The following is a 144,179-nucleotide window of genomic DNA, read 5'->3' as shown; positions in this document are numbered from 1 at the left end:
AAGATCTCTTTGTTTCTTGGGACCTAGAACAAGGATCTCTGTTTTGTCCGAGTTTAAAAGTAGAAAGTTTGCAGCCATCCACTTCTTTATGTCTGAAACACAGGCTTCTAGCGAGGGCAATTTTGGGGCTTCACCATGTTTCATTGAAATGTACAGCTGTGTGCCATCCGCATAGCAGTGAAATTTAACATTATGTTTTCGAATGACATCCCCAAGAGGTAAAATATATAGTGAAAACAATAGTGGTCCTAAAACGGAACCTTGAGGAACACCGAAATTTACAATTGATTTGTCAGAGGACAAACCATTCACAGAGACAAACTGATATCTTTCCGACAGATAAGATCTAAACCAGGCCAGAACTTGTCCATGTAGACCAATTTGGGTTTCCAATCTCTCCAAAAGAATGTGGTGATCGATGGTATCAAAAGCGGCACTAAGATCTAGGAGCACGAGGACAGATGCAGAGCCTCGGTCTGACGTCATTAAAAGGTCATTTACCACCTTCACAAGTGCAGTCTCAGTGCTATGACGGGGTCTGAAACCAGACTGAAGCGTTTCGTATACATTGTTTGTCTTCAGGAAGGCAGTGAGTTGCTGTGCAACAGCTTTTTCTAAAATTTTTGAGAGGAATTGAAGATTCGATATAGGCCGATAGTTTTTTATAATTTCTGGGTCAAGATTCGGCTTTTTCAAGATGCGGCTTTATTACTGCCACTTTTAGTGAGCTTGGTACACATCCGGTGGATAGAGAGCCGTTTATTATGTTCAACATAGGAGGGCCAAGCACAGGAAGCAGCTCTTTCAGTAGTTTAGTTGGAATAGGGTCCAGTATGCAGCTTGAGGGTTTGGAGGCCATGATTATTTTCATCATTGTGTCAAGAGATATAGTACTAAAACACTTTAGTATCTCCCTTGATCCTAGGTCCTGGCAGAGTTGTGTAGACTCAGGACAATGGAGCTTTGGAGGAATACCCAGATTTAAAGAGGAGTCCGTAATTTGCTTTCTAATGATCATGATCTTTTCCTCAAAGAAGTTCATAAATGTATTACTGCTGAAGTGAAAGCCATCCTCCATTTGCGAAGGCTGCTTTCTTGTTAGCTTTGCGACAGTATCAAAAAGAAATTTCGGATTGTTCTTATTTTCCTCAATTAAGTTGGAAAAATAGGATGATCGAGCAGCAGTGAGGGCTCTTCGATACTGCACGGTACTGTCTTTCCAAGCTAGTCGGAAGACTTCCAGTTTGGTGTGGCGCCATTTCCGTTCCAATTTTCTGGAAGCTTGCTTCAGAGCTCGTGTATTTTCTGTATACCAGGGAGCTAGTTTCTTATGACAGATGTTTTTAATTTTTAGGGGTGCAACTGCATCTAGGGTATTGCGCAAGGTTAAATTGAGTTCCTCGGTTAGGTGGTTAACTGATTTTTGTCCTCTGACGTCCTTGGGTAGGCAGAGGGAGTCTGGAAGGGCATCAAGGAATCTTTGGGTTGTCTGAGAATTTATAGCATGACTTTTAATGCTCCTTGGTTGGGGTCTGAGCAGATTATTTGTTGCGATTGCAAACGCAATAAAATGGTGGTCCGATAATCCAGGATTATGAGGAAAAACATTAAGATCCACAACATTTATTCCATGGGACAAAACTAGGTCCAGAGTATGACTGTGGCAGTGAGTAGGTCCAGAGACATGTTGGACAAAACCCACTGAGTCGATGATGGCTCCGAAAGCCTTTTGGAGTGGGTCTGTGGACTTTTCCATGTGAATGTTAAAGTCACCAAAAGTTAGAAAATTATCTGCTATGACTACAAGATCCGATAGGAATTCAGGGAACTCAGTGAGGAACACTGCATATGGCCCAGGAGGCCTGTAAACAGTAGCTATAAAAAGTGAGTGAGTAGGCTGCATAGATTTCATGACTAGAAGCTCAAAAGACGAAATTTGAAATTTGCTATCGTAAATGTTAGCAACACCTCCGCCTTTGCCGGATGCACGGGGGGTATGGTCACTAGTGTAACCAGGGAGTGAGGCCTCATTTAACACAGTAAATTCATCAGGCTTAAGCCATGTTTCAGTCAGGCCAATCACATCAAGATTATGATCAGTGATTAGTTCATTGACTATAACTGCCTTGGAAGTGAGGGATCTAACATTAATTAACCCAATTTTGAGATGTGAGGTATCACAATCTCTTTCAATAATGGCAGGAATGGAGGAGGTCTTTATACTAGTGAGATTGCTAAAGCGAACACCGCCATTTTTAATTTTGCCCAACCTAGATCGAGGCACAGACACGGTCTTAATGGGGAAAGCTGAGCTGACTACGCTGACTGTGCTAGTGGCAGACTCCACTAAGCTGGCAGGCTGGCTAACAGCCTGCTGCCTGGCCTGCACCCTATTTCATTGTGGAGCTAGAGGAGTTAGAGCCCTGTCTATGTTCGTAGATAAGATGAGAGCACCCCTCCAGCTAGGATGGAGTCCGTCACTCCTCAACAGGCCAGGCTTGGTCCTGTTTGTGGGTGAGTCCCAGAAAGAGGGCCAATTATCTACAAATTCTATCTACATCGCCAAGCAGCTTGGTGAGAAGGTGACAACAGTTGGTGCGATTATTCGCAAATGGAAGATACGCAAAATAACTGTCAATCTCCCTCGGCCTGGGGCTCCATGCAAGATCTCACCTTGTGGAGTTGCAATGATCATGAGAATGGTGAGGAATCAGCTCAGAACTACACGGGAGGATCTTGTCAATGATCTCAAGGCAGCTGGGACCATAGTCACCAAGAAAACAATTGGTAACACACTACGCCGTGAAGGACTGAAATCCTGCAGCGCCCACAAGGTCCCCCTGCTCAAGAAAGCACATTTACATGCCCGTCTGAAGTTTGCCAATGAACATCTGAATGACTCAGAGGACAACTGGGTGAAAGTGTTGTGGTCAGATGAGACAAAAATGGAGCTCTTTGACATCAACTCAACTCGCCGTGTTTGGAGGAGGAGGAATGCTGCCTATGACCCCAAGAACACCATCTCCACCATCAAACATGGAGGTGGAAACATTATGCTTTGGGGGTGTTTTTCTGCTAAGGGGACAGGACAACTTCACCGCATCAAAGGGAAGATGGACGGGGCCATGTACCGTCAAATCTTGGGTGAGAACCTCCTTCCCTCAGCCAGGCCATTGAAAATGGGTTGTGGATGGGTATTCCAGCATGACAATGACCAAAAACACACGGCCAAGGCAACAAAGGAGTGGCTCAAGAAGAAGCACATTAAGGTCCTGGAGTGGCCTAGCCAGTCTCCAGACCTTAATCCCATAGAAAATCTGTGGAGGGAGCTGAAGGTTCGAGTTGCCAAACGTCGGCCTCGAAACCTTAATGACTTGGAGAAGATCTTCAAAGAGGAGTGGGACAAAATCCCTCCTGAGATGTGTGCAAACCTGGTGGCCAACTACAAGAAACGTCTGACCTCTGATTGCCAACAAGGGTTTTGCCACCAAGTACTAAGTCATGTTTTGCAGAGGGGTCAAATACTTATTTCCCTCATTAAAATGTAAATCAATTTATAACATTTTTGACATGTGTTTTTCTGGATTTTTTTGTTGTTATTCTGTCTCTCACTGTTCAAATAAACCTACCATTAAAATTATAGACTGATCATTTCTTTGTCAGTGGGCAAATGTACAAAATCAGCAAGGGATCAAATACTGTTTTCCCTCACCTGCTGGAGCGTGTGCTACGGGTGGGTGCTGCTATGGTGACCAGTGAGCTGAGATAAGCTGGGGCTTTACCTAGCAGAGACTTGTAGATGACCTGGAGCCAGTGGGCTTGGCGACGAGTATGAAGCGAGGGCCAGCCAACGAGAGCGTACAGGTTGCACTGGTGGGTAGTATATGGGGCTTTAGTGACAAAACGGATGGCACTGTGATAGACTGCATCCAATTTGTTGAGTAGAGTGTTGGAGGCTATTTTGTAAATGACATCGCCTAAGTCGAGGATCGGTAGGATGGTCAGTTTTACGAGGATATGTTTGGCAGCATGAGTGAAGGATGCTTTGTTGCGAAATAGGAAGCCGATTCCAGATTTAATTTTTGATTGGAGATGCTTAATGTGAGTCTGGAAGGAGAGTTTACAGTCTAACCAGACACCTAGGTATTTGTAGTTGTCCACATATTCTAAGTCAGAACCGTCCAGAGTAGTGATGCTGGACGGGCGGGCAGGTGCGGGCAGCAATCGATTGAATAGCATGCATTTAGTTTTACTTGCATTTAAGAGCAGTCGGAGGCCACGGAAGGAGAGTTGGCATTGAAGCTCGTCTGGAGGTTAGTTAACACAGTGTACAAAGAAGGGCCAGAGGTATACAGAATGGTGTCGTCTGCGTAGCGGTGGATCAGAGAATCACCAGCAGCAAGAGCGACATCATTGATGTATACAGAGAAGAGTCGGCCTGAGAATTGAACCCTGTGGCACCCCCATAGACTGCCAGAGGTCCGGACAACATGCCCTCCGATTTGACACACTGAACTCTATCAGAGAAGTAGTTGGTGAACCAGGCGAGGCAATATTTTGAGAAACGAAGGCTGTTGAGTCTGCCCATAGGAATGTGGTGATTGACAGAGTCGAAAGCCTTGGCCAGGTCGATGAATACGGCTGCACAGTAATTTCTCTTATCGATGGCGTTATGATATCGTTTAGGACCTTGAGCGTGGCTGAGGTGCACCCATGACCAGCTCTGAAACCAGATTGCATAGTGGAGAAGGTACGGTGGGATTCGAAATGGTCGGTAATCTGTTTGTTAACTTGGCTTTCGAAGACCTTAGAAAGACAGGGTAGGATAGATATAGGTCTGTAGCAGTTTGGTTCTAGAGTGTCTCCCCCTTTGAAGAGGGGGATGACCGAGGCAGCTTTCCAATCTTTGGGAATCTCAGACGATACGAAAGAGAGGTTGAACAGGCTAGTAATAGGGGTTGCAACAATTTCGGCAGGTCATTTTATAAAGAGAGGGTCCAGATTGTCTAGCCTGGCTGATTTGTAGGGGTCCAGATTTTGCAGCTCTTTCAGAACATCAGCTATCTGGATTTGGGTGAAGGAGAAATGGGGGAGGCTTGGGCGAGTTGCTGTGGGGGGTGCAGGGCTGTTGACCGGGGTAGGGGTAGCCAGGTGGAAAGCATGGCCAGCCATAGAAAAATGCTTATTGGAATTCTCAATTCTAGTGGATTTATCGGTAGTGACAGTGTTTCCTAGCCTCAGTGCAGTGGGCAGCTGGGAGGAGGTACTCTTATTCTCAGTGTCCCGGAACTTTTTTGAGTTTGTGCTACAGGATGCAAAGTTCTGTTTGAAAAAGCTAGCCTTAGCTTTCCTAACTGCCTCTGTATATTAGTTCCTAACTTCCCTGAAAAGTTGAATATCACGGGGACTATTCGATGCTAATGCAGAACGCCACAGGATGTTTTTGTGCTGGTCAAGGGCAGTCAGGTCTGGAGAGAACCAGGGGCTATATCTGTTCCTTGTTCAACATTTTTTGAATGGGGCATGCTTATTTAAGATGGTGAGGAAGGCACTTTTAAAGAATAACCAGGAATCCTCTACTGACGGGATGAGGTCAATATCCTTCCAGGATACCCGGGCCAGGTTGATTAGAAAGGCCTGCTCGTTGAAGTGTTTTAGGGAGCGTTTGACAGTGATGAGGGGTGGTCGTTTGACCGCAGACCCATTACGGATGCAGGCAATGAGGCAGTGAGATCTTGGTTGAAAACAGCAGAGGTGTATTTGGAGGGCAAGTTGGTTAGGATGATATCTATAAGGGTGCCTGCATTTACGGATTTGGGGTGGTACCTGGTGGGTTCATTGATAATTTGTGTGAGATTGAGGGCATCAAGCTTAGATTGTAGGATGGCCGGTGTGTTAAGTATGTCCCAGTTTAGGTCACCTAGCACCACAAACTCTGAAGATAGATGGGGGGCAATCAATTCACATACAGTGTCCAGGGCACAGCTGGGGGCAGAGGGTGGTCTATAGCAAGTGGCAACGGTGAGAGACTTGTTTCTGGAAAGGTGGATTTTTAAAAGTAGAAGCTTGAATTGTTTGGGTACAGACCTGGATAGTAAGACAGAACTCTGCAGGTTATCTCTGCAGTAGATTGCAACACCCTGCCCCCCTTTGGCAGTTCTATCTTGTTGGAAAATGTTATAGTTAGGGATGGACATTTTAGGGGTTTTGGTGGTCTTCCTAAGCCAGGATTCAGACACGGCTAGGACATCAGGGTTGGCAGAGTATGTTAAAGCAGTGAATAAAACAAACTTAGGGAGGAGGCTTCTAATGCTAACGTGCATGAAACCAAGGCTTTTACGGTTACAGAAGTCAACAAATGAGAGCACCTGGGGAATAGGAGTGGAGCTAGGCACTGCAGGGCCTGGGTTAACCTCTACATCACCAGTGAAACAGAGGAGGGGTAAGATAAGGGTACAGCTAAAGGCATAAGAACTGGTCGTCTAGTACGTTCGGAACAGAGAGTAAAAGGAGCAGGTTTCTGGGCGCAATAGAATAGATTCAAGGCATAATGTACAGACAAAGGTATGGTAGGATGTGAGTACATTGGAGGTAAACCTAGGCATTGAGTAATGATTCGGAGAGATATTGTCTCTAGAGACATGGAAACCAGGTGATGTCACCGCATATGTGGGAGGTGGAACTAAATGGTTGGTTAAGGCATATTGAGCAGGGCTAGAGGCTCTACAGTGAAATAAGACAATCACTAACCAGGACAGTAATGAACAAGGCATATTGATATTAGGGAGAGGCATGCATAGCCGAGTGATCATAGGGGTCCAGTGAGTGGTTGGGCTGGCTGGAGACACGGCGATTCAGACAGCTAGCAGGCCGGGGCTAGCAAGCTAGCAGAAGGGCCTTAGAGGGATGTCACGACAGAGAAAAGTCTGTTTTAGCCTCCTCGTGCGGTGACGTTGATAGACCAGTCATGATGGATTAGTAGGGATCGCCCGAGTCGCAGAGGGGTCCAAGTCCAATTGGCAAAATAGGTATAGTGGCCCAAGAAATTGGCCGATGGATCTATTCAGCTAACAGTCCAATATGCTCTAGACAGCTAGCGGGCCACGGCTAGCAAACTAGCAGATGGGCATTCAGTGGACGTCGCGACGAAGGGGCCTGTTGGGGGAAAAAAAAAAACCTGGGCAGATAACAGCGGTAGTCCAGTCGTGATGGATAAGCAGGGCTTCGTTGAGTAAAAGGCCCAGGCCAATTGGCAAAATAGGTATAGTGGCCCGAGAAATTGGCCGATGGGCCTATTAGCTAACAGTCCGATATGCTCTAGACAGCTAGCGGGCTGTACTGTATTTGTCATTGGTATTTTTCTATTCAAGCCAATATACAATGGCCTTCTCAAATAATTTAATTCATGTTTAATTTTTTGTCTACTACACATCCTGAAGCATAAACACCTGATGAAGGCAACAGTAATCAGCAGAGTAAATGATACAACTGCCAGTAAAAACACCATTACATCTACAGAGTGGTAGGAGAACCAGGGCATTCTGTAGGACTCTGTACGCAGGTGAGCAGCACCTTTGTGTCTCATGACAAACTCAATCCAGAAGAGGGCAGTGTCCAGGGGCTCCATTGGCACGTCCCTGTGTAGCCTGGAGAGTCTCTGCATGTTCCTCCTGTAGGATGGCTCATTCAGAACTTCCTGTAAGGCCTGGGAGAATATGTTTCTATCTAGTGTTGCTAAATCCACAACCTTTGCTACACCCTTCACTTTCATTCTAGAAAGATTGTCAGGTTGGTCGAACACCAGAGGAAGGCCTACTATTGGAACACCGTGGTAGATAGCCTCGAAAATCCCATTTGTTCCTTCGTGAGTTACAAACAGCCTTGTCATAGGGTGTCCTAAAAGATCATCCTGAGGCATCCAGTCAACTAGTAAGGTATTGTTACCCAGAGTAGCTGGCCTATCTCCTTTGTACCTCCAGATTACCTTCTGAGGCAGTTGGGCAAAAACAGCAGGTATCGCATCAGCTATATCATGTGGAAGCTGCCCAATTAAAGTCCCCAAAGACATGATAATGACTCCATTCACCCCAGAACTCTGAACAAACTCCTCTAGTTCTTGGGGAAGAGGCTTGGCAGGTTTACATTGGAACCCTTCCATATATATAACATTAGGCATGGTGGGACAAGGGAACTCAAACACAAAGTCAACTCTCATGAGCAATAAATCAGCAGCTTGAAACAATGAGAAGTAGTCGACCTCAGGAGCAAAGTAACGACTAACCAAAGCAGAATAATGAGGTCCCACTGTCTGTCTGTACAGATACTGTCTGATAATATAAACAAGGAAGTTACGGACCCTCTGAAAAAACTCATCTTGTCTGTTAACTCTGCAACTGGAAATGGAACATAAGATAGCGGAGAGGGAGCAATAACAAAATGACCCTCACCACCTATAGTCCATCTAACATTGAAAACAAGGGGCACATTTAAATAGTGCGCTAGCACAATGCCTCCCCCATTTAATGGGTCTGTCAGAACCAATTCATACTTATTTTACATCATAATGTTAGGATACACGTTAACATTGTATTATATTTGACAGTAGCTCCGAAATAAATTATCTGTCTTGACAGAATCCATACATTCGAAATTAATTTAACTGTAGGCTTACGTTCCAGTTTTCATCCAAAATAATTTGAAATTAAGACTATTTGAAAGCCTATTATGGCTGTAAATCAGTTCGTAGGTATTTGTAATAATCTCGGAAACCAGAGCGGAAAGGTGAAGTCAGTATAGTTTGGTCTCTAGACATCCACGTTGCCCCACCCGCAATTTTCAAACGCTCAGGTTTTTCAAGACAGGATCCATGTCAATATAGGGAATGGGCGCGTTCGAGCGGATCACTTTTGTCAAGTCGGTCACCGCCTTATTGCATTATAGGGATAACAAGTTTTGACCGCAAGTTTCTGCAGTTGCTCTTCACCAACCTCATCCTGCAGCCATCTCCTCTATTGTGGGAGGCTCTATTATCAACCACTCATTGGGATGTTTTTGTTTGACCCACAGCAAACATGACTAAAACAGGCAACTTTGCCGCTATTCATGCCAAACAGTGGGTATATACAAAATAATGATATTTGAGGCTCTCTCCATTGATTGTAGGCCTACAATGTACATACATATGATTTCAATTTGTGATATGGGGGTTGGAGACATTTTATTTCAACATTATAAAGAAAAACGTTTATAATGGCAACTGCCATGCTGATCTGCACCTTGCTGTTGGAAAACTATTTTACTGTCCGACTTTCAGTTGTTGCAGATGAACCTTCCCCGACTTCACTTTAGCCTTACCACTCAAAAATGTTGCGTAATTGCATCGAAGCGCGTTCTGGGTGTGTTCGTAGCATAGAGATAGATAGAGAACTCTATTACCCAAATCCAATTTTAGCATGGGAAACGCCATAGAGCTTGCCAGTTTGTAATCCTAAAACCCGGAAATTACTTACCTCTGGTTCGTTCAGCCATCCCAATGGGAACAATGAATGGGGAAAGAATAAGGTTTTGGAATAAAAGTTGAAAATAAGGACTGAGGTTAACACTGGCTTAACAGATCTTATACGCTTTGATCTATGAGATAATAACAGTCAGTTAACTTTACCTTCATGAATGATGAAGCCTTTATGTGCTTTTTTAATAACATAAATTCTTCAAAATTCACAAACAATGACGTTAGCTGATTAAAATGATCACACAGAACAAAACGTATAAGATCTCCTAAACCTGCGTTTACCACAGACCTTATTTCCGCTGTTTATTCAAAATCCCTACAAAAACTCGATTCATTTTCCTCATAGGCTTTGTCCAACAAACCATGATGGAGTTGGTGCCTACGGAGTAAGACGCCATTACCATTTCTCTCTATTGAGGACTTTCACCATTTTGAAGTTGTTAACTGGGTGGGTTAAAGTAACTGTCAATTGTTTCCAGATTTCTATGAAATATGACCTATAATGAATTACAATTTGAGTGAAATAGTTTTCCTTCCAGAAAATGGTAATTAAGTATGTTTTAAAAAGCAGCTTTTCTGTGTTGGCATGGTGTGGGCGTACCCCAACAACAGAATGATGTGGGCATAAACAGGTCATTCAAAATATTCATGCGAGTAGGCCGCTGATTGGCCAGCTCATCCTCCTCAGGAGGATGGCATCATCCTCTATGAGAAAATAGCAAACATTTGTGAAACGGTCTGTTTGAGACAAGTTTTAGGTGGGGGGTTTTAAGTGTTTTTTCTCCTATTTATGCTTTAGCTACAAATACGAGTATTGGAGTCAACAATATTATTTGAGTATGTAAACAGAATATGAACTTTTAAAAGTGAGATTTTCACTGGACAGTTACTCTAAGGAAGGATCACATAATTTAATCCAGGTCATCAAGAGGGATCAGCCAATTAATTATACTTGTGAGAAAATGTTCCATAACTGCAGGTGGCAGTAAATCGCCAACCTTGACTTTATACCTGTTCAAACAACCCACAACTGGTGGCAGTAGGCACCCTTTTAGTTTGTTTACCAACTCATAGAAGTAGAAGAAGAACAAAATTGAATACTTAAAACTGGGGATGCTCTCACAGACACCCTAATGGGATAGATACAATCTTGCATCCTCTAACTATCTCTATGTTTGTAGGACATTTGAAGTGGAGAGTTCCTCTTAAAGGGGAAATTTGCAATAGGTACATACCGTAAATTCCGGGCTATAAGCCGCAACTTTTTCCTAGGCTTTGAACCTCGCGGCTTAAACAATGACGCGGCTAATATATGGATTTTTCCCGCTTTCAATTTTTTTTCTTCCAAAAAAACACATTCTGTGACGTGCTCAGTTTTTTGGCGGCATGAAGCTTTCATTAGACCAATGAAATTGCCGAACGGGTTAAGGTCAAACAACTTTTTTGTTTACTGTTTAGATTAAATCGAGCGCTCTCAAACTTCCCATCATTCTGATTACGGTAGTCATTTTGTCACCCTCATCATGGCAAAGACATGGAGAAATGCATATGATGCAGCTTTCAAGTTGAAGGCGATTGATCTGGCTGTTGGAAAAGGAAATAGAGCTGCTGCACGGGAGCTTGGTCTTAATGAGTCGATGATAAGACGTTGGAAACAGCAGCGTGAGGAATTGACTCAGTGCAAAAAGACAACTAAAGCTTACTGCTATTTTTTTTTTTCTTACAAGCCGTGTTTCGTTAAAGCCTATTTATTTTTGTTACAAACCGTGTTTCGTTAAAGCCTATTTATTTTTGTTACAAGCCATGTTTCGTTAAAGCCTGCGTAAAGTTCATTTGTTTCAGTGTACCGGTAGGCACCTGCGGCTTATAGACATGTGCAGCTTATTTATGTTCAAAATATATATATTTTTTAAATTCAGTGGGTGCGGCTTATATTCAGGTGCGCTTAATAGTCCGGAAATTACGGTACATTAATAATAATTAATAATTGGTACATCTATTAATAATACCCATTCATTCTTGAAGAATATCATTTATCAATGCCTCATTTAGTTAAACTGTCTAACCCTATTAGAAAATATAACCTTGTATTACTTAATTGTTTGTAAAGAATTTAATTGTAAACACGCACTATATAGCCTTATTTTAGCATGGTTTCATTTCTCCAGCCCCATCCCTCAGCTGTTTACCAAAACAGTGGTGGGGTGTGACCACTTTGTTGTTGTCGAAACTGCAGATTACCCCTTTAACAGTGAGATGGGCATGAAATAATACAAAAAATACATAGCTAAATGCTGGAGTAAATGCATCCATGACATTGTCACATGCAAGAAGCACTTGGTGTCAATGATTATACATCATTGGTAATAAATGTAGTGCTCAAGGAATGAGATTGATTAGATATGATATGAAGTTATAGTCCACAATAGGCCTACAGATGCAGTCAAATATATTTGCACCTTTGCAGTTTACAATGGAGTGAATTAGAATGGATATCGTTACCCTGTAGGCACCTGCAATTTACCACAGGTGAGATAAATTACACAGAAAACGAGAATCCCTTGCCTCCAAATAAATTCATTATAATTTAGAATAATTTTGTCCAGGCCATGTTTTCACTTTGAAGTGATCTATTTTGTTTTGTTCCTGTGCAGTTGCAAATCAAACAGATACACGTGTGAACACCTAAAGTTTTTTTTTTATTTCAACTTATTTTAGAAGAAATAATGAATTGTGCAAAAGTGACCATATATTTTACCGCATCTGTATGTGTTGTCGTGTCTTTGGCTATGCCAGATTAAGTGATATTTCATGCTATTCTATAAAATCCTTTCTCTGTAATTAATATTAGCTGATTAAGCTAATCATGTAAATGTAATTAACTAGAAAGTCGGGGCACCACGGAAGAACGTTTATAGAGCTGTTATCTTCCGAATAAACTCTTAAAATACTTAGTAATCTTTTACATCGATAGCCATCATCTTAATCATCTTATTTTCAGTCTCATAATGAAAGTTGTAAATTCTTGGTTATCTTCACGAACTCTGGCTAACAAGTTGAATCAGCAATACAAAAATTGGGTTTAATTATTTATTTACTAAATACCTAAACCAATCACACAGAATTACAATACACAGAATACAAATGATGTCATACAGAAAACGTCCCTAGCGGACGGAACCTGTATGAAAGCTGGTTACACAAAGAAAGGGGGTTGGGCTTGAATGAAAGAGCGGGAAGACTTAGGAACAAAGAAACAGCAGCTATGCTATCGTAAATACATATCTTATGCATTCTAAATTACCGCCCATTTGGAAAAGGAAAATGCAATAAATATTTACTCTGAGCTGCGCTTCGGTAGATTGGTCGTAGATGCTGGCCGGGTTGGCCAACAGATCTTCCTGTCCTCGGAAGAATGTCTCTGGTGGTAAATTGGATACGTGGTGGTATCTTCGTCTGTTTGTTAGACTGGATCCGTCGTCCGTCCTTTCCTAGCCCACGTCTTCAGCGGCCGCTGCTAACTCAACGGCTAGGAAGTATCACTTCTGTAGTGATTAAGCTCAAAGTTCATACCATTCGCCACCAAAGCTCATGCCGAGGTTGGCTTAGTTCTGTACTTGACGTGTGTCCTTCTAACGTAGAGGTTGCAGACCTCACGTACTGGAACATGTGGTTATCTTTTCGTCAAAGGCTTATATAGTGGAGAGGGGGAAGGATGTGTTTCATCGTTTATAACCCCTGTCTCTTCACAGCGGTGGGCCACTGATCAAGCAGGGCACTTTCCTTATGAAAACCCAATTCTCTCATTTGGAAGCTAAAATGACATTTAATCTCCTAACAAACAATTTCAATATCAAACATTTCAATTGCATAACAATTCCATGTGACTCTGATAACTAGAGGGTGTATACTTTCCCAGGTACAGTTTATGTTGTCCTGTCATCAGTCATAATGTCTCAGATGACAACCGAACTGACATCCATACTCATTACGCTTCCAAAGTATATTTCCAACTGGTTTTATTACCAAAATATGGTTCCTTTCACCATTTGTTTGATGTTCCCAGACTCTATATTTAACAGGACAGCAGTCCTTCAGGACAGCAGTCCGTCAGTAGGGTCAGAAAGAGAGGGGAAGGGAGAAAGGTATTTATGGGGGGGTCATAAACCTTACCCACAGGCCAACGTCATGACAGTGTTGTGTACAACCCAAATAAATGTGTCATTCATTTCTTTGTCTTTATGGTAAGGTAGTTGTGCTAATTACTTTTATCTTACAGACAGAGGCTATTACTGTGGGCTCTCGTTCTCCGTGGCCGACATGAGTAAGACATTTAAGTGTGTTAACCATCGCAAGGCTGCCAGCCCAGACGGTATCCCTAGCCGCGTTCTCAGAGCATGCTGGAGTGTTTACAGACATATTCAATCTCTCCCTATCCCAGTCTGCTGTCCCCACTTGCTACAAGATGTCCATCATTGTTCCTGTACCCAAAAAAGCAAAGGTAACTGAACTAAATGACTATCGCCCATAGCACTCACTTCTGTCATCATGAAGTTCTTTGAGAGGCTAGTTAAGGATCATATCACCTCTACCTTACCTAACACCCTAGACCCAGTTCAATTTGCTTACCGCCCTAATAGACCCACAGACGATGCAATCGCCATCGCACTGCACACTGCCCTATCCCATTGGGACAAGAGGAATATCTACATTAGAATGCTGTTCATTGACTATAGTTCAGCCTTCAACGCCAAGCTCATCATTAAGCTCGGGGCCCTGGGTCTGAACCCTGCCCTGTGCAACTGGGTCATGGACTTCCTGATGGGCCGGCCCCAGGTGGTGAAGGTAGGAAACAACACTTCCACTTCGCTGATCCTCAACACAGGGGCCCCACAAGGGTGCGTGCTCAGCCGCCTCCTGTACTCCCTGTTCACCCATAACCGCGTGGCCACGCACGCCTCCAACTCAATCATCAAGTTTGCAGATGACAACAGTAGTAGGCCTGATTACCAACAATGACGAGACAACCTACAGGGAGGAGGGCCCTGGCGGAGTCGTGATAGGAAAATAACCTCTCCCTCAACGTCAACAAAACGAAGGAGCTGATCGTGGAATTCAGAAAATGGCAGAGGGAGCACGCCCCTATCCACATCGACGGGACTGCAGTGGAGAAGGTGGAAAGCTTCAAGTTCCTCGGCGTACACATCACTGACAGTCTGAATTGGTCCACCCACACAGACATTGTGATGAAGAAGGTATCAGCGCCTCTTCAACCTCAGGAGGCTGAAGAAATTTGGCACAATTTAGAGCATCCTGTCGGGCTGTATCACCACCTGGTACGGCAACTGCACCGCTCGCAACCGCAGGGCTCTCCAGAGAGTGGTACGGTCTGCCCAACGCATCACCGAGGGCACACTGCCTGCCCTCCAGGACACCTACAGCACCCGATGTCACAGGAAGGCTAAAAAGATCATCAAGGACATCAACCACCCAAGCCATGGCCTGTTCACCCCACTATCATCCATAAGGCAAGGTCAGTACAGGAGACTGAAAAACAGCTTCTATCTCAAGGCCATCAGACTGTTAAATAGCCATCACTTGCCGGCTACCACCTAGCTACACAACCCTGCACCTTAGAGGCTGCTGTCCGATATAGATAGACATGCAATCACTGGCCACTTTAATAATGTTTACATACTGCTTTACTCATCTCATATGTATATACTGTATTCTATTCTACTGTATTTTAGTCAATGCCACTCCGACATTGATCGTCCTAATATTGATATATTTCTTAATTCCATTCTTTTACTTTAAGATTTGTGTATTGTTGTGAATTGTTTGATACTACTGCACTGTTGGAGCTAGGAACACAAGCATTTCACTACACCCGCAATAACATCTGCTAAATATGTGTATGTGACCAATAAATTTGATTTGATCCATACTGATAACCTTATGCCTAACCTTAACCTTGAATGAAGACCCCCAAAAATGTTTTGTGTTAAAAAAAAAAAAGAGATTGGTCTGTCAAACGAAAGAAATGTGTGAACTAAAATTACAAAAAGTTAACTCTGACAGCCCTAAAATATATATACAGTGCCTTGCAAAAGTATTCACACCCTGTGGATTTCTTCACATTTTACTGTGTTAAAGTTGGATTAAAATGGATGTAATTATATTTTTTTGGCAGCAATCTACACAAAATACTCTGTAATGTCATAGTGGAAGAAAAATCTTTTTTTTTATAAAAAAATCATAACCAAAATATAGTCGTTGCATAAATATTCTGTATTCTTTGTTTAGGCAAGCCTAATTAGTTCAGGAGTAAAATCTGTCTTAACAAATCATATAATAAAAGGGGTTGACATGATTTTTGTATGACTAACCCTTCCTCTGTCCCCATACATGGGCCTCCTGAATGGCTCAACGGTCTAAGGCACTGCATTGAAGTGCTAGAGGCGTCACTTCAGACCCGGGTTCGATCCCGGGCTTTATCACAACTGGCCGTGATTGGAAGTCCATAAGGTGGTGCACAATTGGCCCAGCATCGTCCGGCTTAGGGGAGGGTTTGGCCGGGGTAGGCAGTCATTGTAAATAAGAATTTGTTCTTAATTAACTTGCCTAGTTAAATAAAAGGTTAAATAAAATAATACATAGAACATCTGCAAGGTCCCTCAGGCAAGAATAGAATTTCAAGCACAGATTCAACAACAAAGACCAGGGAGCCTTTCGAAAGCCTAATAAAGAAGGGAAAGTGATTGGTAGATGGGTAACAATAACAAATCACAGATTGAATATCTATTTAAGCATCGTCAAGTTGTAAGTCGCTCTGGATAAGAGCGTCTGCTAAATGACGTAAATGTAAATGATGTAAATGATGATGTATTTAACCACCCAGACACATCAAAGATACAATAATACTTCTAAACTGCAGGACAGGAATGAAACCGCTCATGGATGTTACCATGAGGCCATTGGTGCTTTTATTTATTTGCACTAAAGAAAAAAAGTGTAGATAACAATACAGACAAAAAAAACTATAAAAAAACAACAGTGAGCAGGTGGTGTTGGAAGCCCAATTGCTTATATGAGAGTTAGGCAATATGGAGGAGATTACTGAGTAGATTGGTTCATCAGGCTGACCCCCAGTCTTCGCTTGATGTTGTTGAGGGATGATGATGTTTTGGCAATGTGAAGATAACAATTCCAGAGTATGGTACTGTACCTTTGGAAAGTATTCAGACCCCTTGACTTTTTCCAGATTTTGTTATGTTACAGCCTTATTCTAAAATTGAATAAATTGTTTTTTCCCCTCATCAATCTGCACACAATACACCATAATGACAAAGCAAAAACAGGTTTTTAGAAATGTTTGCAAATGCATTACAAAAAAACACACATTTACATAAGTATTCAGACCCTTAACTCAGTACTTTGTTGAAGCACCTTTGGCAGCGATTACAGCATTGAGTCTTCTTGGATGGGGAGCGTTGATGTACAGCTATTTCCAGATCTCTCCAGAGATATTTGATTGGGTTCAAGTCCAGGCTCTGGCTGGGCCACTCAAGGACATTCAGAGATTTGTCCTGAAGCCACTGTGAACAAAAAACTAAGTGAGGCTTCCAAGCAGAGTGCTTTAGAGAAAAGTCAGACAATAGAAACACATCTTCTGCTCTATTCAGACCACCTTGGTTGGCTTATTTATTGCAGATCAATACTGTCATTTTATATGCATCAGTATGAAAATCCCTTCACATTCCTCCTCAGATCTCACAGGATCATATTACCTCTGAATTATCAACCCTTCTTGAATGAATGAAGAATGATGTTGTCGTGAAAGTCTGTATAACGACAAACTGAAAGTTCTTTGTTCTTTTGAAATGACCTCCACAAAGAAAGCAGCTACACACAACTATAACAGCATTCATTTTTAAAGTTCACATTGTGACTTTCCTATTCAAACCTTTGATTAAACGGGCTGAACAGTTAAAGTACAGTTGTTTGTTTAGCAAAATCTTCAAAAAGCAAATAGATAAAACATCTGTCAACAATACTGTATGCCTACATAAATGCCACATATATTTGTCATGCGAACAAAGAGTATAATGAGTGAGACAACAAGTAAAAACATATTGTTGTACCACAATATGTACAGATGAAACCCATAATCATTCCTCTTTCATTTTTATTTTCAAACATGACCTGCAACAGAAACATCTGATAATGCCAATGAAAGCCAGCAGAGTAAATAACACAACAGTCAGTAAAAACACCATTACATCTACAGAGTGGTAGGAGAACCAGGGCATTCTGTAGGACTCTGTACGCAGGTGAGCAGCACCTTTGTGTCTCATGACAAACTCAATCCAGAAGAGGGCAGTGTCCAGGGGCTCCATTGGCACGTCCCTGTGTAGCCTGGAGAGTCTCTGCATGTTCGTCCTGTAGGATGGCTCATTCAGAACTTCCTGTAAGGCCTGGAAGAATATGTTTCTATCTAGTGTTGCTAAATCCACAACCTTTGCTACACCCTTCACTTTCATTCTAGAAAGATTTTCAGGTTGGTCGAACACCAGAGGAAGGCCTACTATTGGAACACCGTGGTAGATAGCCTCGAAAATCCCATTTGTTCCTTCGTGAGCTACAAACAGTCTTGTCATAGGGTGTCCTAAAATATCATTCTGAGGCATCCAGTCAACTAGTAAGGTGTTGTTGCCCAGAGTAGCTGGCCTATCTCCTTTGTACCTCCAGATTACCTTCTGAGGCAGTTGGGCAAAAACAGCAGCTATCTCATCAGCTATATCATGTGGAAGCTGTCCAATTAAAGTCCCCAAAGACATGATAATGACTCCATTCACCCCAGAACTCTAAACAAACTCCTCCAATTTTGGGGGAAGCGACTTGGCAGGTCTACATTGGAACCCTCCCATATATATAACATTAGGCATGGTGGGACGAGGGAACTCAAACACAAAGTCAACTCTCATGAGCCATAAATCAGCAGCTTGAAACAATGAGAAGTAGTCGACCTCAGGACCAAAGTAACGACTAACCAAAGCTGAATAATGAGGTCCCATTGTCTGTCTGTACAGATACTGCCTGGTTACATAAACAACGATGTTAAGGACTCGCTCAAAAAAATGAATCTTGTCTGTTAACTCTGCAACAGGAAATGGAACATAAGATAGCGGAGAGGGAGCAATAGCAAAATGACCCTCACCACGTATAGTCCATCTAACATTGAAAACAAGGGGCACATTTAAATAGTGCGCCAGCACAACGCCTCCCCCATTAGCTGGGTCTGTCAGAACCAAGTCATACTTGGTTTCTCTAATAGACTGCATCAACTGTTTATTCTCTAACATTTTGATTATCATCTCACACACTTTGCGGTGAATTTCAAAAAACCTGAAAACCTGTCCTTCAACTCCATTTCCAAACTGAAACTAGTCCAAGCAGACTTTCCCTCTCTCTTTATCTGTATTAGTCTTGACACAAATGAGCGAAAGAATTCCTCATCAGCTCCACCTGGAATATCAATTGTGATTGAACTGTAGTGAGGGGAGGTTTCCTTGATGTACCAGCTGTCTGATGGCCGTACTACTGACACACTGTGACCTCTTGAATGCAGCGCTTCAATAATGACCTTCATGTTGACCCAGTGGCTGCCGTCTTGAGGAAACACCAGGACTTTCCCACCATGGACAGCAGGAATTGAGAGTGTCAACATGGTGACAATGAAGATACCAGGGAGACTCATCTTCAATAGCTGATTCACATAAACCTGCATCAAGTTTACCTGAAATATACAAAAATAAGGTCAAATAAAAAATAAAAAATAATGTTATGACATGAGAAGAATTAAAACAGGCTTGATTGTGAAGCTTAATTTTTTTTTACGCTACAAATAAGTCCCTACACTATCCACAATATTCATACTTTAATGTTTAAACAACTTTTCACAACAAAATGTTGATTACATAATACAGTATAATCTTTCATTCTGAGAGAGAAATATTTTTTTCTCCGATATAAATGTCCCTTGAACGTTAGGAAATTGTCAAATTCTGTAGGTTTTGCAGAGATGAAACCTATTTCACATCCTAATGTTAGGCTACATGTTAACATTGTATTATTGTAGCTCCGAATCAACAATCTGTCGTGAGTGTGAACAAACAACGTCACGACAGAATCCATACATGCAGAGCTTTTTTAATTGAAGGCTTACATTCCGGTTTTCATCCAAAGAACAAAGAAATTTAAATTAATGTCCTAGATGTTCTGCAGCCCCCCCCCTATTTTTATCAGCTAAAGGTTGGAGGAACAGAACATAATAGCAGCCCAAATAATAGGCCTATGCTACAAATTAAATGCCATTTTAACACATCTGGTTAGTAGGCTATATAATCAGTTCAATGTCAATAACATAGGCTAATGTTTTCAATCTGATTACATTGATAAAATCACCAATGCCCTGGACATTCTGCCACACTAGGCGAGGCAAAAATAATTACATCTTAGACATCCTTATCAATCAAAGCATGGCACTTTCAAAAGTTACCTTTCCTACCCAGACAGAGGCTCTACTGACGCAGAAAACTGTAAGCTTCAACTGCTGGCTACTCGTCCGTTATACAATGGCTTGCGAAAGTATTCACCCCCTTGGCATTTTTCCTATTTTGTTGCCTTACAACCTGGAATTAAAATTAATTTTTTGCGGAGTTTGTATCATTTGAAGATGCAAAATATTTTTTATTTTGAAACAAACAAGAAATAAGACAAAAAAAACGGAAAACTTGAGCCTGCATAACTATTCACCCCCGAAGTCAATACTTTGTAGAGCCTCCTTTTGCAGCAATTACAACTGCAAGTCTCTTGGGGTATGTCTCTATAAGCTTGGCACATCTAGTCACTGGGATTTTTGCCCATTCTTCAATTCAAAACTGCTCCAGCTCCTTCAAGTTGGATGGGTTCAGCTGGTGTACAGCAATCTTTAAGTCATACATCACACATAAGTCACACATCATTACATTCCAAGATGGCATAGCAGTTCAGACGTCCTTTACCCTCCTCTTGTCGTGTCCCGTGTATATATATATTTACATATTTTTCTTCGCATTATCTTTTACATTTTTTCTTCTAAAACTCAACCTCAAAGCACTCTCCTGCAACCCGCCTCACCAATTTAAAAAAGAAAGTATTATTTACCTCAAATCCGAAATCCACAACAGAAGCTAGCCAGAGGTTAGCCATTTTCACTGGCTAACGTTGGAGTTCAGCTAGCCACGGTTAGCTGTCCTCAGCTATCCATTAGCTCGAAAAGCTATCGCCAGTTTTTGTACAGCGCGACTCGGACCAGAGCACACCGGACCTATTCTCTCTCCTTTCCCCGATTTCTACTGCAGGCTCTGGACATTTACACCTGGATCTTGCAGCTAACTAGCTGCTACCTGAGTTGACTATTGGCAACGTCGGTCCCGGAATTAACACACATTATTCCGGAGCTAGCCAGCTGAAGAGTTCCGTCAGCCACTCGTGGGCTTTTCCTGAGCTAGCCAGCTGAAGTGTCTCCTGGGCTACAATCACCTATCCTGACCCGCTTTACTGCCGATGCGGAACCCCATCGGGCCTTCATGACTGGACCACCGACGTTTTCTGCCCGAGGGAGTTATCCAACTGGCCCCTCCGTCGCGACGTAACCTGATCGCCCATCTGCGGCCCACTAATCGTTAATCGTTAGCTGTCTTATCGGCTGCGATCTGAATAGGTCTATCGGACACTTTTCTTGGGCCACTATAACTAACTATTTTGCCAACTTGGACTGGTCCCCCCTTCCACACGGAACCCCACTAACCCACAGACGGAAACGCACGAGGTGGCTAAAAACAGACCTCCCTCCATCTTCCACCAGCTTGCTACCTATGGCCCGGCTAGCTGTCTGAATCTCACTGGACCCTTTGATCACTCGGCTAAGCATGCCTCTCCTTAATGTCAATATGCAATGTCCATTGCTGTTCTGGTTAGTGTTTATTGGCTTATTTCACTGTAGAGCCTCTAGCCCTGCTCATTATACCTTATCCAACCTCTCAGTTCCTCCACCCACACATGCTATGACATCTTCTGGTTTCAATGATGTTTCTAGAGACAATATCTCTCTCATCATCACTAAATGCCTAGGTCTACCTCCTCTGTATTCACATCACACCATACCTTTGTCTGTACATTATACCTTGAAGCTATTTTATCGCCCCCAGAAACCTGCTCCTTTTTCTCTCTATTCTGGATGTCACAGACGACCAATTCTTATAGCTTTTAGCCGTACCCTCATACTCATTCTTCTCTGCTCCTCTGGGGATGTAGAGGTGAATACAGGCCCTGCAGTGCCTGGCTCCACTCCTACTCCCCAGGCGCTCTCTTTTGATGACTTCTGTAACCGTAATAGCCTTGGTTTCATGCATGTTAACATTAGAAGCCTCCTCCCTAAGTTTGTTTTATTCACTGCTTTAGCACACTCTGCCAACCCGGATGTCCTAGCTGTGTTTGAATCTTGGCTTAGGAAGTCCACCAAAAACTCTGAAATCTTCATCCCTAACTACAACGTTTTCAGACAAGATAGAACGACCAAAGGGGGCGGTGTTGCAATCTACTGCAGAGATAGCCTGCAGAGCTCTGTCCTGCTATCCAGGTCTGTACCCAAACAATTTGAACTTCTACTTTTAAAAATCCACCTCTCCAAAAACAAGTCTCTCACCGTTGCCGCCTGCTATAGACCCCCCTCGGCCCCTAGCTGTGCTCTGGACACCATATGTGAACTGATTGCCCCCCATCTATCTTCAGAGCTTGTGCTACTAGGTGACCTAAACTGGGACATGCTTAACACCACAGCCATCCTACAATCCAAGCTTGATGCCCTCAATCTCACACAAATTATTAATGAACCCACCAGGTACAACCCCAAAGCAGCAAACACTGGCACCCTCATAGATATCATCCTAACCAACTTGCCCTCTAAATACACCTCTGCTGTTTTCAACCAAGATCTCAGTGATCACTGCCTCATTGCCTGCACCCGTAATGGTTCAGCGGTCAAACAACCTCCACTCATCACTGTCAAACGCTCCCTGAAACATTTCAACAAGCAAGCCTTTCTAATCGACCTGGCCCTGGTATCCTGGAAGGATATTGACCTCATCCCGTCAGTAGAGGATGCCTGGTTATTTTTTTTAAATGCCTTCCTCACCATCTTAAATAAGCATGCCCCTTTCAAGAAATTTAGAACCAGGAACAGATATAGCCCTTGGTTCTCCCCAGACCTGACTGCCCTTAACCAACACAATAATATCCTGTGGCGTTCTGCATTAGCATCGAACTGCCCCCGCGATATGCAACTTTTCAGAGAAGTTAGAAACCAATACACACAGGCAGTTAGAAACGCCAAGGCTAGCTTTTTCAAACAGAAATTTGCTTCCTGCAACTCAAACTCAAAAAAGTTCCGGGACACTGTAAAGTCCATGGAGAATAAGAACACCTCCTCCCAACTGCCCACTGCACTGAGGATAAGCCCACTATAATTGAGAATTTCAATAAGCATTTTTCTACGGCTGGCCATGCTTTCCACCTAACTACCCCTACTGCATTCAACAGCACTGCACCCCCCACAGCTACTCGCCCAAGCCTCCCCCATTTCTCCTTCTCCCAAATCCATTCAGCTGATGTTCTGAAAGAGCTGCAAAATCTGGACCCCTACAAATCAGCTGGGCTTGACAATCTGGACCCTTTCTTTCTAAAATTATCTGCCGAAATTATTGCAACCCCTATTACTAGCCTGTTCAACCTCTCTTTCGTGTCGTCTGAGATTCCCATAGATTGGAAAGCAGCTGCTGTCATCCCCCTCTTCAAAGGAGGTGACACTCTTGACCCAAATTGCTACAGACCTATATCCATCCTACCCTGCCTTTCTAAGGTCTTCGAAAGCCAAGTCAACAAACAGATTACCGACCATTTCGAATCCCACCGCACCCTCTCCGCTATGCAATCTGGTTTCAGAGCTGGTCATGTGTGCACCTCAGCCACGCTCAAGGTCCTAAACGACATTGTAACCGCCATCGATAAGAAACAATACTGTGCTGCCTTATTCATTGACCTGGCCAAAGCTTTTGACTCTGTTAATCACCACATCCTCATCGGCAGACTCAGTAGCCTTGGTTTCTCAAACGATTGCGTCGCCTGGTTCACCAACTACTTCTCTGATAGAGTTCAGTGTGTCAAATCGGAGGGCCTGCTGTCCACACCTCTGGCAGTCTCTATGGGGGTACCACAGGGTTCAATTCTTGGGCCAACTCTTTTCTCTGTATACATCAATGATGTCGCTCTTGCTGCTAGTGAATCTCTGATCCACCTCTACGCAGATGACACCATTCTGTATACTTCTGGCCCTTCTTTGGACACTGTGTTAACAACCCTCCAGACGAGCTTCAATGCCATACAACTCTCCTTTCGTGGTCTCCAACTGGTCCTAAATACAAGTAAAACTAAATGCATGCTCTTCAACCGATCGCTGCCTGCACCTGCCCGCCTGTCCGGCATCACTTCTTTGGACGGTTCTGACTTAGAATTTGTGGACAACTACAAATACCTAGGTGTCTGGTTAGACTGTAAACTCTCCTTCCAGACTCAATCATCTCCAATCCAAAGTTAAATCTAGAATTGGCTTCCTATTTCGCAACAAAGCATCCTTCACTCATGCTGCCAAACATACCCTCGTAAAACTGACCATCCTACCAATCCTCGACTTCGGCGATGTCATTTACAAAATAGCCTCCAATACCCTACTCAACAAGCTGGATGCAGTCTATCACTGTGCCATCCGGTTTGTCACCAAAGCCCCATATACTACCCACAACTGCGACCTGTACGCTCTCGTTGGCTGGCCTTCGCTTCATAATCATCGCCAAACACATTGGCTCCAGGTCATCTACAAGACCCTCCTAGGTAAAGTCCCCCCTTATCTCCGCTCACTGGTCACCATAGCAGCACCCACCTGTAGCACACGCTCCAGCAGGTATATCTCTCTGGTCACCCCTAAAGCCAACTCCTCCTTCGGTCGTCTCTCCTTCCAGTTCTCTGCTGCCAATGACTGGAACGAACTACAAAAATCTCTGAAACTGGAAACTCTTATCTCCCTCACTAGCTTTAAGCACCAGCTATCAGAGCAGCTCCCAGATCACTGCACCTGTACATAGCCCATCTATAATTTAGCCCAAACTACTACCTCTTCCCCTACTGTATTTATTTATTTTATTTATTATTTTGCTCCTTTGCACCATATTATTTATATTTTAACTTTGAACTTTCTTCAAATTATAAATCTACCATTCCAGTGTTTTACTTGCTATACTTTATTTACTTTGCCACCATTGTCACGAATCCCACCGAAGGTGGCTCCACTGCCTGCACGGGCGGCGCTCTAAGGTCGTCGTCGCCGGCCTACTAGCCGCCGCTGATCCCTTTTTCCTTTTCGTTTGGTATGTCTTATTGTTTGCACCTGTTCCTCATTTGGTTCTCTTGATTTATGGTTATTTAAGTCTGTGTAGCCTGCCCAGGTTTGTGCGGGATTATTTGTGTCAGAGTGTATTTTGTTATTGGATGTGCTGGCGATCGACTAGTGTTATTTTATGTGCGTGCTGTGTACCTATTTTTCTGGGCACTTCGCATTTCACGCCGGTTGTGTTGGCGTCAACCGTTTTTGTGTTTTACGGAATAAACACATTATTTCCTTACCTCTGCTCTCTGCGCCTGACTCCTACCACCACTCCTAGCATTTACTGACAACCATGGCCTTTTTTGCCTTTACCTCCCTTATCTCACATCATTTGCTCACATTGTATATAGTCTTATTTTTGTCTACTGTATCATTGATTGTATGTTGTTTTACTCCATGTGTAACTCTGTGTTTTTGTATGTTGTCGAACTGCTTTGCTTTATCTTGGCCAGGTCGCAATTGTAAATGAGAACTTGTTCTCAACTTGCCTACCTGGTTAAATAAAGGTGAAATAAAAATAAATAAATAAATACCACAGATTCTCAATTGGGTTAAGGTCGGGGCTTTGACTAGGCCATTCCAAGACATTTAAATGTTTCCCTTTAAACCATTGAAGTGTTGCTTTAGCAGTATGTTAAGGGGTATTGTCCTGCTGGAAGGTGAACCTCTGTCCCAGTCTTAAATCTCTGGAAGACTGAAACAGGTTTCCCTCAAGAATTTCCCTGTATTTTACGCCATCCATCATTCCTTCAATTCTGACCAGATTCCCAGTTCCTGCTGATGAAAAACATCCCACCAGCATGATGCTTCCACCACCATGTTTCACTGTGGGGATGGAGTGCTTGGGGTGATGAGAGGTGTTGAGTTTGTGCCGGAAATAGCGTTTTCCTTGATTGCCAAAAAGCTCAATTTTAGTCTCATCTGACCAGAGTTCCTTCTTCCATATGTTTGGGGAGTCTACAACATGCCTTTTGGCGAACACCAAACGTGTTTAATAATTTTTTTCGTTAAGCAATGGCTTTTTTTCTGGCCACTCTTCCATAAAGCCCAGCTCTGTGGAGTGTACGGCTTTAAGTCTCCGCTGTGGATCTTTGCAGCTCATTCAGGGTTATCTTTGGTCTCTTTGTTGCCTCTCTGATTAATGCCCTCCTTGCCTGGTCCCTGAGTTTTGGTGGGCAGCCCTCTCTTGGCAGGTTTGTTGTGGTGCCATATTCTTTCCATTTGTTTTATAATGGATTTAATGGTGCTTTGTGGGATGTTCAAAGTTTCGGATCTTTTTTTATAACCCAACCCTGATCTTTACTTCTCCACAACTTTTTCCCTGACCTGTTTGGAGAGCTCCTTGGTCTTCATGGTGCCGCTTGCTTGGTGGTGCCCCTTGCTTAGTGGTGTTGCAGACTCTGGGGCCATTCAGAACAGGTGTATATACACTGAGATAATGTGACAGATCATGTGACACTTAGATTGCACACAGGTGGACTTTATTTAACTAATTATGTGACTTTTGAAGGTAATTGGTTGCACCAGATCTTGTTTAGGGGCTTCATAGCAAGGCGTGTCATTCTCCTCACCGGCTGATGGACATTTCTGCACGCTGATAAATTTCACCAGCGAATTTCTTTGGTTTAGAGATTGTGCCTCCTTTCTCATAGTTTTTTAATACATTCTTCCTGATAGTTTGTATCTCTTAGACATGGAAGCAAATTGTTTCAAATCTCTATAGATTACTTTTAGCTAAAATTATATCCACTAGTAGTAGCTAGCTAACATTAATCGTCTTCTTCACACACAAACATGAAAAAAATACAATAATTTAATTGGCAGATTTATTTGTATTAATGTTTCACAGCGGTGTAGTAACCGATCAGGGGCGCAGGAGGACCGCAGCCAATTGTCAAAATTCTGCCCCAATTTCAAGTGCCGCCATAGGCGGCGGGCTAATCTTTCCTAATGGGAGGGCCGACCCTGTATAATGGGGATAGAAATTGTCTGACTTGAGCCTACATGTCAACTGCATGAACTTCACATAAATCATGTGATCAAAGGTCATGCATTTTTACTGCAAGTTTCTGCAGTGGCTCTTCACCAACTTCATCCTGCAGCCATCGCCTCCATTGTGGGAGGCTCTATTGTCAACCAATCATTAGGGTGTTTTTGTTTGATCCACCCAAACGAAATAATGATATTTGAGGCTCCCTTGCACTCTCTAAATTGATTGTATGCCTATAACGTACACATGTGATTTCAGTTTGTGACTGTGGTATGCGGGTTGGAGACATTTTATTTCGACATTATAAAGAAAAACGATTATAAAGGCAACTCTGCCGTGTTGATCTGAGCCTTCTACACAATGCCTTGATTACACCTTTAATGTGCCAAATGGTACGCAGCATCATCTGTATATGTGTGCAACAAAATTTCAACATAACTAATGCACCACACAGAACACACTGAAACTGCCTCTCCAACGCAATGCTTCAAGGCAAACGTGGCGTTCCATTGGAAAGAATGTACTTTGCAATAACACTGTCGGTGTGATCGAGGAGTTACCACAAAAAGATATTGCGTTGTGCGCGATACCAGTTATCATACATGTGTGCATCTGTCCTGTCTTAGCATTTTTATTTAACCTTTATTTAACTAGGCAAGTCAGTTAAGAACAAATTCTTATTTACAATGACGGCCTACCAGACGGAAAAAGGCCTCCTGCGGGGACCGGGGCTGGGATAAAAATAAATGAAGGATAATACAGTAAGGCACTAAAGTAATACTGAAAAAAAACCACAGCAAAGGAATACACCTTTTGGCCTAAATGCATAACATAATATTTGGGGCAAATCCAACACAACACAGTAACTGCCTCCTTATTTTCAAACATGGTGGTGGCTGCAACATAGTATGGGCATACTTGACATCAGCAAATAGGGAGTTTTTCAGTATAAAAAGAAACATTATGGAGCTAAGCACACGCAAAATCCTAGAGGAAAACCTGCTTCAGTCTGCTTTACACCAGCAACTGGGCGAAGAAGTCACCTTTCAGCAGGACAATAACCTAAAACACAAGGCCAGACAGTGAATGTTCCTGAATGGCCAAGTTACAGATTTGGCTTAAATCTGCTTGAAAATCTATGGCAAGTTTTGAAAATGCCAAACATCTTGTGAGAGCTTGAAGGATTTTGAAAATAATAGTGGGCAAATATTGCACAATCAAGGTGTGCAAAGGTCTTAGAGACTTACCCAAGAAGACTCAGAGCTGTAATCGATGCCAAAGGTGTTTCTAACATGTATTAACTCAGGGAGCTGAATACTTATGCAAAGACTATATTTTAGTTATTACATTTTTTTTTCATCTTGAATAAGTTTAAGAGTTTTTCTTCCACTTTGACGTTACAGAGTATTTTGTGTAGATTGTTGACAAAAAATAGCAATTAAATCCATTTCCATCCCACTTTGTAATACAATAAAATGGGAAGAAATCCAAGTGGTATGTAACAGGCGTCGTAACGAGTGGACCAAAATGCAGCGGGTATATTGATCATCTTCTTATTTATTGAAGGAAAAAACACTTAAACAAAATAAACGACGAAAACAGTCCCGTAAGGTGCACAGACTATACAGGAAACAACCACCCACAAACACAAGTGAAAACGAACACACTTAAAAATGGCCTCCAATTAGAGACAATGACAACCAGCTGCCTCTAATTGGAGGTCATTGAAAAACACAACATAGAATTAGAAAACTAGAATAAACATAGAAATAGAAAATATAGAACATAAATCAAAAACCCCGAAACACACAAAACAAACACCCCCTGCCACGCCCTGACCAAACTACAATGACAATTAACTCCTTTACTGGTCAGGACGTGACAGTAACCCCCCCCCCCCCCCCCCAAAAGGTGCAGACCCCGATTGCACCTCAAACACAAAACCCCCACAAAAATAACCCCAAACTTAAAGGGAGGGAAGGGAGGGTGGCCACCGTCAACGACGGCTACAATGCAACACCCCCCACCCAATCCTCCAACTACGGAGGTGGCTCTGGCTCCGGGCTTAGTCCCCATTCTAACCTGCCCACCCCCGCTGAAGGCTCAGGGCTGTAGACTGCTGAAGGCTCTGGGCCGAGGTGCGTCGCTGGAGACCTCGGGCTGAGGTGCGTCGCTGGAGACCTGGGGCCGAGGTGCGTCGCTGGAGACCTTGGGCCGAGGAGCGTCGCTGGAGACTCAGGGCCGAGGAGCGTCGCTGGAGACTCAGGGCTGAGGAGCGACTGTGGGCCGTCTCTGCAGGATCCGGACTGTAGGCCGTCTCTGGCGGTTCCGGACTGTAGGCCGTCTCTGTCGGTTCCGGACTGATGGACATCGCCGGAAGCACTGGATGGGGAACTGTCGCCGGAAGCTCTGGACGGGGAACTGTCGCCGGAAGCTCTGGATGGGGAACTGTCGCCGGAAGCTCTGGACGGGGAACTGTCGCCGGAAGCTTTGGACGGGGAACTGTCACCGGAAGCTCTGGACGGGGAACTGTCGCCGGAAGCTCTGGACGGGGAACTGTCGCCGGAAGCTCTGGATGGGGAACTGTCGCCGGAAGCTCTGGACTGGGACTGCGCACTGAAGGCCTGATGCGTGGGGCTGTCTTAGGAGGCGCCAGACTAGTAACCCGCACCACAGGGCTAGTGCGAGGAGCAGGAACAGGATGTACTGGACTGGGCAGGCGCACTAGAGGCCTGATGCGTGGGGCTGGCTTTCGAGGCGCCAGACTATTGACATGAACCTCAGGGCTAGTGCGAGGAGCAGGAACAGGACGTACTGGACTGGGCAGGCGCACTAGAGGCCTGATGCATGTGACTGGCTTTGGAGGCGCCAGAACAGTAACACGCACCACAGGGCTAGTGCGAGGAGCAGGAACAGGATACACTGGGTCTTGAAAACGCACTGGAGGTCTGGAGCGCACAGCCTGCACAACCCATCCTGGCTGAGTAGTCACTGTAGCCCTTCACGGGCGGAGTGCTGGCACAGGGCGAACTGGGCTGTGCTGAGGAATGATGGCTGCCGTGCGTAGAGCAGGCGCAGGGTTGCCTGGGCCTAGGAGACGCACTGGTGGCCAGATGTGCTGCGCCGGCGCACTTCTCCCTGGCTGGATGCCCACTCTAGCACGGCACTTGCAGGGGGCTGGTATCGACCGCACCGGACTGTGTGTGCGGATGGGCGAGACTGTGCGCACTTCCGCATAGCACTGTGCTCTCCATGCCAAACGCTTCCCATAATAATCACGGGGAGGGCTCAGGGCTAACCCTTGGCCCAGCCAAACTACCTGTGTGCCCCACCCAAAACATGTTTTTGGGGCTGCCTCCTCACCTGAAATGGAGGATATAATCCCTCATACCTCCGTTGTTCTGCCTTAGCTGCCTCCAGTTCCTCCCTCGGTCGCCGGTACTCCCCAGCCTGCCTCTAGGGTCCCTTTCCATCCAATATTTCCTCCCATGTCCACGACTCCAAGTAGCTCTCCTGCTGCTCCTTGCTCCGCTGCTTGGTCCTTCTTTGGTGGGTGGTTCTGTAACAGGCGTCGTAAGGAGTGGACCTAAATGCAGCGGGTATATTGATCATCTTTACTTTATTAAAGAGAAGGAACACTTAAACAAAACAAATGACGAAAACAGTGCCGTAAGATGCAAAAACTATACAGGAAACAACCACCCACAAACACAAGTGAAAACGAACACACTTAAAAATGGCCTCCAATTAGAGACAACGACAACCAGCTGCCTCTAATTGGAGGTCATTGAAAAACACAACATAGAATTAGAAAACTGGAATAAACAAAGAAATAGAAAATATAGAACATAAATTACAAACCCAAAACACACAAAACAAACATCCCCTGCCACGCCCTGACCAAACTACAATGACAATTAACCCCTTTTACTGGTCAGGACGTGACAGTATGAATACTTTTACAAGGCGCTGTATACAGTGACTTCGGAAAGTATTCACACCCCTTGACTTTTTCCAAATTTTGTTACTTTACATCAGGGGCGGGCAATTCCAGTCCTCGAGGGCCTCATTGGTGTCACAGTTTTGCCCCAGCTCCAGCCAACACACCTGACTCCAATAATCATCTAATCATGATCTTCAGTTTAGAATGCAATTTGATTAATCAGCTGTGTTTGCTAGGGATGGAGAAAAAGTGTGACACCAATCAGGCTCTCGAGGACTGGAGTTGCCCACCCCTGCTTTACAGCCTTATTCTAAAATGGATGTCACGTCCTGACCATAGAAAGCTGTTACTTTCTATGGTAGAGTAGGTCAGGGCGTGACAGGTTTAAAAAAAATCTAGTTTAGATTTTCTATGTTGTTATGTTCTAGTTTTTGTATTTCTATGTTGGGCTTTTTTGGAATGATCTCCAATTAGAGGCAGCTGGTCATCATTGTTTCTAATTGGAAATCATACTTAAATAGTTGTTTTTCCAACCTGGGTTTGTGGAAGATTGTTTTTGAGTTAGTGTATGTTTCACCTCTTCGTCACGGTTTGTTGTTTTTGTTCTTTAGGTTATTTTGTATGTATTGCATAGTTTCACAGTTTAATAAAGAAAATGTGGAACGATACACACGCTGCGCTTTGGTCCGTATCCTTCATCATACTACAACCGTGACAATGGATTAAATAAAATAAATCCTCAACAAGCAACACAAAGTACCCCATAATGACTAAGTGAAAACAGCTTTTTAGAAATGTTTGCTAACTTATTAACAATAAAAAACATAAAATAACTTATTCACATAAGTATTCATACCCTTTGCTGTGAGAATCAAATTTAGCTCAGGTGCATCCTATTTCCATTGATCATCCTTGAGATGTTTCTACAACTTTGAGTCCACCTGTGGAAAATTCAATTGATTGGACATGATTTGGAAGACACACACCTGTCTATATAAGGTCCCACAGTTGACAGTGCATGTCAGAGCAAAAACCAAGTCATGAGGTCGAAGGAATTGTCTGTAAAGCTCCGAGACAGGATTGTGTCACGGCACAGATCTGGGGAAGGATACCAAACATTTATTACAGCATTGAAGGTTCCCAAGAACACAGTGGCCTTCATCATTCTTAAATGGATGAAGTTTAGAATCACCAAGACACTTCCTAGAGCTGGCCGTCCGGCCAAACTGAGCAATCGGGGAAGAAGGGCCTTGGTCATGGAGGTGACCAAGAACACGATGGTCGCTCTGACAGAGCTCCAGAGTTCCTCTGTGGAGATGGGAGATACAACAAATTGGAATTCGTAACATATCATACGCTTGCAAACTTGTAAAATATTGGACAAATTCGTAACATATCATCCGAATTGTAATTCGTAATATATCATACGAAATAGATGATGGACATCCACAAATGAATGCATGCCATACAAAACGTAACATATCATACTAAATGGACTGTCTCGGATTTATGTACAGAATAATACAAAATGCTCTGAGACCAGGTTGCAGCCTGGGAAATCCCAGAACTAGTTCAACATCACTGGAACATTGTTAATGTGGAAATCAACCCGTCTGCCTAGGATGACTAAAATGATCCTGAATGAATCGTGAATAATGATGAGTAAGAAAGTTACACAGGGACAAAGATCATACCTCAAGACATGCTAACCTCTCACCATTTCCAATAACAGTGGAGATCAGCATGTCTTAAGGGTATGATCTTGCATAAAGTATGTTATGTTGAACTGGGTGAATAGAATGTGAGTAGGTCATCCAAAATGCTGTAATAGAAATAAAGCCATGAACGTCAACAAAGAAATGTAGCTCCCTAATCTTAAACTGCATCACTGATTGCAAATATAGATCTAACTCATGTTTAATTCTACCCCACATGATCGGGAGAATTGTATGAATTGGAACCTTGCAATATAGATAACATTATGCATGGTGGGAGGGAGGGAGCTTAAACACAAAGTCATCTCTCATGAGCCATAGATCAGCCCCCTGTAATAACGCATAGAAGTCCAAACCTGGTTGGAAAAACTCATCACAAACAGCCTGGTAATGTGGCTGGAGAGTCAACCTGTCCTAAACAGTAAATAGCAAATAGAAAAGCATATTTTTTACTCTCTCTGTGAAAGTCATTTTGTCTGAGTGCCCTGATAAAGTTATTGAAATGTACGACATTGATGATGGCGCAAAAGTTAAATGTCCCTCTCCACTGGTTATCCACCATACATTGTAGACTCAATCATTTGACAGACCTTGTAACCCTGAACAGAAAATCTCTTAATGAGAGTGAGACTTCAATAAACTCATCTGAGTGAATCAATGTTTCTGTGTTTGTGGACTTTCACCTACATGTTGTTTTTAAACTCTCATAAGAATGTTACATATAAACTACATGTTCACTCATTCTCCAATCGAATGTGTTCCCGGATATAAATACTTAGGCATTTGGATTTGTATGGATTTGACATTAAAAGAACAAGTAGATGAGCTGGTTAGGAAGCTAAGATTTAAAGTTGTCTTTTTCTACAGAAACAGATGGTGTCTTTCTCTAAGCAGTAAGAAGCAGATTATTCAGTCAACCTTTTGATCTGTTCTTGATTATGGTGATATTATTTATCAAAGTGCAGCTGCTACTACTCTTCAACCTTTGGATGCCATCTACCATAGTGCACTTGGTTTTGTTACAGGTGACTGTTTTGATATTCATCACTGTATCCTGTATCATAAGGTTGGCTGAACGTTGCTAAAGACCCGTAGATCTCTACATTCCTCCCTTTATGTTTACAAGGCCCTACTTCATAAACTTGCCATCTAACTTTGCTGTTGAAGTATACACACCTGAGTTGCCTAACCTGTTCACAGGATTGGTTAACTGTTGAGGTTCCTAGGGTCTCCAAAGCTAGGTAAATCGGCTTTTAGTTTTAATGCACCAGATTGAATGCACCATTTGCAAATGTATAACGTTTAATACAGAGATTGTTCCTCTCTCTATATCAATTACTTTCTTTATGATTGGCTTTACAAATTCCTCATCCATAGCATCAGGGACAGGTATTGTTATAGAACTGTAGTAGGACGACTCTTGTTTGATGTACCAACTTTTTGTCGTTCGTACCACTGTAATGGTGTGTCCCTGAGGGTGAAGAGCCTTATCAGAATGTCCATGTTTACCCAGTGACTTCCCTCCACGGGAAAGACCAGCAACTTCCCACCATGGCAAACTGAACCACACATAATCAACAGAATTATCAATAGGCACAAGTCATGCTTCCAATGTATGTTATCATTTATCTGAAGTATAAAACAAACAGAGATAGGAAATCATATTCAGTTTGTATGACACGTTGAACGGATTTTTACATATAGTCAGTTAGCTGACTATATATTCTCATGTATGTACAAGCATTTCGCTACACCCGCGATAATATCTGCTAAATATGCGTATGCGACCAATAAATACAATTTGATTTGATACAAATCATGAAAGACCATGAAAGCTGTTCTCAATAGTGCATAATTAATTCTCTATAGGGTTTTGAGAGTTTGAGACAATGAAGATGAAACATTTTACATTACATTTTAGTCATTTAGCAGACGCTCTTATCCAGAGCGACTTACTTATCCAGAGTGCATACATTACATTTCATGCATTTTTTTATGTTTTGTACTGAAACTTTATTCTTCATTTAGATTCACATTTGATACAGTATGTAAACAATATCTCACAATACATTACATCCTTGCCTATGAACATTAACTTAACATAATTATTATTACCTTATTCAGTCTGGAGGTAAGATGTAGTGAAATGTTACTTACATGTCAAATGTATAGCTTACTTTGGCTTCTGTGTGGCATGTTGGTTTATAAGGGCTTAGTCAAGGTCAAAGTACTGCTTTTATGAGAACCTTTCCATTTGTTAAATTTCCCAATGATTTCAGGCTGTTCTGAGGGCAAAAGGAGGGAAATATACTCTCTTTATTCTAAGTGAACAAAAATCTTAGTGAGGCTTCCAAGCAGAGTGCTTTAGAGAAAAGTCAGACAATAGAAACACATCTTCTGCTCTATTCAGACCACCTTGGTTGCCTTATTTATTGCAGATCAATACTGTCATTTTATATGCATCAGTATGAAAATCCCTTCACATTCCTCCTCAGATCTCACAGGATCATATTACCTCTGAAATATCAACCCTTCTTGAATGAATGAAGAATGATGCTGTCGTTAAAGTCTGTATAACGACAAACTGAAAGTTATTTGTTCTTTTGAAATGACCTCCACAATAGATGTGGAAGAAAAAAGAACAAACCAATGAGGGACAAAGTGTTCTTGCCAAACATCTAAGCTGCATGATATCTTTATTAAAAGTTAGAGCTCCTTAACGGTCTTCTGGAGATTCAACATCTACATCAGTTTAACCATTACACACAAAGAAAGCAGCTACACACAACTATAACAGCATTCATTTTTAAAGTGCACATTGTGACTTTCCTATTCAAACCTTTGATGAAACGGGCTGAACAGTTAAAGTACAGTTGTTTGTTTAGCAAAATCTTCAAAAAGCAAATAGATAAAACATCTGTCAACAATACTGCATGCCTACATAAATGCCACATATATTTGTCATGCGAACAAAGAGTATAATGAGTGAGACAACAAGTAAAAACATATTGTTGTACCACAATATGTACAGATGAAACCCATAATCATTCCTCTTTCATTTTTATTTTCAAACATGACCTGCAACAGAAACATCTGATAATGCCAATGAAAGCCAGCAGAGTAAATAACACAACAGTCAGTAAAAACACCATTACATCTACAGAGTGGTAGGAGAACCAGGGCATTCTGTAGGACTCTGTACGCAGGTGAGCAGCACCTTTGTGTCTCATGACAAACTCAATCCAGAAGAGGGCAGTGTCCAGGGGCTCCATTGGCACGTCCCTGTGTAGCCTGGAGAGTCTCTGCATGTTCGTCCTGTAGGATGGCTCATTCAGAACTTCCTGTAAGGCCTGGGAGAATATGTTTCTATCTAGTGTTGCTAAATCCACAACCTTTGCTATACCCTTCAATTTCATTCTAGAAAGATTTTCAGGTTGGTCGAACACCAGAGGAAGGCCTACTATTGGAACACCGTGGTAGATAGCCTCGAAAATCCCATTTGTTCCTCCGTGAGCTACAAACAGTCTTGTCATAGGGTGTCCTAAAAGATCATCCTGAGGCATCCAGTCAACTAGTAAGGTGTTGTTGCCCAGAGTAGCTGGCCTATCTCCTTTGTACCTCCAGATTACCTTCTGAGGCAGATGGGAAAAAGCAGCAGCTATCTCATCAGCTATATCATGTGGAAGTTGTCCAATTAAAGTCCCCAAAGACATGATAATGACTCCATTCACCCCAGAACTCTGAACAAACTCCTCTAGTTCTTGGGGAAGAGGCTTGGCAGGTTTACATTGGAACCCTCCCATATAGATAACATTAGGCATGGTGGGGCGAGGGAACTCAAACACAAAGTCAACTCTCATGAGCCATAAATCAGCAGCTTGAAACAATGAGAAGTAGTCGACCTCAGTACCAAAGTAACGACTAACCAAAGCGGAATAATGAGGTCCCACTGTCTGTCTGTACATATACTGTCTGATAATATAAACAAGGAAGTTACGGACTCTCTGAAAAAAACTCATCTTGTCTGTTAACTCTGCAACAGGAAATGGAACATAAGATAGCGGAGAGGGAGCAATAACAAAATGACCCTCACCACCTATAGTCCATCTAACATTGAAAACAAGGGGCACATTTAAATAGTGCGCCAGCACAACGCCTCCCCCATTTAATGGGTCTGTCAGAACCAAGTCATACTTGGTTTCTCTAATAGACTGCATCAACTGTTTATTCTCTAACATTTTGATTATCATCTCACACACTTTGCGGTGAATTTCAAAAAACCCGTCCTTCAACTCCATTTCCAAACTAAAACGAGTCCAAGCAGACTTTCCCTCTCTCTTTATCTGTATTAGTCTTGATACAAATGAGCGAAAGAATTCCTCATCAGCTCCACCTGGAATATCAATTGTGATTGAACTGTAGTGAGGGGAGGTTTCCTTGATGTACCAGCTGTCTGATGGCCGTACTACTGACACACTGTGACCTCTTGAATGCAGCGCTTCAATAATGATCTTCATGTTGACCCAGTGGCTGCCGTCTTGAGGAAACACCAGGACTTTCCCACCATGGACAGCAGGAATTGAGAGTGTCAACATGGTGACAATGAAGATACCAGGGAGACTCATCTTCAATAGCTGATTCACATAAACCTGCATCAAGTTTACCTGAAATATACAAAAATAAGGTCAAATAAATCTAATAAAATTACGTTTTGACATGAAGAATTAAAACAGGCCTAAGTGTTTTTTCTTTAGGCTACAAATAAGTCCCTACACTGTCCACAATATTGACTGGCCTACTTTAAAGTTTAGACAAGTTATGTCAAAAGGTTGATTATGTAATACAGTATAATCTTTCACTCTGTCGGAGAAATACTTTTTTTTACATGAGAAAAATTTAAAACAGGCTTGATTCTGACGCTTAATATAATTTTTTTCGCTACGAATAAGTCCCTACACTATCCACAATATTGATACTTTAAAGTTTAAACAACTTTTCATAACAAAAGATTGATTACGTAATACAGTATAATCTTTCATTCTGAGAGATAAATGATTATCTTCTCCGATATAAATGTCTCTTGAACGTTGAGAAATTATCAAATTCTGTAGATTTTGCAGAGGTGAAACATATTTCACATCCTAATGTTAGGCTACACGTTAACATTGTATTATTGTAGCTCCGAATCAACAATCTGTCGTGAGTGTGAACCAACAACGTCACGACAGAATCCATACATGCGGACCTAATTTAATTGAAGGCTTACGTACCGGTTTTCATCCAAAGAACAAAGAATTTTAAATGAAAGCTATTTCAGAGCCCGTCTGGCTGTAAATCAGTTCGTAGGTATTTGTAATAATCTCGGAAATCAGAGAGGAAGAGGCGAAATCAGTATAGACTCTAGACATCCGCGTTGGCTCCCACAATTTTCAAATGCTCCTTCTATTTCTGTTTTCAAGCCCGAAGACTTGTCAGTATATAGAATGGATGCGTTCGAGCAGATCGCTTTTATCAAGTCGCTCACCACCTTTCAAAGCTTATTGCATAATGACAGGGCCGGTCGAAGACGTTCTGCAGCCCCCCCCCCATTTTTGTCAGCTAAAAGTTGGAGGAACAGAACATAATAGCAGCCCAAATAATAGGCCTATGCTACAAATTAAATACAATTTTAACACATCTGATGAGTAGGCTATATAATCAGTTCAATGTCAATAACATAGCCTAATGTTTTCAATCTGATTACATCGATAAAATCACCAATGCCCTGGACATTCTGCCACTCTAGGCGAGACAAAAATAATTACATCTTAGACATCCTTATCAATCAAAGCATGGACTTTCAAAAGTTACCTTTCCTACCCAGACAGAGGCTCTACTGACGCAGAAAACTGTAAGCTTCAACTGCTGGCTACTCGTCCGTTATACAATGGCTTGCGAAAGTATTCACCCCCTTTGAAATTTTTCCTATTTTGTTGCCTTACAACCTGGAATAAAAATAGATTTTTGAGGGGGTTCGTATCATTTGAAGATGCAAAATATTTTTTATTGTGAAGCAAACAAGAAATAAGACAAAAAAACTGAGCTTGAGCGTGCATAACTATTCACCCCCCCCCCAAAAGTCAATACTTTGTAGACCCACCTTTTGCAGCAATTACAGCTGCAAGTCTCTTGGGATTTATCTCTGTAAGCTTGGCACATCTAGCCACTGGGATTTTTGCCCATTCTTCAAGGCAAAATTGCTCCAGCTCCTTCAAGTTGGATGGATTCCGTTGGTGTACAGCAACCTTTAAGTCATACCACAGATTCCCAATTGGATTGAGGTCTGGGCTTTGACTAGGCCATTCCAAGACATTTAAATGTTTCCCCTTAAACCATTCAAGTGTTGCTTTAGCAGTATGCTAAGGGTCATTGTCCTGCTGGAAGGTGAACCTCTGTCCCAGTCTTAAATCTCTGGAAGACTGAAACAGGTTTCCCTCAAGAATTTCCCTGTATTTTGCGCCATCCATCATTCATTCAATTCTGACCAGATTCCCAGTCCCTGCTGATGAAAAACATCCCACCAGCATGATGCTTCCACCACCATGTTTCACTGTGGGGATGGGGTTCTTGGGGTGATGAGAGGTGTTGAGTTTGTGCCAGAAATAGCGTTTTCCTTGATTGCCAAAAAGCTCAATTTTAGTCTCATCTGACCAGAGTTCCTTCTTCCATATGTTTGGTGAGTCTACAATATGCTTATTTTTTTAATTAAGCAATGGCTTTTTTTCTGGCCACTCTTCCATAAAGCCCAGCTCTGTGGAGTGTACGGCTTAAAGTGGTCCTATCGACAGATACTCCAATCTCCGCTGTGGATCTTTGCACCTCCTTCAGGGTTATCTTTGGTCTCTTTGTTGCCTCTCTGATTAATGCCCTCCTTGCCTGGTCCCTGAGTTTTGGTGGGCAGCCCTCTCTTGGCAGGTTTGTTGTGGTGCCATATTCTTTCCATTTGTTTTATAATGGATTTAATGGTGCTTTGTGGGATGTTCAAAGTTTCTGATCTTTTTTTATAACCCAACCCTGATCTGTACTTCTCCACAACTTTTTCCCTGACCTGTTTGGAGAGCTCCTTGGTCTTCATGGTGCCGCTTGCTTGGTGGTGCCACTTGCTTAGTGGTGTTGCAGACTCTGGGGCCATTCAGAACAGGTGTATATACACTGAGATAATGTGACAGATCATGTGACACTTTGATTCCACACAGGTGGACTTTATTTAACCTGTTAGGGACAGACGTTCTGCTAGCGGAACGCCTCACCAATATCCAATGGTAGAGCGTGGCGCGAAATACAAATACCTTAAAAATGCTATAAAGTCAATTTCTCAAACATATGACTATTTTATGCATATTCTAGTTTCTGGGCAGGAGTAGTAACCAGATTAAATCGGGTACGTTTTTTATCCGGCCGTGAAAATACTACCTCCTATCCCAAAAAGGTTAACTAATTATGTGACTTTGGAAGGTAATTGGTTGCACCAGATCTTGTTAGGGGCTTCATAGCAAAGGGGGTGAATACTATGCACGCACCACTTTTCCGTTTTTTATTTTTTAGAATTGTTTGAAACAAGTTATTTTTTCCATTTCACTTCACCAATTGAAACTATTTTGTGTATGTCCATTACATTAAATCCAAATAAAATTCTGTTTAATTTACAGGTTGTAATGCAACAAAATAGGAAAAACGCCAAGGGGGATGAATACTTTTGCAAGGGACTGTATAACCCAACAACATAAGTTCTTCCCTAAAAGCTGCCTGGGTTTAAACAAACATCTTCTCTTTTCAGAAAGAGAAAATCTCAATTAATAAAGACAGAATAGCAAAGTCAAAAAAAAATGTATCTCCTCGAATATTATAGGCTGCAGTTTAGCTTCAGATTGTCATAGAGAGGACTCAATATATCCCGATATGCATCGGAGTCACATCTTTAGAGCTTGTTTCTACCATAAGGCATCACCGGTTTAAGCATTGTTATAGAACGCTTGATATAATTTGGATACGTTTTATGTATTTATTTCAAAATATAAAGCAAACAATAGATATCATTTTCATTAACAAAGGGTATGTGATACCCTCACTCAATTCGAGCCCTGGTCTTAGTCAAACACACCAAGCCCTTCCCAGACATTCCCAGGTATTTAATCAGTGCATGCGACAGTATTTTAGTATTTGGCTATACCGACATCTATGGATTTGATAATTGTGTCTGTGAAACAGGTAGGATTACCACTTATTTATTGGAAGATGAAGAAATAAGCTCCAATTATATTTAACCCCTGCATCGGAGAGTTACAATGTTGCTATCACTATGCAACCTACTACCTATAGTAGGAAAACGAGTTTCTTATTAATAATATCCCACCTGCTATCACAAATGGCACGACCCCATAATTGTTACAATTACAACAATAAAAATAACACTTTTATATAACGTATTTGACATATATTTTAATATTTCTGTAGGACTGTAAAACAGAGAAAGATCATTTGAGCTTTGGAAACAACTGCTGTCATAAATGCATGGCGGGCCTCGTTGCAGTGCAAAATAAGCTTTATGTCAATGACCAGGCCTTAACGGATTTCGTTTAGTTACATATTGAATTTGATTGTCCATCATCAGTTTCAAACATTTATTTATCCAGCTAGAGTGGCCTCTTTCCTCTGCTGTGGTGCTGCATTGCAGCCAGTGATGTTTTCTCTCCGAAGCTGTCCATGGTCCTGGAATCTAATCATCTGAGTTTGCTTGGACACCTGCCTGATCTCCAGAACCTTCCACCTCTGGAAACTATCTAGGTGGTCATGCGACTTCTCATACGAGTTGAGTAGGTGGCACAGATTGTTCCAGTCCCTGCTTCCATCCTTGACCAGCGCAGATGTGCACTCGTGTGAGAAAAGTTTGCAGCAAAAACAGAAGGCTGCATCGTTTTGCTTGGAATAGATACGCCTTGGTCTCGGCACTCTCTCCCCATTCGCCATCCTTCTATTGTAGTGGGCCACCGAAAACTTTCGTTGCCCCTCATCTCTTGGGAAATTCCCCTCCTTATCCTGATGTGGCCCAGCCTGCACTAGCATATCCCGTAAAGATCCATTCCTATATTTTGTCCACTAACCGGGATCTTTTATGTTTTTGGTCTGGGAGTCGGATTTAGCAGCAGCACCACCACTGTCATCCGGGACGGGGAGCGACGAATCTGAGTCTGGGTCCAAGATAAAAGGGTCTTCGCCGGCATTGTTTGGAGGTGTGGCTAGGCCTGGTGCGACCAGGTGTTCTTGTCCAGCCAGAGAGCTTTCGTCATCGGTGGAAGTGCATGGCTCGGACTCCTCCGGTTTGCCCTCTTCGCTGCTAGAATCAGCGAACGGGGGCTCGTAGTTCTCGGCGAATGAATAGCCTCTCCTTCTAGGCTTGTCATTCTCCTCCCCGCCTGATGGACATTTCTGCACGCTGATACATTTCACCATCGAATTTCTTTGGATGTTTCTCCTTTCTCATAGTTTTTTAATATTTTCATCCTGATAGTTTGTGTCTCTTAGACATGGAAACAAATTGTTTCAAATCTCTATAGATTACTTTTAGCTAAAATGATATCCACTAGTAGTAGCTAGCTAATATTAATCTTCTTCTTCAAACACGAACATGAAAAAAATACAATAATTTAATTGGCAGATTAATTTGTAATTATGTTTCACAGATGGATATTCCCATATAAACACACACGTCACCATAGCTACTCTGTATTTTCACCCTGTGAAATACTCTTCATGAGGAGTCTGGGGTACCTTCCCAACGGGTCTCGTAGCCCGTGAACAAGCTATACCCCTTCGTGATAACTCTCAGTTCGGGACACAAAACCTTGCGAAAAACCGTCTTCAGCCCCATAGTCCACTCCTAAAGTCTGGTCTGTGTATTCTCCACCTTCGGCTACGGTATAGAGTTTCACTCTACGGGCCGGGTAATCAAACTGATACCCCCAGTGCTGTCCATTAGACATCATCACTTGATCTTTCAGTGCAGTTGCGGGCGGTATTTGGGTTCTATACACACATAGAAACCGCTTTTTTGGCGCATCGTATATTGCTTCTTTATACTGGGCCTTCTCTCTATGTTTCAGCCGCTGTCCTGCTTCCGTTGTTAAGGTCATCACTGCTTTACCAAAATCCATGTTTATTTTTAAAATCTTATTTAGTGTTCTGGGTGTGTCTGTGTCTTATAAGTCGTCTGGCTCCAACACCTTCCCCCACCCCCCGGACATTCCTACTTTATAAACAACAACCCTAAGAGCAATAAAATAGGTGGGGTGTGGGGCCATCCTCTTTGAAATGTTCAAACGAGGTCCCTTCACATCAATCATCTTGACAACTTCAAAGGCATAGATGCAATATAGATATAAATTAACACACACTCTAACACGTGACAGAACAGGTGACACCTTCCCGCCAGGATGCCCTGACCGGGTGCCCTTATTTGGGCATGTACGCCCCAGCCGGACATAGGGTCATAAATCATGATTTTGACTGATGCCGTCTACTTTATTCTCTCTCACACACATCACCATAGCTACCAGGATAGTGGGAGTGAACTTCGGGAGAAGCGGGAATGGGGTGGGGGCGGGAACTGCAGCAACGCTATGAGCTGGTGGCTGGGATGCCGCGGGCGGTGTAGTAATCGATCAGGGGCGCCGGAGGACCGCAGCCAATTGTCAAAATTCCGCCCCAATTTCAAGTGCCGCCATAGGCGGCGGGCTAATCTTTCCTAATGGGAGGGCCGACCCTGTATAATGGGGATAGAAATTGTCTGACTTGAGCCTACATGTCAACTGCATGAACTTCACATAAATCATGTGATCAAAGGTCATGCATTTTTACTGCAAGTTTCTGCAGTGGCTCTTCACCAACTTCATCCTGCAGCCATCGCCTCCATTGTGGGAGGCTCTATTGTCAACCAATCATTAGGGTGTTTTTGTTTGATCCACGCAAACGAAATAATGATATTTGAGGCTCCCTTGCACTCTCTAAATTGATTGTATGCCTATAACGTACACATGTGATTTCAGTTTGTGACTGTGGTATGCGGGTTGGAGACATTTTATTTCGACATTATAAAGGAAAACGATTATAAAGGCAACTCTGCCATGTTGATCTGAGCCTTCTACACAATGCCTTGATTACACCTTTAGCCTGTTAGGGACAGACGTTCCGTTAGCGGAGCGCCTCACCAATATCCAATGGTATAGAGTGGCGCGAATTACAAATACCTCAAAAATGCAAAAACTTCAATTTTTCAAACATATGACTATTTTACACCATTTTAAAGACAAGACTCTCCTTTATCTAACCACATTGTCTGATTTCAAAAAGGCTTTACAACGAAAGCAAAACATTAGATTATGTCAGGAGAGTACCCAGCCTGAAAAAATCACACACCCATTTTTCAAGCTAGCATATATGTCACAAAAACCAAAACCACAGCTAAATGCAGCACTAACCTTTGATGATCTTCATCAGATGACACTCCTAGGACATTATGTTATACAATACATGCATGTTTTGTTCAATCAAGTTCATATTTATATAAAAAAACAGCTTTTTACATTAGCATGTTTTGTTCAGAACTAGCATACCCACCAAAAACTTCCGGTGAATTTACTAAATTACTCACGATAAACGTTGACAAAAAACATAACAATTATTTTAAGAATTATAGATACAGAACTCCTTTATGCAATCGCGGTGTCCGATTTTAACCTGACGCCTGTCTTTGACTTGACAAAACATTACACACAACTCTTGTAAATGTACTGTCCTAACATACTCTAAATTTATGCTATTTACGCAAGCGTCCCACCCGTGGTGCACTCCATCAACAGCAGGTGCATTTCAAGAGCGGCAAATTTGAATCCAAATAAATGTCAAAATTCAAATTTTTCAAACATACAACTATTTTACACCCTTTGAAAGATAAACATCTCCTTAATCTAACCACGTTTTACGATTTCAAAAAGGTTTTACGGCGAAAGCATAAATTTAGAGTATGTTAGGACAGTACATTTACAAGAGTTGTGTGTAATGTTGTGCCAATTCAAAGACAGGCGTCACCAAAACCATAAAATCAGCTAAAATTATGCACTAACCTTTTACAATCTCCAACAGATGACACTTCTAGGACATTGTGTTAGACAATGCATGCATTTTTAGTTCTATCAAGTTCATATTTATATCCAAAAACAGCGTTTTACTGTGGCGTTGATGTTCAGGAAATCGTTTCCCTCCAATAACCGGCATTCAAGTCAGCACCACAAATTAAATAATTAAAATTAGAAAACATTGGTAAAATATTATATTGTCATTTAAAGAATTATAGATTTACATCTCTTGAACGCAATCAACTTGCCAGATTTAAAAATAACCTTACTGGGAAATCACACTTTGCAATAATCTGAGCACTGCGCCCAGAAAAATACGCGTTGCGATACAGACTAGCCGCCATGTTGGGGAGATCTAAAATCGAAAATACTATGTAAATAATCCATTACCTTTGATTCTCTTCATCAGATGTCACTTCCAGGTATCACAGGTCCATAACGAATGTAGTTTTGTTCAAAAAAGCTCATAATTTATGTCCAAAAATCTCCGTCTTGTTAGCACATGATCTAAGCCCGCCGGACTTCACTTCATGAACGAGGGGAAAAAATATATTTACGTTCGTTCAAACATGTCAAACGTTGTATAGCATAAATCATTAGGGCCTTTTTAACCAGAACATGAATAATATTCAAGGTGGACGAATGCATTCTCTTTTATAACGTATTGGAACGAGGGTACCCAACATGAACTCGCGCGCCAGGTGTCTAATGGGCCATCATCGTTCCATGGCTCTTGTTCGGTCAGATCTCCCTCCAGAAGACTCAAAACACTTTGTAAAGGCTGGTGACATCTAGTGGAAGCAATAGGAAGTGCCAAAATATTCCTCAGCCCCTGTGTTTTTCAATGGCATAGGTTTAAAGGTAATACAACACATCAGGTATCCACTTCCTGTCAGAAAATGTCTCAGGGTTTTGCCTGCCAAATGAGTTCTGTTATACTCACAGACACCATTCAAACAGTTTTAGAAACTTTAGGGTGTTTTCTATCCATATATAATAAGTATATGCATATTCTAGTTACTGGGTAGGATTAGTAACCAGATTAAATCGGGTACATTTTTTTATCCAGCCGTGCAAATACTGCCCCCTAGCCCCAACAGGTTATTAAGGGATTGTGTTGGGGATGGGACTCCCAATTGAAGGCAGGTGTGTTGAGTTCCCTTTGATTGGGAGTCCTATATAGAAGGGTGTGTTTTTCTTTGGGATTGTGGGTAGTTGTTTGTGTGCACTGCGTTTGTTTTAGCCTGCCACACTGTTGCCGTTGTGAGTATTGTTTTTTTGGTTTTCCAGTGGATACTTTACTTGTTTTTATCAATAAACATGAATATCCACATTCCCGCTGCGCCTTGGTCCATTCCTAACGACGGTTGTTACACCACTGTGACGTTACAGAGTATTTTGTGTAGATTGTTGACAAAAAATAGCAATTAAATCAATTTCAATCCCCCTTTGTAACACAATAAAATGGGAAGAAATCCAAGTGGTATGTAACAGGCGTCGTAAGGAGTGGACCAAAATGCAGCGGGTATATTGATCATCTTCTTATTTATTGAAGGAAAAAACACTTAAACAAAACAAACGACGAAAACAGTCCCGTAAGGTGCACATACTACACAGGAAACAACCACCCACAAACAAAAGTGAAAATGAACACACTTAAAAATGGCCTCAAATTAGAGACAACGACAACCAGCTGCCTCTAATTGGAGGTCATTGAAAAACACAACATAGAATTAGAAAACTAGAATAAACATAGAAATAGAAAATATAGAACATAAATCAAAACCCCGAAACACACAAAACAAACACCCCCTGCCACGCCCTGACCAAACTACAATGACAGTTAACCCCTTTACTGGTCAGGACGTGACAGTACCCCCCCCAAAGGTGCAGACCCCGAATGCACCTCAAACACAAAAACCCCACAAAAATAACCCCAAACTTAAAGGGAGGGAAGGGAGGGTGGCCACCATCAACGACAGCTTCCGTGCTACACCCCCCCATCCTCCGACTACGGAGGTGGCTCTGGCTCCGGGCTTAGTCTCCATTCTAACCTGCCCACCCCCGCTGAAGGCTCAGGGCTGTAGACCACTGCTGAAGGCTCTGGGCTGAGGTGCGTCACTGGACACCTCGGGCCGAGGTGCGTCGCTGGAGACCTCGGGACGAGGTGCGTCGCTGGAGTCCTCGGGCCGAGGAGCGTCGTTGGAGACTCCGGACTGTGGGCCGTCTCTGCAGGCTCCGGACCGTGGGCCGTCTCTGCAGGCTCCGGACCGTGGGCCGTCTCTGCATGCTGCGGACCGTGGGCCGTCTCTGCAGGCTCCGGACTGTGGGCCGTCTCTGCACGCTCCGGACCGTGGGCCGTCTCTGCAGGCTCAGGACTGTGGGCCGTCTCTGCAGGCTCCGGACTGTGGGCCGTCTCTGCAGGCTCCGGACTGTGGGCCGTCTCTGCCGGTTCCGGACTGTGGGCTGTCTCTGTCGGTTCCGGACTGTAGGACATCGCCGGAAGCACTGGATGGGGAACTGTCGCCGAAAGTTCTGGACGGGGAACTGTCGCCGGAAGCTCTGGACGGGGAACTGTCGCCGGAAGCTCTGGACTGGGACTGTGCACTGAAAGCCTGATGCGTGGGGCTGGCTTAGGAGGCGCCAGACTAGTAACCCACACGACAGGGCTAGTGCGAGGAGCAGGAACAGGACGTACTGGACTGGGCAGGTGCACTAGAGGCCTGGTGCGTGGGGCTGGCTTTGGAGGCGCCAGAACAGTAACACGCACCACAGGGCTAGTGCGAGGAGCAGGAACATGATACACTGGGTCTTGAAAACGCACTGGAGGTCTGGAGCGCACAGCCTGCACAACCCGTCCTGGCTGAGTAGTCAGGGTATGGACGGGCAGAGTGCTGGCACAGGGCGAACTGGGCCTAGGAGATGCACTGGTGGCCAGATGTGCTGCGCCGGCGCACTTCTCCCTGGCTGTATGCTCACTCTAGCAAGGCATTTGCGGGGGGCTGGTATTGATTTTTTGGGGGGGCTGCCTCCTTATATCCTCCTGAAATGGAGGATATAATGCCTCATACCTCCGTCGTTCTGCCTTAGCTGACAACCAGCTGCCTCTAATTGGAGGTCATTGAAAAACACAACATAGAATTAGAAAACTAGAATAAACATAGAAATAGAAAATATAGAACATTAATCAAAACCCCCGAAACACACAAAACAAACACCCCCTGCCACGCCCTGACCAAACTACAATGACAATTAACCCCTTTTACTGGTCAGGACGTGACAGTATGAATACTTTTACAAGGCGCTGTATACAGTGACTTCGGAAAGTATTCACACCCCTTGACTTTTTCCAAATTTTGTTACTTTACATCAGGGGCGGGCAATTCCAGTCCTCGAGGGCCTCATTGGTGTCACAGTTTTGCCCCAGCTCCAGCCAACACACCTGACTCCAATAAAATCACCTAATCATGATCTTCAGTTTAGAATGCAATTTGATTAATCAGCTGTGTTTGCTAGGGATGGAGAAAAAGTGTGACACCAATCAGGCTCTCGAGGACTGGAGTTGCCCACCCCTGCTTTACAGCCTTATTCTAAAATGGATGTCACGTCCTGACCATAGAAAGCTATTATTTTCTATGGTAGAGTAGGTCAGGGCGTGACAGGTTTGAAAAAAATCTAGTTTAGATTTTCTATGTTGTTATGTTCTAGTTTTTGTATTTCTATGTTGGGCTTTTTTGGGATGCTCTCCAACTAGAGGCAGCTGGTCATCATTGTTTCTAATTAGAGATCATACTTAAATAGTTGTTTTTCCCACCTGGGAGATTGTTTTTGAGTTAGTGTATGTTTCACCTCTTCGTCACAGTTTGTTGTTTTTGTTCTTTAGGTTATTTTGTATGTATTGCATAGTTTCACAGTTTAATAAAGAAAATGTGGAACGATACACACGCTGCACTTTGGTCCGCTCCTTCATCATACGACAACCGTGACAATGGATTAAATAAAAGAAATCCTCAACAAGCTACACAAAGTACCCCATAATGACTAAGTGAAAACAGTTTTTTAGAAATGTTTGCTAACTTATTAACAATAAAAAACATAAAATAACTTATTCACATAAGTATTCATACCCTTTGCTGTGAGACTCAAAATTGAGCTCAGGTGCATCCTATTTCCATGAATCATCCTTGAGATGTTTCTACAACTTTGAGTCCACCTGTGGTAAATTCAATTGATTGGACATGATTTGGAAGACACACACCTGTCTACATAAGGTCCCACATTTGACAGTGCATGTCAGAGCAAAAACCAAGTCATGAGGTCGAAGGAATTGTCTGTAAAGCTCCGAGACAGGATTGTGTCACGGCACAGATCTGGGGAAGGATACCAAACATTTATTACAGCATTGAAGGTTCCCAAGAACACAGTGGCCTCCATCATTCTTAAATGGATGAAGTTTAGAACCACCAAGACACTTCCTAGAGCTGGCCGCCCGGCCAAAGTGAGCAATCGGGGAAGAAGGGCCTTGGTCATGGAGGTGACCAAGAACCCGATGGTCGCTCTGACAGAGCTCTAGAGTTCCTCTGTGGAGATGGGAGATACAACAAATTGGAATTCGTAACATGTCATACGCTTGCAAACTTGTAAAATATTGGACAAATTCGTAACATATCATCCGAATTGTAATTCGTAACATATCATACGAAATAGATGATGGACATCCACAAATGAATGCATGCCATACAAAACGTAACATATCATACTAAATGGACTGTCTCGGATTTATGTACAGAATAATACAAAATGCTCTGAGACCAGGTTGCAGCCTGGGAAATCACAGAACTAGTGCAACATCACTGGAACATTGTTAATGTGGAAATCAACCCGTCTGCCTAGGATGACTAAAATTATCCTGAATGAATAATGATGAGTAAGAAAGTTACACAGGGTCAAAGATCATACCTCAAGACATGCTAACCTCTCACCATTGCCAATAACAGTGGAGATCAGCATGTCTTAAGGGTATGATCTTGCATAAAGTATGTTACGTTGAACTGGGTGAATAGAATGTGAGTTAGTCATCCAATATGCTGTAATAGAAATAAAGCCATGCACGTCAACAAAGAAATGTAGCTCCCTAATCTTAAACTGCATCACTGATTGCAAATATAGATCTAACTCATGTTTAATTCTACCCCACATGATAGGGAGAATTGTATAAATTGGAACCTTGCCATTTAGATAACATTATGCATGGTGGGAGGGAGCTTAAACACAAAGTCATCTCTCATGAGCCATAGATCAGCCCCCTGTAATAACGCATAGAAGTCCAAACCTGGTTGGAAAAACTCATCACAAACAGCCTGGTAATGTGGCTGGAGAGTCAACCTGTCCTAAACAGTAAATAGCAAATAGAAAAGCATATTTTTTACTCTCTCTGTGAAAGTCATTTTGTCTGAGTGCCCTGATAAAGTTATTGAAATGTACGACATTGATGATGGCGCAAAAGTTAAATGTCCCTCTCCACTGGTTATCCACCATACATTGTAGACTCAATTATTTGACAGACCTTGTAACCCTGAACAGAAAATCTCTTAATGAGAGTGAGAGTTCAATAAACTCATCTGAGTGAATCAATGTTTCTGTGTTTGTGGACTTTCACCTACATGTTGTTTTTAAACTCTCATAAGAATGTTACATATAAACTACATGTTCACTCATTCTCCAATCGAATGTGTTCCCGGATATAAATACTTAGGCATTTGGATTTGTATGGATTTGACATTAAAAGAACAAGTAGATGAGCTGGTTAGGAAGCTAAGATTTAAAGTTGTCTTTTTCTACAGAAACAGATGGTGTCTTTCTCTAAGCAGTAAGAAGCAGATTATTCAGTCAACCTTTTGATCTGTTTTTGATTATGGTGATATTATTTATCAAAGTGCAGCTGCTACTACTCTTAAACCTTAGGATGCCATCTACCATAGTGCACTTGGTTTTGTTACAGGTGACTGTTTTGATATTCATCACTGTATCCTGTATCACAAGGTTGGCTGAACGTTGCTAAAGACCCGTAGATCTCTACATTCCTCCCTTTATGTTTACAAGGCCCTACTTCATAAACTTGCCATCTAACTTTGCTGTTGAAGTATACACACCTGAGTTGCCTAACCCGTTCACAGGATTGGTTAACTGTTGAGGTTCCTAGGGTCTCCAAAGCTAGGCAAATCTGCTTTTAGTTTTAATGCACCAGATTGAATGCACCATTTGCAAATGTATAACGTTTAATACAGAGATTGTTCCTCTCTCTATATCAATTACTTTCTTTATGATTGGCTTTACAAATTCCTCATCCATAGCATCACGGACAGGTATTGTAATAGAACTGTAGTAGCACGACTCTTGTTTGATGTACCAACTTTTTGTCATTCGTACCACTGTGATGATGTATCCCTGAGAGTGAAGAGCCTTGATCAGAATGTCCATGTTTACCCAGTGACTTCCCTCCCCCGGAAAGACCAGCAACTTCCCACCATGGCAAACTGAACCACACATAATCAACAGAAATATCAATAGGCACAAGTCATGCTTCCAATGTATGTTATCATTTATCTGAAGTATAAAACAAACAGAGATAGGAAATCATATTCAGTTTGTATGACACGTTGAACGGATTTTGACATATAGTCAGTTAGCTGACTATATATTCTCATTTATGTACAAGCATTTTGCTAAACCCACGATAATATCTGCTAAATATGCCTATGCGACCAATAAATACAATTTGATTTGATACAAATCATGAAAGACCATGAAAGCTGTTGTCAATAGTGCATAATTCATTCTCTATAGGGTTTTGAGAGTTTTAGACAATGACGATTAAACTTTATTCTTCTCTAACCACTAGGCTGTTAGCTTAATGTTTGGAGCGTTGGGCTAGTATCAGGAAGGTTGCAAGATCAAATCCCTGAGTTGACAACGTAAAAATCTGTCGTTCTGCCACTGAACAAGGCAGGTAATCCTTGGTGTCACGTCCTGACCAGCAGAGGGCGTAATTGTGTTAGTTTTGGTTAGGATGTGGCAGGGGGTTTGTGTGTGTTAAATGTTGTGTGGGTGATTGGACTCCCAATTGAAGGCAGGTGTGTTGAGTTGCCTTTGATTGGGAGTCCTATATAGTAGTGTGTGTTTTTCTTTGGGGTTGTGGGTAGTTGTTCTTGCATTGCATTTTGTGTGCCTGCAAGACTGTTCCTGTCTGGTGTATTGTTTTTTCCGGTGGATGCTTTACTCCTTTTTGGAATTAAAATATGAGTATCCACATACCCGCTGCACCTTGGTCCATTTTTGAAGACAGCTGTGACAGAACTACCCACCACCAAAGGACCAAGCAGCGGACGAACGAGGAGGAAGGATGGACCTGGGAGGACAAGTTAAGGGAGCTAAGGGAACCCGAGAGGCAGCCCCAATAATTTTTTTTGGGGGGGGCACAATGGCTGTTTGACGGGGCGAGAAGGGAGCCCCAGGTCAGCTCCCCGCACTAGCTCTGAGGTGCGTGTCTCCAGGCTGGCACGTCCAGTACCAGCCCCATGCATCAGGCGTCTAGTGCGTCAGCCCAGCCTCGCCAGTCAAGAGTCGCAAGAGCTGCCCGCCAGTCAAGAGTCACCAGAGCTGCCCGCCAGTCAAGAGTCACCAGAGCTGCCCGCCAGTCAAGAGTCACCAGAGCTGCCCGCCAGTCAAAAGTCACCAGAGCTGCCCGCCAGTCAAAAGTCACCAGAGCTGCCCGCCAGTCATGAGTCGCCAGAGCTGCCCGCCAGTCATGAGTCGCCAGAGCTGCCCGCCAGTCATGAGTCGCCAGAGCTGCTCACCAGTCATGAGTCGCCAGAGCTGCCCGCCAGTCATGAGTCGCCAGAGCTGCCCGCCAGTCATGAGTCGCCAGAGCTGCCCGCCAGTCATGAGTCGCCAGAGCTGCCCGCCAGTCATGAGTCACCAGAGCTGCCCGCCAGTCATGAGTCGCCAGAGCTGCCCGCCAGTCATGAGTCACCAGAGCTGCCCGCCAGTCATGAGCTGCCAAAGCCGCCCGCCAGTCAGGAGCTGCCAGAGCCGCCCGCTAGTCAGGAGCTGCCAGAACCGCCCGCTAGTCAGGAGCTGCCAGAGTGGCCCGACTGCCCGGAGCTGCCAGAGTGGCCCGACTGCCCGGATCTACTAGAGTGGCCCTACTGCCCGGATCTGCCAGAGTGGCCCGACTGCCCGGATCTGCCAGGGTTCCCCGCCTGTCCTCCGGTCCGGCCAGAGTGGCCCGACTGCCCGGATCTGCCAGGGTGGCCCGCCTGCCCAGATCTGCCAGGGTGCCCAGCCCGAGTGGCCCTCCTGTCCTCCGGCCCAGCCCGAGTGGCCCGCCTGTCCTCCGGCCCAGCCCGAGTGGCCCGCCTGTCCTCTGGCCAGCCCGAGTGGCCCGCCTGTCCTCCGGCCCAGCCTGAGTGGCCCGCCTGTCCTCCGGCCCAGCCCGAGTGGCCCGCCTGTCCTCCGGTCCAGCCCGAGTGGCCCGCCTGTCCTCCGGCCCAGCCCGAGTGGCCCGCCTGTCCTCCGGTCCAGCCCGAGTGGCCCGCATGTCTTCCGGCCCAGCCAGAGTGGTCCGTCTGCCAGGGTCAGCCCGAGTGGCCCATCTGCCCGGCGCAGCTATCGGCGCCACCGAAGTGGGCGACGCCGAAGGTGGAGCGAGGTCCACGTCCTGCACCTGAGCCACCTCCAGGATAGGTGGGTTGGGGAGGGAGGGTGTAGCATAGTGCCGTCGGTGATGGCAGCCACCCTCCCTTCCCTCCCTTATTGTTTAGGGGGATATTTTTTGTTGTTTGGGGGTTTGTTTTTTCGTTTATGTGCATTCCGGGGTCTGCACCTTGAGGGGGGGTACTGTCACGTCCTGACCAGCAGAGGGCGTAATTGTGTTAGTTTTGGTCAGGATGTGGCAGGGGGTTTGTGTGTGTTAAATGTTGTGTGGGTGATTGGACTCCCAATTGAAGGCAGGTGTGTTGAGTTGCCTTTGATTGGGAGTCCTATATAGTAGTGTGTGTTTTTCTTTGGGGTTGTGGGTAGTTGTTCTTGCATTGCGTTTTGTGTGCCTGCAAGACTCTTCCTGTCTGGTGTATTGTTTTTGTCCGGTGGATGCTTTACTCCTTTTTGGAATTAAAATATGAGTATCCACATACCCGCTGCGCCTTGGTCCATTTTTGAAGACAGCTGTGACACTTGGCCGTCATTGTTAAGACTTGCCTAGTTAAATAAAGGTAAAAAGTGTCATGACGTTGGCCTCTTTTGGTACAGGGAGGACAGTTGACCCCTCCCTTTTGCACACAATCCACCCTGTGTGTAAAGGGTCGTAAAAACTCTAAAATTCCAGGAGAGTCTCTGGCCACATGGCCCATAGAGAGACACAGGAAATTCTTCCAACTCATAGAATTGGAGAGCCAAGCGACATTTTGTGTTCTGGAGAAGGTATGGAAGATTGGTGAAGAATCCAGCTACGAACTGATCCACTTGGTACCATTTTGTGATACTCAGAAGAGACAATATAGCCATATTACCATAAAACTGTTTATATAATAGACTCAGTTTAAGACTTGCATCATATGGGTGTATGGAATGTATTAATAAGGATAAAGCTTTTGTAAGACATTGAGATGCTATGTACTGATGTAATGTGATAGAATTGTATTTCTGTAACCAAATCTAACTCAGTCATAGGCACGCCCCCAGGGACCCATACAGGACCAGGCGTCATTTGACAAGCTGTTCTATGGGCACTATAAAACACCCCCGGATTTACATTTCCTCAGACCAGGCCTACACTCCGTTGGCTAATAGGTTTTACCTTCCAATTCCTCTACTGAAAGTGAACCATACCACGTGGTTAACTTTTAGACTATCGATACTGACAGAATAAGAACAAGTCTTTGATATTAATTATTAGTCTGCAGCTAAGTAAATTATATAATTGAACGCGAAGACCAACGAAACAACCATTCGATGACGACATTAATGAATGTCGCTCTGAAAGATCCATTCTAACCGAGAGAGAGAGAGAACGCGGACAAAACTTCCCAACAGAACCGAACTCTCCAACAAGAATCAGAACGACACACTGAGCGTAAATATATATTGATTGCAATTGTTCCCGAATGAGTGAGCCTTCAATTGTCAATTGTTAATATTAATGAACCCTGTGTAACTTCTCAGCCGACCTTTTATGATCCATTGTTCAACAGGCCGACCTGCCTGTTTAGCCAGTAGGGCACATTCCGATACCAATCCTTTGTGACGATAATTACTGTTTGTATGTTTTTCTGTTAATTACTTAGTGTAGTAAATAAATGATTTTAAGACAATTGATGTATGGATGATTTTAGTAAAGACTGGGTTCGTGCAGATACAACAATTTACGACGTTTTGGAATGAGACTGGACTAGAGGTAAATACACCATTTAAACTAGAGGATAATCGGCCTATACTATAATAGAATATAATATTATAGTACAGGAAAGTTATATTAGGAAAATTATAGCTTTGTAATCTGAATATTCTCCTTGGTGCCCCGATCTCCTAGTTAATTACAATTAAAGGATTAATCAGTTTAATCGCATGATAATAATTACAGGGAGCTAATTGATAAACATATCTTCCGTTTAATGGTACCCCCAAAGACACGACAAAAGTTTAGATTCACATTTGGTACAGTATGTAAACACAATCTCACAATGCATTACATCCTTGCCTATGAACATTAACTTAACATAATTATTATTACCTTATTCAGTCTGGAGGTAAGATGTAGTGAAATGTTACTTACATGTCAAATGTATAGCTTACTTTGGCTTTTGTGTGGCATGTTGGTTTATAAGGGTTAAGTCAAGGTCAAAGTAGTGCTTTTATGAGAACCTTTCAATTTGTTAAAGTCACAGTGATGGTTACTCAAAACTCAGTGAGTGAATATGATTATAATATGGATGTATAATATTACTATGGATGTATAATATAATATGGATGTATAATATAATATGGATGTACGATATCAAAATATTTTTTAACATAGCAGACACATTTCACAAAGTCAAACAACAAGATTTCCTGGTCCAAACATGTCAATGAAACCCACTCGGAATTGCCTATATAGAACTACCTCATGCTTTTTCTACCCCACACGACAGGGAGAATTGGAACTCTACCATAAATTGGAACCCTCTATAGATACAATTAGGCATGTTGGGGCGAGGGAACTCAAACACAAAGTCAACTCTCATGAGTCAAAGACCAGCCCCCTGTAATAACTCATTGAAGTCCACACCTGGTTGGACAAACCCATTACAAACATCTTGGTAATGTGGCTGAATTAAAAATCTGCCCTGAGCTTCCCAAAGAAAATAGAAAAGCATATTCTTTACTAAATCTTTATTCTATCTGTGAAAGTAATTTTGTGTGAGAGCCATGATCCAGTCATTGGAATATAAGACATGGAGGATGGTGCAATGGCCAAATGTCCCTCTCCACTGTTTACCAACCGTACATTGTAGACTAGAGGAAGCTGAAGATCGTGAGCCACCAAAATACATGCTCCCCTATGCTGGGTCAGTAAGCACCAGGTCTAACTGGCTCTCCTCCAGGGATAGGATATCATTAAGAATATACACTTCTTTTTTTTAACTAGGCAAGTCAGTTAAGAACAAATTCTTATTTCCAATGACGGCCTACCCTGGCAACGCTGGGACAATTATGCACCGCCCTATGGGACTCCCAATCACAGCCGGATGTGATACAGCCTGGATTTGAATCAGGGACTGTAGAGACACCTCTTGCACTGAGATGCAGTGCCTTAGACCGCTGCGCCACTCAGGAGCCCACTTAAGTGTACAAAACATTAGAAACAGCTGGTATTTCCTTGATATCGACTGACCAGGTGAATTGAGGTGAAAGCTATGATCCCTAATTGATGTAATTTGTTAAATCCACTTCAATCAGAGTAGATTATTATTAGCCCTTTCAAGCTTAACATCCTTATCATTTATCGCCCTCCAGGTTCCCTTGGAGAGTTCATCAATGAGCTTGACGCCTTGATAAGTTCCTTTCCTGAGGATGGCTCACCTCTCACAGTTCTGGGTGACTTTAACCTCCCCACGTCTACCTTTGACTCATTCCTCTCTGCCTCCTTCTTTCCACTCCTCTCCTCTTTTGACCTCACCCTCTCACCTTCCCCCCTACTCACAAGGCAGGCAATACGCTTGACCTCATCTTTACTAGATGCTGTTCTTCCACTAATCTCATTGCAACTCCCCTCCAAATCTCCGACCACTACCTTGTATCCTTTTCCCTCTTGCTCTCATCCAACACTTCTCACTCTGCCCCTACTCGGATGGTATTGCGCCGTCCCAACCTTCGCTCTCTCTCTCCCGCTACTCTCTCCTCTTCCATCCTATCATCTCTTCCCTCTGCTCAAACCTTCTCCAACCTATCTCCTGATTCTGCCTCCTCAACCCTCCTCTCCTCCCTTTCTGCATCCTTTGATTTTCTCTGTCCCCTATCCTCCAGGCCGGCTCGGTCCTCCCCTCCTGCTCCGTGGCTCGACGACTCACTACGAACTCACAGAACAGGGCTCCGGGCAGCCGAGCGGAAATGGAGGAAAACTCGCCTCCCTGCGGACCTGGCATCCTTTCACTCCCTCCTCTCTACATTCTCCTCTTCTGTCTCTGCTGCTAAAGCCACTTTCTACCACTCTAAATTCCAAGCATCTGCCTCTAACCCTAGGAAGCTCTTTGCTACCTTCTCCTCCCTCATGAATCCTCCTCCCCCCCCCCCTCCTCCCTCTCTGCGGATGACTTCGTCAACCATTTTGAAAAGAAGGTTGACGATATCCGATCCTCGTTTGCTAAGTCAAACGACACCGCTGGTCCTGCTCACACTGCCCTACCCTGTGCTTTGACCTCTTTCTCCCCTCTCTCTCCAGATGAAATCTCGCGTCTTGTGACGGCCGGCCGCCCAACAACCTGCCCACTTGACCCTATCCCCTCCTCTCTTCTCCAGACCATTTCCGGAGACCTTCTCCCCTACCTCACCTCGCTCATCAACTCATCCTTGACTGCTGGCTACGTCCCTTCCGTCTTCAAGAGAGCGAGAGTTGCACCCCATCTGAAAAAACCTACAGTCGATCCCTCCGATGTCAACAACTACAGACCAGTATCCCTTCTTTCTTTTCTCTCCAAAACTCTTGAACGTGCCGTCCTTGGCCAGCTCTACTGCTATCTCTCTCAGAATGACCTTCTTGATCCTAATCAGTCAGGTTTCAAGACTGGGCATTCAACTGAGACTGCTCTTCTCTGTGTCACGGAGGCTCTCCGCACTGCTAAAGCTAACTCTCTCTCCTCTGCTCTCATCCTTCTAGACCTATCTGCTGCCTTTGATACTGTGAACCATCAGATCCTCCTCTCCACCCTCTCCGAGTTGGGCATCTCCGGCGCGGCCCACGCTTGGATTGCGTCCTACCTGACAGGTCGCTCCTACCAGGTGGCGTGGCGAGAATCTGTCTCCGCACCATGCGCTCTCACCACTGGTGTCCCCCAGGGCTCTGTTTTAGGCCCTCTCCTATTCTCGCTATACACCAAGTCACTTGGCTCTGTCATATCCTCACATGGTCTCTCCTATCATTGCTATGCAGACGACACACAATTAATCTTCTCCTTTCCCCCTTCTGATAACCAGGCGGCGAATCGCATCTCTGCATGTCTGTCAGACATATCAGTGTGGATGACGGATCACCAGCTCAAGCTGAACCTCGGCAAGACGGAGCTGCTCTTCCTCCCGGGGAAGGACTGCCCGTTCCATGATCTCGCCATCACGGTTGACAACTCTCTTGTGTCCTCCTCCCAGAGTGCTAAGAACCTTGGCGTGATCCTGGACAACACCCTGTCGTTCTCCACTAACATCAAGGCGGTGACCCGATCCTGTAGGTTCATGCTCTACAACATTCGCAGAGTACGACCCTGCCTCACACAGGAAGCGGCGCAGGTCCTAATCCAGGCACTTGTCATCTCCCGTCTAGATTACTGCAACTCGCTGTTGGCTGGGCTCCCTGCCTGTGCCATTAAACCCCTACAACTCATCCAGAACGCCGCAGCCCGTCTGGTGTTCAACCTTCCCAAGTTCTCTCACGTCACCCCGCTCCTCCGCTCTCTCCACTGGCTTCCAGTTGAAGCTCGCATCCGCTACAAGACCATGGTGATTGTCTACGGAGCTGTGAAGGGAACGGCACCTCCATACCTTCAGGCTCTGATCAGGCCCTACACCCAAACAAGGGCACTGCGTTCATCCACCTCTGGCCTGCTGGCCCCCCTACCTCTGAGGAAGCACAGTTCCCGCTCAGCCCAGTCAAAACTGTTCGCTGCTCTGGCACCCCAATGGTGGAACAAGCTCCCTCACGACGCCAGGACAGCGGAGTCAATCACCACCTTCCGGAGACACCTGAAACCCCACCTCTTTAAGGAATACCTAGGATAGGATAAAGTAATCCTTCTAACCCCCCCCTTAAAAGATTTAGATGCACTATTATAAAGTGGTTGTTCCACTGGATATCATAAGGTGAATGCACCAATTTGTAAGTCGCTCTGGATAAGAGCGTCTGCTAAATGACTTAAATGTAATGTAATGTAGATGTAGGAGAGACAGGTCAAATAAGGACTTTGAAGCCTTGAGAGAATTGAGACATGGATTGTGTATGTGTGCCATTCATAGGGTGAATGGGCAAGACAACATATTTAAGTGCCTTTGAACGGGGTATGGTAGTAGGATTCGGGTGCACCGGTTTGATTTTCACGCTCAACTGTTTCAAGAATGGTCCACCATCCAAAGGACGTCCAGCCAACTTGACACAACTGCATTGGAGTCAACTGTGGAATGCTTTCGACACCTTGTAGAGTCCATCCCCTTACAAATTGAGGCTATTCTGAGGCAAAATGGCAACTCAATATTAGGAAGGTGCTCCTAATGTTTTGTACACTCAGTGTACTTTAGTGGGCTTGTTAACATTTACATGGTTTCTGTTTAAACACATAAACAGACCTACCCATTTCAATTATTTGACAGATGAAATCATTAACATAGAATCCCTTGATGAGAGGGAGAGTTCAATGAGTTAATCTGAGTGAGCACAATGTTTTTATGTATGTGGACTTTTACCAATTTGTAAATGTTTGCCATATACAATATTGTTTTGTGAGAGCTGGGGCCACCAATATATACGAAAAATGTATGCACGCATGACTGTAAGTGACTGGATAAAATAATCTGCTAGATGGCATACATTGTTATTATTTAAGGATATGAGGTTGTCAATTTCATCTGTACACAGCAAAATCACCAGTGTACATTGAACTCGGAGATTGTACATTGTACTATATCATAATATATATGAGTCCAACTTAGCTGGTGATAAAATAACAGTTTTGAAAGTTTTTACTCTCATAGTTTATTATATTTAAACACTGTAGGGTGTAAAGCCTTATTTGTATATTTACCAGTGTGCCTTTTGAGGGAATGATCGAGTTACCACCCATGACTGTGTTTGTTAGTGACAGAGGTTGTTGCATTCGTTCATTCACTTCCAGTCCTGTAGCCTTCACGAAGTGAGTGCCTAAGTGTTATCATTTAATTAAGATTTAACCCTTTATGACAATACATTACATATATGTTATGGCCTAGTTTCTCCCTAACACAGCGGTCAGAAATTCTTGGCTTTCAAGCCACATCAGGCCTGCAAATCACATTATGCTGGTTGGCAGAGTATGTATCTTTCTGTAGCATGAAATCAATAAATCAATCAATGTACATGCAAAAACACAGATATTGAACAAACAATTCTAAACATCAACCTGCAATAGAGCATGGTGGGAAATGTGATAATGATGGGCAGGATTGTATTTAATTTTTTTTACACTACACAGAGTAAAAAAAAAAAGTGTTTAACACTGTGAATTTAGCACTTACCGAAAATGTTTGCAGTGTGGCATTGAATCACAAAATGCACAACCAACTGGAAATACTTGATGAACAAATATATTCCACACTAAATTACACATTAACATTTTATTATGTTGGCATCAATTCAACATTATACATTTTCATGATTCAAAGATGCACTATGCAGAAATCGCACTGCCATTTCCTGGTTGATAAAATTGTAATAGTTCACCTAATTTCAGTTTATGTGACAAATCAAGCACGTTTAGTGTAAATAATCATTGTACCATCTAAAGCATTGTGAAACATATATTTCCTTAACCAATAATATTGCATTTTCAGCTGTTTGAAGCTAGTGTACAAAACCAAAAGCAAAATACGCAAAAACTAAACTTAAACATGGGAATCATAGAAATAGCACACATAGAATATATCTAGGGCATCTTAGACTTGCTTTCAATGAGAACGACAGATCTATAACACACATATCTATGTGAATTTTGTTGGTTCACCCTAAAAGTTACATATTACAGCTTCAATTCATACGTATCCTATTATTTGTGTCCACCAGAATGTGGAGAATTGGATCTGTTCATTCACTTTTAATCTTTCTTTTCAAGCAACTTCTAATGCTTAAATATCTGACTATTGCAACAAGAAGAAGAAGAAGCACTACTACAACAGCCAACAATATCAGGACAACATCTACAGAGTGGTAGGAGTACCAAGGCATTCTGTAGGACTCTGTACGCAGGTGAGCAGCACCTTTGTGGCTCATGACAAACTCAATCCAGAAGAGGGCAGTGTCCAGGGGCTCCATTGGCACGTCCCTGTGTAGCCTGGAGAGACTCTGCATTTTCATCCTGTAGGACGGCTCATCCAGAACTTCCTGCAAGGCCTCCAGGAAGTTACTGTTCTTGTCTACTGTTGCCATGGATAAAAGCTTCGCTCCTCCTCTCTCTTTCAGACGAAGCAGGTTGTCATATTGATCAAAAAACAGAGGTAGACCCACAACAGGAATTCCATGGTAAATAGCCTCTTGAACCCCATTTGTTCCTCCATGAGCTACAAACAGCCTTGTCCTTGGATGTCCTAACAGATCATTTTGCGGCATCCATTCAACTAGTAAGGTATTGTTGCCCAGAGTAGCTGGCCTTTCTCCTTTGTGTCTCCAGATTACCTTCTGAGGCAGCTGGGCAAAAGCAGCAGCTATCACACCAGCTATATCATTTGGAAACTCAGACACAAAAGTCCCCAAAGACATGATAATGACTCCATGCTCCCCAGAACTCTGAACAAACTCCTCTAGTTCTTGGGGAAGAGGCTTGGCAGGTTTACATTGGAACCCTGCCATATAGATAACATTAGGCATGGTGGGACGAGGGAACTCAAACACAAAGTCAACTCTCATGAGCCATAAATCAGCCCCCTGTAATAACTCATAGAAGTCCACACCTGGTTGGAAAAACTCATCACAAACAGCCTGGTAATGTGGCCGAATTACAAGTCTGTACTGAACTTCCCAAAGCAAATAGAAAAGCATATTCTTTACTCTCTCTGTGAAGAGCATTTTGTGTGAGAGCCCTGATCCAGTCATTGGAATATAAGACATGGGGGATGGCGCAATGGCTAAATGTCCCTCTCCACTGGTTATCCACCGTACATTGTAGACTAGAGGTAGCTGAAGATAATGAGCCACCAAAATACCGGTCCCCCATGCTGGGTCAGTAAGCACCAGGTCATACTGGTTCTCCTTCAGGGTCTTCATTAAATCCTTGTCTTCCAATACAGCAGTTGCCATGTCACATTCCAGTCCATGAACCTTAGACATTGCAGAGAACATCTCAATTTGCAAATGTATAAAGTTTAATACAGAGCTCATTCCTCTCTCTATATCAATTACTTTCTTTACGATTGGCTTAACAAATTCCTCAAATTCCACACCATCAATGACAGGTATTGTAATAGAACTGTAATGTAGAGACTTTTCTTTAATATACCAACTTTGAGTTGTCCGTACTACTGTGATGGTGTGTCCCTGAGAGTGAAGAGCCTTGATCAGAATGTCCATGTTCACCCAGTGGCTACCTTCTAAGGGAAATACCAGAATTTTCCCACCATCGTAGATTCTCCAAGAAGCAACCAGTAAAGATATGAGAAGGTATGAGCTTATGCTTCCATTGTAGCTTGCCATCTTTCATCTGAATGATAGGAGAAATCAGACGGCAGGTTGAACAGAATGCAAAACAACAACTCTTGTTGTTGCATCAGGTGGACTCTGACCGACTTAAGAGGATCGGACCCTTTTTTTCCATTTTCGCCTAAAATGACATATCCAAATCTAACTGCCTGTATGTAGCTCAGGCTCTGAAGCAAGGATATGCATTTTTTGGTACCATTTGAAAGGAAACACTTTGAATTTTATGGAAATGTGAAAGCAATGTAGGAGAATATAACACATTATAACACATCTGGTAAAAGATAATACAAAGAAAAAACCATCCGTTTTTTGTATTGTTTTGTACTATCATCTTTGAAATGCAAGAGAAAGGCCATAATGTATTATTCCAGCCCAGGTGCAATTTAGATTGTGGCCACTAGATGGCAGCAGTGTATGTGCAAAGTTTCAGACTGATCTAATGAACCATTGCATTTCTGTTCAAGGTGTTGTATCAAAACTGCCCAAATGTGCCTAATTTGTTTATTAATAACTTTTCATGTTCAAAACTGTGCACTCTCCTCAAACAATAGTATGGTATTCTTTCACTGTAATAGCTATTGTAAATTGGAAAGTGCAGTTAGAGTAACAAGAATGTAAGCTTTCTGCCAATATCAGATATGTCTATGTCCTGGGAAATGTTCTTGTTCCTTACAACCTCATGCTAATCACATTAGCCTACGTTAGCTCAACCGTCCCGCAGGGGACCCACCAATCCTGAAGAAGTTTTAAGTCCCCAACTAAGTCTCCCAGCTTCTAATAGACTCGCAGACTTAAAAGCTCATCTCAAGACACCTCTCTAATGCAAAGAGATGGTCTTAGAAGCTGGAAAGTAGGAAAATGAATTCACTGTAACAATGATTTGTCTGCTAAATTAACTGTATCCCACAAGCCAAACAGTTGTAGTTTTTGCTCATACAAGAGCATTCACAGCTGAATTTTTTAGTGAAGCTTATTCAAGAGGATTATAATTAAACTCTTGCTTGATCTTGTTATGTAATATTGCTTTTCTGAGAATGTAGCCACTGTCAAAAAAAAAAGTATTTTATTTTGTATTTTACCAACCTAGGGCCCAGTTAACTACGTTTTGGCCATTATTTTAATAAATTATAAACGAGCAATGTAAGGGTAATATAAAAGGGTAGTGTATATAAAAAGGTAATAGATTTAAAAATGTAATATAAAAGGGTAGTGTATATAAAAGGGTAATATAAAAGGGTAATGTGTATAAAAGGAATGTCGACTTAAATATAAAAGGTAAAGGGGTCATATACAAGGGTAATGGTAAAGGGTACTGTACACTTATTTACTGTACACTTATTTATAAAGGGGTGGATTAAAAGTTATTTATTCACCCCTGTTAATTATTAGCTAGTCTCATGTGGCCAGCCTTCCATAATCCTGTCTCGTTAACTGTGAGAAGCCTGTTTTTCAGAGGCAAGAAAAACAATAACTTGTCACACCTGCACCCGCTCCCCCTCCCTGGCGCTCGAAGGCGCCAGGCTTCCCAGCATTACACACTCCTGCCACCATCATTGCGCACATCTGCCTTCCCTCATCACACGCTTCAGCAATTATTGGACAATTATTGGACTCACCTGGACTCAGTCACCTGTGTTATTACCTCCCCTATATCTGTTTGTTCCCAAGCTCTGTTCTCTGCTTCAGGATTAATGTTTGTTTGTCTTTGCATACCCGGTTCTGACGCTGTCCTGTTTGATGTCTGTTCCATATTAAATGTTCGACTCCCCGTACCTGCTTCTCTTCTCCAGCGTCGGTCCTTACATAACCTGGATTATTGTATTCATTGTTATACTTTACTTTGTGAGATATGTCTATAGGGAGGTATTCTCCTTCCAGAATATAAAACAATTGTATGTTAATTTAATCTATAAACAGATACAGCAACATAGAGACAATAATCCCTCATTCATATACACAAATCAAAAATCATGATGGAACTAGAATCCATTGCAATTTTAACTGCTCTCCCACACCCACATGTAAGTGGCTCTGCCTCTGCACTGACTGTAGTGTCTCTGAATTTGTTGTGCTCAGTGCACTTAGACTCAGTTTAGTCTTATCCGCTGCCACCTGCATGGTTTGGGACAATGATCTTTGCCCATTTGTAGATGACAGGGATGAAGAGCAGAGCAGAGCCCAGTACTGAGACCAGGAGGAAGGTCCACAGGAACACACGATCCAGAACCTGAGCCACAAACTTCCAATCCTGCACCACCTGGAGAGAGAGACCAAACATGCCCTTCAGACTCCAACACATGACCTCGTTGACACAGGCTGGGAGGGCTTTGCACTCAGAGGTGCAGTTGCATGTGGCAATCAGAGGATGGAGACAAATATACAGTATGGAGAAGATTAATATATAGAGAGAATTACAGTAAGACTTCAAAAACCTAAATTCAGTACTGTAGGATTGATTTTGTATCATAACAAACAAACACAATATTCTCTCATGCCAACTGTGTCATTGATACTGCAGGGGCAGACTGATTCTCTGTAACTCTATGGGATCTTACCTCTCTGACCTCGTTCTCCTTGACCACATGCATGGTGATGTAACGGATAGAGTCCAAAGCAGCCTGCAGGTTATTCGTAGGGGAGAGATGAGGGGTGGACTTCATAATGCCCCCTACTGCCCCCTGTCTTCCTGCCAGTCCTGCCCTCTCTCTCCCTGCCAGTCCTGCACGCTCTCTCCCTGACAGTCCTGCCCTGGCCCCACCGGGGGTAGCATAGCGGTCCACGTGGCTGCGCATGCACAGCAGCTTAGGCAGCCTGTGCAGGAAGATACGACGCACCCAGGGCGCCATGCCTTGGTGCATGGGCGAGGAGCGGTGGTGGATGTTGATGGCGAAGACGGTGATGACAATGGAGAGCGTGACAAAGATCATGGTGAACACCAGGTACTCCCCGATCAGAGGGATGACCTTGGAGGAGGACGGAATTATCTCCTCGATCACGAGAAGGAAGACGGTGAGGGACACCAGCACAGAGGTGCACAGGGAGATCTTCTCCCCGCCGTTGGAGGGCAGGTAGAAGACCAGGATGGTGAGGAAGGAAAGGCCAATACAGGGGATAATAAGGAAGAGGGTGTAGAAGAGTGGCAGTCTACGGATGATGAAGGAGTAGGTGATGAAGGGGAAGTGGCAAGATCCGTCCATCCTCAGACCACGGCTGCCTGTCGCTTTCACTATATCCCATTCACCACTGTCAAAGTAGTCTCTCTTATCCACATGGAAGTCCTCCAGGAGGATGTCTACCTATTGAATGAATAAAAGGTTAGAAAAGATTAAACATCAACAGACGTATCTTCCCTTTAACTCCCCAAAGTATAAACAAGAGATTAACACATTTCTGACATCAATTAAAGACTGTGTGGTTATTAATATACTGTAGACTGTTTCACAATGCTGTGTAGGCTACAACCTGTGAGCCATCATAGGTCCAGGAGCCAAACTTCATGGAGCAGTTCTGCAGGTCAAAGGGGAAGAAGGTGACATCGATGATGCAGGCTGACTTGTAGTTAGCGGGCTGTGTCCAGGTGATGGTGCCATCATACTTGACAACAGCCTTGGTGACAGAGCCCTCAAAACGTCCATCGGCACTGTTAGAGGAATGGATTAACGTCTGTTTATCTTCTACAGGGTTGAATCAGGCTTTTCTTGATGTGTTGGATTAATTGAATTTGTGCTGTTCAAAATATAGTCTATGCTGTGTAGGGCTGCAAAGCTAATGGTCATTCCCAAAGTTACTGGAATCTTCAGTCATTTTGGTAATTAACAGAAAATCTATGGCAATCTATCGTAATTTTCGTAATTTATACTTGAAAAATGTATATATAAAAAAGAGAATACATATAGTATTAATTAGTATTAACACAACCCAACCAAACTCAACCAAGCCACACAATGACACAATTGACACAATACCCACTTAACCCGGAAGCCAGCCGCACCAATGTGTTGGAGGAAACACCTTACACCTGTTGACCGTGTCAGCGTGCACTGCGCCCGGCCCGCCACAGGAGTCGCTAGTGCGCGATGGGACAAGGACATCCCTGCCGGCCAAACCCTCCCCTAACCCAGACGACGTTGGGCCAATTGTGCGCCGCCCGATGGGTCTCCCGGTCGCAAACCCAGAATCTCTAGTGGCACAGCTAGCACTGCGATGTAGCGCCTTAGACACTGCACCACTCGGGAGGCTATTAATTGATCTTTTGAACAATCAGATCAACTCTGAAAAATATCTGATGTGAAAAGATTTGATGTGATTGGTAGAAAAAGAATCCCAGAAATGGGATGCCTGTGTAAAAGCAGCCACATAGGGCCAGAGACTGTTCCAGACACCTGTGATAATCTGAAGTACCCAAAAGGGCCACTAGATGTCTTGTAATAGATAAAATCCCTGAAAATCCTTAGAAAGTTTCCAGTATTATACAGTGCTTGACTTGGGATGGAAGTAGTGCAGGAGCTGTATTTTTTCAAGTCGAGAGACTTGATTATTCACTGTTAATGGTTTAAACATGCCACTTTATATAATGTTTGCATACCCTACATTACTCATCTCATATGTATATACTGTACTCTATACCATCTACTGCATCTTGCCTATCCCGTTCGGCCATCACTCATCCATATATTTTTATGTACATATTCTTATTCATTCCTTTACACTTGTGTGTATAAGGTAGTTCTTGTGAAATTGTTAGATTACTTGTTAGATATTACTGCATGGTCGGAACTAGAAGCACAAGCATTTCACTACACTTGCATTAACATCTGCTAACCATGTGTATGTGACAAATAAAATTTGATTTGGATTTGATTTAAACTCAGACTTCTCCATGACCTTTAATCTTGCATGGGGACTGCAGGATGCTGACTGTTTAAATGATTTTTGTACTAATTTAAATTTGACCCAGCTGATTACAAAGCCCACTCGTCCAAACTTAAATGACCCTACGAAATCGACTTTGATTGACCTCATATTTACAAATACTCCAGAAAAATATGCTGGGAGTGGGGATTTGCTTTAGATATTAGTGACCATTGTCCCATTGTATGTGTCAGGGATATACGGATGCCTCGATCCAAACCTTGTTTTATCAACAAGAGGAATTTTTAAATTTCAATGAACAGGCCTTTTTTTGTGACCTTTATTTTGTGACTTTGATTGCATTGCATCTATACCTGACCCAGAGTTGGCTCTGAACCACTTCACAAATGTTTTCAATAAACATGATAAACATGCTCCCTTTAAAAAACGGAGAATTAAAAATCCGTCATGCCCTTGGTTCAGTCCAGAGCTATCTGAAGTCAAGCACAACAGAGATGCTGCCTGGGGCAATGCTAGATTCACAGACTCAGGCCCAGACTGCCAGTCTTTTAGGCAATTGAGAAATCTGTGTGTAAAACTAGTTAAAAAAGCAAAATTGGATTATTATGTTAATATGTACACTATCTGAATGTACAGGGAATCCAGCTAAATTCTGGAAAGCTGTTAAATCACTGAAGGGTTGTGTCTCCTCTTCTCTCCCCCATCAAATGAATTTATATTCTGGCACTATTACTGACAAAATTGATCATCATTAATGCATTTAATCACCATTTTATCTCTGCAGGCTTTATATTTGAATGTATTTCAAAGCCAGCTCTTGAAAAGAGTAGTTTGGATGTAGATGGTGAAAATCTATTGAATGATACTGAAAATGCTGGCCAGGAGTTTTCTTTTAAAAAATTCACTGATAAAGAAGTCCTGGATGCTTTGTTAACATTAGACAAAAACATCCACAGGGGCTGATCATTTGGAGCCTGGTCTGCTTAAGTGTGCAGACTTATTGCTGGCTCAGTAGCCCACATTTTTTTATTTAACATTGTTATCAGGAAGTATTCCAAAAGCATGGAAATCCGCATATGTGCTGCCACTCCATAAGGGTGGAGATACAAATGATCTTGACAACTATCACCCCATTTCAAGACTACCTTGTTTAGCTAAGATTCTTGAATCGTTGGTTAATGTATAACTTTATTCCTTTTTATCCGATAATTGTATTCTTAATGTAAACCAATCAGGGTTTAGGCCTGGGCATAGTACTACCACAGCAGCCACGCTAGTTATTAATGATCTTGTCAATGCCTTGGATGCTAAAAAGAGCTGTGCTGCCTTGTTTATTGATCTGTCAAAGGCGTTCGACAATGTTGATCATTCTGTTTTGCTGAAGAAATCATCAAGGGTAGTCCTGGGATATACAGCCTGTTTATGGTTTCAGAATTATCTTAGCAACAGAACTCAGGCCATCTTCATAGATGGGGTTAAATCTGAATTTCTTGAGATTCAAAAAGATGTTCCTCAGGGTTCGATTTTGGGTCCATTATCTTTCACTTTGTATATTAATGGCATTAATGGCATGTTAATACTTGTAACATTCATCTCTATATGCAGATGACACAGTTTTGTATACCTGTGCCACCTCAGTGCAGCAGGCCATTTGTGAACTTCAGCATGACTTTGATTCAATTTAGAAATCACTTACAGATCTTAATGTTAAATGTTAAATACAAGTAAAACCAAGCTCATGCTGTTCTCTAGGTCATGAAATGTTGACCCTGAGGACCTGCATATTTGCGCTATAAATGGAGCCCAAATTGAGCTTGTTTCTCAATATAAGTAGCTTGGTGTCTGGATTGATTACAAGTTGTCCTTCGTAACGCATATAAAAAATCTGACTATGAAGCTAAAATCCAAGATAGTTTTTTTTTTATAGAAATAAATCATTGTTTTCCCGAGTTTTCTCCTCACTTCCAGTATAAGGCGCTAGTCGATTCAGGCGCAGCTGGGACCGTGGGGTAGCCAATAAGTTAGGGATTCCCCTGGTTTAGCTGGACCACCCATTCCCCGTGCACGCCCTAGACAGTCGACCGCTAGGGTCTGGCCAAGTGGGGGAGGTCACAGTGCCACTTGTCATGGTAACATGGGGGGGCCATGAGGAGCGTATCAGCCTATTCCTCATTGACTCCCCGGCGTTTCCGGTGGTACTGGGAATCCTCTGGCTAGCCACTCACAACCCTCAGATTTCGTGGAGGCAGAGGGCTCTTAAGGGGTGGTCGAGGGAGTGCTCAGGTAGGTGTATAGGAGTTTCCATCGGTGCGACCATGGTGGAAAGTCCAGACCAAGTCTCCACCGTGCACATTCCCTCAGAATATGCCGATTTGGCTATCGCCTTCAGTAAAACAAAGGCGACTCAATTACCCCCTCATCGACGAGGGTATTGTGAGATAAACCTCCAGGCTGACGCGGCCCTTCCTAGCAGTCACGTGTATCCTCTGTCTCAGGAGGAGACAGCGGCTACGGAGACATACGTCACTGAGTCCTTGAGACAGGGATCCAAGTCACCCGTCTCCTCAAGCTTCTTTTTTGTGAAGAAGAAGGAGGGAGGTCTGCGCCTGTGCATTGACTATAGAGGTCTAAATTCTATCACGGTGGGTTTCAGTTATCCGCTACCTCTCATCGCTACGGCAGTGGAGTCATTTCACAGGGCGCGCTTCTTCACAAAACTAGATCTCAGGAGCGCGTATAACCTGGTGCGAATCCGAGACGGAGACGAGTGGAAAACCGCATTTAGTACCACATCTGGCCATTATGAGTACCTCGTCATGCCGCATGGGTTAAAAAATGCTCCCGCCGTCTTCCAATCCTTTGTGAACGAGGTTCTCCGAGACATGCTCGGGCAGGGTGTGGTGGTGTACATCGATGACATTTTGATCTACTCCGCCACACGCGCCGCGCATGTGTCTCTGGTGCGTAAAGTGCTTGGGGCGGCTGCTGGAGCATAACCTATACGTCAAGGCTGAGAAATGTGTGTTCTCCAAACGAGCCGTCTCTTTTCTGGGATATCGCATTTCCACCACAGGGGTGGTGATGGAATGTGACCGCGTTGCGGCTGTGCGTAATTGGCCGACCCCAACCACGGTGAAGGAGGTGCAGCGGTTCTTGGGGTTCGCCAATTACTACCGGAGGTTTATCCGGGGTTTTGGCCAGGTGGCGGCTCCCATTACCTCACTGATGAAGGGGGAGCCGGTGCGGCTGCGGTGGTCGGCAGAAGCGGACGGAGCCTTTCGTCGTCTGAAGGCTCTGTTTACCGACGCCCCGGTGCTGGCGCATCCGGACCCCTCTTTGCCATTCATAGTGGAGGTGGACGCGTCCGAGGCTGGGGAAGGAGCGGTGCTGTCGCAACGTTCGGGCGCGCCTCCGAAGCTTCACCCCTGCGCATTCTTTTCTAAGAAGCTGAGCCCGGCAGAGCGCAACTATGATGTGGGGGACAGGGAGTTGTTAGCCGTGGTCAGGGCTTTGACGGTGTGGAGACATTGGCTTGAGGGGGCACGACACCCTTTTCTCATCTGGACTGACCACCGTAACCTGGAGTACATTCGGGCAGCGAGGAGACTTAACCCTCGTCAAGCCAGGTGGGCCATGTTCTTTACGAGGTTTCAATTCACCCCCTCGTACATTCCAGGTTCCCGGAACCGGAAGGACGACGCACTGTCACGTCTCCACGACACCGAGGAGCGGACCATAGATCCTACTCCCATACTCCCTGCCTCCTGTCTGGTGGCACCGGTGGTCTGGGAGGTGGATGCGGACATCGAGTTGGCGGGTCAGTCAGAACCCACTCCACCAAAATGTCCCGCGGGTCTGAAGTATGTTCCGCTCGGTGTTTGCGATCTCCTGATCCGATGGTCCCACACTCTACCCTCCTCGGGTCATCCTGGTGTGGAACGGACGGTGCGTGGCCTGAAGGGGAAGTACTGGTGGCCCACTTTGGTTAGGGATGTTAGACACTATGTCTCTTCTTGTTCGGTGTGCGCCCAGTGTAAGGCTCCTATGCACCTGCCTCGAGGGAAACTACAGCCCCTCCCCGTTCCACAGCGACCTTGGTCTCACCTCTCGGTGGATTTCCTCACGGATCTCCCGCCGTCTCAGGGGAACACCACGATTCTGGTTGTTGTGGATCGGTTCTCGAAGTCCTGCCGTCTGCTCCCTTTGCCCGGTCTTCCTACGGCCCTACAGACCACGGAGGCCCTATTCACACGTCTTCCGGCACTACGGGGTGCCCGAGGACATCCCCAGTTCACGTCCAGGGTGTGGAGGTCGTTTATGGAGAGGCTGGGAGTCTCGGTCAGCCTGACCTCGGGTTTTCACCCCGAGAGTAATGGGCAGGTGGAACGCATTAACCAGGATGTGGGCAGGTTTCTGCAGTCCTATTGCCGGGACCGGCCAGGGGAGTGGGCGAGGTTCGTGCCATGGGCCGTGATGGCACAGAACTCTCTGCGCCACTCCTCTACTAACCTGTCACCTTTCCAGGTTGTGTTAGGGTACCAGCCAGTCCTGGTGCCATGGCATCAGAACCAGACGGAGGCTCCTGCGGTAGAGGAATGGGTACAGCGCTCTAGAGAGACCTGGACTGCTGTCCAGGAGTGCCTGAAGCGGGCGGTAGGACGGCACAAGGAGAGCGCTGACCGCCGCCGCAGTGAGGCCCCCGTGTTTAACCCGGGGGACAGAGTCTGGCTCTCGACCCGGAACCTGCCCCTCCGCCCTGCCCTGCCGGTAGCTGGGTCTGCGATTTGTGGGGCCGTTCAAAGTCCTGAGGAGAATAAACGAGGTGTGTTATAGGTTACAACTTCCTTCGTATTACCGTATTAACCCCTCGTTTCATGTGTCTCTTCTCAGGCCGGTGGTAGCTGGTCCGCTGCAGGACGCTGAGGTGCGGGAGGTCCCTCCGCCCTCCCTGGACATCGGGGGGGCCCCGGCGTACACAGTCCGGGCCATCCTGGACTCCCGACGTCGGGTAGGGGGCCTGCAGTACCTCGTGGACTGGGAGGGGTACGGCCCGGAGGAGAGGTGCTGGGTCCCAGTGGGGGACATTCTGGATCCAGCCCTGCTGCAGGAATTCCACCGCCTCCATCCGGATCGACCTGCACCTCGCCCTCCGGGTCGTCCCCGAGGCCGGCGTCGGCACGCTGCGGGAGCCGCGCGTCAGGGGGGGGTACTGTCACAGTATCCACAGAAGGTGGCGCCCCTCCCCGGTCGGGGGGTGCTCGGCGGTCGTCATCGCCGGCCTACTAGCTGCCACCGATCTATGTTTCTGTGTCTTTTGGTTTTGTCTGTCTAGGTCCGCACCCGTTTCTTGTTTATCATTAGTGGGGGGGTATTTAGTTTGTCCTTTTTGTTCGGGAATTCGTGCGGGATTGTTTTGTGTCATGTCTGAGGGCTGATAGTATTTTGACGCTGCCTGTTAGTCTCAGCGTTCTTTGGAGCTGTCATTTGTATTGCCGGGCTGCGCCCCGTTCGGTTTCATTTTTTGGAGCTGTGCTCCAAGTCAAGACAGGTATGCCCCAAGTCAACCACTGGTAATATATCCTCCCTTTGCCACCCTAATGTGGAGATTATATTGCACAGAAAGCTTTAGTTCAATATCAGTGCCATCTTTTGTTCTAAACTGATGGCAGTCATGGGCATGGTACTTACTTGTCATAGAGCACAATGTCTGGGATCCAGATGGAGTCCGATGGGACTCTGATGGTAGTGATGCCCAGGTAGTCATCAGTGTTCCAGCGTAGCTTCATGTCCAACCATTCCTAAACAGGAGCGAGAGAGAGATGGATGAGTCACCTTTGTAATATTTGTGTTGTGGAGAAATGACCAGGCAGGAGACGGGAGTACAGTTAGTTTTCGTTTAGTCAAAACCTCTCGTGCTCTACCGCCCCCGGTAAAATAGTGCGCATGTGCATTTCCTATTAGGTGTAGTAACATAACACTGCTGTAATACATTACTGCTTAGTAACAGCATAGTAACTAATATAAACAGATGTAGATCACAGACACTACACTCCTCCCCCATAGTGTTTTCCTCACAGAGAACAAGGTAAATATGTTAGGGAACTACTAATTCAATATCTGAACAATGTATTCTTAAACATTTTTCAACTACTGGGTTGAAGCAGACTTTTCAGAGCCCAGCACAAATCCAGGGGATTATTCTGCCCCGAAGATGTAATTTGTACTAATAACTAGCCCAGGTAATGTCCTTTATCTTTCCTTTAATCCAGGACATATTAAAGTGTTTGTTTTACTGTCTGTTTCCTCCTTAAACAGCTCAACTCACAGGTCAAGCTTTTGAGGTGCCCTTCGCTGTCGAATAGGATATCTCCGCTCCTCCTGGGCTTCCGGTGGTGGGCCAGGTTCGGGTGGAAGGTCAGGCTCTGTCTCTCCCGTACGTCCACAGTCAGGAGAATAGTCCTGGGGGTCATTATTGTTCTTGTTCTCTCGGCATGTCTTTGCTGGGGCGTTGGACCGTAGCAGATGATCCACATGAACGTTGACATGGCGATGACCAATTTGGACTTGGTAAGTCAAAGGTCCTCTGCGTTGCAAGATCACACCTGAGTTCCACAGGCGCTTGGGGTGTCTGAAATCACGTACCATCACCCTCTCTCCCTCTTTGAATTCTCTGACAGTCTTTGAGTGTCTGTCATGAACTTTCTTCTGCTGTAGCTAGTGCTTTGCCATAGTGCTTGACAAGTCTGGTTTCAACAATGTCAGGCGGGTACGTGGTTGGCATTTCAGAAACAGTTCAGCTGGTATACATTCCGTTACTGTGTGTGGTGTGTTACTGTAAGTAAACAGGAACCAGGGAAGCCTTTGGTGGGTGGGCACAGACTGAACCTCGAGTCTAGTCCAGGCCTTCTTAAAGGTTTGCACGGCTCTCTCCGCTGCTTCGTTTGATGCCGGATGGTAAGGGGGTGACAGCATGTGCCTTACTCCGTTGTTCTTGAGAAACATTTCAAAATCGTTTGACGTGAAAGGAGGGCCATTGTCCGATACGAGCTCCTTGACTAGTCCAAAGGATGCGAACAGGTATCTGAGAAGATTGATGGTCTTCTCAGCTGTGGTCAGTTGAGTAGGGAACACTTCCATCCACTTGGAATGGACATCGACGACAACAAGGAAATGTTGCTTGTCAATCTCGGCGTAATCCACATGGATGCGTTCCCATGGTGTAGCAGCCCAGGACCATGGATGAAGAAAGAGGTGCAGCAGCAGGCTTGTTGCAAACAGCTTCACAAGCTAAGCAGTGGCCTACATGCTGTTGAATGTCCTGATCCAGTCCAGGCCACCACAGATAACTGCGGGCGAGTGCTTTCATTCGAGTGATCCCTGAATGTCCCTCATGCAGGTCAGATAGCAGTCTCCTCTGTAATTTGTGAGGTACCACCACCCTTGGTCCCTACAGAACACATCCTTGATCAGTGGACAACTGGTCTTTCTTGTCGATGAATGGACGAAGGTCATCGTCATTTCCGAGGGTTGGCCAACCGCCTAATGTTAAGTCCAAGACTTTGGAAAGCACTGTGTCTTTCCTCGTTTCCTTTGCTATGTCTGAAGCAGATATTAGGCAGTTCGTCGATGAGAGAGATCTGGAAGACTGCTCTATCATCTTCACTGTTGGAGTCACTATTGCATGGTAGTCTTGATAGTGTGATCACTGGATCGTCTGTACTCGATCTCGTAGTCGTAGGCTAGCAATATCAGAGCCCAACGTTGCATTCGAAGTGCAGCAAGGGTTGGTATGGCTGATATTGGTCCAAGGATGCAAATGCAATAGGGTGTTCTTCACCTGATGGTAGAACATGTGAGATGACAGCTCCTACTCCGTATGGAGATGCATCACACGCGAGTCTCAGCTTCATCTCTGTGTCGTAGTGGGCAAGCCACTTGCTCTTTAGCAGACGCTGTTTGCAAGTCTTGAATGCTTCTTCGCATTGTGGGGACCAATTCCACTTTGTATCGGCCTGCAGCAGTTGGTGAAGTGGATGCAACGATGTGGACAAGTTTGCCACAAACTTTCCGTAATAGTTCAGGAGCCCCAAATATGACCTCAGCTCTGAGATATTTGTGGGTGCTGGTGCGTTTATGATTGCTTCCACCTTGCCTGTTGGTTGGGTGCAGGCCTAGTGCATCAATCTTGAATCCTAGATACTCCACTGAGTCCTGGAGGAACTCACACTTGCTGAGTTTCATTCTCACTCCATATTTCTCCAGTCTTGACATCACTTTGTCCAGGGCTACAAGATGCTTTCCAATGGTTGGTGCTGACACGAGGATGTCATCCATGAAGCACACAGCATTGTCTACACTGTCCAAGATCTGATCCATTGTGTGTTGGAATATCGCTGGAGCTGTCGAGATTCCATAGGCCGAGCGATTTAATCTGAATAGCCCCTTGTGTGTATTGATGGTCAGATACTGTTCTGACTCCGGATCCAGCTTCAGTTGCTGATAAGCGAATGCCAGGTCCAGCTTGCAGAAAACCTTCCCACCAGCTAGAGTGGCAAACAGATCTTCAGCGTTTGGTAGTGGATATTCCTCTGGTAGTATGCAGCGATTTACTGTGACCTTGTAGTCTCCGCACATTCTGACGGTCTTATCTTTCTTTGGCACTACAACGATCGGAGCGGCCCAGTCGCTCCTCGCTACGTTTGTGATGATGTTATTCTTCTGTAGGCGGTCCAGTTCCTTCTCTACTGCTTCCTTAAGAGCATAGGGAACTGGACGTGGTTTGTGAACGATAGGCTTGGTTCCTTCTCGCACTCTGACTTTTGCTGTGAAGTCTTGTATTTCACCGTAGCCATCTTTGAAAAGTTCTTTGTGCTTCTCCAGCATGTTAGTGAGTGTAGCCAGACTCACTGGTTTGTCATTTCTCAGACTGAAGATTTCTCCCCAGTTCAACTTGAGCTTTTGTAGTCAGTTTCTGCCTAGCAAGGCTGATTTTTCTCCTTTAACAATGACAAGCGGTAGCGTCCACTCCTTCCCTTCATACCGGACTGGTACCTGGATCTGCCCTAACACAGGAATAGTGTCACCAGTGTATGAAGAAAGGCGGATGGACACTGGCTGAAGAGGGCACTCTTTCAGTTTTCTTTGTAGAGTCTTTCTGGAACAAGCGATAGACGCTCCGGTGTCCAGCTGCATTTTCACTGGTTTTCCCGCTAACTCCATGCTGAGATAGATTCCATATTTTTGTTGTTGAGCTGTGTACACTGTGAACAGTTCCAATACTGTTTCAGTTGTACCTTCCTCTTCTTGTGCTGCGTCTGACACTTTGTGCTCTCTTGCCGTGTGTTTTGGAGCTTTACACACTCTCTGTAGATGTCCAACCTTACACAATTGTGGCACTTTTCATTTTGGAATCGACATTCACTGTGCTGATGATTATCTCCCCCACATCTGTAGCAACTTGGCTTAGACCTTTGTGATGTGGGCTGCTTTGTTCTTGTGTAACCTTGAGGACGGAACTGAGAAAAGTGTGACTTTTGTGAGCCTTTTTCACCACATGCATCACTGACCATGTGAACACCTTTCTGATGTTCTGCATGTCCCGATAGCTCAATAGTATCCATGTGGGCAAGCTCGAGTCCAAGTGCGATATCACAGGCTTTCTTAAAGGTCAGGTCCTTTTCTGACAGAAGCCTTCTGTGATATGCTTCACCTGTGAGACCACATACAAACTTGTCTCGGAGAGCGTCATCAAGAAATCGTGCAAACTCACATGTAGTTGCCCGCCTTTTCGAAGCAAGGATGTAGTCAGCCACAGTTTCCCCTTGACTCTGGTGATGTTGGTCAAATCTGAAATGTTCTTTAATGAGAACTGGCTTAGGCTTGAAATGCCTTGAAAGAGTTTCAGTCAGTTGTGCATAGGTCAACTCTACTGCTTTTATTGGTTGAGACCTTTCAGCAATCCATACTCAGTTAGACCCAAAATACTGAGAAATACGTCTGCTTTCTTTTCATCTTTGATTTAATTTGCAGCCAGCCAACTCTCAAAACGCTCTAAATAGGAATCAAAATCCTCTTTTGTATTCTCAAACTCTATCCTTGACCAATGGTTGCCAATTTCACAGTTAATTATTATGTTTCCTTATTCCTTGTATTCCTTCATTTTCATCTAATTATTCACTTTCTTCATTTCAGAAGTTTCTGCAATTACTTCATTCACTGCACTCATTTGTAATAATGTACACATTACTATGTGTTACGTTTCTTCTTCCTTTGTTATTGATTTATTTTTACAATATTTCTCCATTGAGATCACCTAATTTCAATGGGTTCAATGAGTTTTTTTACTTAACCACCAGAGGGCAGTGTCGCCATTCTGGACTCCAATAGTCTTGCTACTTGGCAGCTCCTGAACACTGTACCTACCAGCAGTGCTTTCTACTGGCGAAAAAAAAAAAAAAAATGACGATTTACATAATTATTTTCAGTTTAATTACTCACGCAACATTCTTCCCTTCAAGCAATGTCCGTTTAAGAAGCTTAATCACCTCGTCGCCACTGTAATATTTGTGTTGTGGAGAAATGACCAGGCAGGAGACGAGAGTACAGTTAGTTTCGTTTAGTCAAAACCTCTCGTGCACTACCGCCCCCGGCACAATAGTGCGCATGTGCATTTCCTATTAGGTGTAGTAACATAACACTGCCGTAATACATTACTGCTTAGTAACAGCATAGTAACTAATATAAACAGATGTAGATCACAGATACTACAACCTTCACATCATTCATGAATGGCCATTTTTTTTACAAGCAGATTCATTTGACAAGACTGCTACTGGAGCTCACCATAAATTACTTTTCTCCTGAGAGAAAATTGATACCTCTACAGTATACACTGAGTGTACAAAACATTATGAACACCTGCTCTTTCCATGACATAGACTGACCAGGTGAATCCAGGTGAAAGCTATGATCTCTTGTTGATATCTCTTGTTAAATCCACTTCAATCAGTGTAGATGAAGGGGATGCGACAGGATAAATAAGTATTTTTAGGCCTTGAGACAATTGAGACATGGATTGTGTATGTGCGCCATTCAGAGGAGGGCAAGACAAAACAAAATGGGCAAGACAAAAAAGTGCCTTTGAACGGGGTATGGTGGTAGGTGCCAGGCGTACTGGTTTGTGTCAACAACTGCAACACAGCTGGGTTTTTCACACTCAACAGTTCTGTTCTTAATTCACTGCTCAAAAAATAAAGGGAACACTTAAACAACACAATGTAACTCCAAGTCAATCACACTTCTGTGAAATCAAAATCAAATCAAAAAATCAAGCAACACTGATTGACAATAAATTTCACATGCTGTTGTGCAAATGGAATAGACAACAGGTGGAAATAATAGGCAATTAGCAAGACACCCCCAATAAAGGAGTGGTTCTGCAGGTGGTGACCACAGACCACTTCTCAGTTCCTATGCTTCCTGGCTGATGTTTTGGTCACTTTTGAATGCTGGTGGTGCTTTCACTCTAGTGGTAGCATGAGACGGAGTCTACAACCCACACAAGTGGCTCAGGTAGTGTAGCTCATCCAGGATGGCACATCAATGCCAGCTGTGGCAAGAAGGTTTGCTGTGTCTGTCAGCGTAGTGTCCAGAGCATGGAGGCGCTACCAGGAGACAGGCCAGTACATCAGGAGACGTGGAGGAGGCCGTAAGAGGGCAACAACCCAGCAGCAGGACCGCTACCTCTGCCTTTGTGCAAGGAGGAGCAGGAGGAGCACTGCCAGAGCCCTGCAAAATGACCTCCAGCAGGCCACAAATGTGCATGTGTCTGCTCAAACAGCCAGAAACAGACTCCATGAGGGTGGTATGAGGGCCCGACGTCCACAGGTGGGGGTTGTGCTTACAGCCCAACACCGTGCAGGACGTTTGGCATTTGCTAGAGAACACCAAGATTTGAAATTCGCCACTGGCGCCCTGTGCTCTTCACAGATGAAAGCAGGTTCACACTGAGCACATGTGACAGACGTGACAGAGTCTGGAGACGCCGTGGAGAACGTTCTGCTGCCTGCAACATCCTCCAGCATGACCGGTTTGGCGGTGGGTCAGTCATGGTGTGGGGTGGCATTTCTTTGGGGGGCCGCACAGCCCTCCATGTGCTCACCAGAGGTAGCCTGACTGCCATTAGGTACCGAGATGAGATCCTCAGACCCCTTGTGAGACCATATGCTGGTGCGGTTGGCCCTGGGTTCCTCCTAATGCAAGACAATGCTAGACCTCATGTGGCTGGAGTGTGTCAGCAGTTCCTGCAAGAGGAAGGTATTGATGCTATGGACTGGCCCGCCCGTTCCCCAGACCTGAATCCAATTGAGCACATCTGGGACATCATGTCTCGCTCCATCCACCAACGCCACGTTGCACCACAGACTGTCCAGGAGTTGGCGGATGCTTTAGTCCAGGTCTGGGAGGAGATCCCTCAGGAGACCATCCGCCACCTCATCAGGAGCATGCCCAGGCGTTGTAGGGAGGTCATACAGGCACGTGGAGGCCACACACACTACTGAGCCTCATTTTGACTTGTTTTAAGGACATTACATCAAAGTTGGATCAGCCTGTAGTGTGGTTTTCCACTTTAATTTTGAGAGTGACTCCAAATCCAGACCTCCATGGGTTGATAGATTGGATTTCCATTGATTATTTTTGTGTGATTTTGTTGTCAGCACATTCAACTATGTAAAGAAAAAAGTATTTAATAAGATTATTTCATTCATTCAGATCTAGGATGTGTTATTTTAGTGTTCCCTTGTTACACAGTGTATGTGTAACAATGCAACTGCATATCTGTGATAAGCAGATGTCATATCTCAGAGTTTTTGCATCGTCACATGCTGGATATAAAAATGTATGGCCAAATAAAGTATAGTGGGAGAGGAGCACTGATGTGGACAGAGCCATATCTTCAATCTTATCTCCTCATTAACCGCTGATGAATAGATATGGCCATCATGTTAGCTATTGCCCTCTGTCCTCTGATTTGCATTGAGTTGTTTGTCATTGAGGCATTGTGACCTGCAGACCCTGGTCTGGAGTGATGATTCCCTGGTTGCAGAGAGCAGATGCAGTCAGAGGATATGAATTAAGCTGCCAAGAGGGCTGGGGGCAAGGCAGGCTGCCGGGGGGCGGGAGTTGCAAACTGGGTTGCTCGTGTGGGCACAAGGGAAGGTGGAGGAGGGTGGGGAGAAATGAAGATGTGAGCTCTTGGTGAAATGCCACCAGAACAAGGGGACATGCAGGGGGAAGGGAGGTTGATTGTTACTCTAAATTCCATGTCGCCTTTGTTTGTTAAGCTGACGCTGCTGTAGAGCAGTGGTTCCCAACCTTTTTGGGTTACTGTACTCCCAACTGAATTTTGCTCTGCCTGGAGTACGCCTGAAGTATCCGCTTATGTGCATGTAACCCTCTGGACTTATGAGTCTTTTTAATTACCCCCTCTGGATAGGCCAAGTACCTCGGGGGTCCTAGTACCCCTGGTTGGGAACCACTGCTATAGAGTGTTATGAATTATACAACGGGTGGGTGTAATCCTGGACGCTGATTGGTTGAAACCGCATTCTAGCCGTTGTCTATTCCACAAGTTACCACCATCTAAAGCTATGACTTTGAAATGCCTATTTGCACTGTTCAATCTCACTGCACAATCCACTGTCTCATCAGCCCAACCAGGCAATTTGTAAACTTGACTTCCAATGTAAAAAGCGTCTATTCATTATCTCCCATTTCTTGTAGACTAGCAATTGGTTTTCAATAGTGGAGATTTGTATAAACCTTGCTGTCTCTCTGACATTTGTAACATTGTTAATTTAGAAACTCGATCTCCAGCTGTCCCATAGTAATGAACGTGTAGGGGTCGGGAGTCGGGAGTCGGGACAAGACAGATAGGCAGGCAGCTTTTCTCAGCCAGTCAACATTTTTATGGATATATACAAAGAAATGTCAATAGAAAACAGCTAAAACGAAATGAAGTGCAGCTAGTTTGCAGTGTTTCCAGCTTCAGTTTGAAGTGATTGTGTTAGCTGTGTTGTTGGCTAGCTCCTCTGAACAACAGTGTCCTGACGAGAGAGCACATTTTCTATGCCAGGTGAAATTGCACGTCATTAGCTCATTGTTATGGATGTATCCAAATAAATGTCACTAGAAAACAGCTTAAACAAATGCAAATTCAGTTACTTTGTTGTTATTCTGTCTGCACTGTTTGACGTGACTATAAGTTAGCCATACCTGGCTAACTAGCAAGCAAGAACGTTGCCAGCAAGTATGGCAATGGAACATTTAGAACTAACGACTGGGTCACGTCCATAGATACAGAACAAAAATACTTAACAGCTGGGTCACGTCTCTGGGAACCGAACCGATAGAACGAACGACCAGCCGGCTTGGGTAGCAACACCTAGATTTGTGTTGGGACTATATCTTGTGGAACGATGAAATAGTATGAATAAATTCCTCAAAATAACTTTTTACTGAAAATATGCAAATCATTATTTAAATATGTTGGTAAGCCATTGTATAAAAGTGATAATGCCCTCGAAGCCAGTGATTGGAGGACATATTGGCATGGTTTGCCTAACAAAACCCGTGCCAATATATCCTCCAAACACTGGCTTCTCGGGAATGATCACTTAAATATACTATGCCCCCCCCAAATATGTTTAAGATCTTGCCTGTTTCATCCACACATTGGTTGTCATCAACTGGTTCTTCTCATCCTGTAATGGAGAGACCATATTGTAAAGGTTTTATCTGTACCTTTGTGTTGTTATACTGTCAGTATGTGTGTAAATGTGGTAAAAAACAGAATGTAAATTAGCCTAAATATATTTATAGTGATATATTCTTTGCAGTGATGTAATGTACTTAAGTAAAAAATACTTTAAACTACTCGAGTAGTTTTCTGGGTATGTGTACCTTACTGTTTATATTGTTGATTACTTTTACTTTTACTTCACTACATTCCTAAAGAAAATAATGTACTTTTTACTCCATACATTTTCCCTGACACCCAAAAGTAATCATTACATTTTGAATGGTTAGCAGGACAGGCAAATGGAGGCAAATGGTCCAGTTCACATGCTTAGAAGAGAACATCGCTGGTCATCCCTACTGCCTCTGATCTGGCGGACTCACTAAACACATTCTTCATTTGTAAAGGATGTCTGAGAGTTGGAGTGTGCCCCTGGCTACCCATAAATAAATAAAATACAAAAAAATGGTGCCGTCTGGTTTGCTTAATATAAGGAATTTGAAATAGTTTATAGTTTTACTTTTGATACTTAGGTATATTTTAAACCAAATACTTTTAGACTTTTACTCAAGTAATATTTTACTGGGTTACTTTCACTTTTACTTGAGTCATTTTCTATTAAGGTATCTTTACTTTTACTCAAATATGACAATTGGGTACCTTTTCCACCACTGACTCTTTGCCTTGAAAGTCCAGTTTGCATTGACAAACATCAAAATAATCATCAGGAAGACACAAACCACAATATCCCATAATAATCATATTTTTCTCACCACGTCCACAAGCTGGGAGATGGCCAGCCCAAATCTGACCCGTACTGTGCCGTTGAGGTATTCCACAGGCCTCACCCATTTCTGGTAGTTTCTGAAGAGGTTCTTGAACAGTTTGTCCTCTGTCTTGGCATAGGAGGACAGTTTAGGGAGTCCTATAGAGGCAGGGAAACACCACATTAGCCTTCCTTACGCTGCATCATGTCAGCGATGTGTTAACAGGGGCATTATCTTGGTAACAGCTCATGGCCCATGTTCAGCCCAGCTAAAGCACATTGACAATAATTCATAGTCCCTGGCACCTAACACGTTGTCAATAACCCAATCAATCTCCAGTTTAACATGCAGGAAATCACCCCAGCACTCTCAGCATCACGACAATCACATCTCTGGTCCCTGTTTACCCCCAGACCAGGACCAGACATTCACTTTCTAGAGAGGAAGAAAGCTATCTGTCATTTTGTCATGGTAACATAGTCAATATCTTTTATTCATGATTTGGTGTTTTCCACTCCTCATGGAAGGAGACAATGGTCAAGTGTGTCCTTCCTGTTAGAATTCTCTGCAAACTAGTATGTTTGTTCAAATATGTTGGTGTGTATTTACAGAGGTGTAATTTTATTTACAAGGAGGATTTTTGAATAATACATTTTATTGTGTTTTCCCTCAAATGAATCCTCCTCTTCTTTCATGGACGAGACTCCTCTGCTACCAATACAGAGTGGTGCTTCATCTCCAGTTCTTCGCCATGGAAGTAGGCCTATAAACAATCTAACAGTGATTAAAGGTAAGAGTCACTTGGATGGGGTTCAGGCATCAAAAGGCTGTCCAAACCTTTAAAAGCTGATGAAGGTTTGGCACAGTATAAACTAAAGATAGCAGCCAGCCAGGGTAGCATTTGTGCACCAATTTCCTCCGTAATTGATGACTCACTGTTAGTGGGCTGCATAGACATGGAGAGATTAAATATGACTCCATTGTTCCATGTGTGTGATGCCACCACCAGTGTCAAGTGGGAAGGGTTCAATAATGTGGGCTGCCGGTCTAGTCAGCCTCCCTCCATCATCCAAAATGAATGTGTTTCTTCCTATCAGCTCTGTTCTATTTGGTGTCTCTCTCTCTATCTGTAAATCCTCAGTCAGTCATCCCCCGCTCTTCTAATTTAATTTGTCTCAGTGTGTTTCTATCTGGATTATGAGGAAGGAAGCTCCAATGAGTTTTCTCTCCATAACTTCATTACAGATGGGTCTGATCTTGTGACTGTGGTTGATGGATACCTCATTGTATCAGTGCATCAGCTGGCCTCTGTGGCGTGCTGGTATCCATGACAGCCTGGTGGTGTAGGCCCTAGGGGGATTGATGATGGAGAGAAGGGCTGGAGGATGGAGCTTTAGATAGAGGAGGCTTTTTATGTGTGAAGGACACAGTGAGGTCTTTGTGCCCCCTAAGGGCTAGCTGGGTTTTTAGACAGAGAGAGACCAGAGGTGCACCTTCCATATTAAAGATGTCAGCCATCACTCTAGTCCACATACAACTGCAGACTGGGAGGAAAATCTAGAGTTAGCCTCTGTAAATGCAGAATTAAGCACAAACAATTCTCAGGATTCATTTATTATATTCAGCACTTTAGTTCAAGCAAAGGATGTAAAGTTGCTGTATTATTGCTGGAAACAGCTCTCCATCGCAAGGAGAAAATGAAGAAGTTTTGATTCAATTCTTGAGGGACACAGTGCTCTTAAATCATTCCCCACATGCTTATAGGCTTATTTTATGTGCGTTCAATATGGCTGTAAATTTACCTGAGGATGACAGGCCCATAACAGGGCCGACTACAGTTAATAACACCCCTGTGTCATCCTCAGGCTCAGGATCAATAGCAGCGTTCTTAGACCTCAGTCAATATCACTGTGATTAGCAGATTCATCGTCCTTAGACTTTCTCTCTGTCACTCTCAGCACAGCTTCCTGCAGAAAATCCTGCTCCATGTCTGGCTTCTCTGGGAGATTCTGAACACTACCCTTTGTGAAAACCAATATAAATATGATCCAACAATGTGTCATATAACACCTATAGTACAACCATCATCTATTGTATGTCATTACAAGTAGCAACTTAGCAATGAGATACCTGTAAGTAATACTTTTTAAATAAGGTATATATGAAATAAAAATAATTGAATTGAGTAAAGACAACTCGTGCAAAATCTCTTCTGCAGCTGGCCTTCATTAGACTAACACCAGCAAGTATGCTGAGAACCACGGGACATTATTCAGTTAAACGGAGCAAAAACATCTGTATCAAATCAGAGGGGAAGAGTCTGCACAACTGGAAATTCCTCACAGAGCAAGGATATTACATACATGGACTACATTATAGGTGCTTCCTTTGCTTTTTGTAATGGAGCAACAATTCAGCATGATTTGTCATGATTGAATGATAAATACAATCTAAAGGCCACTTCCCGACCCTTTACAATATCTCTAATCGAGTGTATAGATTGTGTTATAAATGCTCAGTCGTATCTTCATTATGTTCAATCAATGGGTGTATCTACAATTAGCGTAACCTGAGTGTGGGGCCAGCGAGGCATTAGGCCAGTCTATCTCTCCAGAGGATCCCTGGCTGTGTACTGCACTGATGAAAGATGTTAATATTTTATCAGTCATCTCGAAGATGTGGGGTTTACAAAAACGCCCTAAGAGATGGCAGATTAAAATCTGTGACCTTACACATCTCCTAACCCTCTTCTGCAGTCCACACAGCCCATGTTATTAAACCCAGCCCGCTAACGAAGGACAGAATTTCAGAAGAGGAGCTCCATTACATTTTTCCATTTTAGTTATTCGGCGGACGCTCAAGCTCTTATCCAAAACAAATTACAGTCAGCGCCTCACAGTCAGTGAGAGAATCAATTCTGTTTCTGCACAGGCTGGTTGGCATGGAGGAGGCAGCCGTGCGGAGCTATCTGGGCTGGCCAGCTTATATTTCTGCTATTGACTGGACAGAGTTATTAGAACTCTGAGGTTCTTTCCCCAAGTGGTTAATAGAGCTATTTCTTCCCTTGTTCAGCTCACCACCTCTCCCAGCTGAACAGAAGGTCACCAACCACAGGAAATTGCTGCACTATGCCAGACAGGGATGCATATCATGGATACTGAAATAACCGAGAGCAGGAAACCAAACCACTGACCTTCATAATAAATGTTGCCAAAGTCTCTGAGACCCTACACCTTGATTAGAAATCTACTTAAAAGGGAAATTAGGTCTGGATATATTGAGTGGTCATACTGACATTACTCAGCCCATCAGTTAATGACCAACAGCTCCTCTTTTAATTTAGTATTAGTCTCAGCTGGCATAGCCTCTTCACTATCTCCCATCCTCAGATTTTCCATCTGCCCTGCCGCTCATCTCCTTATCATCCTGTTCCCAGTAGATTATCCTAGTTGTGCAGAGTGGGTATCTCTCAGTCTGATAACATCTCTGATGGCCCATCACTCTGAGAGTGTCTTCCATGTCCTCCACAGTGGTACTGTAGGGAGAACTTACCCAGAGAGTGACACAGGTGGCAGCAGCAGTATGACAGCAGCAGGATTAGAGTGCTGGCCGCTGGCCCAGCTCTCAGCATGATATCAGAGGGGGCTCCAGATCCACACACCCAGGGAGTAGTCCCTCAGGCAGCCATGACTACAACACAGCTGGAGCCGAGGAAAACACAGCAATAAAATCACGGCACAGTGCACAAACAGAGGAAGTTATGGGACATGTATACATCCGTATAGATACCTTACATGTACACATATACATGAATACAGACGCATACTGCATACACACAGAAACTCATTTTCACATTTGCATACACACACATTTCATCTTACACATTTCAAATATACACACATGCACAACAGTGTACATGGGAACACATTACACTCACCTGCTTGGATGTAGTGAACACACACAAACCTATACACATATGATCACAAACAGACATACTGTGGATATCAGACCTGCATCCTCTATTCCTATCATCCACTCAACACACAATCTATCCTGAATGCAGAGTGAGAGTCCAGACAGAGTGTCGACAGACAGACAGGCAGCGCTGCTCTCTAGTATTCCCCCATTCCATGGAGCCCTGCCTCAGCTCAGACAGGCGATGCTTCAGTCCCTTGCTGCTGCCTCTAAATGAACGGTAGTGCCCTCTCTCTCCTCTCTCTCCTCCTTTTCCTCCTCCTCCTCAACCTCCTCCAGAAAGCCAGCCCCCTCTCTCCCCCAGAAGAGTCTGATCACTAATCACTACCAGGTATCCTCCCCAGCAGCACACTGCCTGCAGCCTGTAGCCTATCCACAGCCAAGTGTCTACACTGCAAGCCCTGCCCCAGCAGCTCTACCTACATAGATCCAGCACACTGTTGTTGTTCTCTCTTGTTCTCTCCCCTCAGACAGTGGCTAGCAGCGAGGCTGCCTCAGCCATACGTCTAACTAAGGTAGCTTCAGACTGTTGCTTCAGGTTTAATGTCAGGGTTAATAGGGGTGGAGGAGTGTGTGTCTGTATGTGTGTGTTGAGAGCTTGTCTAATATACAGCATCCATTCCCCTGATACTACAGTAGCTGGAGTACCTGTGGTATGAGAAGATTTCAATTTTGAGATGTTATTTTGTGTGTGTGTGTGTGTGTGTGTGTGTGTATGCATGTCTGTGAGCCACATAACTCCATCGTGTCTATTATGCATTGTCTCACGTCAGATAGCGGGACGGCCGTCTGCACTGATGAGTTGAGGGATGAGCGTCAGGTAGGAGTGAAACCATCTGGTGTGTGACATGGGTCTATGATGACGATGCCTTGTGAGAGTGACAGCAAATGGAAAATGCTGGAAGGAAAAAATCAATCTCGTCTGCCTAGCCCCTGGGTCATGGTGTGTGTGGAGAAATGGTAATATGCTGCAGACAGCCTCCCACTCTTTCCCTCCTCTCCCCTTCTCCTCCCCTCTTCCCCTCTGCTGGGAGGCATGATGATGGTGGCTGGTCTATTACTAAGCTCTGTCTCCCTCTCCCATTAGACTGAGCTTTCTATAGAACCACTGTAACCACATTAGCCTGCCACATATTCTCCTTTGTCCACATCTCTTTCTCTATGTATGTCTCGGTCTTGTCTTATCATTCATTTGTGTGTCTTAATTCACATTTCCATGTTGGCATAACAAACCTGTGGAAAACATTGGCTAACACTTTGTTTGAATTTATATAGCTTTTATTCAAGCCTGGTTTGTTTTTATTGAATAAAAGGTGAAATAATGTCATCTACATCTTCGCTAGGCTCAAAGATGGCACCCAGACTGCAGACTGCATCAAACGCAGAGTAATATGTTCAAAACCAAAGCAGTATTTCAAAAAACACATCTTGGCATACACCTAGGTGTACAGTATTAATATCCCCAGACTTCTATGACCAAAAGGGGAGATAAACCACATGTTCTGTCATGTCATTTCGCATGTCATATACTACTGTATATCACTACTGTATATCACTACTGTATATCACTACTGTATAGCACTACTGTATTTGTAATGGAACAGTATACAGTATCATGGTGTCCTCTCTGTTTATGTTTTCATCGGCAGACTGTAAACGGGGTCCTGTTTTTCTTTCTCCTTCTTTGTTTTGGTCACTTTGGCATAGATGGCAGTTTCACCCTGCTGTGCTGTTTTTTTTCACAGAGGGGAGAGGTTGCTAGATTTAGTCAAACATGCTGGATACTGTATGTAGAGAAAGTTAACTGAGTGTTCTGAGAATGAAGTGTCTGTGGAAAACCAAGTCGCTACAGTTAAGTGTATCTTTATATAAATATAGCTGCGTCAGGGCACTGTGGTTTGAATTGTGTGGGACTTAAGTTGTGCTGTGAGTCTTTGCTCACGTTGCCTTCCTCTGTCTGCAGGCCTGTTGATCTCTGAGTGCATGTGGCAAAACCATCCACAACCTGTGTAGTATGTGGTTACGTGTGATGCTCAGGGGTGCCTCTACGTCAGTATAACAGACAACAGATAAAAATAGGTATGATGTGAACCTACCTTTGTAACCCATCAGACAGTACATGCACCTATACTATTCTACTTGTTTCTTTTTTAGTACCCACCTCTAGTTATTACACTGTACAGTGCCTCAGCTCCTGTAGGATCAGTTGGACAGCTACAGAAACAGAAAATGAACTTCAAACTCAGAAATGTAAATATGTAATTAGAGAAATATCAACAATACGCCTCATAAATGTCCCTGATACTGAAGGAAATGTAAAAGCAGGATTCAGACTTACTGATGAACAACCGATCCCATGCCTGCTGGGAATAAAATAGAGATCAGTTCTATGTATTGTAAAGGTTAAGGGACTCCAGAAAAGAGAGGAACAACTATGAGATTGCATACATACCTGACACACCTTGTGAACCCAAGGGCTCAGGATTCTTTCTGTTTAAGGGAAATATTACATATATAATTTGGCATATATCATTGATCATTTATGCATCTTGAGTGTGGGAAATGCGCTTTACAAATTAAATATTATTATTATTATTTGTGTCATATCTTTAGAAATAATGTGGAAGTTACTAAAATGTCTTACCGTAGTCTCCCTGACGATTTCAGCCCTGTATTAGAATTGTTTTGTTAATAGTCAGATACAGTATATCATAAACCAAGGGCTTTCTCTGCTAGGTTATTATTAATAATGTAATGATTAGACAAACTGTACCTCTCCAGTCACCTATCATAGAATAGGGTCCTTCATCACCATCAAATGGGACCTCACTACTGAACAGACAAGACATTGACACCATTGTAAACAACTTACAGAAGCCATGGAAAAGGGATATCATCTTAGACTATGAAAGGTTATTGTATGAAAAGTACTCTTAAAAAATGCATACTAAACCTATATGGTCACTTCATTGTTTCATCAAAGATACTGCATATCAGATATTTTCTTTACCAAAATAGGGAAACTAACCCTTAGTTAGTTACACACTTTTATGAAAACTGTATCATCTCAATAGTATGGTGAGATAGCATAATTGCCCATTTTAAAAAAATGGTGCTGAAGAGAAACTTACATTACACCAGCTGCGACTAGAACATCCAGCATATGAAAATCAAAGACAGAAAACATACATTATGACTTAGTACTTAAAGAACTTAAGAAAAGGAGCAATATGTGATGCAAAATATGCAATGTAAAAATATGAACTGGTATACTGAACCTGGCACAGCTGAGATTAGACTGTATGTTAGATCCGCATCCTGATTCTCACTAAGGGAAGAATAAAAATATTTTTGCCCTGTCTCAACAACGTGGACATTGTCAAGTAGTATTTTGTTTTTGTTTGGTAGGTTTTCTATACCTTGGTTGATGGTCAATGTGTATCACTGTAACAGAAAGCAACAGTAAGGAATGACTAAAATGCATAGACACTTAGTTTAACATCAAGCGTTTGTTCACTTTCCCCCACCATGTCACATAGCTAGACATGGTGATTGTAAGGCCGGGATTCAAATATCCGCGTTAGATCTGCATTATAGCTTGATTGATATTTAAAGCGGATTTCCGATTGAGCCGTCATCTGCAGTGTTTTGTGAATGCGAACTGCTAGTGGGCTAATCTACAGTTAAAATATATAAACAAATATCTTGCTAAACTTGACTGTTTACAGATTAGTTAATCAAAATTCCAAATTCCACATTGCTTGTTTGACATTTTAAGGGAATTTCCGATTGAGCCGTCATCTGCAGCATTTTGTGAATGCGATCTCCGCAAACGTCGGTGAAAATGCCTTTTAAAGCTGAATTTTCGGCTGTCCAGCGCGATGTGTTAAGAATTGATTCCTGGCCTAAACCAAACAGACTGTCAACGTCACTTACTTTGTTTCAGGATTCCCCAGTTCCTCCACAGTAACAGCAGTACAGACAGCGTCAGAAACAGGAGGACCAAGGCTGCTGCCAGTCCTGCTCTTCCTTGTCCCACATTATCTAGTCCCTCTGTGAAGAACATTGATATATTAGACTCTGGTGTACAGTAAACGCTGGTGTTTAACTTGTTGCTGAGTCAGAGTACGTAGCCTTTCATTGCAAAGCAATATTATTGGCTGAAAATGTGACTGAATTACAAATATTCAAACTGCACTGCAACAAATTGACAAATATACCATATGGATAGCAATCTTATCATTACAAACATACATTATACACAAATATTGAAAGAATCTTACCTTTCTGTTCTCCATCAACCTGAAAAAACACTAAATTCTCCCCTGTTGAGTTCACCTGACTGGGTACAAGTTTATCTCTGGCGTACACACAGCTGTAGTTGCCTGAGTCTTTTCTTGTAACATCCTTTATGGTGAAAATAGCGTCATCTACAAGTTTCTGCAGCAGCGCAATTCTTATCCCAACTCCATTCTTGCAAAGGTAAAAATTAAACTTGTCCTCAGGTTCTCTGATGCCAGTAGTGCTACATTTAAAAGTGACGTTTACCCCTTCAGTCACACTAGATGGTCCAAAGATCTTTGCTGGGTAGATCTCTGCTTAAAAACAAATACCAATAAGGGGTGAACCCTTCACTTTCTTTTTGAAAATGTGACTTAAGTGGAAGTTAGGGTTTCCCTTAAGTGTAAGTGTGTGTATTATTAAGAAAGAATTTCTGTTTTAAAAGTATATACTGTATTTTATACACTGATGTATTAAATATTTCCAAAACACTAATCACTACAAAAAAATATACAGAAATACTTTACTTTTGTGTTCAGATGTTGCATCTTCATCACATTTGACAAGGATGGATGCTGTGGCTGCATGGACAAATGAATACACTTAGGGAAAGTATTTTGTTCAGTAAATGAACATGAATATTTCTTTGAAAATGTTTGTATTACTTGAAAAGTAGAACATACTCACAGATCACAAGCCATAGGAGTCCTAATGCTGCCATGGTGTTGGCTGAGACTTCAGTGGTGTGGAGTGACGGTTTCAGCGAAATGCATTGTTGACGTACCTTACCTATTCAGACTAATGATGGTAACCACACATTGTACGAATCAAAACCCGGAACATAGGTCTGTTTGGTGCGTTTTCTCAAATACTTTGGACATTTAAGCATACTTTCGTAACAAAGCCATTTCGTCATTACAGTGTCACATGTAATGGCCGGGTACATGTGGCCGGGTACATGGTCGGGTACATGAGCTATCATTGAAATCATCAGCAACATGTAGAACTTTATATCAGATGTGTTTATTTATTAAATATCACATTTTTAGTAACATTTACAGGCTTTCCTTACAGAACTGCTAGTGGACTAATCTACAGTTACAATATATAAACAAATATCTTGCTAAACTTGACTGTTTACAGATTGGTTTATAATAATTCCAAATTCTACATTCCAAACAGTATACCAATTTGGCAAATTAAGGGGTTCAATATGATTCAATTCTCAGTTTATATACTTTATTGAACATTCTATCTTTCACCCATCCTACCAGAGGTCCAATTGATTGTGACTGCAACCATTTGGTACGTTATGTATCCCACTGTAGAAGTAACAGTTTTAAATACATAACCCTTTATAGGTTCACACTAAAATGTGAACCTATAACATCTGCTTGTCGAACATCTCATTCCAAAATCATTGGCATTAACATGGAGTTGGTCCCCCCTTTGCTGCTATAACAGCCTCCATTCTTCTGGGAAGGCTATCCACTAGATTTTCGAACATTGCTGCGGGGACTTGCTTCCATTCAGCCAGAAGAGCATTAGTGAGGTCGGGCACTGATGTTGGGCGATTAGGCCTGGCTTCAATTCATCCCAAAATGTTCCAATTCATCCCAAAGGTGTTCGATGGAGTTGAGGTCAGGGCTCTGTACAAGCCAGTCATGTTCTTCCACAACGATCTAAAAAACATTTCTGTATGGACCTCGCTTTGTGCACGGGGGCAGTGTCATGCTGAAACTGGAAAGGACCGTCCCCAAACTGTTGCCACAAAGTTGGAAGCACAGAATCGTCTACAATGTCATTTATGCTGTAGTGCTATGATTTCCCTTCACTGGAACTAAGGGGCCTAGCCCATCCCATGAAAAACAGCCCCAGACCATTATTCCTCCACCAAACTTTACAATTGGCACTATGCATTTGGGCATCCGCCAAACCCAGAAAAGTCCGTCGGACTGCCAGATGGTGAAGCTTGATTCATCACTCCAGAGAACACGTTTCCACTGCTCCAGAGTCTAATGGCAGGGCAGGAATTTGATGAACTGACTTGTTGGAAAGGTGGCATCCTATGACGGTGCCACGTTGAAAGTTACTGAGCTCTTCAGTAAGGCCATTCTACTGCCAATGTATGTCTATGGAGATTACATGGCTGTGTGCTCGATTTTATACACATCTCAGAAACGAGTGTGGCTGAAATAGCTGAATCCACTAATTTGAAGGGGTCTCCACATACTTTTGTATATATAGTGTAGTTCTCAATAATTACGTTTTTTCTGTCAGTGCATTACTACTGTTTGTCTTCCAGAAAGAGAAAGAGACATCATGATTAGCCTACTTTTCAGTAACTAACAGTCACTACAGTCAGTAGAAGTATGACCACAGTAACTGAACATATCAATCAGATTTAGTGTTGCAAAGGGAGGGTATATTACTGAAAACCTTCTAATTTTACCATTAAACTACCAGAATGTTGGTATCTTTTAAGGATTTTATGTAATCTATCACAAGACATCTAGTGGCCCTTTTGGGTACTTCAGATTATCACAGCTGTCTGTAATAATCTCTGGACCTCCCTGTGGAATTATCATATGAACAAATTAAATAAGATGTAAAGAAATTCATGACAAAGCTGTAAAACACTATCTTAAATATAAACCATCATCTTAGTGAATACCATTGTTTTTTTTCATTAATTAAGCTATTTTCTCTTGAATAGTATGGTCTATCTACTAGAAACTCATGGACAATATGAACACAGATATAATAAATTAATATTATAAATTATTTTATTGTCAGAGTTACGATAGATTGCCATAGATTTTCTGTTAATTACCAAAATTACTGAAGATTCCTGTAACCTTGGTAAATTACCTGAAGTTTTGCAACCCTAATCGGATTACATTGACCATTTGCACACGTGGCTCCCTCCACGAGAGCAACTGTTCCTTGATTTTAACTGGCGGCTTTATTCTGTAGTTTTAGTCAGAATTATCACCTTCTGTGAGAACTATAAAGTCAATGAAAATACAGTTAAGCACACTCTTAAAACTTTCTTGTCTTACGAGTGACTTATTAGCTGGATATAACTCTGAAGGGCTTGCATATGTAACGGGCGTCGTAAGGAGTAAACCAAGGCGCAGCGGGTTGAGTGCTCATTTTAACATTTATTGAACACATACACAAAAAACAAGAAAACGAACGAACACTAGACAGTTTTGCAGGCTAACCCTAGCAGTGCAAAAACAACTTCCCACAAAGGGACAAGTGAAAACAGGCTACCTAAGTATGACTCTCAATCAGCAACAACGATGTAGAGCTGTTCCTGATTGAGAGCCATACCAGGCCAACAAAGAAATACACAACATAGACAGAGCATAGAAATACGAAATAAAGAACATAACCCAAAAACCCCGGAATACTCTAACCAAACACCCCTCTTACATAAATACATATACTAACAAACCCCGAACCACATAAAACAAATACCCCCTGCCACGTCCTGACCAAACTATAATAACAAATAACCCCTTTACTAGTCAGGACGTGACAGCATACATAAACAGTTTAGCCGGAGCTATAACAGTAGCAGATTAACCTGTTGGGGTTAGGGGGCAGTATTTGCACGGTCGGATAAAAAACGTACCCGATTTAATCTGGTTATTACTACTGCACAGAAACTAGAATATGCATATAATTATTGGCTTTGGATAGAAAACACCCTAAAGTTTCTAAAGCTGTTTGAATGGTGTCTGTGAGTATAACAGAACTCATATGGCAGGCAAAAACCTGAGAAGATTCCTTACAGGAAGTGACCTGTCTGACAAGTTCTTGTTCTTCTTTGCTCTCTTTAATGAAAACTGAGGATCTTTGCTGTAACATGACACTTCCTACGGCTCCCATAGGCTCTCAGAAGGCGGGAAAAAGCTGAATGATGTAATTCCAGCCACTGGCTGAAAAACATTAGCGCTTTTGGTAAGTGCTCTATCAGAGGACAATGGGACTGAGACACGTGCACGAGTCGACCCCATGTTTTTATTTTTCTCTCTTTGAACCTAAACACGCTTTCCCGGTCAGAATATTATCGCTTTTTTACGAGAAAAATGGCATAAAAATTGATTTTAAACAGCGGTTGACATGCTTCGAAGTACGGTAATGGAATATTTAGAATTTTTTTGTCACGAAATGCGTCGTGCGCGTCACCCTTCTTTACCATTCGGATAGTGTCTTGAACGCACAAACAAAACAGAGGATATTTGAACATAACTATGGATTATTTTGAACCAAACCAACATTTGTTATTGAAGTAGAAGTCCTGGGAGTGCATTCTGACGAAGAACAGCAAAGGTAATAACATTTTTCTTATAGTAAATCTGACTTTGGTGAGGGCTAAACTTGGTGGGTGTCTAAATAGCTAGCCCTGTGATGCTGGGCTATCTACTTAGAATATTGCAAAATGTGCTTTCACCGAAAAGCTATTTTAAAATCGGACATAGCGAGTGCATAGAGGAGTTCGGTATCTATAATTCTTAAAATAATTGTTATGTTTTTTGTCAACGTTTATCGTGAGTAATTTAGTAAATTCACCGGAAGTATGCTAGTTCTGAACGTCACATGCTAATGTAAAAAGCTGGTTTTTGATATAAATATGAACTTGATTGAACAAAACATGCATGTATTGTATAACATAATGTCCTAGGGTTGTCATCTGATGAAGATCATCAAAGGTTAGTGCTGCATTTAGCTGTGGTTTGGGTTTATGTGACATTATATGCTAGCTTGAAAAATGGTTGTCTGATTATTTCTGGCTGGGTACTCTGCTGACATAATCTAATGTTTTGCTTTTGTTGTAAAGCCTTTTTGAAATCGGACAGTGTGGTTAGATTAACGAGAGTCTTATCTTTAAAATGGTGGAAAATAGTCATATGTTTGAAAAATGTAAGTTTTTGCATTTTTGAGGAATTTGAATAACGCGCCATGGGATTACACTGGCTGTTGAGTAGGTGGGACGCAAGCGTCCCACCTAGCCCATAGAGGTTAAGACACTTTGTATCGTGCGGATTTGCCTTTCCCAAACACCACCCATGTGACTTGAAGATGGGGGGTTCATGATAAACTCACATCCAAGTTCCTTCAGTCGTTCTTGATCCATTTCTTTCAGGGCGTCCACAAACTTGCGTCTTGCGCCAATGAAGTCGCTGCCTTAATCACACCTGATTTGACGAGCATTACCACGTATGACAATGAATGACCGCAGGGCATTGATAAAGGCATCGGTGGTTAATAAGTCATCAAGCATTTCAATGTGAACTGCTCGAGAGCCCATGTAAGTGAGTGGGAGCCCATAACGGTTTAACTCTCTTCTTCCGTCCTTGGTGTTGAAGGTCCAAAGCAGTCCATCCCGCAGTATGTGAAGGGAAGCGTGGTCTCCATGTGTTCCTTCGGAAGATCTGCCATCCTTTGCTCTTCTGTACATCTTCTGAATTTCCTGCATTTCACACATTTGTAGATGTGAGAGGAAACAGCATTGCTGCATCCAATGATCCATATACCATTGGATCGCAGCTCATTGATCGTCATTCCACGTCATTGGTGTCATACTCTTTCATAATAGTGCTTGATGAGCAGCACTGACAAGTAGCTATCTCTTGGCAGGATTGCAGGATGCTTCACATGGGAATGAAGAGTTGCATGAGCCAAGTCACCTCCCACCCTGAGGATACCTTGCTCATCCAGAAATGGACTCAATTTATGCAACTTGCTTGCTTTATCTTTGGTCTTGATGTTTTTCTGGTGCCTAAGGTTGTGTATCTCATGGGAGAAGGCTGTTTCTTGAACCATCTTTATAATGGTGAGCTCTGCCTCTCTCCTTTCTTCTATGCTTGTAGCTTCACTGGACCTCAGTTTTAAGCCCATGGTTTCCTTGACATGTCGTTTGAGCCTGGCAATAGCTTTCACCACTCTAGCCCAGTTGGAGAACTTGTGAAGGTGATCTAGTAACGATCTTTCTTCCTTTGCCTGGGTATCATGGATCAGGGATTTCTGCAGCTCTGGGTCATTGTCTGAGATCTCTCCCACCTTGACTTGTCCTTTGGGAAGTTCTTCCTGCCAAAGAAAGTCTGGACCTGTGAACCAGTTGGAAGCCATGAGCTGTTCTGATGTGAGATCTCTGGAAGCATGATCCGCAGGATTCTCTTCAGAGGTAACATATCTCCATTGTTCGGGATCTGTGCTTTGCCTAATGCGTTGAATACGGTTAGCTACAAAGATGTGGAATCTTCTGGCTTCATTGTTGATGTAGCCAATAACTACCTTTGAGTCTGTCCAGAAGTATTCCTGTATCTCTAGCTCCTTTTTGAGCATGTCACTTGTTCGAACAGCTACCACCGCTGCTGAAAGTCCCAGTCGTGGTATGGTCATAACCTTGGAAGGGGCGACTCTCGACTTCCCCATAATTAGGGAGCAATGAACTTCTCCTGCTGTGCTGATTGTTCTGAGGTATGAGCACTCCATAACCTGAGATACTAGCGTCGGAGAAGTGATGGAGCTCATAACTCTGCACTTCCTTGAAACTTGATGGCAAGTAGCCTCGTTGGATCCTTACTTCAGACAAGTTTTGTAGACCTTGGAGCCAGAATTCCCACTGGGAACGTAGGTCATCTGGAAGGGGGTCATCCCAGTCATATCTTGTCACACACATCTGTTGCAAGATCTGCTTCCCTGCCAGGACAAAGGGTGCCACAAACCCAAGCGGATCATATACAGAGGCTACTGTAGACAAAACTCCTCTTCTGTGAGTGGGCGCTCCTTGACAACTACCCTAAACTGGAACTCATCTGATGCAACACACCACAGTACACCAAGCGCTCTCTCCATGTGTGGTTCACCCAGAACCATATCCTGGTCTTTGGCACCCTCAGCACGTTCTTCCTTGGGAATTGCGGCTATAACTTCCTTTCTGTTAGAGATAAACTTGTGCAACCAAAGTTTGCCGATGCTGCAAAGCTCCCTTGCTTCTTTCACCATCTGGGCCTCTACGTCACACATAATTGCGACTGGATCCTTACGAAAATGGCAAATGACACCCAGTAATGTGTTTGTCAACTCTGGACCGGTAAGGAGATGGTCATTCAAGGACATCACTCGAAACTTCACTGAGCAGTCAAAGACGACTCATATCTTCCCAGGCTTTTGTGGGTGATAAACCCCATGGTGTGGGATGTACCATGCTGGATGCTTGTTCAATTCCTCCTCAGCATCTCCACAAGCTATGGTCTCTTCCATGAATGCTGTGTAGTCCTTGTAGTACTGCTTGTCTCTCCTTCGCCTCCTTTCCAGGCACTTGAGATGGTGAACTGCACGTCTTATTGTTCAGCAGGTTGGGTCTTTCTTCCTTAAACGGCAGCGGCATCTCGTAATGTCCATTGTCCTTGCGTCTGATGCCCACTTTCATTTTGTCAGGAACCGGATATCCTCTTGAGATATGAGCTCCTCTTCTGCAGCTCTCTCGTTGAAGTCGGATTCAAGCGTCTTGATAATGTCCAGTGCTGTGATTACCTCTCTTACATGTGTTCTACAAACATAGTGTACTTGATTTGCGAGGTTGGAAGAAGATTGAAGACTTGGCATCACCTGTCTAACAATAACCTGATGACTCACTTCAATAGTGTCGCCATAGTCGATACATGGGTTTCCATAGCCGACTATGCTCCAGCCAAGGTCTGTTCTCTCAGCAAAAGGCTGATTTCTCTTACCAGACACAATTTCTCTTGGATGGAGCACCTAGGAGCAGTTGTAGCCAATTAAGAGACCGACATCACAGCTCTGTTGAGGAGCAATCTCCTCTAAAATGTGTTCAAGAGGAGACCATGCTCTTGCAGTCTGTGGAGTAGGAATATGATCTCTTTTTGCAGGAATAAACTCTTTCGTGTAGGTCGTTGGCAGAGGGGTTTTCTTCTCCAAGTAAAACCCTCTAACCTGCAAACCAGACAGTTTCTGGCAGGGCACGATGGTATTCCTTGAAGCCATTATAGAGAGTTTCAGTTGTACTGGCTCCTTCCTAGTATTGAGAGCTTTTGTTGTCTCTTCAAGTATAAAAGTGATATTGCTCTGGGTGTCAAGAAGAACATACATGAGAACTTCACGATCTGGCTCACCTGTGGTTGACACCCATGCTGGAATGATTGTAGAGGTGTGAGTGTTGTTAATGTCCCTTACGACTCTGTTAGATATGGCCTCACATGACGCCCTTGTCCCCTTATCTTGTGGTGGCTCTGTCTTCCTATCCCTTGACCTTTCTTTAGTACGATCTTCGTGCAGGCAAGATGGATGCCTCCTCTGACACGTGTCACATGTGTTCCTGTTTTCACAATCTTTCGAACGATGCCCAGGCCTTAAACAGCCGAAGCACAATTTATTCTCTTGAACAAACTTCTGTCACTCTGCGGTGGGCTTATCCATGAACTTCCAACATTTGTGGAGACTGTGACCTGACTTCTCACAGAAGACACAACTAGTAACAGTATCTTTCTCATCAGAGTTAGTTGCTAATACCCTTGCTCCGGGGCTTTGAATCCTTGGCGTTTTAGGTTTTCCATCTTCACTTGGTTTCAAAGCATGAAGGGATGTTACAGGATTGCAAGCGATCTTGGCTTCTCTCATGAGAAACTTCACAAACTGACTGAAGCTAGGAAAGGTCTCAGTTTCTTCTAAGATGTCTGTGACCTTTCTATTCCATCTTGAAGTTAGCCAATCTGGAAGTTTAGCGAGGATATTTTGGTTTTCTTTACAGTCATTAAGCACCTCCAGGCCCTTATTCTGAGACATAGCAGCATCACAGCTGCAAAGAAAGTCTACAAGGTCCAAGACTGTACTTGGATCCTATCTTAGGCCATCCATTGAGTTTATCTCTGAAGGACTTGACAATGAGGAATTTGTTTCCGTACCTTTCTTCAACAATGGTCCACGCAGCATGGTATCGTGACTCTGTTCCTAACAGAAAGTAACTTTCGATGGCTTTCTTGGCAGGCCCACCGACATATTTTCTTAAGTAGTATATCTTCTCAGTTGCTGGTATGTTCTTCCTGTCTATCAGAGTCTGAAAAGAGACCTTCCAGTCAGTGAACGAGAGTGGTTCTCCATTGAATGTTACTGGTTCTGGTATGGGGAGGCGGCTTTCACTGATGGACTCCGCTAGTCACCTGACCATGGTCTTGGTGCCATCTTCTTGTTGTGTGCTTGTCACAACATGTTGTGGTGAGAGACTATGAAATGAGCCACTTCTGTGCATGACTTCTTTCACAGATTTGCAGTTAGAGAGTAGTTCTCTCTTCTTGTCCTCTGAGTTTTCATCTTGCTCATGCGCTTGCATCCACGCCTTGGCAGCATTTAGTTTCTTGAGCACTTCTAGGGGCTCGAGCTCTCTACGCTTGTCTTCTAGTGTCGTTTGCCTGGCAGCATTTTCTACCTCTAACTTGACTCACAGCCTAGCTTCTTCTAAGCTACGTTTCACAGCCTCAGCTTCTTGCTCCGCTGTCCTCTTCTTATTTTCATCTTCGAGTCTCTGAAGCTCTTCTAGTTGGTGTTCTTGCTTGACCATTACTTCTAAAGCTGCTTGGTTAGCAGCAACTTCCGCCACAGCCTCTTGTCTCTTGACAGATGACACGCTTGAGCGTCTGGAGGTGACCTTTGAGTTGCTTTGAGACTGGGAGGAAGCACTTGAGTGCTGATAGTTGAGACTTGACTTATGTGAGAGTTTGGACATGCACAAGGAATTGCTGTCATTCCAGCGCAGCTCTATCTGGTTATTTTGACCTTCTTCCCTGCCTTTTAAATGACACCTTACTGTCTTGATAATCGACCTTGTAACTGCTTCCCAAGTATAAACTCTGCGGCGAATATCATTGTCGGGAATGTCGATTTGACGCAAATTTACATAGGCAAGTTTAAGATCTGTAGAGGTATGGCTGATCTTGTTTAAGAGGTCTTGTAGTAGGTCTTCAGAGCAACAGCCTGTCAGTGACAGTTTTGCATCCTTTACCAGAGCCTTCCACTTCTCATAGCTGACCCTGAAACGATGTTCAAGCTGTCTCCACCTTTCGTCACGCAGTTCTCTGCCCTTTTCAGTTAACTCGTGAGAACTATAAAGTAAATGAAAATACAGTTAAGCTCACTCTTACAACTTTCTTGTCTTATGAGTGACTTATTAGCTGGATATGACTCTGAAGTGCTTACATACATAAACAATGAGCTATAACAGTATCAGATTAAACACATGAATAAAGGAAAAATTCCTCATTGGCTGCTTATTACAGAAGGGAGGAAATCAAAACTTCAAACTTATTATTCCTGGCATGAATTCACACTTTATCGTTCATTATTATAACGTTACCATCCTAACATACACACTTCAACCTTTACAAACTACACCCGAAGACATGAAAATTTAGCTAACACAGCGCAGGACTGCCTTCACTCCAAAGGTGTGTAGCAACGATAATAATCCCTGTTACAACAGTTCTTAGCCATGTAGTTCCGCTTGTCTTATCATTTCCCCCGCATAGCGAACACGTAAACAATTCAAACAAAAAAACAACGACATAGATTTACAGGTTAATTGTCAGTTACAGCACATCCAACTCCAACCTTGTCCGAGCTTCTTGTGATGCCAGTAGTTTTACATTTCAAATCTACATTCCCCCTTTCAGTCACATTAATGGTCCATAGAGCTTTGCGGGGTAGATCTCTGCATAAAACAAAAGGGGCGAACCCTAAATTTGACTTAAGTGGAAGTAAAAATGTTCCCCTAAGTGTAAATTGATTTTAGCGTCTGAAGAAAAAATACTCAACCACACAACAAACGGACAAATACTGAATGTGCACAGCAATCCACTCACCATTCATTCTAATTATTAAACATACACAAACATTAACAAAAGCTTACTTTCAATAATGAGTGAAAATTGATAGGGGTACACACAGTGCTTGGAGGGGAAACATTCAATGTGCCAGTGGATGAGCTGGCACATGAGACGTGGCTTCAGTTCATGTCAGGAGAAAGTTGACAATGATAGTGGAGTAGTCATCACCTCTTAATCAGGGAACAGGAGGGGACTTAGCTATAAATACAAATAGCAGATACATTCCATTACAGCTGCACATTCATAGGTTTGGACAACGAGTTTCTCTATGGACTTATACTCAGACATCTCAAACTTCATAAAGTCAAACACAGACTGTGCATCTCACTTACCTGACACGTCAAAGTATCCCAAGAAATGTTACTGAATAAAGCCTTGAGTACAATTTTTTTTAATTTTAAATGCATGAAATAAAAATGAAATGTATGTATTCACTACTGTAAGTCGCTCTGGATAACTGACATCTGAAGATAACTGACATCTGCAAGTAGACTGGTGGCACCATAGGTCCCAGAGTGGTGGGGCAATTTTTACTCCCCTGGGGCCTGGAGTTTTTCCTTATATGTTAACCTAACTAGGAAAACTCTGGGCCCTATAAGGTATGACAGGGATTAATCAGTTGTAAAAAGGTTTTATATGGGCTATTATGGGACCAGTTTTTCCAAAACAGGTCACATGGTTTTAAAAAACGCCTGAAAAATACTCCTGCCCCTGGGGGTAAGGAAACCCTGTCAAACTGCAGCTACCTTATATTTGTTCATATTAATTATATTTAGACTAGATTAGGAGGGGGATTTCTTCTACTCAAACACATAGACAACAACTGAAAGACAATAGAACTCACAGGGCTGAGCTTGCTTTATGCATGTTTGCATCATGCAGGCATATGCAACTGTAGGCCTTACAAAAAATGTACTGTCATCACTATTGTGTGGATTCATTAATTCCACTTAATAATGTTGGATTAAAAACGTATATAGGCAGCCTAGCCAGCCTAATTTTGAAAATAAACTAAATTTGATCACATTCACATTTTCTCCTGGCACACAAATGGACTATAAATACATAACGTTACCAATTAGTTTATCCTGACCAGATGGACAGGGCACATAGGCTGTATGCAGCTGATCTTATTAGTAACCTACAGTTGATCAGACTGAAAAATGGTCTAGTTTTCATCCCTTACAGCATGTCAGAATTTGATTTATAAAAAAACAAATATTTTTCTCTCCCCAATTTCGTGGTATCCAATTGGTAGTTACAGTCTTGTCTCATTGCTGCAACTCCAGTACGGACTCGGGAGAGGGGAAGGTTGAGAGCCGTGTGTCCTCCAAAACACAACCCAACCAAGCCGCACTGCTTCTTGACACGATGCCCACTTAACCCGGAAGCCAACCGCACCGATGTGTCAGAGGAAACACAGTACACCTGGCGACCGTGTCAGCGTGCACTGCGTCCGGCCCGCCACAGGAGTCGCTAGGGCGCGATGGAACAAGGATATCCCTACCGGCCAAACCCTCCCCTAACCTGGACGACGCTGGGGAAATTGTGCACCGCCCCATGGGTCTCCCAGTCGCGGCCAACTGCGACAAAGCCTGCACTCGAACCCAGAATCTCTAGTGGCACAACTAGTACTGCGATGCATTGCCTTAGACCACTGCGCATGTCAGATTTCTAATGTTTAGGTGTAGCCTATGCTGGTGCAACATTTATATCATGATTTTTTGCTTGTGTCTGTCTGGAGTGAATATGTGTTATCATAATTTCGAAATAAATACCGGAGGAAAGTGGAAAGCCAACTTGAGCACACCTGAAAAATGTGCTGCGTCAACAGCTTTCTTGAATCTTTTAATGGATGATGCAATGGAAGCTATCAAATCATTCAGAATTGTTTTCGACATCCCAGAATAGACAGTCGAAACTTTGATATGTTCAGTAAGTAAAGCATCGTAACGTGCAATTACCTCCGCAAGCTCCTTGTCTTTGCCCTTGTCAGCAGAACTTTCCCTCTAGTCATGTCCTCTAAAAGCAAAATTCTTGCATGCACAAAAACGCAGCGGTGTTGATAAGCCGCTTGAGAACATCCCTGTTTCTTCTTACTTTCTCGTTGTGTTCCACAGTTTGAATACGCAGATCTTCGTCCTAATCGATGCAGCTTTTTCACAAAAGCTTGAATCTGATGTGGGCATTTATATACTTCCTGCTTTTGTTTTGCCGTTTAGCTGAACGATCGATGTTCTTCTGGTCACTGTAACCACCTTTCGACCAAGGCCCAGACTTTCCAAAAAGCAGGCAAGGCCAGCAATATAGGCGGCTTTATGAAAGGCTCCCTGTTAACCAGCTGTAGAAGCATTGGAGTCAACACGGGCCAGCATCCCTGTGGAACGCTTTCAACACCTTGAAGAGTCCATTCCCCCAATGAATTGAGGTTGTTCTGAGGGCAAAGGGAGGTGCAACTCAATATTAGGAAGGTGTTCCTAATGTTCTGTACACTCAGTGTACTTTTGACCAGGGCCCATAGGGCTATATAGGGGATAGGGTGTCATCTGGGTCACAGAGTTCCAGACATCTTTAAAGTCTCCTCCTGTAGTGGAGTCATCCCAGTCCTCTCTCTCTCCCTCTCTCTTCTACATATCCTCATCCTTGCTTTCAGTGTATTTTTACATGAGAATTGAAAATGAACAAGAACAGAGAGGGGAGGAAGAGCGGGAAGAAGAGGAGGGAGAGGGAGCCATAACAACAGAGTTGTCGCGACTTCCGCCGAAGTCGGTTCCTCTCCTTGTTCGGGCGGCGCTCGGCGTCGCCGGTCTTCTAGCCATCATCGATCCACTTTTCATTTTCCATTTGTTTTGTCTTGTCTTCCCACACACCTGGTTTCAATTCCCTCATTACATGTTGTGCATTTAACCCTCTGTTCCCCACATGTCCTTGTCCGGAATTGTTTGTTGTAAGTGCTTGTGCACGTTATGCTGGTGTGTGACTGGTTTTGTACCCATTTGATTTATTGTTCTGTTAACGGTGGTTTTTATTACTGCACCGTTGTAAATCAGTTTTGCTCTCCTGCGCCTGACTTCTCTGCCACCAGTACGCACCCCTTACAAGAGTGGAAGGTGAGGGGAAGCAGAGAGGACTGGGTGAAGAGGGTGATGGACAGAACCCGGGACAGCCGGTTAGGGGTGTGTGCCAATTTTATGGCCACCAGGAAGGGGTCTCTCTGGGGCTGGGGCAGAAGTAGATGGGGGAGGTAGTGAGACAGGAACTTTTGATACCAGTTGGTATTGAAGGCCCTCACCTTTTCATCCTTCTTCATGAAACTGTTCTCATGCAGAGGTCGACCCTCGCATTTAACCTCTCTAGGGTAGGTGGCACCAAATCGTCCCACCTACGCAACAGCCAGTCTAATCCCGTGGCGCGATATTCAAATACCTTAGAAATGCTATTACTTCAATTTCTCAAACATATGACTATTTTACACCATTTTAAAGACAAGACTCTCCTTTATCTAACCACACTGTCCGATTTCAAAAAGGCTTTACAACGAAAGCAAAACATTAGATTATGTCAGCAGAGTACCCAGCCAGAAATAATCAGACACCCATTTTTCAAGCTAGCATATAATGTCACATAAATGTCACATAAACCCAAACCACAGCTAAACTAGCATACCCCCCGCAAACTTCTGGGGAATTTACTAACAATTTACTAAATTACTCACGATAAACGTTCACAAAAAGCATAACAATTATTTTAAGAATTATAGATACAGAACTCCTCTATGCACTCGATATGTCCGATTTTAAAATAGCTTTTTGGTGAAAGCACATTTTGCAATATTCTAAGTACATAGCCCAGCCATCACGGGCTAGCTATTTAGACACCCAGCAAGTTTAGCCTTCACCAAATCAGATTTACTATAACAAAAATGTTATTACCTTTGCTGTTCTTCGTCAGAATGCACTCCCAGGACTTCTACTTCAATAACAAATGTTGGTTTGGTCCCAAATAATCCATCGTTATATCCAAACAGCGGGGTTTTGTTCGTGCGTTCAAGAAGCTATCCGAAATGGTAAATCAGGGTTACGAGCATGGCGCATTTCGTGACAAAAAAATTCTAAATATTCCATTACCGTACTTCGAAGCATGTCAACCGCTGTTTAAAATCAATTTTTATGCAATTTATCTCGTAAAAAAGCAATAATATTCCGACCGGGAATCTGCGTTTCGGTAAATAGAGGAAAAAAAAGAAAGACGGGGGCGACCAGTGCACGCGCCTAAGCCCACTGTCCCCTGATCGGCCACTTGACAAAGGCGATAATGTGTTTCAGCCTGGGGCTGGAATGACGACATTCAGCTTTTTCCCGGGCTCTGAGAGCCTATGGGAGCCGTGGGAAGTGTCACGTTACCGCAGAGATCCTTTGTTTTGGAAAGAGATGTCAAAGAAAGCCAATAAATGGTCAGACAGGCCACTTCCTGTAAAGGAATCTCTCAGGTTTTTGCCTGCCATATGAGTTCTGTTATACTCACAGACACCATTCAAACAGTTTTAGAAACTTTAGGGTGTTTTCTATCCATATCTAATAAGTATATGCATATTCTAGTTACTGGGTAGGAGTAGTAACCAGATTAAATCGGGTACGTTTTTTATCCGGCCGTGTAAATACTGCCCCCTAGCCCTAAGAGGTTAATTCGCACCTTTTCCGTGTACCCCAGAGAATGAAAGGGGTTCTTCGACAAAAAGTCCACAACAATTTTGGCAGCATTGGCCATTTTACTGGGGGAGAAAACTGCAACTCGTGCTGGTACTGTATCTAGCTACTGAAGTAAGCAAGGCAAATTTAAATAAATTGCACTGACTGGACACAAAAATAAAGTTCTAAAACCAAGAAAACAATTTATAATATACCTCCTCCATCTCCTGTAATTTGAAGTGAATAATATTCCCCCCCAAAAATGCTCAACTATCACTTATAACTCATAATCTCTATCCAACAATGTCACCAAGCTTCTCAACACATAGATCCCCCATAATGCTAAGCGGCACAATCCCAATACAACTCACTAGGTTCACCCCACCTGTCACCCCTCCTGTCTCAGCCTCCAGTATTTATTCTGCAATAGTTTATGTGTCGAGGGGCTGGGATCAGTCTGTTATATCTGGAATATTTATCCTGTCTTATCCTGTGTCCTGTGTGAATTTAGGTATGCTCCCTCTAACACTCTCTCTCTTTCTCTCTTTTCTCTCTTCTCTCGGAGAACCTGAGCACTAGAACCATGCCTCAGGACTACCTGGCCTGATGACTCCTTGCTGTCCCCAGTCCACCTGCTGCTGCTCCAGATTCAACTGTTCTGCCTGCGGCTATGGAACTCTGACCTGTTCACCGGACGTGCTACCTTGTTCCAGACCTGCTGTTTTCGACTCTCTCTACTGCACCTGAAGTCTCTAACTCTGAATGATCGGCTATGAAAAGCCAACTGACTTTTACTCCTGAGGTGCTGACCTGTGGCACCCCCTACAACCACTGTGATTATTGTTATTTGACCCTGCTGGTCATCTATGAACGGTTGAACATCTTGGCCATGTATTGTTATAATCTCCACCTGGCACAGCCAGAAGAGGACTTGCCAACCCTCAGAGCCTGGTTCCTCTCTAGGTTTCTTCCTAGGTTCGGCCTTTCTAGGGAGTTTTCCTCGCCACCGTGCTTCTACATCTGCATTGCTTGCTGTTTGGGGTTTTAGGCTGAGTTTCTGTATTGCACTTTGTGACATCGGCTGATGTAAAAAGGGCTTTATAAATACATTTGATTGATTGATTGATGGTTCATTCTCTGATCCTAAGTCTATGATTGGATGGACAACATGTCAGTTCATACTGCAAAAGCTTTGATTGGTTGGAGGACATCCTCCAGAAGTGGTCATAATTACAGTGTATATCTATGGAAGGGGGTCAGTCCTACGAGCCTCCTAGGTTTTGTATTGAAGTCAATGTAGCCAGAGGAGGGTGGAAGCTAGCTGTAGCCAGAGGAGGGTGGAAGCTAGCTGGAAGCTAGCTGGTGTAGCTAGCTGAAGCTAGCTACACCATGGTTCTACCCTAGAAAGTGCTGTTGAAGTTACAGTAGACCTTCATTGCAAAACAGTGTATTTTTATTTGGTTACATATGAATATATTTAATCTAGTTTTATCTAAAAAGGATAACCTTTTTAATGTTTCACTATTTTTATTTTTATGAAATTTCACTGAGGAGGATGGTCCTCCCCTTCCTCCTCTGAGGAGCCTCCTCTGGTCAAAACAAAAGCTTACTAGGTATTGTTTCATCATGCAGACAACGCAGTCTAGCCTACTAGCCTATTGATAGCTAAATACAGTACAGTACAGTATTAGCTGGTAGCCTATTTATATTTGCCACACCCTGATCTGTTTCACCTGTCCTTGTTATTATCTCCACCCCCTCCACGTGTCGCTTGTTTTCCTAGTGTATTTATCGCTGTGTTTCCTGTCTCTCTGTGCCAGATCGTCTTGTATGTTTCAAGTCAACCAGCATTTTTTTCTTTACTCCTGTCTTTGCTATTCTCCTATTTCTAGTCCTCCCGGTTTTGACCCTTGCCTGTTCGGACTCTGTACCCACCTGCCTGACCATTCTGCCTGCCTTGACCTCGAGCCTTTCTGCCACTCTGTACCTCCGGGACTCTGAACTGGTCATTCTCTTGCCTACTCCGTTTTGGATTATTAAACCTATTAACCTCCAACCATCTGCCTCCTGTGTCTGCATCTGGGTCTCGCCTTGTGTCATGATAATATTATACATTGAAACTTGGACTCCACGCTGTCAGGGCTATCCGTCTCATCACTCTGAGGCTCATCAGTGTTCACAGAATGGGGGTTGCTTTCATGAGCCCTGCTTGATCTCTGGCAGTCATTAGCTTGGTTTTCTGGGAGAGGAGGCCCCAATGCCCCAATAAGGGTGTACTCTCACTAGAAGAACCAAAGACTTTTATAACTAACCCAAGATCGACGACAGCCTGTCGTTTCCAATTGGAACAAGTGAGTCATAGTGGGCAGAACAAGCAAGGAGGGTGGCAGAACCAAGCACGAGCCAGCGAGATCCTATTGGCACCTATTCTTTGAAATGTGCGTGTGCAGTATCTCAACTCGCCCTTGCACACCTTCTAAACAATGCCATTTCATTTTTACTTTGGCAAAGGGTTAAATCTATTAAACGTAGTCCACTCTCTGTCGAGATTGGGACACTGCTGGTGTTAGCTTCTGCATAAAAATAGGCCTACTAGCTTCCAGCTGCGATGGTGTTTCATCAGTTGAGAACGAGGTGGTAGCTTTGCAACTGTGGTTATCTTTGTTAATTTGGCACGAGCTTGATCAGATTTTTTTATCAAAGCTTTTTTGCTGCATTTTTGTACACCACTTGGCAGTGGCAAGTATTCATGTATGCCAAGGGAAGCCAGGCTTCCCCAAAAAATTTGTCAAGAATTTGTTTTATAAAAATGTATTTCATCTCTCGGTGTTTCATCAATTTCCTTGAATTCGCAGGAGTCTGAATGTATCTCACCGGAGAAGCATCTGAGCGAACGAAACAGCACCCCTCTGTCTCAGTATGTGTAGAGTATCTATCTCACTGCAAGGGAAGCCAGCGAGCACTTGGCATCCCTTGATAAAAAATAATAGCAAATCAGCATTGAGTTAAACTGAGTGAATGGTGCTGGCACATCAATAAAAAAAATGTAAAGGAAAGATAGTTTGGATTTGGCTTCAGACCAATCACATCAGAAGCCAAACGTCATTGACAGAAAAAATAAACATGAATTGTTGCATCTCGTTGTGTCGTTGTCCTCCGATGGCTAGCTAGCTAGATAAAATCCTCCCTTTCCTAAATTAAACATGGATGGCGATAAGGATTTGGACTTGTGGTTTTACTTAATTCTCCGTACTGACCAATGATTTAAACGGTGAACCAACCATAAATTCATACATTGTGCCCTTGGCCTGAGAGGATAGAAGTTCAACATGTAGCTACAGTAGATGTAGTATGCTAATTTTAACTAGCTGGACTGGCGATTTGTTGCCCATGAAAGGAAGTTAGGCTAGCGAGCAAGCATTTTAGTCAGGTGGCCAAGGACAACTAAAACTAAAAGCAAGGACTGTATGACAGAGTCAAAGACCGTTTAGGTAACATGAAAGAGGCGGATGGCATTGGCGTTTCTCTACATGTAGGGTGAGACAACATGTTTGGGTTCCCAGGTAATTTTACCCACGCACCGCAACTGCCACTTGGTCTTATCTTTTGTTTATCACTCTCCATCTGAGTACGACCTGCTTCACGTTAAAAAAAATTACTTGACACCCAATAGGTGAGGAGGCCGAGGCCTGACGACGCCGGTGCCGCTGAGAAATTGGCTAATTCGAGGCATGAAAACTATATTGCCTGTCTGACTCACCTACTACCACATAGACTGGACAACACAAACACTACTCTTGCTACATGTGGAAATGGAAAAGGAGGATTACTGTCAAAATTATTCATTTAAAAAAGTAATAGAATTTAGACCGAGGTGTGAGATGACTGGCGCATGGGCCCCCAGAGCTCGTGGGCCCCCTGTCTTACGGGGTCTTCCGAGGTTTCCCCTACGCCAGTGGTCACACCCTTATGTTGAAGAGGAGTGCCATTAATGAAGACAGTCTGGTACATACAGGCCCATAAAGTTATCAAATTAAATCATCAGAAACATGTAGAACTTTATATCAAATTTGTTTATTTGATAAATATCACATTTACTATAGAATGTGCAGGTTTTCCTTGCAGAACTGCTCGTGGACTAATCTACAATTACAACATGTAAACAAATATCTTATGTTACAAAGCTGTTCATTTTACTCCAAAGAACAATTACTATATTTTGATTAACTTCACTGTTAACAGATTTGTTTATTAAAATTCCATATGCCACATTCCAAACATTAAACCAATTTGGCAAATTACAAGTTCAATACAGTTGATATGATTAAATTCTCAGTTTGTATAGTTTACTGAACATTTCACCTATCACCCATCCTACCAGTCAGAGATTCAACTGACTGTGTGTGCAACCATTTGGTTCTTTATGTATCCCAATGTAGAAGTAACAGTTTTAAATACATAGCCATTTATAGTTTCAATTACAACTGTTCCATATGTGGTAAGTACAGTTAAACATGTATTTTATATGGTATATCCACACATTACTCAATAAAAAATATTTATCTGTCAGTGCATTACAGTCAGTAGAAGTATGACCACAACAGCTGAATTTATCAATCGGATTACATAGACCAGTCTCACATGTTCAACTCCATATGCTTCCCCAACTTCTTTTCCCCTCTCTGGCCCCTCTGTAAAGACCATTGATATATTAGACTCTGGTGTTTCACTTGATGCTGTATCAGAGTGTTGTCTTGTGTCAGATTGTTTCACTTCTATGTGACGCTTGTCAATCAATCAATCTGTTTTGTAGGATGTGGAACTCTTATTCAAATTCAAATATTGCGCATCCACCATTCAAATAATGATATCATACACTGCTCAAAAAAATAAAGGGAACACTAAAATTACACATCCTAGATCTGAATGAATGAAATAATCTTATTAAATACTTTTTCTTTACATAGTTGAATGTGCTGACAACAAAATCACACAAAATTAATCAATGGAAATCCAATTCATCAACCCATGGAGGTCTGGATTTGGAGTCACACTCAAAATTAAAGTGGAAAACCACACTACAGGCTGATCCAACTTTGATGTAATGTCCTTAAAACAAGTCAAAATGAGGCTCAGTAGTGTGTGTGGCCTCCACGTGCCTGTATGACCTCCCTACAACGCCTGGGCATGCTCCTGATGAGGTGGTGGATGGTCTCCTGAGGGATCTCCTCCCAGACCTGGACTAAAGCATCCGCCAACTCCTGGACAGTCTGTGGTGCAACGTGGCGTTGGTGGATGGAGCGAGACATGATGTCCCAGATGTGCTTAATTGGATTCAGGTCTGGGGAACGGGCGGGCCAGTCCATTGCATCAATGCCTTCCTCTTGCAGGAACTGCTGACACACTCCAGCCACATGAGGTCTAGCATTGTCTTGCATTAGGAGGAACCCAGGGCCAACCGCACCAGCATATGGTCTCACAAGGGGTCTGAGGATCTCATCTCGGTACCTAATGGCAGTCAGGCTACCTCTGGCGAGCACATGGAGGGCTGTGCGGCCCCCCAAAGAAATGCCACCCCACACCATGACTGACCCACCGCCAAACCGGTCATGCTGGAGGATGTTGCAGGCAGCAGAACGTTCTCCCCGGCATCTCCAGACTCTGTCACATCTGTCACATGTGCTCAGTGTGAACCTGCTTTCATCTGTGAAGAGCACAGGGCGCCAGTGGCGAATTTGCCAATCTTGGTGTTCTCTGGCAAATGCCAAACGTCCTGCACGGTGTTGGGCTGTAAGCACGACCCCCACCTGTGGACGTCGGGCCCTCATACCACCCTCATGGAGTCTGTTTCTGACCGTTTGAGCAGACACATGCACATTTGTGGCCTGCTGGAGGTCATTTTGCAGGGCTTTGGCAGTGCTCCTCCTGCTCCTCCTTGCACAAAGGCGGAGGTAGCGGTCCTGCTGCTGGGTTGTTGCCCTCCTACGGCCTCCTCCACGTCTCCTGATGTACTGGCCTGTCTCCTGGTAGCGCCTCCATGCTCTGGACAATACGCTGACAGACACAGGAAACATTCTTGCCACAGCTCGCATTGATGTGCCATCCTGGATGAGCTGCACTACCTGAGCCACTTGTGTGGGTTGTAGACTCCATCTCATGCTACCACTAGAGTGAAAGCACCGCCAGCATTCAAAGTGACCAAAACATCAGCCAGGAAGCATAGGAACTGAGAAGTGGTCTGTGGTCACCACCTGCAGAACCACTCCTTTATTGGGGGTGTCTTGCTAATTGCCTATAATTTCCACCTGTTGTCTATTCCATTTGCACCACAGCATGTAAAATGTATTGTCAATCAGTGTTGCTTCCTAAGTGGACAGTTTGATTTCACAGAAGTGTGATTGACTTGGAGTTACATTGTGTTGTTTAAGTGTTCCCTTTATTTTTTGAGCAGTGTAGTTCCAAAAAAATTATTACAAAAGTTGTGACAGTGATTTAATAGTTTGTCATAGTGAGAAATTAAAAACAAAGCATTGGCTATCTCCTGCAAAAACTATATGCAAGGACATTGGCCGCCAGTGCAGTGACTTCAAGTTGACCAGCTGCTTAGTTTACTGTTGTAAACATTAGCTAGCTAATTTACTGACATAGCCACCTAGCTCTACTTTGCTTTGTTGGGTCAGCTGATCACAACGGCTGACTAGGGACAATGACTCACGGCAGAACAGCTGCTTCATGAAAACTCTGAATAATTTTAGAATTAGCACTACTACAGTAGCTTGGTAGTTAGCAGGCTTTTGTTGAAAGCATTCAACATTATGTGTGCAGCACTAAGCAGTAGCTGGTTGGTTTGCAGCATCATTTCACTGCCTGGCTCAGCTAGCACTAGCGGGCTGCTAATGTTAGACACCTTATTATTGATTTATTTTTTAACATTATTTTACCAGGTAAGTTGACTGAGAACACATTCTCATTTACAGCAAAAACCTGGGGAATAGTTACAGGAGAGGAGAGGAGGGGGGGTGAATGAGCCAATTGTAAGCTGGGGATGATTAGGTGGCCATGATGGTCGGAAGGCCAGATTGGGAATTTCGACAGGACACAAGGGTTAAATGGGTGTCCTGACTCTCTGTGGTCACTAAAGAGCCCATGGAACTTATCGTAAGAGTAGGGATGTTAAACTTCTTCAGGATTGGTGGGTCCCCTGCGGGACAGTTAAGCTAATGTAGGCTAATGCGATTAGCATGAGGTTGTAATTAACAAGAAAATTTCCCAGGACATATCTGATATTGGCAGAAAGGTTACATTCTTGGAAACATCCCATCTAAAAGACAACCCCCTACACAGAGACTGACCAGGACCAACTCTGCTTAGTTTCAGAAGGAAGCCAGCAGTGGGATGCATGGTGGTATGCTGATGGCCTATTTATGTTAGCTTTATTATCAAACTTGAGAAATACTGCTTTTTGAAGCGCACAAATCCTTAGCTAGATGGAAAAGGGGGCGACAAAGACTTCCTCACCCCAAAAAACTGCAAAATGATGGAATGATTGTTTTATCTTTAATTCAGATTGTTATGAGGCAGAAATGGGATTCAGCAGACGATGTCACCAGGTAACATTTTTGAATGTTAGACAGCACATTGTAGCTGAACTACAGTACTTTTGATCAATCCCATTACCCTTTGTGAGATACAAGACAGATCAGTGCAGGCAGAATTGACGCTCTAGCTAATGTAAAACAATGGTATCAGAGTACGTATAGCCCTTTTATACAATGTAATATATTGGCAAAAGAAAATCTGAATTGACAAATACTCTAAAAACTGCACTGAAACAAATTGACAAATATAATAGTATAGCAATCTATGCATTTAATCAATACAAACATACACTACCGTTCAAAAGTTTTTGGTCACTTAGAAATGTCCTTGTTTTTGAAAGAAAAGCACACCAATACACCAAATTGATCAGAAATACAGTGTAGACATTGTTAATGTTGTAAATGACTATTGTAGCTGGAAACGGCAGATTTTAAATAAATATCTACATAGGCGTACAGAGGCCCATTATCAGCAACCATCATTACTGTGTTCCATTGGCACGTTGTGTTAGCTAACCCAAGTTTATCATTTTAAAAGGCTAATTGATCATTAGAAAACCCTTTTGCAATTATGTTAGCACAGCTGAATACTGTTGTTCTGATCAAAGAAGCAATAAAACTAGCCTTCTTAGACGAGTTCAGTATCTGGAGCATCAGCATTTGTGGGTTTGATTACAGCTCAAAATGGCTAGAAACAAAGAACTTTCTTCTGAAACTTCTCAGTCTATTCTTGTTCTGCGAAATGAAGGCTATTCCATGCGAGAAATTGCCAAGAAACTGAAGATCTCGTACAAAACGCTGTGTAGTACTCCCTTCACAGAACAACGCAAACTGTCTCAAAGCAGAATAGCAAGAGGAGTGGGAGCACAACTGAGCAAGAGGACAAGTACATTAGAGTGTCTAGTTTGAGAAACAGACACCTCACAAGTCCTCAACTGGCAGCTTCATTAAATAGTATGCGCAAAAAACACCAGTCTCAACATCAACAGTGCAGAGGCAACTCTGGAATGCTGGCCTTCTAGGCAGAGTTGCAAAGAAAAAGCCATATCTCAGACTGGCCAATAAAAATAAAATATTAAGATGGGCAAAAGAACACAGACTCTGGACAGAGGAACTCTGCCTAGAAGGCCTGCATCACGGAGTCGCCTCTACACTGTATTTCTGATCCATTTGATGTTATTTTAATGGACAAAAAAAATAGTTTATCTTTGAAAAACAACGACATATCTAAGTGACCCCAAACTTTTGAACGATAGTGTACATTATACAATATACGCAAACATTGTCAGAATCTTACTTTCCACATCTCCATCTCCATAGACCTGAAAGACCAGATATCTCTGGTGTACACACAGCTGTAGTTGCCTGAGTCTTCTCTTTTAACATCTTTATTGGTGAAAATAGCATCATCTTCACCTTTCTCCAGCAACTCCATTCTTGCAAAGGTCAACATGTCCCCAGGTCTTCTGATGCCAGTAGTGCTACATTTGAAATCTACAGTCCCCCTTCAGTCACATTAGATGGCCCATAGAGCTTTGCGGGGTAGATCTCTGCATGAAACAAAATACTCAATAAGGGGTGAACCCTAACTTCTACTTAAAAAAGGAAAAGCAGAACATTTCATTTGTGGTGTCACGGATCCCCCTGGAACTTTCATTGCGCACACCTGGCCCCTATTCCCACTGATTGTATTTGTATATATGTGCCCTTTGTTCACCATGGTGGTGTCGATTATTGTTACTATGTCCGTTGGTTGTGTGAGTACCTGTGCTGTGTGTTTTGGCTTTCGTGCCCTTGTGGATTGAGCAGATGATTACGGGTCTCGTCCCGTGTGATAATCATTGTGCGCTTGTGTTATTTATTTGAGGTACTCCTCGCTGTTTTGTTTGTGTTTCAACCCTTTATTTTGTTATGTGTTTGTTTGGTCTTCGTTCCCGTGGCTTTACACGGCACGTCGTAATTTGGCCTGAATAAAATCCCTATTACACACTCCTGCGCCTGTCTCCCGAATCATTCATGCCAACGTGACAAGTGGAAGTAAAAATGTTCCCCTACGTGTAAGTTGATTTAGCATTAAGAATGTAATTGGTGGTTTAATTGTATACGAGGTATTTTTGCGTCTGAAGAAAAAAATACTCAACCAGACATCAAAATGATAAATACTGAGTATGCACATCAATCCACTCACCATTATTTCTAATCATTACAAACATACACACATATTAACAAAAGCTTACTTTCTTCCCCATAGACCTGGATGACTAGTAAATTCTCACCTGTTGACTTCACTTGATCTGGTAGAAGGTTATCTCTGGTGTACACAGCTGTAGGTGCCGTAGGCTTCTTTTGTAACATCCTGCATGGTGAAACTGGTGTCATCTTCACCTTTCTCCAGAACTGTCATTCTTAACCCAACTCCATTCTTGCAAAGGTAAACCTGAACCTCGACCCAGTGTTGTTCCAGGCCGACAGTGCTACATTTAAAATCTATATTACCCCCTTCTCTCACCATGAATGTTGGGACAAAGAGCCTACAGGGTAGGTATCTGCATGGACCAGAATACCCAATAAGTGAATAACTTCCAAGAATAAGTGGATGATAAACTGTTTGTTTGAATAAAATGTCATTTTTGTTTTCTGAGTACTGTATATAATGTAGACACTATATTTTTAAACAGAAATACTTTACCTGTGTATTCAGATTTGGCATATTTGGATGCTGTGACTACTTGGAACAAGAATACTTGATTAAGTCCTGTTTCACTATAATGTAGATGAGCATTTTAAGATAATAGAAACATAGATCATTTAAAGAAATGTGGCTCTTGATCATTTCTATCACTGGAAAAGTTGAACATACTCACAGGTCACAAGCGATGTGAGTCCTAATGCTGCCATGATGTATTGGCTGAGACATTGTGTAGAGGTTTGGTTTCAGAGAAATACAATGTTGATGTGCCTCACAAATGTAGACTCATATCAGTAACCTCACATTGTACAAATAAAAAATGAACTATAGCTGATAACGTTCCTCATATACTGAGAATGAATTCAGCCATACTTTTGTAACATAGTGTTCAATCCCTTATACGTTCAGTTTCAAGATTAGGCGTGTCATTAGAGAAATGAAGAGGTTCTGTTATATTCATAGCGCTATATGGCTAACTGATACAGTTTCACATGTAGCTATACTGTAAATGACAAAAGACAAATAAGAGAACTGTGCATGTATCTTTGCATAGTGTCACGGTCGTCAAAAGGAGCAGACCAATGTGCAGCGTGGTTGTAGTTCCACATTTTATTAAATCTGTGAAACTTCGCAATACACAAATAACAAAACGTGCCGCAGAGAGAAACAAACACTACTCAAAATATAATAACCCACAAAAACAGGAAGAAAAAACCCCTACTTAAATATGATCTCCAATTAGAGGCAACGAGGACCAGCTGCCTCCAATTGGAGATCAACCAAAAAAACAGAAATAGAAACCTAGAACTAAATATAGAAATAAAAAACATAGAAAAACACAAAACACCCCCTGTCATGCCTTGACCTACTTTACTATAGAAAATGACATCTTACTAGGGTCAGGACGTGACACAGACAAACTGTGAAATAAATGGCTATTAAATAAATACTCCACCCAAAAACTATATTCATTAGTCCATTGTTGATATTGTCCAAAAATGTTTTGCATGTCAGCAATGACATGTTGAAGATGTGTAACTTTCAAAATACTGAAATCTGGCCTGTATGATGCATTTTGTATCAGATGCTGCATTTGATGCAAAATATATCATATTGGCCAGATATCTGTATTTTTAAAGTTACATATCTTGAAAACTTGATTAATGACATGCAAAACATTTTGGGACTATATCAACAATGGACTAATAAAACAAATACCAAAATATAGTTTTTGGGCAGCGTTTTCCTTCAATATACAAAAAAAGCATTATACTCTTGAATCTTAAGATGCATTAAAAACTGTGAGGTTCCAGCCCTGAATGCTCATTGGCTGAGAAGCCGTGATATATCAGACCATATACAACGGGTATGACAAAACATTTATTTTTACTGCTCTAATTACATTGGTAACCAGTTTATAATAGAAATAAGTCACCTTGGGTGTTTGTGAATATGGCTATATGGTATCCATAAGAACAGCCGTAAGCTGTGGTATATTGGACATAAACCACACCCCCTCGTGCCTTATTTCTTAATTATACTAATAAACAAACTAAACATTCTTAAGCATTCTGTCAATATATTCTGAATTAATTCCTTCATAGTGAATGTCACTACCCCATCACTACCCCATAGCATCAGGTAATGTTACAACAAACTTATAGCAATTAATGCTAAAAACAGTACTATAATTAAGCATTGAGCAAAGTAACATTGGTTATTGATTGTAGGTTGCTCATTCATTTCCTTTCTTGACAAAAGGCTGGCCCTGTAAAGCTAATTTGCCCCTTGGGGTCACCATCATATTGTACCATTGGACCAGGTTGGCAGATTACAGTACATAGTGCAGTAGTCCTTTTTATCTTCAGTGCCTGTGAAAATGAAACAAAGTCCATTGTTTCAATATCTCTTGTTGTACAACATTAGTATGGAGACGATAATAGACTATTATTAGGCTTACCTCAAGTATCTTCCTTGGTCACTCGCTGCTTGGCTCTTTTCTCTACAATATATTAACACATATGTTAGCACGTTAATAACTTTTTGCCAAAAGACAAAAGCCTATTGATAATTTATATCCCACTAAAATATAATAACATAATCCCTTGTTGTAGTTTCAATTACAATGATGCCATGTGTGAGGAGTACAGTAAAACTAGTATTTAATGCTTTATGAATGTAGCTATATTTAGGAGCAGTTATTAGCTCCTGCAATTATAATGTGTTATGCATGTCTCATAAGGCGTTATACAGTGAGTATACCTAACATTATGAACACCTTCCTAATATTCATGACATCGACCTGGACCTGGTCAGTCGATGTCATGGAAATGTGTTCTTAATGTTTTGTACACTCAGTGTACGTGTGTTTGTAATGCATTATGAAGAGAGTATTCACAGGAAGGGTTAACAAAAGTTGTTATCTGTCAGTAGATCACTACTGTATGTCATCCAGAAAAGAGACATTAATCATCATAATTACCTCTTTCTGAACAGCAGGAACTAACAGCCACCACAGTCAGTAGAAGTATGACCACAACAGCTGAACTTATCAGTCGGATTACATTGACCAGTATCACACCATGTGCAGCCTCTGAAATAGAGACCAAATGTAGATAGAACTTACTCTGTCTAAATGATGATGCATCTATCTAAGTGTATCCATGTGGTCAATGACATGGAATAAACCCCCCTCCATCTGCCACACCCTAAAACTTCCCCTATAACATCAATAAGGACAAATCTTACTTCAACGGAAGTATAAAGTATATAATCGGCCAGAGGAATAGTCAATGTTAACCAGAGGAGGCTGGTGGGAGGAGCTATAGGAGTACAAGCTCGTTGTAATGGCTAGAATGGCATAGACGGAACAGAGTCAAACGTGTTTTCCATATGTTTGATGTGTTTGACACCGTTCCATTTGTTCCATTCCTGCCTTTACAATGAGCCCATCCTCCTATAGCTCCTCCCACCACTGCTGCTGTTACTGTGACTGTGTAGAAATAATGGGAGATTTACGAAACAGGCAGTAATACAAACAGATAAACATACAACTATTAATAGTTGACTGACTGCATACTGAGTACGTACTGTATGTATGGATCATTTTGAGACCATGTGCTTACTCTAATCTGCATTTGTAAAGATACTCACATATCATAAGAAAGATGGAACCCATGATGTGATATGTAGCCTTTTGTGATTCTCTAGGCCTATCTGACACTATAAAAGACTGAGGAGGAAGGTAGGTATCATCGTGTACAGTTTTTAAGTGTGAATATCTGGGAAACAATAAGGGCCTATTAGAAGTGTCTTTGATCATGAGAGTTTACGTCACAGAGATCCAATGATCCACTTCGCCCTGCTTATATTAAAGACACACAGTCAAATGTCTTAGTTCATTTCATCTAGTAGTTACGTAATAATTACCTAGTTGTTACTTCTTTTTGATTCACCATAACAAGCACCGGTACTGAGGTATTACCTTTGAGTTCTCTCCCATGAGTACCACACACCTTTCTGATGAACACCAGGTAATACATTGAGTGAGATGGCTGGTTATACTACAAAGGCTATCCATCTTTAAGAGAGAACCTGCGTGCATGCATATATTGTGATGAATTGAACAAAAGCAAAATGTATGGTAAATGCTCGCTAATTCAGCAGCATTTAGGAAGCTGTGACTTGGACAATTTCTATAATATGATGTTCTGATTACAATACAACCCAAAGATGTAATGTATTTGTTCAATCAATGACTATGAGTTACTACTTTATCATCTTCTTTGACTAGTTCTCTGCCACCTTGATAACTGTATCATTACAGTTAGAGACTAGAGGCTGTGGGATTCATATGTAGTGACTAATGGTGTAGGTTGGTATCTACTGACGTGGATATAATTTTTTTCAACAACATTCGATCTTTGAGCCTGTTTTAACAAGGGCTTTGTAAGTGATGGGGAGTGACTGTAAGGAACGATGCTGGAGATGAGAAGCCGGTACAGGGAGTGAACATTTAATTAACCACGGACATGGAACAGGACAGGACAGCGTCTGGACAGGAACACACAACGACATTAATGCTGACACAGGGATCTAACCAAAGAAACAGACAGATATAGGAGTGGCAATCAACAAGGTAATGGAGTCCAGGTGAGTCCCTCTAGGGTCGCCACCCGGAATCCCACTTGGGTGAGCCTGACGGGCCGGCCGAGGAATGGGCGTTGGACATGCCGGCTGGGGCTTAGAAGCCGACGGCAGAACAAAATCAATAGGCGTATATCCCAGCCAATCACAACACTGGTGGGTAAGTAATACTGTGAAACACTATCATTCCACTATTGCTACAGATATATTATGAATATTTTCTGAAATAAAATACCAAAATTCCACAACAGCAAAAAACCTGTGTAGCACCTTTAAATTAGAATTAAATCTTCAAAAATGTCAAAAACATACTAGAACTTTTTGGGTTAACGATAACAACGTTAATAAAACAACATTGACATACCTTTTTTTGGGCTATGGCCTCTTATGACAAGGAATACATTGCAAAACGTGAACCAAATTGAAAGTTAATATTGTTACAAAAATATGATAAAACAGGTTAATTATTTGAAATATACTCACACAGGATAGTTTTGTTGAAACATTAGATAACTCTCTCTACCTTGTGTATTTGTGGAATGGACCTAAAGACCAGTTTTCTATAGAGACAGACATCTTTACCAAATATGTAGTCAACTAAATGATTACATTTTAAGAAACGCATCAGTCCTCTGACCTCATCTTCATTGTTTATGGTGTGCACATCAGTCCTCTGACCTCATCTTCATTGTTTATGGTGTGCACATCAGCAACATTGAAATGTGTATGATACAGTGTAATTAATGATTAGCCTTGCAGTGCCAGTCTAATTTCCTGATATAATTGTCCGTAGGTTATGGTTGGACTATGTCTATATGGTACATCAGTGGATATGCAAATGTAAATCCATACGTTAACATATGTATTATTTATCACTGGGCCGTCTAGTCGCATAAAAGTAAAAAACAAAAAACTGTCTGTAAGATTCACATATTTAACTTGTTGCTGAGTCAGAGTATGTAGCCTTTTATTACAAAGCCTTTCATTACAAAGCAATATATTGGCTGAAAATTACAAATATTCAAACTGCACTGCAACAAATTGACAAATATACCATATGGATAGCAATCTTATCATTAAAAACATACATTATACACAAATATTGACAGAATCTTACCTTTCTGTTCTCCACCAACCTGAAAAAACACTAAATTCTCCCCTGTTGAGTTCACCTGACTGGGTACAAGTTTATCTCTGGTGTACACACAGCTGTAGTTGCCTGAGTCTTCTCTTGTAACATCCTTTATGGTGAAAATAGCGTCATCTACAAGTTTCTCCAGCAGCGCAATTCTTATCCCAACTCCATTCTTGCAAAGGTAAAAATTAAACTTGTCCTCAGGTCCTCTGATGCCAGTAGTGCTACATTTAAAAGTGACGTTTACCCCTTCAGTCACACTAGATGGTCCAAAGATCTTTGCTGGGTAGATCTCTGCATAAAAACAAATACCAATGAGGGGTGAACCCTTCACTTTCTTTTTGAAAATGTGACTTAAGTGGAAGTTAGGGTTTCCCTTAAGTGTAAGTGTGTGTATTATTAAGAAAGAATTTCTGTTTTAAAAGTATATACTGTATTTTATACACTGATGTATTAAATATTTCCAAAACACTAATCACTACAAAAAAATATACAGAAATTCTTTACCTTTGTGTTCAGATGTTGCATCTTCATCACATTTGACAAGGATGGATGCTGTGGCTGCATGGACAAATGAATACGCTTAGGGAAAGTATTTTGTTCAGTAAATGAACATGAATATTTCTTTGAAAATGTTTGTATTACTTGAAAAGTAGAACATACTCACAGATCACAAGCCATAGGAGTCCTAATGCTGCCATGATGTTGGCTGAGACTTCAGTGGTGTGGAGTGACGGTTTCAGCGAAATGCATTGTTGACGTACCTTACCTATTCAGACTAATGACGGTAACCACACATTGTACGAATCAAAACCCAGAACATAGGTCTGTTTGGTGTGTTTTCTCAAATACTTTGGACAAATTTAAGCATACTTTCGTAACAAAGCCATTTCGTCATTACAGTGTCACACCCTTATGTTTCATAGGAGAAGTGGCTGGGTACATAAGCTATCATTGAAATCATCAGCAACATGTAGAACTTTATATCAGATGTGTTTATTTATTAAATATCACATTTTTAGTAACATTTACAGGCTTTTCTTACAGAACTGCTAGTGGACTAATCTACAGTTACAATATATAAACAAATATCTTGCTAAACTTGACTGTTTACAGATTGGTTTATAATAATTCCAAATTCTACATTCCAAAACAGTATACCAATTTGGCAAATTAAGGGGTTCAAATCAGTTGATATGATTCAATTCTCAGTTTATATACTTTATTGAACATTCTATCTGTCACCCATCCTACCAGAGGTCCAATTGATTGTGACTGCAAGCATTTGGTATGTTATGTATCCCTGTCACAGGTGTCGTAGGGTTTAGACCAAGACGCAGCGGGAAAATGTCAACTCATCTTCTTTTATTTAAGGACAAAGAAGGAAAAACCAAAATAAACACGTATACAAAAAACACAACGACAAAGAACAGGCCGGTAAGGCACAAAGCTATACACAGCAACAATCTCCCACAAAATCCCATGACAAAAACACTCCTAAATATAGGACCTTCAGTCAGAGGCAACGATAGACAGCTGCCTCCAATTGAAGGCCCCAATCCCCATAACCAAAACATAGAAATACAAACACCTAGAAAGAACATAGAAAAACTAACATAGAACAATAACCAAAACCCTGGACTAATAAATCAAATACCCCTCTACATAAACACCCACCCCGAACCATATAAACCAAATACCCCCTCTACACGAACACATACACAAACACACCCTGAACCACATAAAACAAATATCCCCTGCCACGTCCTGACCAAACTAAAATAACAAATAACCCCTATTACTGGTCAGGACGTGACAATCCCACTTTAGAAGTAACAGTTTTAAATACATAACCCTTTATAGGTTCAAACTAAAATGACCAAAAGTATGTGGACATCTGCTCATCGAACATCTCATTCCAAAATCATTGGCATTAACATGGAGTTGGTCCCCCCTTTGCTGCTATAACAGCCTCCATTCTTCTGGGAAGGCTATCTACTAGACTTTCCAACATTGCTGCGGTGACTTGCTTCAATTTAGCCAGAAGAGCATTAGTGAGGTCGGGCACTGATGTTGGGCAATTAGGCCTGGCTCGCAGTCGGCGTTCCAATTCATCCCAAAGGTGTTCGATGGGGTTGAGGTTAGGGCTCTGTGCAAGCCAGTCATGTTCTTCCACACCGATCTCGAAATAAAACTGTACGGACCTCGCTTTGTGCACGGGGGCAATGTCATGCTGAAACAGGAGAGGCACTTCCCCAAACTATTGCCACAAAGTTGGATGCGCAGAATGATCTAGAATGTCATTGTATGCTGTAGTGCTATGATTTCCCTTCACTGGAACTAAGGGGTCTAACCCATCCCATGAAAAACAGCCCCAGAACATTATTATTCCTCCACCAAACTTTACAATTGGCAATATGCATTTGGGCATCCGCCAAACCCAGATTTGTCCGTCAGACTGCCACTTGGTGAAGCTTGATTCATCACTCCAGACAACATGTTTCCACTGCTCCAGAGTCCAATGGCGGCGAGCTTTACACCACTCCAGCTGACCCTTGGCGTTGCACATGGCGATCTCAGGCTTGTGTGTGGCTGCTTGGCCATGGAAACCCATTTGATGAAGCTCCCGACTAACAGTTCTTGTGCTGACCTTGCTTCCAGAGGCAGTTTGGAACTCGTAATGAGTGTTGCAACCAAGGGCAGATGATTTTTACCCGCTACACGCTTCAGCACTCGGCGGTCCCGTTTTGTGAACTTGTGTGGCCTACCACTTCTTGGCTGAGCCAAGTCACATTAGATGGTCCATAGAGCATTGCAGAGTAGATCTTTGCATAAAACAAAAAGGGCAAACCCTAAATTTGACTTAAGTGGAAGTAAAAATGTGCCCCTAACTGTAAGTTGATTTAATATTAAGAATGTAATTTGTGGTTTAATAGTATGTACTGTATTCTAGCGTCTGAAGAACAAATGCTCAAACCACACAACAAACGGACAGATACCGAATGTGCACAGCAATTCACTCACCACTCTTTCTCCCCTGTTGACTTCACTTGATCTGGTAGAAGGTTATCTCTGGTGTACACACAGCTGTAGATGCCGGAGGCTTCTTTTGTAACATCCTTCATGGTGAAAATTGTGTCATCTTCACCTTTCTCCAGAACTGTCATTCTTATCCCAACTCCATTCTTGTAAAGGTAAACATGAACCTGGACTCAGTGTTGTTCACACCATGCTGGCGTTGCAAACACCATGCTCTACCAACTGAGCTCTTTTGTCTAACTGTGCTGTGTTATTGTTTTTTGTCTTCCAAGTCAAATCCTTTCCTGCACTGGTGAAGCCTCTGAACACCTCAACTCGTGCCTCATACCCTCATTCAATCACTGCTGTGATCCCTTTCCAACACGGTGTAAGTAGCCCTATCATTCCCATTCCCCATAATATTGCACTATAAATGTCTTTATTAAATGCTTTAGGTTAAAAGTATTAGCCTTTGACGACACACTTTGTCGCGCCTATACCGTTGGTCTCCTCAATTTTTTAAGTCACCAGCCTCCACTGGTTTTGAAGGTGGACTGATTGTATTATTTGGCATTAATAGACTGGTTTTACACAGCACAAATGTTCTATCCAAGCTGCAAGAGAGCGCGAGGATGGTGAAGAGCCTATTTATGCTTGATCTGAACATGTGGTCGGAGGCACCATATGGAGCCTCTGGAGGCATGTAGAGGCAAAATCAAGCTCCGTACCGCATCGATGTTCGCCTCTCAAATTTTGTAACAATGCGGACAACTTCCTTCTCAACAGCTCTGCTCCAAGCAAGAAGTATGAATTCCCTGACTTCTGCAGAGGCCGTACCACAGTAAAAAACTGTAGGGCCACTACAGATGACGGATTGATCATGCAGAGCCTTTGAGGTAGGCTTTTGCCTGTGTTACACATTGCAAAAAGGTCTAATGTAACACTGTCACTCCTCATAGCATACAAAGCCCTAGTTAAAACAGACTCAAAGATCAAATGTTTAAAAAAAATCCACCCTACCTACACCACAGTCGAGGCTGGTGACTTGATAAATTGAGGAGGATGGGAGACTGTTTCAAAAAGCGTCAAATACATTATTTTAACCTAAAGCATTTAATAAAGACATTTATAGTGCAATATTATGGGGAATGGGAATGATAGGGCTACTTACACCGTGTTGGAAAGGGATCACAGCAGCAATTGAATGAGGCTTGACCAGTGACTGGGAAGACAAAAGACAATAACACAACACACTACACAGTTTGATAAAAGAGATAAAAATGAGTTAGTCCAAGCAAGGAGTAAAATCATTAATGTGTAATAATGTGATTGTGTATGTGATTGACTCTACATACAGTAATGAGAGAAAATTGATAGGGGTACACACAGTGCTTGGAGGGGAAACATTCAATGTGCCTGTGGATGAGCGGGCACATGAGTCGTGGCTTCAGTTCATGTCAGGAGAAAGTTGACAATGATAGTGGAGTAGTCAACACCTCTTAATCAGGGAACAGGAAGGGACTTAGCTGTAAATACAAATAGCAGATACATTCCATTACAGCTGCACATTCGTAGGTTTGGACAACAAGTTTCTCTATGAACTTAAACTCAGACATCTCAAACTTCATGAAGTCAAACACAAACTGCGCATCTTGCTCACTTGACACATCAAAGTATCCCAAGAAATGTTACTGAATAAAGCCCTGATCATCTGCATACCTGAAGATAACTGACAACTGCAAGCAGACTGGTGGCACCATAGGTCCCAGAGCGGTGGGGCAATTTTTACTCACCTGAGGCCTGGAGTTTTTCCTTATATGTTAACCTAACTATGAAAACTCTGGACCCAATAAGACATAACAATGATTAATCAGTTGTACAAAGCTTTTATATGGGCTATGATGGGACCAGTTTTTCCTAATCAGGTTACATGGTTTTAAAAAAACTCCTGAAAAAAACTCCTGGCCCTGGGGGGTATGAAAACCTTGTCAAACTACAGCTACCTTATATTTGCTCATATAAATTATATTTAGACTAGATTAGGAGGGGGATTTCTTCTACTCAGACACATAGACAACAACTGAAAGACAATAGAACTCACAGGGCTGAGCTTGATTTATGCATGTTTGCATCATGCAGGCATATGCAACTGTAGGCCTTACAAAAAATGTACTGTCATCACTATTGTGTGGATTCATTAATTCCAGTTAATAACGTTGGATAAAAACGTATAGCCAGTCTAGCCAGATAAACTTTTAAAATAAAATAAATTTGATCACATTCACGTTTTTTCCTGACACACAAATGGACTATAAATACATAACGTTACCAATTATTATATTATTATACCAATTGTTCACCCCGGAGGTTTCATCTGGACATGGTTCGTCAGGACTTCAAACAGCCGAAGCTAAGTAACATTAACATGATGCCTTCTAATTGCAGTCGCTGTACTCATAATATACAGGAGAACGATCGCCTTACGGCGAGGATAGCTGTGCTGCAAGCCCAGCTTCAGACGCAATCAATCTGTACACTCAGTGTACTTTTGACCGGGGCCCATAGGGCTATATAGGGGATAAGGTGTCATCTGGGACACAGAGTTCCAGTCATCTTTAAAGTCTCCTCCTGTAGTGGAGTCATCCCAGTCCTCTCTCTCTCCCTCTCTCTTCTACATATCCTCATCCTTGCTTTCAGTGTATTTTTACATGAGAATAGAAAATAAACAAGAACAGAGAGGGGTGGAAGAACGTGAAGAAGAGGGAGAGGGAGCCATAACAGAGTGGAAGGTGAGGGGAAGCAGAGAGGACTGGGTGAAGAGGGTGATGGACAGAACCAGGGACAGCCGGTTAGGGGTGTGTGCCAATTTGCTGGCCACCAGGAAGAGGTCTCTTTGGGGCTGGGGCAGAAGTAGATGGGGGGAAGTAGTGAGACAGGAACTTTTGATACCAGTTGGTATTGAAGGCCCTCACCTTTTTATCCTTCTTCATGAAACTGATCTCAGGCAGAAGTCGACCCTTGCTTTTAATTCGCACCTTTTCCGTGTACACCAGAGATTGAAAGGGGTTCTTCAACAAAACGTCCACAACATTTTCTGCAGCGTTGGCCATTATACCATTCTGGCAGAGAAAACAGCAACTCGTACTGGTAGCTAGCTAGCTACTGAAGTTAGCATGGCAAATTTAAAAAGATTGCACCGACTGGACACAAAATAAGTTCTAAAACCAAGAAAACAATTTGTAATGTATCTCCTCCATCTCCTGTAATTTCAAAAAACAAATTTGAAGTGAATAATATCCCCCCCAAAATGCTCAACTATCACTTTTCACTAATAATCTCCATCCAACAATGTCACCAGGCTTCTCAACACATAGACACATTGCTGTCTGTGACACAATCCCAATACAACTCACTAGGTTCACCCCACCTGTCACCCCTCCTGTCTCAGCCTCTAGTATTTATGCTGCAATAGTTTATGTGTCGGGGGGCTAGGATCAGTCTGTTATATCTGGAATACTCTCTTCTCTCAGAGGACCTGAGTACTAGGACCGTACCTCTGGACTACCTGGCCTGATGACTCCTTGCTGTTCCCAGTCCACCCCAGTCCACCTGCTGCTGCTCCAGTTTCAACTGTTCTTCCTGCGGCTATGGAACCATGACCTGTTCACCGGACTTGGTACCTTGTCCCGGACCTGCTGTTTTAGACTCTCTCTCTCTACCGCACCTGCTGTCTCTAACTTTGAATGATCGGCTATGAAAAGCCAACTGACATTTACTCCTGAGGTGCTGACCTGTTGCACCCACTACAACCACTGGGATTATTATTATTTGACACTGCTGGTCATCTATGAACGTTTGAACATCTTGGCCATGTACTGTTATAATCTCCACCCGGCACAGCCAGAAGAGGACTGGCCACCCCTCAGAGCTTGCTTCCTCTCTAGATTTCCTCCTAGGTTCCTGCCATTCTAGGGAGTTTTCCTCGCCGCCGTGCTTCTACATCTGCGTTGCTTGCTGTTTGGGGTTTTAGGCTGGGTTTCTGTATAGCAATTTGTGACATCGGCTGATGTAAAAAAGGGCTTTATAAATACATTTGATTGATTCATGGTTCATTCTCTGATCCTAATTCTATGATTGGATGGAAAACATGTCAGTTCATACTGCAAAAGCTGTTATTGGTTGGAGGACGTCCTCCGGAAATAATCATAATTACAATGTATGTCTATGGAAGGGGGTGAGTCCTATGAGCCTCCTAGGTTTTATATTGAAGTCAATATAGGACGGAAGCTAGCTGGAAGCTAGCTGGCTACACCATGGTTCTACCCCAGACAGTGCTGTTGAAGTTACTGTTGACCTTCATTGCAAAACAGTGTATTTTAATCAGTTATTTGGTGACATATGAATATATTTAATATAGTTTTATCTAAAAAGGATAACCTTTTTAATGTTTCACTATTTTTATTTTTATGAAATTTCACTGAGGAGGATGGTCCTCCACTTCCTCCCCTAGGAACCTCCACTGGTCAAACAATAGCTTATTAGGTATTGTTTCATTATGCAGACAACGCAGTCTAGCCTACTAGCCTATTTATATTATACATTGAAACTCGGACTCCACGCTGTCAGGGCTATCTGTCTCATCACTCCGAGGCGTATCAGTGTTCACAGAATGGGGGTTGCTTTCATGAGCACCGCTTGATCTCTGGCAGTCATTAGCTTTGTTTTCTGGGAGAGGAGGAGGGGGAGAAGGAGGGCCAGCACTCTCACTAGAGGAACCAAAGACTTTTATAACTAACCCAATATCAACCACAGCCTGTCATTTCCAATTGGAACAAATGAGTCATAGTGGGCAGAATAAGCAAGGAGGGGGGCAGAGCCAAGCACGAACTAGCGAGATCCTATTGGCACCTATTCTTTGAAATGTGCGTGTGCAGTAACTCAATTCGCCCTTGCACACCTTCTAAACAACGTCATTTCTTTTTTCTTTGGCAAAGGGTTAAATCTATTAAACTTAGTCCACTCTGTTCGTAACAGATTCTTGCTTTGGGAACAGAAAACTGTATTGAGATCAAATATTTCATTGATATGTACATTTGCATAATATTGTCCATTGTCCATCTTGCTCTGTCTTCTCCTACTGTTGGCCACTAGTCTTTTTTTTTCTCTTACTGTCGGCCATCAGATAAAGCTTTTTTGCTGCATTTTTGTGCACCACTTGGCAGTGGCATGTATTAATGAATGCCAAGGGAAGCCAGGCTTCACAAAAAAATGTGCCAAGAATTTTTTTAAATAAAAATAATGTAATTCATCTTTCATCTCTCAGTGTTTCATACATTTCCTTGAATTCGCAAGAGTCTGAATGTATCTCATCGGAAAAAGCATCTGAGCTAAAAAACAACAGCGCCCATCTGTCTCAGTATGAGTATCTGTCTCACTGCAAGGGAAGGCAGCGAGCATTTGGCCTCCCTTGGTAAAAAAAATCAAAATAAATAATAGCAAATCAGCTGTGAATGGTCCTGGCACATCAATTTAAAAAAATGGGAAGGAAAGCCAGTTTGGATTTGGCTTCAGACCAATCACATCAGAAGCCAAACGTAACTGACAGAAGAAAAAAACTTGAATTGTTGCATCTCGTTGTGTCGTTGTCCTCCAGTAGCTAGCTAGCTAGCTAAAATCATCCCTTTCCTAAATTAAACATGGATGGCGATAGGGATTTGGACTTGTGGTTTTACTTAATTTTCCACACTGACCAATGATTTAAACGGAGAACCAACCATAAATTCATACATTGTGCCCTTGGCCTGAGAGGATAGAAGTTCAACATGTAGCTACAGTAGATGTAGTATACTAATTTTAACTAGTTGGACTGGCAATTCGTTGCCCATGAAGAAAGTTAGGCCAGCGAGCAAGCATTTTAGTCAGGTAGCCAAGGACAACTAAAACTAAAAGCAAGGACTGTATGACAGAGTCAAAGACCGTTTAGGGAACATGAAAGAGGAGGATGGCATTGGCGTTTCTCTACATGTAGGGTGAGTCAACATGTTTGGCTTCCCAGGTAATTTTACCCACGCACTGCCACTGCCACTTGAACTTATCTTTTGTTTATCACTCTCCATCTGAGTACGACCTGATTCACGTTAAAAAAAAAATACTTGACACCCAATTGGTGAGGAGGCCGAGGCCTGATGACGCTGGTGCCGCTGAGAAATTGGCTAATTCGAGGCATGAAAACTATATTGCCTGTCTGACTCACCTACTACCACGTAGACTGGACAACACAAACCCTAGTCTTGCTACATGTGGAAATGAAAAAGGAGGATTACTGTCAAAATTATTCATTTAAAAAAGTCATAGAATTTAGACATAGGTGTGAGATGACGGGCGCATGGGCCCCCGGAGTTCGTGGGCCCCCAGCCTTACGTGGGCTGCCGAGGTTTCCCCTATGCCAGTGGTCACACCCTTATGTTGAAGAGGAGTGCCATTAATGAAAACAGTCTGGTACATACAGGCCCATAAAGTTATCAAATTAAATCATCAGAAACATGTAGAACTTTATATCAAATTTGTTTATTTGATAAATATCACATTTACTATAGAATGTGCAGGTTTTCCTTGCAGAACTGCTCGTGGACTAATCTACAATTACAACATGTAAACAAATATCTTATGTTACAAAGCTGTTCATTTTACTCCAAAGAACAATTACTATATTTTGATTAACTTCACTGTTAACAGATTTGTTTATTAAAATTCCATATGCCACATTCCAAACATTAAACCAATTTGGCAAATTACAAGTTCAATACAGTTGATATGATTAAATTCTCAGTTTGTATAGTTTACTGAACATTTCACCTATCACCCAACCTACCTGGCAAAGTAAATACAATATAGCAAGTAAAACACTGGAATGGTAGATTTGTAGTGGAAGAAAGTGCAAAGTAGAAATAGAAAGAATGGGGTGCAAAGGAGCAAAATAAATAAATACAGTAGGGGAAGGGATAGTTGTTTGGGCTAAATTATAGATGGGCTATGTACAGGTGCAGTGATCTGTGAGCTGCTCTGACAGATGGTGCTTAAAGCTAATGAGGGAGATAAGTGTTTCCAGTTTCAGAGATTTTTGTAGTTCGTTCCAGTCATTGGCAGCAGAGAACTGAAAGGAAAGACGACCAAAGGAGGAATTGGCTTTGTGGGTGACCAGAGAGATATACCTGCTGGAGCGCGTGCTACAGGTGGGTGCTGCTACGGTGACCAGTGAGCTGAGATAAGGGGGGACTTTACCTAGCAGGGTCTTGTAGATGACCTGGAGCCAGTGGGTTTGGCGACGAGTATGAAGCGAGGGCCAACCAACGAGAGCGTACAGGTCGCAGTGGTGGGTAGTATATGGGGCTTTGGTGACAAAACGGATGGCACTGTGATAGACTGCGTCCAGTTTATTGAGTAGGGTATTGGAGGCTATTTTGTAAATGACATCGCCGAAGTCGCGGATCGGTAGGATGGTCAGTTTTACGAGGGTATGTTTGGCAGCATGAGTGAAGGATGCTTTGTTGCGAATAGGAAGCCAATTCTAGATTTAACTTTGGATTGGAGATGTTTGATGTGAGTCTGGAAGGAGAGCTTACAGTCTAACCAGACACCTAGGTATTTGTAGTTGTCCACATATTCTAAGTAAGAACCGTCCAGAGTAGTGATGCTGGACGGGCTGGCAGGTGCGGGCAGCGATCGATTGAAGAGCATGCATTTAGTTTTACTTGTATTTAAGAGCAGTTGGAGGCCATGGAAGGAGAGTTGTATGGCATTGAAGCTCGTCTGGAGGGATGTCTCCTGCACTCCCCTGCAGAGTTCTCTCAGTCACACATTTCTCAGAGGGTCTCTTTATAAGAGGCAAAGAGAGAGAACTAGAAAACAACAGTGGAACAATATTAAACCTCATAATGTATATATATTGTTAATCTGTAGTCTAGGACCCCATAAATGTAAGGAGCGAGGGGTCTTATAACCCCTCCCCTTCTATTAATACAACATAAGCATAATCAATTATTCTAATACATCAATCATTTGGTACAGCCCCAATCATGACCCCTAGGTGAACTCCTGACACGGTCATCAGCTAACCTCTTGCTCGAAAATCTCTTATTTTTCTCCATATTCCCATAATCCTACCGCAAGCCCTGAACCTTTTCACCTGGATCATCGCAGCTAGCTAGCTGCAATCCGAGTTGCTACTCCTGGCTAACGTCTCTGTCCCGAAGTAAGCACCAATTAGCCTGGAGCTAGCCCATGCTAGGCCCATCTCCCGGCTTGCTGAAGAGGTCCATCAGCCACTCCTTGTGCTACAATACCTATTTTGCCAATTGGCCTGGACCCCTTTCACTACACGAAGCCCTGCTAATCCATCACGACTGGACTACCGACGTAATCTACCCGAGGGTTCTTTTTGTAACAGGCCCCTCTGTTGCGACGTCCCCTGAATGACCATCTACTAGCTTGCTAGCCGCGGCCCGCTAGCTGTCTAGAGCATATCGGACTGTTAGCTGAATAGGTCCATTGGCCAAATTCTTGGGCCACTATACCTATTTTGCCAATTGGACTGGGAACCTTAACTACACGGAACCCTACTAATCCATCACGGCTGGCCTGCAAGAGGAGGCTCCGCACGAGGAGGCTACAACAGACTTCCATCGCGACGTACCTCTAAGGCACTTCTGCTAGCTTGCTAGGCCTGCTAGCTGTCGGAATCGCTGTTTAACCACTCACTATGATCACTCGGCTACGCATGCCTCTCCCTAATGTCAATATACCTTGTCCATTGTTGTTCTGGTTAGTGATTATTGTCTTATTTCACTGTAGAGCCTCTAGCCCTGCTCAATATAACTTAGCTAACCCTTCAGTTCCACCTCTCACACCTGGTTTAAATGATGTTTCTAGAGACAATATCTCTCTCATCGTCACTCTATGCCTAGGTTTACCTCCACTGTATTCACATCCCACCATACCTTTGTCTGTACATTATGCCTTGAATCTATTCTATCGATCCCAGAAACCTGCTCCTTTTACTCTCTGTTCCGAACATACCAGACGACCAGTTCTAATAGCCTTTAGCCGTACCCTTATCCTACTCCTCCTCCGTTCCTCTGGTGATGTAGAGGTTAATCCAGGCCCAGCAGTGCCCAACTCCACTCCTATTCCCCAGGCGCTCTCATTTGTTGACTTCTGTAACCGTAAAAGCCTTGGTTTCATGCATGTTATCATTAGAAGCCTCCTCCCCAAGTTTGTTTTATTCACTGCCTTAGCACCCTCTACCAACCCGGATGTCCAAGCCATGTCTGAATCCTGGCTTAGGAAGACCACCAAAAACTCTGATATTTCCATCCCTAATTACAACATTTTCCAACAAGATATAACTGCCAAAGGGGGCGGAGTGGCAATCTACTGCATAGATAGCCTGCAGAGTTCTGTCATACTATCCAGGTCTGTGCCCAAACAATTCGAGCTTCTACTTCTAAAAATCCACCTTTCCAGACCAAATCTCTCACCGTTGCCGCTTGCTATAGACAACCCTCTGCCCCCAGCTGCGCCCTGGCCACCATATGTGAATTGATGGCCCCCATCTATCTTCAGAGCTTGTGCTGCTCGGTGACCTAAACTGGGACATGCTTAACACCCCGGCCATCCTACAATCTAAGCTTGATGCCCTCAATCTCACACAAATTATCATTGAACCTACCAGTTACAACCCCAAATCCATAAACACGGGCACCCTCATAGATATCATCCTAACCAACTCGCCCTCCAAATACATCTCTGCTGTCTTCAACCAAGATCTCAGCGATCACTGTCTCATTGCCTGCATCTGTAATGGGTCTGCAGTCAAACGACCACCCCTCATCACTGTCAAACGCTCCCTAAAACACTTCAGCAAGCAGGCCTTTCTAATCGACCTGGCCAGGGTATCCTGGAAGGATGTTGATCTCATCCAGTCAGTAGAGGATGCCTGCTTATTCTTTAAAAGTGCCTTCCTCACCATCTTAAATAAGCATGCCCCATTAAAAAATGTAGAACCAGGAACAGATATAGCCCTTGGTTCAATCCAGACCTGACTGCCCTTGACCTGCACAAAAACATCCTGTGGCGTACTGCATTAGCATCAAATAGCCCCCGTGATATGCCACTTTTCAGGGAAGTTAGGAAACAATATACACAAGCACTAAGGAAAGCTAAGGCTAGCTTTTTCAAACAGAAATTTGCATCCTGTAGCACAAACTCAAAAATGTTCTGGGACACTGTAAAGTCCATGGAGAATAAGAGCACCTCCTCCCAGCTGCCCAATGCACTGAGGCTAGGAAACACTGTCACCACCGATAAATCCATGATAATTGAGAATTTCAATAAGAATTTTTCTAACGCTGGCCATGCTTTCCACCTGGCTACCCCTACCCCGGTCAACTTGCCCTGCACCCCCCACAGCAACTTGCCCAAGCCTCCCCAATTCTCCTTCACCCAAATCCAGATAACTGATGTTCTGAAAGAGCTGCAAAATCTGGACCCCTACAAATCAGCCGGGCTAGACAATCTGGACCTTCTCTTTCTAAAATGATCTGCCGAAATTGTTGCAACCCCAATTACTAGTCTGTTCAACCTCTCTTTTGTGTCATCTAACATCCCCAAAGATTGGAAAGCTGCCACGGTCATCCCCCTCTACAGTGGGAGACACTCTAGACCCAAACTCCTACAGACTCATATCTATCCTACCCTGCCTTTCTAAGGTCTTTGAAAGCCAAGTTAACAAACAGATTACCAACCATTTTGAATCCCACCGTACCTTCTCCGCTATGCAATCTGGCTTCCGTTCTGGTCATGGGTGCACCTCAACCACGCTCAAGGTCCTAAACGACATCATAACTGCCATCGATAAGAGACAATACTGTGCAGCCATATTCATAGGCCTGGCCAAGGCTTTCGACCCTGTCAATCACCACATTCTTATCGGCACACTCAACAGCCTTGGTTTCTCTAATGACTGCCTCGCCTGGTTCACCAACTACTTCTCTGATAGAGTTCAGTGTGTCAAATCGGAGGGCCTAATGTCCGGACCTCTGGCAGTCTCTATGGGGGTGCCACAAGGTTCAATTCTCGGGCCGACTCTCTTCTCTGTATACATCAATGATGTCGCTCTTGCTGCTGGTGATTCTCTGTTCCACCTCTATGCAGATGACACAATTCTGTATACTTCTGGCACTTCTTTGGACACTGTGTTAACTAACCTCCAGGTTCAGTGCCATACAACTCTCCTTCCGTGGCCACCAACTGCTCTTAAATGCAAGTAAAACTAAACGCATGCTCTTCAACCGATCGCTGCCCACACCTGCCCGCCCGCCCAGCATCACTACTCTGGACGGTTCTGACCTAGAATATGGATGCAACTACAAATACCTAAGTGTCTGGTTAGACTGTAAACTCTCCTTCCAGACCCACATTAAACATCTCCAATCCAAAATTAAATCTAGAATCGGCTTCCTATTTCGCAACAAAGCATCCTTCTCTCATGCTGCCAAACATACCATCGTAAAACTGACTATCGGCGATGATTCGGTGATGTCATTTACAAAATAGCCTCCAACACTCTACTCAACAAATTGGATGCAGTCTATCACAGTGCCATCCGTTTTGTCACCAAAACCCCATATACTACCCACCACTGCAACCTGTACTCTCTCGTTGGCTAGCCCTCGCTTCATACTCGTCACCAAACCCACTGGCTCCAGGTCATCTGCAAGTCGTTGCTAGGTAAAGCCCCACTTTATCTCAGTTCACTGGTCACCATAGCAGCACCGACCCGCAGCACACACTCCAGCAGGTATATTTCAATGGTCACCCCCAAAGCCAATTCTTCCTTTGGCTGCCTTTCCTTCCAGTTCTCTGCTGCCAATGACTGGAACGAACTGCAAAAATCGCTGAAGCTGGAGACTCTAATCTCCCTCACTAACTTCAAGCGCCAGCTGTCAGAGCAGCTCACAGATCACTGCACCTGTACATAGCCCATCTGTAAATAGCCCATCCAACTACCTCATCCCCATACTGTATTTATTTATTTATATTGCTCCTTTGCACCCTAGTATCTCTACTTGCACATTCATCTTCTGCACATCTATCACTCCAGTGTTAATTGCTATATTGTTATTACCTCGCCACTATGGCCTATTTTATTGCCTTACCTCCCTTATCTTACCTCATTTGCACACACTGTATATATACTTTTTTTTCTACTGTATTATTGACTGTATGTTTGTTTAGTCCATGTGTAACTCTGTGTTGTTGTATGTGTCGAACTGCTTTGCTTTATCTTGGCCAGGTCGCAGTTGTAAATAAGAACTTGTTCTCAACTAGCCTACCTGGTTAAATAAAGATGAAATAAAAAATAAAATAAAAAAACGTATTCTCCACTCTCTGGCAGCTCTGTAAAGACCATTGATATATTAGACTCTGGTGTTTCACTTGATGCTGTATCAGAGCATTGTCTTGTGTCAGATTGTGTCACTTCTATGCGACGCTCGTCCCTCAATCAATCCGTCTTGTAGGATGTGGAACTCATATTAAAATTCAAATATTGCGCATCCACCATTCAAATCACGAAAACATAGTTTAACTTTTTTTATTACAAAAGTTGTGACAGTGATTTAATAGTTTGTCATTGTGAGAAATTAAAAACAAAGCGTTGGCTATCTCCTGCAAAAACTATATGTAAGGACATTGGCCTCCAGTGCAGTGACTTCAAGTTGACCAGCTGCTTACTTTACTGTTGTAAACATTAGCGAGCTAATTTACTGACATAGCTCTACCTTGCTTTGTTGGGTCAGCTGATCACAACGGCTGAGTAGGGACAGGAAGCTACTCAATGACTCACGGCAGAACAGCTGCTTCATGAAAACTCTGAATAATTTTAGAATTAGCACTACTACAGTAGCTTGGTAGTTAGCAGGCTTTTGTTGAAAGCATTCAACATTGTGTGTGCAGCACTAAGCAGGTAGCTGGTTGGTTTGCAGCATCATTTCACTGACTGGCTCAGCTAGCACGAGCAGGCTGCTAATGTTGGACACCTTATTATTGATTTATTTTTTACCCTTATTTTACCAGGTAAGTTGACTGAGAACACATTCTCATTTACAGCAAAAACCTGGGGAATAGTTACAGGGGAGAGGAGGGGGGATGAATGAGCCAATTGTAAGCTGGGGATGATTAGGTGGCCATGATGGTAGGAAGGCCAGATTGGGAATTTTGACAGGACACAAGGGTTAAATGGGTGTCCTGACTCTCTGTGGTCACTAAAGATCCCATGGAACTTATCATAAGAGTAGGGATGTTAAAACTTCTTCAGTATTGGTGGGTCCCCTGCGGGACAGTTGAGCTAATGTAGGCTAATGCAATTAGCATGAGGTTGTAAGTAACAAGACAATTTCCCAGGACGTAGACATATCTGATATTGGCAGAAAGCTTAAATTCTTGTTAACGTCCCATTCGAAAGACAGACCCCTACACAGGGCATTGTCCCCAATCACTGCCCTGGGGATTTTTTTATTTTTTTAACCCAGGAAATGGTGTCTCTTACGAGCCCTCCAACACCACTTTCAGCAGCATCTGGTCTCCCATCCAGAGGCTGACCAGGACCAACTCTGCTTAGTTTCAGAAGGAAGCCAGCAGTGGGATGCATGGTGGTATGCTGCTGGCCTATTTATGTTAGCTTTATTGTCAAACTTGAGAAATACTGCTTTTTGAAGCGCACAAATCCTTAGTGAGAAAAAATTGCAAAATGACAGACTGGTTGTTTTATCTTTAATTCAGACTTTTATGAGGCAGAAATGGGAGGATGTCACCTAGATATTATTTTTGAATGTTAGACAGCACATTGTAGCTGAACTACAGTACTTTTGATCAATCCCATTACCCTTTGTGAGATACAAGACAGATCAGTGCAGGCAGAATTGACGCTCTATCTAATGTTTTTGTCCATTAAAATACACCAAATTCATCAGAAATACAGTGTAGACATTGTTAATGTTGTAAATGACTATTGTAGCTGGAAACGTCAGATCCTTTATGGAATATCTCCATCGGCGTACAGAGGGCCATTATCAGCAACCATCACTCCTGTGTTCCAATGGCACGTTGTGTTAGCTAATCCAAGTTTATCGTTTTTAAAGGCTAATTGATCATTAGAAAACCCTTTTGCAATTATGTTACCACAGATGAAAACTGTTGTCCTGATTAAAGAAGCAATGAAACTAGCCTTCTTTAGACTAGTTGAGTATCTGGAGCATCAGCATTTGTGTGTTCGATTACTGTCTAAAATAGCTAGAAACAAAGAACTTTCTTCTGAATCTCATCAGTCTATTCTTGTTCTGAGAAATGAAGGCTATTCCATGTGAGAATTTGCCAAGAAACTGAAGATCTCCTTGAACTTTCATTGCACACACCTGGCCCCTATTCCCACTGATTGTATTTGTATATATGTGCCATTTGTTCACCATGGTGGTGTCGATTATTGTTACTATGTCCGTTGGTTGTGTGAGTACCTGTGCTGTGTGTTTTGGGCTTTCGTGCCCTTGTGGATTGAGCAGATGATTACGGGTCTCGTCCCGTGTGTTAATCATTGTGCGCTTGTGTTATTTTTTTCGAGGTATTCCTCACACTTTTGTTTGTGTTTCAACCCTGTGTTTTGTTACGTGTTTGTTTTTTTTTCATCCCCATGCCTATTTCACAGCACGCCGTAATTTGGGCTGAATCAAACCCCTATTGTGCATTCCTGCCCGTCTCCCGAATCCTTGTTACCAACGTGGCAGAATAATCGACCATTGAGGGAGACAGCGGGAATGACCCGTCCGACGACGCTTCGACTGGTCCATCTGGCGCCGCCGCAACTTCGGCAGCTGCAACTGGGTCGTCCGACATCGCCACAACGGGTCCGTCCGACGACGCAACTTCGGCAGCTGCAACTGTGTCGTCCGACGCCGCCAAAACCGGGCTGTCCGATGACGACGCAACTTCGGCAGCTGCATCGGGTCCTGATCGACCTGCACTGTGTTCCTGTGTTCGTCCTCGAGGACAGTTTCGTTGCCATTACACGGCACGCCGTAATTTGGGCTGAATATAACCCCAATTACGCATTCCTGCGCCTGTCTCCCGAATCATTCATGCCAACGTGACATGTGGAATTAAAAATGTGCCCCTAAGTGTAAGTTGATTTAGCATTAAGAATGTAATTGATGGTTTAATAGTATATGCTGTATTTTTGTGTCTGAAGAAAAAATACTCAACCAGACATCAAAATGATAAATACTGAATATGCACAGCAATCCACTCACCATTATTTCTAATCATTACAAACATACACACATTAACAAAAGCTTACTTTCTTCCCCATAGACCTGGATGACTAGTAAATTCTCGCCTGTTGACTTCACTTGATCTGGTAGAAGGTTATCTCTGGTGTACACAGCTGTAGGTGCCGTAGGCTTCTTTTGTAACATCCTGCATGGTGAAACTGGTGTCATCTTCACCTTTCTCCAGAACTGTCATTCTTAACCCAACTCCATTCTTGCAAAGGTAAACCTGAACCTCGACCCAGTGTTGTTCCAGGCCGACAGTGCTACATTTAAAATCTATATTACCCCCTTCTCTCACCATGAATGTTGGGACAAAGAGCCTCACAGGGTAGGTAAGGGAAGGTTTTGAGGGAAACGTTTACATACAGTAGTATGATTTGATGTTTTCTTATTTTTCTTACAATTTTTATCCTGTTTTAGCATATAAAAAATGCTTGGAAAGATCAGAGGTTGGACCTAAGCAAGTGTTTAAATACTTCCCTACACATCAGAATACACAATAATGAATAACTTCCAAGAATAAGTGGAATCCATTGTTGATATTGTCCAAAAATGTTTTGCATGTCAGCAATGACGTGTTGAAGATATGTAACTTTCAAAATACTGAAATCTGGCCTGTATGATGCATTTTGTATCAGATGCTGCATTTGATGCAAAATATATCATATGGGCCAGATATCCGTATTTTTAAAGTTACATATCTTGAAAACTTGATTGATGACGTGCAAAACATGTTGGGACTACATTAACAATGGACTAATAAAACAAATACCAAAATATAGTTTTTGGGCAGAGTTTTACATCAATATACAAAAAAAAACATACTCTTGAATCTTAAGATGCATTATAAACTGGGTGGTTTCAGCCCTGAATGCTCATTGGCTGAGAGGCCGTGATATATCAGACCGTATACTACGGGTATGACAAAACATGAAATTACATTGGTAACAACTTTAAAATAGAAATAAGTCACCTCGGGGGTTTGTGATATGGCTATATGGTATCTATAAGAACAGCCGTAAGCTGTGGTATATTGGACATAAACCACACCCCCTCGTGCCTTATTTCTTAATTATACCAATAAACAAACTATACATTCTTAAGCATTCTGTCAATATATTCTGAATTAATTCCTTCATAGTGAATGTCACTACCCCATAGCATCAGGTAATGTTACATCAAACTTATAGCAATTAATGCTAAAAACAGTACTATAAATAACCATTGAGCAGAGTAACATTGGTTATTGATTGTAGGTTACTCATTCATTTCCCACATTTTTCTGACAAAAGGCTGGCCCTGTAAAGCTAATTTGCACCTTGGGGTCACCGTCATATTGTACCATTGGACCAGGTTGGCAGATTACAGTACATACTGCAGTAGTCCTTTTTAGCTTCAGTGCCTGTGAAAATGAAACAAAGTCTATTGTTTCAATATCTCTTGTTGTACAACATTAGTATGGAGACGATAATAGACTATTATTAGGCTTACCTCAAGTATCTTCCTTGGGCATTCGCTGCTTGGCTCTTTTCTCTACAATATATTAACACATATTTTAGCATGTTAATAACTTTTTGCCAAAAGACATATAAAAGCCTATTGACAATTTATATTCCACTAAAATATAATAGCATAATCCCTTGTTTTAGGTTAAATTGTAAGGATGCCATGTGTGAGGAGTACAGTAAAACAAAAACTTCAAGAGCAGTTATTAGCTCCTGAAATTATAATGAGTTATGCATGTCTCATAATGCGTTGTACACTGAGTATACCTAACATTATTGTCACGGCTGTCAAAAGGAGCGGACCAAGGTGCAGCGTGTTTGTAGTTCCACATTTTATTAAATCCGTGAAACTTTGCAATACACAAATAAGTGAAAATGACAAAACAACAAACCGTGACGCAGAGAGAAACAAAACACTACTAAAAATATAATAACCCACAAAAAGCCCTACTTAAATATGATCTCCAATCAGAGGTAACGAGGACCAGCTGCCTCCAATTGGAGATCAACCCAAACAACCCCAACATAGAAATAGAAAAACTAGAACTTAAACATAGAAATAGAAAAACACAAAACACCCCCTGTCACACCCTGACCTACTCTACTATAGAAAATGACTTCTTACTAGGGTCAGGACGTGACAATTATGGACACCTTCCTAATATTGAGTTGCCCCCCCGTTTGCCCTCAGAACAGCCTCAATTCGTCGGGGCATGCACTCTACAAGGTGTCGAAAGCTTTCCACAGGGATGCTGGCCCATGTTGACTCGAATGCTTCCCACAGTTATCAAGTTGGTTGGGTGTCCATTGGGTGGTGGACCATTCTTGATACAAACTGTTGAACGTGGAAAACCCCAGCAGCGTTGCAGCTCTTGACACAAACCAGAGCGCCTGGCACCTACTACCAAACCCCATTCAAAGGCTCTTAAATCTTTTAAATCACCCTCTGAATGGCACACATACACATCCATGTCTCAAGGCTTAAAAAACTTCTTTAACCAGTCTCCTCCCCTTCATTCAACTAGGCAGGTCAGTTAAGAACAAATTCTTATTTACAATGACGGCCTACCCCAGCCAAAACCAGACAACACTGGGCCAATTGTGTACCTCCCTATGGGACTCCCAATGACAGCTGGATGTGATGCAGGATGGATTTGAACCAGATACTACAGTGACCCCTCTTGCATTGAAATGCAGTATTAGACCACTGCGCCACTCGGGAGCCCCATCTACACTGATTGAAGTGGATTTAACAAGTGACATCAATAAGGGATCATAGCTTTCACCTGGATTCACCTGGTCAGTCGCTGTCATGGAAAGCTGTTCTTAATGTTTTGTACACTCAGTGTACGTGTGTT

General features: G+C 43.0%; 4 protein-coding genes and 2 pseudogenes across 10 annotated transcripts; all 6 read right to left on the bottom strand.

Moving 5' to 3' along the window:
- Positions 1-7,130: 7,130 nt before the first annotated feature.
- Positions 7,131-9,528, bottom strand: LOC106562173 (UDP-glucuronosyltransferase 2C1-like; annotated as a pseudogene).
- Positions 9,529-17,222: 7,694 nt separating this feature from the next.
- Positions 17,223-19,314, bottom strand: LOC123725132 (UDP-glucuronosyltransferase 2A1-like; annotated as a pseudogene).
- A 16,050-nt stretch (positions 19,315-35,364) lies between these two features.
- On the bottom strand, positions 35,365-38,214 carry LOC106562130 (UDP-glucuronosyltransferase 2A1-like). Its single transcript, XM_045689106.1, has 2 exons — positions 37,971-38,214; positions 35,365-37,363 (listed from the first exon to the last, which is right to left on the bottom strand). The coding sequence occupies exons 1-2, from the start codon at positions 37,978-37,980 to the stop codon at positions 35,745-35,747; spliced, it is 1,629 nt and encodes a 542-aa protein (XP_045545062.1). The 5' UTR covers positions 37,981-38,214; the 3' UTR covers positions 35,365-35,744.
- Positions 38,215-60,968: 22,754 nt separating this feature from the next.
- Positions 60,969-63,285, bottom strand: LOC106562131 (UDP-glucuronosyltransferase 2B13). The gene is made up of 2 exons (XM_045689105.1): positions 62,859-63,285; positions 60,969-62,676 (listed from the first exon to the last, which is right to left on the bottom strand). The coding sequence occupies exon 2, from the start codon at positions 62,653-62,655 to the stop codon at positions 61,447-61,449; it is 1,209 nt and encodes a 402-aa protein (XP_045545061.1). The 5' UTR covers positions 62,656-62,676; positions 62,859-63,285; the 3' UTR covers positions 60,969-61,446.
- A 1,641-nt stretch (positions 63,286-64,926) lies between these two features.
- On the bottom strand, positions 64,927-87,676 carry LOC106562132 (neuronal acetylcholine receptor subunit alpha-5). 4 transcript variants are annotated; one of them, XM_014126758.2, is made up of 8 exons: positions 87,428-87,676; positions 87,043-87,191; positions 83,497-83,648; positions 82,644-82,688; positions 73,615-73,724; positions 66,517-66,694; positions 65,610-66,350; positions 64,927-65,311 (listed from the first exon to the last, which is right to left on the bottom strand). In XM_014126758.2, exons 2-8 carry the CDS (start codon positions 87,119-87,121, stop codon positions 65,153-65,155), a joined length of 1,464 nt encoding a protein of 487 aa, XP_013982233.1. In that variant the 5' UTR covers positions 87,122-87,191; positions 87,428-87,676; the 3' UTR covers positions 64,927-65,152. The 4 variants fall into 4 exon arrangements, with proteins under 4 accessions (XP_013982233.1, XP_045545058.1, XP_045545059.1 ...); XM_045689102.1 differs by having other exon boundaries at positions 87,043-87,670; XM_045689103.1 differs by lacking the exons at positions 82,644-82,688; positions 83,497-83,648; positions 87,043-87,191; positions 87,428-87,676 and adding an exon at positions 78,471-78,621.
- Positions 87,677-88,462: 786 nt separating this feature from the next.
- Positions 88,463-92,680, bottom strand: LOC106562180 (uncharacterized). Of its 4 annotated transcripts, none has more exons than XM_014126876.2 (13): positions 92,434-92,680; positions 92,274-92,327; positions 91,749-92,060; positions 91,402-91,500; positions 90,885-90,909; positions 90,744-90,793; positions 90,597-90,612; positions 90,239-90,297; positions 90,110-90,134; positions 89,918-89,955; positions 89,804-89,828; positions 89,627-89,679; positions 88,463-89,194 (listed from the first exon to the last, which is right to left on the bottom strand). In XM_014126876.2, the coding sequence occupies exons 1-13, from the start codon at positions 92,465-92,467 to the stop codon at positions 89,097-89,099; spliced, it is 888 nt and encodes a 295-aa protein (XP_013982351.2). In that variant the 5' UTR covers positions 92,468-92,680; the 3' UTR covers positions 88,463-89,096. The 4 variants fall into 4 exon arrangements, with proteins under 4 accessions (XP_013982351.2, XP_013982352.2, XP_013982353.2 ...); XM_014126877.2 differs by having other exon boundaries at positions 89,804-89,825; XM_014126878.2 differs by having other exon boundaries at positions 90,239-90,294.
- Positions 92,681-144,179: the final 51,499 nt, after the last annotated feature.

The sequence above is a fragment of the Salmo salar genome, chromosome ssa11 (assembly GCF_905237065.1).
Source record: "Salmo salar chromosome ssa11, Ssal_v3.1, whole genome shotgun sequence".
Lineage (NCBI taxonomy): Eukaryota > Metazoa > Chordata > Actinopteri > Salmoniformes > Salmonidae > Salmo > Salmo salar.
The sequence above is the reverse complement of the archived record's forward strand: the minus strand, read 5'-3'. Positions and strand labels throughout refer to the sequence as shown.

Coding starts and splice junctions, on each gene's coding strand:
- LOC106562180 (XM_014126876.2), bottom strand. CDS start 92,467: ATGGCAGCATTAGGACTCCTATGGCTTGTGATCT. Junction 89,829..89,917: donor GGGTTCACAAGGTGTGTCAG/GTATGTATGCAA, acceptor TTTTATTCCCAG/CAGGCATGGGATCGGTTGTT. Junction 89,195..89,626: donor GTACAGTGTAATAACTAGAG/GTGGGTACTAAA, acceptor GAAAAAAAACAG/CACAGCAGGGTGAAACTGCC.
- LOC106562132 (XM_014126758.2), bottom strand. CDS start 87,121: ATGCTGAGAGCTGGGCCAGCGGCCAGCACTCTAATCCTGCTGCTGTCA. Junction 83,649..87,042: donor CCACCTGTGTCACTCTCTGG/GTAAGTTCTCCC, acceptor CTGCCTCTATAG/GACTCCCTAAACTGTCCTCC. Junction 66,351..66,516: donor GGACCTATGATGGCTCACAG/GTTGTAGCCTAC, acceptor TTCATTCAATAG/GTAGACATCCTCCTGGAGGA.
- LOC106562131 (XM_045689105.1), bottom strand. CDS start 62,655: ATGGCAACTGCTGTATTGGAAGACAAGGATTTAATGAAGACCCTGAAG.